Genomic DNA, 129,172 nt, shown 5'->3' on the forward strand with positions numbered 1-129,172 from the left:
AACAGAGCTCTTAGAAAAGAGAAACTCAACCATTTCGGAAATGTCTGCTAATGCACCACGAGAGCAGCAACAAGCCATGGAATTAAAGAACGAGTTTAACTAACAACAAGAATTGGCGCCTCATTAAGCAGCTGGTTGCAGTAAAACTGGTTGGAGTTTCAGGCCCTGACTTAGTTGGTCTTCTGTTAGCTCCCTCACTTCACATTTCACTTCTGTTTGGGTGCCATTTAAGGAAAGAAGTGAAGCAATTCGGAGGAACGATGAAAAAATTCAGGGAAACAAATCTAAAAAGAGAAGTCAATTAAAATGAATTCACAAGAAGTTAATTAGCAGCACAAACAGGGCACTCATTAAAAAAGGGTTAGAATGAAAACCTGCAGGTATGGTGGTCCTCCAGGACCCCTAGCCTAGAACATCCATGGAGATGTCACCTTGTTTGTGATGGGACCACCACCACATCAACTTGCTAGCCAAATGATGCAAATTGTAACTGAAGTGGAGATGCAGTCTACAACAAACATTTGTAACAAATATTGTACTATACTTTTGTTTGTTAACAATTAAAAATTTTGGAAAATTCCATTTAAATTATAATAGCAAACAAACTTGGCAATATGATCTCAAAACACCTACTTACCAGAGGAGAAATGCATCAGATTAATTTTAGTAGCGTTTGGGACAACAGCTAAAGCAGAGACTCAAATTCAGAATACTGCCACAGTTGCAATGTCACCACATTAAAGAAATATCTAAAAGTTTTTCTTTTTTAAAGATCAGCATGACCTGTCAGACCATTTAGAAGGTGACAAAAAGCAACAGCTTTGCTTGCAGCTATCTATGTGTATTAGGCTGATGTGAGCAGTAACAGAGTACAGTAGTGGTCTCAGCACAGGGTTATGCTACATTTTAATGGACTTTGGGCCCAGACCACAAAAGCCTTACTGCAGTAAAATACATCAGGGTTTAAGATTAACATCACAGTTTGCAAATGTCTTCACTCATTTTTTTTTTGCCAGTAACTTTTTTGATTAATTGGAAATTCAACCAGATGATAAAATGTAAACTGAAATCTGTCTATAAGTAGAAATGAAACATTTTCCAAGCATCGTTAGGCAGAATACATGATCATGGCACAATTCGGCTGGCACTTATTTTGGCTTCAGATTAATTTGGTTTTCGTCTTATTCATATTATTGGAGAAGCAACAGAAAACATGTAAACTCTACATGGGCAACATCCAGGCACGGTATTTGATCCCAAGTGTCTGGAGCCATAAGAAAGCTGTGCTACCCACTGCACCACCATGCCACCCTAGATTGGAGCATTTACAATGTTAAAATAAATATCCTTCCAAAATGGATAGACAGATAGATAGATGTATAAGACACTATATAATAGATAGATAGATAGATAGATAGATAGATAGATAGATAGATAGATAGATAGATAGATAGATAGATGCATGTGTAAGGCACTATATAATCGATAGATAGATAAATAGATAGATAGTGTTGCACTTGGGAGGCAGTTTATTGGCTCAAATAACTCTTTCTCCTCTCTCCCTTTAGAACAGCCAACAATCTTTCAGCCTAAAGCCACTTCTGGTCCACAGAAGACAGCCAACATCACCTCTTCTTCCGGTACTCAAGATCCCACCTTCTTCCTCCTGGTTCCCAGAATACCATTCTCCCATGACATCACTTCCTGTCTACCAAATATATATGGCAGCTATTTTGTTTTCTCTTCAGTTCTGTTTTGAGTTCAGGTCTGTAAAGACTTAACTCTATACCAACCTTGTTTTAAGAATACCCAACCTCCTTGGCCCCTCCCATAGGTGGTGAGCCCATGGGAAGGGGGACCCACGTTACCTCTTCGTGTTGTGCCCAGCCGAGCCCCATGGGTGCAGGCACGGCTACCAGGCGCTCGCCATCGAGCCCCACCTCCAGGCCTGGCTCCAGAGGGTGGCCCCGGTGACCCGCGTCCGGGCAAGGGGAAACGTCGTCCAAGGGTTTTGTTCTTCATCGGAGGTTTGTTGAACCGCTCTTTGTCTCATCCCTCACCTAGGACCATTTTGCCTTGGGTGGCCCTACCAGGGGCATAAAGCCCCGGACAACATAGCTCCTAGGATCACCCCTCCACACGATAAGGTGACGGTTCAAGGAGGGGAGATTCAGTTTAACTCATCCATTTTTTTCAAAATATCTGGATCAGGAAGTCCATATCACAACTTATCAGGTGGAACGTATGCCTCATGTTTGTGCATTTCCAAGGTGCTTCAACAGTCAGAAGGTCCATTCTCAAACTGCCATTGAAAAACTCAGAAATACAGTTTTGTGGGTTAATGGTGAGGATCATTAATTCTTGATCCTGTTTGAATGTGTTCCTCAGCTGAAGTGATTTATTTAACAATGTTTTAGCAAATATTTTGGTATTTGAGACATTGTGAGCGTATGACTCGATATTTGACATATGAATTATACATTTTTTCATGGACATTTTGATATCGTTGGGTGTTTGTTTAGCGTTTCTCCCCATAGACCCCATTGCGTCAGCAACTTTGTTATATCTTTTCATCATTAAAACGTGACATTAAGAGATTTTGGATCAGTGAGTCTGGGTTATGACTTATGTAAAGTGTCCGATCATCAGCTTTGAATCCACAGCCAGTAGCCCCAGTTCAGCTGCAATGGTGAAAATAATTTGAGATAAAGGGAGTACCATCTCCTAGAGGGAAAAACGCAAAGGTCTTTGTTTTAGTGTACATTGCCTGAACTGTTTTTGTTCCAAAGTTATAGAAAGCCCAGGCCTATCTTGGCATAAGTGTACTCAAGGAAACACCAAAAAAACAAAATGAAAGGCTTTGTAAAATTTTAGTGACAACTCAGAGAAGAGCAATTGCAAAATCTCAAAAACAGAACTTAACACGAAATGTATTGAGTTATTTTTCCTGGCAATCTCTTGATCACATTTTCACTAACAGGTTTATGAACAAACTCCAAGTATAAAAGAGGTGTTAACAGAAATTGCTGGTTAATTCTGAGCAGAGAACTTGTCAGTGGATTCCTGGAAATTCAAGTGCCATTCCCCTGGAGTCCCCACAGTGGAAGATGAGCTCAGTTAATGGCAGAGAATGGCAGGATGGGCACTGTGGCCACCAGTTGGTTGTCTTCTTAAGGTACCCGTTGCCATCCAGAAGTCTTAGAACTCAAACTTTCTGTCTTTGGCTTGGTGTTATCTCAGGCTGCTAAAGGGTTTGCTTTTATGGTCGCTTTAACATTCCTGAACATCACCTAATCAGCAGCACTGAGTGGTCGCTCATACCTCTAATTGCCTTTCTAGTTTTTCACACAAGGCTCTTGGCATGTTTTGTTGCTGAATAAATAATGACAAAGTAAAATGTGTCATGTCTTGTTTGCTATCTGTGGTTTTTTTTTTTTTAACACTATAGTCCATGGTGAGAACAAGATGATTGGGTGTACTTCCTTTTTACACTTAACTCTATTTTCGCTCCATCTGCCAGTAAGTATAAATAAAACTTAATAATTTAATAAGTGTGAAATTTCTGACTGATTAACACCTAATCTAAGGTTGGTCTACCTCATGGTTGTGATGCCACCAGGGCTGCCTGTAGCTTCTGGCAAATCTGCAGATGTATATGTGAAATCAGAAATCAAATGGATGAATACGTTCCACTACATTACAGCTGAAAACACCCAAAATAAATGTAATACCATGGTAAATACAATTATTTTTAAATACTATAACATTCTTATAAACACTTAATCCAATTGAGATTTGGGAGAGCTTGGGCCTGTTCTGGCTGCATCAGATACTAGGCAGGAACCAACCCTGAACATGGTGCCAGACATACATTGTCAAACTTTAATACTGGACCAAGTAAGAGCTGTCCGTGGAAATAGCTATTGAAGGAGGAAGAGGACGAGGAGAAGGAGGTGGAGCAGCAGCAGCACAGAAGAAGAAGTAGCAGCAGTAGAAGAAGAAGATGAATAAGAAGAAGGAGCAGCAGAAGTAGAAAAAGGAAGAAAAAAAAAGTAGAAGAAGAGGAAGGAGCAGAAGAAGAAGAAGAAGAATATGAAGAAGAAGGAGCAGCAGCAGAAGAACAGGAAGGAGCAGTATAAGAAAAAGATGATGCAGAAGAAGCAGCAGCAGAAGTAGAAGAGGAAGGAGCAGAAGCAGAAGAAGAAGAAGCAGAAGTAGGAAAAAAAGAAGATGAAGAAGAAGCAGCAGCAAAAGAAGAAGAACAAGTCAGCTTAACCTGCATGTCTTTGGGATGTGAGAGGAAACCCCACTAATGCTGAGCAAACAGCAAACTATATCAAAATGTCCATGAAATAATCTAAATTTACTCACATTCCATAATCCATGTGTCAGATGTCTTTTTGCACTCTCACAATGTATTTTGGCTAAAACGTTATTTGATAAATCACTTCAAGAAAGTCCTCTTGTGAGGGAACATGCCCAAATGAGAACAATCTGGTCAGGAGCCATGCCTAATAATGGCCCATTCACTGTATACCATGGCACTTCATCTCATATCAACATTGCAGAGAGGAAAGAGAAGTGACTGAAGACATTATCAGGTGGAACGTATGCCTCATATTTGTACATCTCCAAGGTGCTTCAACAATCAGAAGGTCTATTCAACAGTGTAGTTTCACAAACTACCATTGAAAAACCCAGAAATACAGTTTTGTGGCTTAATGACCAAGGGGTGATGGCAGGTGAGGATCATTAATTCAAAAGCTCGATCCTGTTTGAATGTGTTCCACAGCTGAAGTGATTTATTTAGCAATGTTTTAGCAATAATTTCTATATTTGAGATATTGTGAGCATATGACTTGATGTTTGACATATGGATTATGCAAGATGAGTAAACTGACACTTTTTCATGGACATTTTGCTGTTTGCTTTTTGTTCAGTGTTTGTCCTTATAGAACCTGTTGCGTCTTTTCACTAGCAAAATACCTGCGCTTCGCAGCGGCAAAGTACTGCCTTAAAATTTTTATTAAGAAGAAAATTAAACCTTTTTAAACTGAGAGAAAATATACCAATAATTATTTGTTAAGGATCTCTTTGTATACCACATTGTGAGTTTGACCCTCCGGTTGTAATATGACCAAGCTGTGCACTGAACTTACTCTTGGGCATGCAACGTACAGTTGGCCATGTGAACAGTAATCTTGTCTCAAATCTCACAGCTTGGATTGCTGCTGTCATAATCGGTTTGAGTTTCATGGTCTGTTTCAGTTACGACAGTATTTGCAGGATTTGTGTTGAAGAGACATTCGCCATCTGTCAAGTGTTGTAAGTATACAACCAGTTTCATCGATAACTTCACATCCAGCTTTTGAGAGTTTAAACATTCATAAACATCAAAGTGTCCACTACTGAAATCGTCACCTGTGAATCTAAGATGTTTAAGAGGCATTGGCGGTTGTCAAAAGGTGTAAAATATTTGGCTATTTTGGTACACTTGAAAGCGTCAACCGAACAATTCAGCGGCAGCCATCAACTCACATGCAGAACCATAAGTGAAGGGCTTAAGCATTTCACTCTTCTAGTGCTCCTGTGTAGTCTAATTATCTCCTGTACCGTCATCAGTCCACACCTTGAACCTGTCCCAGTCATTCAATACATAAGACACAATGTTCCTCCGGATATCAAGAGTGAGCCTGATATGGCCGTGCAATATGTAACAAAGAGAATGGAAAAGGCAGGTGCCATCTCCGGGCATGGAAACCACTCGGTAAGTGACAATTCTTTGATCGATGGTGTGGCATCGCCCAGGAGGACCGGAGGAGGGCTTGTGCCTCCTCCAGACCGCGAGGGATGTCCGCCCTGGTTATGTTGGGGGCCTCGGATAAAGGGCTTGGAAGCCTAGCCCTGTAGGGACCCGTGGCCACCGCCAGGCAACGCCCCGGTGCCTGGATATCCCTGGAGCCCAGCACTTCCGCCACACCAGGAAGTGCTGGGGGGAAGATGACAGGGGACACCCGGACGGCTTCCAGGTGCTCAGCCGGCACTTCCTCCACACTGGGGCGTGGCTACAGAGGAATGCCGGGAAGCAGCTGGAGCCCATCCGGGTTCCTATTTAAGGGGCTGCCTCCCTTCAGTCGATGGTGGATGTCGGGTGGAAGTGGACAAAGCTGGAGAGAGGACTGGAGGCGGCCTGGAGAAAGGCATTGGAACTGTGAGGCCTGGACTTTGGGGAATCGGTGCAAGAGGCACTGGGGTTTGTGGTGCACGTAATTGAACTGTGTAAATAGTGTAAATAAACAGTGTGTGGTGAACTGAAGATGTCCATCTGTGTGTGTCCGGGTCAGCATCCACAATGGTGATTACCTTGATAGACATGTTAATAGGGGTATGGCTGGAACGATAAAGGAAATGGGTACCTGAACAATGTAAAGGAAGTCTAAAATACCAACACTATAACTATAATCGTAATAAATGAACAATAAAACAGCGGAGAAGCCGTGGATTAAATAAAAAGACTGCAGTTATCAGCAGGGAGACGTGAATCCCGTGGCGAAGCAAGGAAGGGAATGTAGAGACCGGAGCGACAGACGGCCCTATATAGGCAGGCAGCCAACAACGGCACCTCACACGGTGACCGAGCTGCAAGCTATGGACGTATATATGTACGTAAGTAGGATTCAGTTAGCGTTGGGAACCCGCATACCAAATTTCTTGAAGATAGATCCATAAGTAACAAATACCGTTGGAAAGTTCAATATGGCGGCCAACAGTGGCGTCATACCACCAAAATAAGTATGTACATTGGTTTCGGTTAGTGCAGGGAAGCCGCCTACCAAATTTCGTGAAGATGGGGCCATAAATAAGAAAGTTCAACATAGCGGACGTTGTCGAACGTTATGACTGTTAATGAAAAAATGAAACCTGCTTAACTTTTGTAAGTAAGCTGTAAGGAATGAGCCTGCCAAATTTCAGCCTCCTACCCACACAGGAAGTTGGAGAATTAGTGACGTTGGAAAGTTCAATATGGAGGTCAACAGTGGCGTCATACCACCGAAATAAGTACGTACATCGGTTTCGGTTAGCGCAGGAAAGCCGCCTACCAAATTTCGTGAAGATGGGGCCATGGCGGACGTTGTCGACCGTTATGACCGTTACGTGTAGAATTTCAAAATGAAACCTGGTTAACTGTTGTAAGTAAGCTGTAAGGAATGAGCCTGCCAAATTTCAGCCTTCTACCTACATGGGAAGTTGGAGAATTAGTGATGAGTGAGTGAGTGAGTGAGTGAGTGAGTGAGTGAGTGAGTGAGTGAGTGAGTCAGTCAGTCAGTCAGTCAGTCAGTCAGTCAGTCAGTGATGGCTTTGCCTTTTATTAGTATAGATCATTAAAATGTAAGATTAAAATTTTTGTTTGCAAATTAATACAAACAACATAAGGTAAGGTCCTGATAAAAGCTTGATTTTTTGGGATGGAGTATTCCATTAAAATGTCTCTGATAACCACAAACAGGAGCCTTGATGGAGTCCAACACCCAAAGTAAATTAATTCGACTTAAATGGCACGTATTTGGACAGAGCTCTCACTGTGTGGAGTTCTGCCCAATAATTTTGTGTTATTTGAGATGAAGTGCATTTACCAATTTGGGAAATAGCACACGAAAGTGACCTCACTACCCCATATTCCTGCAGCACCTCCCACAACACAAGCCAAGGGACACAGTCATGTAGTTTTTGTCATTTTGGCTCTGTACGCCACCACAATGCCTTTGAAACAAAGCAATCATTATGTGATTGAAGTGTAGACTTTCAGCTTTAATTTAAGGGGTTTACCAAAAATAAATAAAATGACCGCCATTTCTCTGCATAACCTCCCCCATTTGCAGGTGCTCAAATGCATATGGACATTTGACTGACAAGCTGTTTCATAGCCAGGTGGGAGCAGTTCCCTAATTATTTTATTAACTAGTAAGCAGGTAAAATATCTGGAAATGATTCCAAGTGTGGAATTTGCTTTTGGAAGCTGTCAATGTGAATTCTCAATATGCAGTCCAGAGAGCTGTCCTTGCAATTGAAAACAGTCCATCATTAGGCTGAGGAAACAAAACAAACCTTTTAAATGGACAGCAGAAACACCAGGAGTGGTCAACTCAAGCATTTGGTACATTCTTTAAAATGGAGGAACACACTGGGGAACTCGGCAAAACCAGAAGGCCTGGACAATCGTGCTGAGTGATTGCTGAATTATGTCCTTGGTGAAGAGGAACCCATCACGACATGTAGCCAAACCAAGAACACTCTCCGGGAGGTCGGCCTATAATTGCCAGAGTCTACAATCAAGGGAAGACTTCATGAAAATAAAGACAGAGGGCTTACCACAAGGTGCAAACCACAGGTAAACCTCGAGCATAGGAAGGACAGATTAGACTTTTCTAGAAAACATTTTTAAATGCCTGTCCGGTTCTGGAACAGTTTTCTTTGGACAAAGGAAGCTAAGATCAATATGTACCAGAATGTTGGAAAGAGGAGAGTATTGAGAAAAGAAGGAACAGCTCATCATCTTTAGCATACCACATCATCTGTAAAACACAGTGGATGGCCAGGGCATGCGTGACAGCCAATTTAAGTCAGTCACTGGAGTTTATTGATGATATATGACGTCTGGCAGAAGTTGCAGGATGATTTCTACAGTGTACAGGGCTGTACTGTTCACTCTGATTCAGCCAAATGCTGCAAAACTGATAGGATGGATAGTACAGAAGGACAATGGGCAAAAACATACTGTGAGAGTAAACCAAGCGCAAAGTTGTGGAAAATTCTTCTAAGGCCAAGTCAATCAAATTTCCCTCTGAGATAGGTCCACCTAACCCTAACCAATGACAGGATGAGAATCTTGACAATCTGAAAGGTCTAGAGATTGCGGTCGTCACAACTCCACATGGAGCCAGTCGAGGTGGTCTGAGCACTTATAAGGTTCTCCAGTCGTAGTTTAATCAGGTGCCGCTCACTGAGGTGACAGTTTCAGCAGAACACACTCTAAAATAAAAAGGGTGGTCTGCCTTGCCCAGGTTCACTCACTACCTTAGTTCTCACCAGAACATACAAGAATAATGGATTTATTTGAGTCTTCTCGCAAAACTTCTCCAGAAAGAGCAGTTCAAAATGAGATTCTTTATTTATTTCATACCAAACATTGCCGATTTATTTAGCTAAAAAAGAAAATGATTTATACATGCGCTAGGCCGTCTAATGGGTATTATCTCTCTATTATAAAAGAAAATCTTGAGACAAGACGAGAATATTGCCAAGAGATTTTTTCAAGTTGTTAGAAAGGGGTCCTGCCCTCCTCTCAACCATTCCTGGTTAACGTCCCACATCCACGGCCCTCTCACCTCTCATTCGTGTGAATGCTTTTGTCAGACACAGTTCCTGATCTCTCAGCTCTTATAAATTTTTACGTTTTCCTCACTTTATATTCCCAATAAAAGAAGACTTATTATTTCCAAATCTTATTGAAGAATTTCATCATGAAGGGTTGTCAACAGAAGAAATGATGAAGTCAAACGAATTAACGCGAAAAATGTCGATCGGTTACACAGCAAATTGGTTAAATACGTAACAATAGACTATGCTGAAACAGTTGGTGGTGATCGTGCAGAAGATGAAAACATTAACTTACAATATCATGAAGAATATCTACAACCATTAACACTGTCCGGTCTTCCACCGGCCGAATTAGTGTTGAAAGAAGGATGTGTCGTAATCCATCCATTTTCTAACCCGCTGAATCCGAACACAGGGTCACGGGGGTCTGCTGGAGCCAATCCCAGCCAACACAGGGCACAAGACAGGACTTCAGTCTTCCACCGGCCTAATTATTTTTTAAAGAAGAATGCATCGTAATGTTATTGCAGAATTTATGTATGAGCGATGGGCTATGCGTTAGGGCAAAATTAGTTGTATTGAAAATTGGTCGAACAATTCTAACATGTAAAATTTTAACAGGTGACAAGAAAGGTAATGTAGGACTTATCTTCTGCGGTTAACATTAGACACCAAAGGAGATCTTGATATGTCATTCGTATTAGAATGTTAACAGTTTCCTGTTTGAATAGCTTTTGCTATGACAATTAACAAATCACAGAGACAAACATTCGAAAAGGCCAGTTTATTTATTAGAGAGAAAGAAACGATATTCACTCACGGGCAGTTATAAGTTGCATTGTCACGATGTAAGTCCAAACACAGAATCAAAATTCAATGCGATATTGAAGAAAATATTGTTTTTTGAAGTATTTTGAAGAAAATATTGTTTTTACTGAAGTTTTACAGTAAAAGTGTAAGTTTAAAAGTATTTGCGTTCTAATTTCAAAGCCAAACAGAACGAAATTGTATAACGCAATGAACACTTCTAACGCAACATGAAACATAATTTTCTTTCAGTTTATTAAGTTTTACTTTTTTTATTATGGTTAATTACTCGCTGTAATATAAAATAGTTAGATCTATTATGCATAAGTAACAATTCCCATGAAAATAATAATCTGCTAAAAGTTTACATCCATTTCCCCATACGTAATTGGCAGAACTGTGAAATGGCTAGCGTGTAGCGCCCATACGGGGAATGGCAAGCGAAGCGAACAAAAAATATTTCCATTAGGAATTAGCTATTACTGAAGCTATACACAGCTCCACACCTCTGTGTGCCGACTTTTTCAGAGTCTTCTAAGTTAATGTCATTCTCCATTAATTTGTTTCCACTTGACTCCTTTTGTCCAGTCAACATAGGAGGCAAATTTACAGTTCAACCCAAGAGAGATGTGCAACAGTCAAGATCAGGTCAGACTGGATATTTTCATTTTTCTCTCAGCATGATACTGCCACACCTGCACTTTCCTCAAGACCCTGAATTGGAATAAGTGGGATTGAGAATGTTGTTGTTTATTATTCAAAGCTCCATATGTATGAGGCACGTAGCAAATTTTATATCAGTCCTTTTATAATGAGCCAAGGCTTCAAAGCCACCCCATTTTTGTATCCCTGCAAGACAACATAGGCTGGTATAAAAGCTACACAAGGCTTTGTTGTTCTCTATAGAGTTTTATGATGCAGCCTGGATGTTTGAAATCCCTTGCCTTTATGACAGAAATACTATATGACATGTAATCTCAGATCAGCCCTGTTTCTCTTAAGTAATCTGCAAATTTCATTCAAGATGTCTCTTGTTCTAATATGAAACTGAAAGATCGACTTTGAAAGGTCACAGTTTAAAAGAAAATACTAATAATTTGTTACACTCTTCTGTGTACAACAGGAGCAGTGGGCCAAAGCCACATATGAATGTCCAGTAGGGTGTATAAGTGACCCAGATCTAGAAAATGGGGAGACTGGCACTTCCTCTGGTCTTGGCTGTCATTTCTTCATAAACGGTCTCCTTTGTTTGCTTCTTGGAACACAGGTTCTTGATCTGAAAAACAAGAGCGAGACATCAAAAACAGTGATTTGGCTTTAAACCCGTGTATTTTCCAGCTGAACGGAAATTTCCTTTTGTTCTTTAGTACTAGGTTGTTGTACCGTGTTAGCCATTATGAATGTAGAGAAAAGCCAAGCAAAATGACACCTTTTATTGGCTAACTAAAAAGATTACAATATGCAAGCTTTCGAGGCAACTCAGGCCCCTTTTTGCCTGAAGAAGGGGCCTGAGTTGCCTCGAAAGCTTGCATATTGTAATCTTTTTAGTTAGCCAATAAAAGGTGTCTCTTTTGTTCTTTAAAATTCCTGCCTTCATGGACTTGAGAAACCAATGAAAGACCAATCCCCGTAAAGAACAATAGTTTTGCATCTAAATTTCAAAGACCTCTGTTGCTGCCCAAGTGAAATTATTCACCCGTGCATCCAACTTTTTGCAAGCCGATTCACACGTGCGTAGAGTTGTCGGCAGACAAAGCTCATTCTAGCAAAAATGTAAGCGAGCAGAAATCAACCCTGATCAAGATACCAGTCCGTCACTGGGCACAGTCACACTCCTACACCTTGTGATATAGTGGGTCCGTGGCTCTAAATGGATGACTAGTTTTAAATAAATAATCGGCACACTTTGAGGCTTTGAGGAGGGGGTGTGGTAGAATGGCATTACTGGTTCCCGGGCACAATGCGGGCGTGGAAGTTTCCACACTGAAGTACACAGGTGTGGGATCGCCCGTGTCCGTAATTGATGCCGGGAGCTGTTAATCACCACACCTGTGCCACGTCCCCGTTATAAAAAGGAGAAGCGCGAGTGCAGAGAGGAGAAAAATAAAGAAAAGAGAAAAAGAACACAGAATGGAGGTCAGAGAGAAGAGGAAGGCTGGAAGTCATAAAAGCCAGAGTGAGAGCGAGCGAGCGAGAGTAGGCTCACTGGAATCATGCAGGCAGCTGGGAGGAGAGCCCCTCAGGATGAGTGGTGGCAGTAGGAGGCAGTCGCTCCAGCTGAACAATCTCAGGAGCTGGAGTGTCCCAGAAGGTGGTTAGCTCTCCGTGTAAGGCCATGGAAGACAACAGGAGTCAGGGAGACTCGGGAGAATGAGCTCCAGTGTAAGCGCCCTGGTCGCTGGGGAACCCGAGTCTCGGTCCGGCGGGAGCTGTACGTAAGTCAGGGGACACAAGGCTACCAGACAAGACTTGGACACTGTTACACCATCCTCTTGCTCCCAGTGTGATTTGTCCTCATTGCACAGCTCATCCAGTTAAATTACCAACGGTGTTGGGTTCGAGAGGCTCCCAGAAGTAAGGTGGGAGTATGGAGCAGGACCCGTTCATCACACACCCTCACCCAGATACACCTGGAGTTGACAATGTAAAGTATCTCTCTATCTATCTATCTATCTATCTACTGACACAGAGAGACCACGAGCAAATCACTTCACCTGGCTCTGCTTCAACTGGGAAAACAAAAGAAATGAAACCAATTGTATTGCAAATGTGTAAGTTGCCTTTGATGAAGTTATCAGGCTAATATACAAAATTATCTGACACAGATATTCAGACCTTATAATCATACTTCATTGAAGCACTTTTGGCAGCCATTCCGGCCTGGCGTCTTCTTTTGGTCTGACGTGACAAGCTTTGCACACCTGAATTTGGGGATTTTCTGCCATTCTTCTCAGCAGATCCTGTGATTTTCAATAAATTTGCAAAAATTGCTGAAACATTGTTTTCACTTTGTCATTCAGAGGTATTGAGTGTTGTTTGGTATGGAAGATTATTTTTGCCACGATTAAATGCAATAAAACGTGTTAGCTACATTAAAATGCAATAAATATGCAGAGGGACATTTGATTTTGGCTTGGTTTTATCGTGTAAAAATTAAAAACAAATCAAGCAAATGATTGATTGTTTTTCACTAGGGTGCACAATTTTTGCTTCACTTTACAATACAGTATTTTAAAATTGCATTTTAGTTCATGTTCATAAGTTGCATTACATAACTAAAGGAAAGGCAGGCATATTGCATATTGCTTAGCAGCATTCCGACACGAGGCCACACTTTCATAGTGCCAGAAACTAAAAAGTAATCAGTTGACCAATCAGCATCAAAAGGTGGGGCACCAGTTGAGGTAAGAGGCGTTCCACTTCTAAACAGTTCTGTTTTCTGGCAGACATGTGCAAAGAATGGAGGAGGAACACTTAGCCAAATGGGTAGTGTAGCAGAAAGGGGAAGAGATGAATGGATTTCATTAAAGAAGACAGACGAGAGAGATAGGCCTGCAGCTAACATCAAGCAGAGAGGCTTGGAGAGCAGCAATAATTTGAGCCGACCCCTAACAGGAAAGGCAGGATGAAAAAGAAGAAGGGCTCAGTCAGCGTAAGGAAGTGGTCTGTGCTAGCAGACAATTACCGAAAAGAGCTGCTTTAGTACCAACCGCCACAGAATCCAATAAAAAGGTAAACCTGCCACAGCCATGCTGTCACCATCTTAGAATAGCAGAGCAAACAGTCTTTTTAAGGGTTGCAGACTAACTAAAAGAGCAACAGAAAATACATACGTACCATGCAGCAATACATTGCATTTTAGTTGTTATTAGGGTTGCCAGATTAGAAAATTAGAAATACGGGACAATCTTAAAATCTCTCTCCATATTACTATATATATAAATTTATATATGCCCCCTATATACCCAGACCAATATATTATACAAAAGTAGAGACATAAGTTAAAAACATAAAGCAAGGATTTTAATGGGTTATGAGCAGGGCCGGATTAAGACGAAATTGGGCCTGATGCTGCAGCACAAAAAATGTCTCGGCATTGGTGCACTCGACACTCACCGTACATGTGCACTCAGACCGACCAAGGAGCCTTAATTGCTTGCGATGCAACCAGCCAGCCTTTATTGAACTTTATTGAACAATAACGACATAGTATCGTAACAACTCGAGATTAACATCAAACTATGTAACATTGACATTCAATAGCAATTGTCTGAAAAGTGCACTTAATGCAGAAAACCTAACAATGAAATACACAAAATTTCGCAATTCTCTTACAAAACAGAGTAAGAAAAAATTAATTTGCAGCCACATTGGGTCAAAGTGACTCATTTCAGGCTCTTGAGGGTAAAAATTTGTCCACGATTTAAATTTCATAATAGAGCAGAATCCTGTCGAGGATTTAAAAAATTCTAAACATCTATGCCGGGCCCGCGGACCGGATTTTAGTTTTACCTTTACAGATAACCGTTTAAATAGCCATCGATTTTTACTGCACAACTAACTTTCAAGGTGAAAAATATATTACGTGGCACTTAATGGACAATAATAAAGTGGCAAGAACCCCAACGATATTGCAAAAAATGCAACTAAATTACTTAGTAAACTTTTTAATATAAAATTGATAGCATTAACTTGAAATCTTTGGTTAACAATAAACACAACAACGTTATAGTTACGTCACAGCGCAAAGAACAATAGTAACTGTGTAATAAGTAACACTGTTTCTAGGTGTCCAAAAGTCGGACTCCAAATTTCATTCTAAGAATTATTTTGAGGTTAATATAGCAACGGAAATCTGTTCAACTTCCGGAACATTCTCGTCTGTTTTCATCTGGGCCCAAAAAGCGCAACTAAATTACTAAGTAAACTGTTTAACGTAAAACTGATAACATTAACTTGAAATCTTCGGCTAACAATAAACACAACGACGTTATAGTTATGTCACAGCGCAAAGAACAATAGTAACTGTATAATAAGTAACACTGTGTCTAGGTGTCCAAAAGTCGAACTCCAAATTTCATTCTAAGAATTATTTTGAGGTTAATATAGCAAAGGAAAACTGTTCAACTTCTGGAAAATTCTCGTCTGTTTTCATCTGGGCCTATTTCAGGAATGGGCCTAATGCTGCAGCATCAATAGCACCCATCTTAATCCGGCCGTGGTTATGAGGAAAGCAAAAGTAAAATCATTTGAAAATTATTTACTGAAAGTGCAATTACATACACCACAGTTTGCTTCAGAACAGCTTCTGCCTTGTTTGATAAATGTCCATTCGCTGGAATATTCATCACGAAATTTACGTTTAGGCATCTTGGGGTGTAGTGGGATAAGTTTTTAAGTTAGAAAAAACGTGGGCCGTGACGGGTAGTAACAATGCACTTTGTTGATCCTGTATGCTGTAATGCTGATCCAGAACTGCACAGCAGTGCGGCTGGAGAGCAAAACAGTAAGAGTGTCGCTGTCCTCAGCCAACCATAAGTTGCAAACAGGCAGCAAACACTAGTTTCCTCGTTACATTTTGGTTATTTCATCAAGAGAATCTGAAAAAAAAAGTATAATTACAAATAAAGTTACAACTAAGTACCGTAAGAAGGTAGTAAAAATATATTTTCATTACAAAATTTGAAAATGAACTAAATACGGGACATTTGGATATACCTGAAAGTTCATTATGGGACAGGGGACAAAATTATCAAATAAGGGACGTCTGGCAGCCCTAGGTGTTTTTTTACTGGATTTTGCTGCTTTGGTTCTCCTTGATAAATAGTAAGTCTGCTCCTGTGTTTTCGCCAACAGAAATGTAACTTTCTAAATTTGTTAAAGCCCCATGCGTCTTTCAATATTTTTAGTTATACCAATGAACTAAAATGGAATGCGCTGTAAAACAAATTAGAGGCGGTCATTTCCTACATAGAAGGTGTCACAGCGGTACAGTAAACAGTAAGTAAGACCAGTCAGGAAGTAAGCAGTAAGGAGACCTGGGTTTGCGTCCCAGATCCTTCCTGCATGGAGTTTGCATGTTCTCTCCGTGTCTGCCTGGGTTTCCTCCCACAGTCCAGAGATATGCAGGTTGGGTAAATTAGCATTCCTAAATTGGCCCGTGTGTGTATTTGGAGTGTGTGGACTGGCACCCTATACAGGGTTTGTTCCCTGCCTTGTACCCTGCACTAGCTGGGAGAGGCTCCAGCAGACCCCTGCGACAAGTGGGTTGGAAAATGAGCAACTGACTGATTTCCTATATGGAGCGGCCTTTTAAATCTGGTTGATGTCTGCTTTTGAGCCAATCTGTCGGTTAGAAACTCTTGTTTTTAAACCTCCTTTCTTGCAGCTCACAGTCCCCAATCTCTTTAAAATGCTGCAACACAAAGAAGTGAATTGACTTGTTTGTTATTTATTGAAAAGTGGTGCACTATAAGGGTGGCATGGTGGTGCAGTAAGTAGCGCCGCTGCTGCCTCGCAGTTTGGAGACCCGGGTTCACTTCCTGGGTCCTCCCTGCGTGGAGTTTGCAAGTTCTCCCCGTGTCTGCGTGGATTTCCTCCGGATACTCCGGTTTCCTCCCACAGTCCAAAGACATACAGGTTAGGTGCATTGGCGATTCTAAATTGTCCCTAGTGTATGTGTGTGCCCTGCGGTGGGCTGGCATCCTGCCTTGTGCCCTGTGTTGGCTCCAGCAGACCCCCGTGATCCTGTAGTTAGGATATAGCGGGTTGGATAATGGATGGATGGATAGTGTACCATACACACCCACTAACACCTGATTCGAAATGCACCCTCTTTAAATCAGAGGTTTAAACTCAGTTGCTAAAGAGCTGCAGGGTTTTCATCCCATCAAAATCCTTAATTAGATTAAATGTTAGTTCAGTCACTCAATATGATTTAGAAAACTTAATTGTCTTTTTAACTTTCAAAGTGTGTTTTTTTATGTTTTTATTTTCAAATTAAGGATGCAGCCAATAATAATAGAATCAAAAGGCAATTTGTTCCCATTTGCACCAGAATATATTTCAAGTGAGAAAAAGAGAGACTAGTAAGGTCCCATTTACAAAAGATTCTACTGTTTTTCTCCCAATAAAGTATCAGTGCATTATTGCAAAGGTCACCTGTGACAGAATAAAATCAACAGCAAGTGTCCCGCGCGTGTGCCTGGGAGGCAGTTTACATGCAGTAGCGCAGCTCGAGTTCGTGCTGCTCGGGACGGGCAGGGCGGTGCTTCAATTTTCCACCCTCCAACATATCTGAATATTTAAATAGAAAATTAAAATTTTGCACACATTTATTCATATATAGAGAAACAGCAATAATTTTTCACATAGAATTATTTATAAGCATCAACTAGACACGAATATGGTATAGACGCACTGATAAGCCGTGTTCTGATTAGTAGTTTAATATAATTACGCTCCGAAAACCAGAACCAGCGTAGTGTACAAGTGATAGATAGGTGCAAGAACGCATTTGGAATTGGTAATGAAACAAAATTATAAATTGTAAATTAGTTATTTATCTTGCTAGAAATTATTATTGGTGTAATGATTATGTTTATTTTTGTTATTTCCTCATAAATTTCAACTGCTGTGTCTGATGCCATCACAGAAGGACAGCCTGAAAATTATTTTTGAAGCATTTGTGGATAAAAATCAGAGAATTTTACTTTTTTCATTCATGAGTGATGTTTTTCCAAACCCTGCTGCTTACACACGAATTGTACTGTGCCTTTTGGCCAATAATGCCACCCCGAAAAATGTGCCACCCGTGGTGAACCGCCCCCAAGCTACGCCTCTGCTTACGGGCTCTGGTGATGGTAATTACCTGCCGTGCCAGGGGTTGGCGCTGTGTTCTCAGGCCTTCTCTTTTCCTCTCTCTGCAGAATGGAAGACAGAAGGCCGTTCCATCACTGACTTTACTTCTGTTATCTGCCCTCTTGGACCCGCTCCTTTCTGCCTGGAACCAATATGACCAGATTTTCGGCCGTTTGGAGTTCAGTTCAGTTCTGAGCTCCCATCTGCAAGGATGTTATTCGCAAGCTGCTGCGTGTTTTTCCTTACTTTATTTCAATCATACTAGGTCGTCAGGGTGATGCCCCAACACTTTAACATTGTCTTTTCTCCTCTTTACACAAGCCATTTGAATAAATTATTAACTAGCATCTGATTTACAGATTGGCTGGAACAAAAAACAACAGCCAACATGGCCTATTGGGGAATTTAATTGACACTCCAGCCTTCTGTTGTTTCCACCTTGCACCTGAAACAATCCGGCCACATAATGACGTCTGTTTAGATATTCCATTTAAAAAGGCCACTCACTAATTTACCCATCAATCAAACCATCTCTGGCAACATTAGTTGCAGTCCAGTCCATTGCACCGCACAGTCCTTCACTCCCACACAGTCACTGTCACCAGGCTAGTGCAGAGGCACCATTTAGTCTGACATGATTGTGTTTGAGCAGTCAGAGGAAAACTGAAGTACCCAAAGAAAAACTCTCCTCGGGGACCTTCCACCAGAGATGGGTCCTACATGTGCAAGTGTTGTGTGAACTTCAAGTCCTAATGTTCAAGTTTCAGGTCAAGTCTTGAGTTATAAACATTACATTCAAGCAAAGTCAAGTCAAGTCAATGGATTTAATCAAGCAAGTCGAGTCAAATCTTAGCTGATAGGACAGAAGTAAATAAAGTTCTTCACCACTAACTGCAAATAGTCAAATGATGATAATGTCTGATGTTATCATATAAGCTGTGAACAGACTTTCTCAGAAAAAATAATTCCTAGTAAGAAGTATTAGCAACTTTACTTTGAACTAATTTGTATATTACTATCAACTTAACACAGTTTACTCCTAAACTCAATTTTTATAGAATTACAATTTTGAAAGGCTATGTCACCTGAGAGTAATATAACTACATAACCAACTCTCATATTCAAGTTACTTCTTTGTGTAATTCTGTATATTTATAACTTAAGGAAATAGTTCAACAATACTTCATTTACAAAACTGTGCACCGACAAACTTTAACCCTTAAACTGTGCCACACACGTGCGCATGGGAGGCAGTTAAAGGGCTTGAGTGAAGGCAGTTCTGAGGCATGCCGGGATGTGGCAGATTGCACTGATTCTTTTTCTCCCTTTCCTGTAGACCCTTCCCGGGAGATTCCACCTGGCTCTATTGACGTCACTTCCGGGACCGAGCCAATGGAAGTAGACCTTACCGGCTCCGGCCCCTGTAATGTCACGTCCGGGCTCGAACCAATGATTGAAGAACATGGGCCCAATCCTTATGACCTCACTTCCTGTCTTCCCCTTTAAAAGCCTACCCTTTTTCCCTTTTCCCCTAGTCTTGTTCTGGACTCAGTTCTATGCACATCAGTGCTGTGTATTTGATAAAAAACGACTTTGCAGCCAGGATACCATATTATACGGGTGGCTGCCCCAAACCTTTATCTGTTTATGTCTCATTTTTGTGACAACTGCCACATACTTGGGGGTTAATGCACCCCCTGGACTCCAAATACTTTTTAGCTGCACTTTTTTAAGGAAACATCACAATTCACAAATAGAAAGTCAAATTTTAATGGAGCACGTATTTTTTTCATGCAAAGAGCATCACAATAACTGCAACACGGATCACTTTACACACTGCCAATGAACTGTAAAAAACTATAAAAAACTATTATTATATGTACATCGTGCAACTGATGCCATTGATGAAATTCAGTAAATTACTGAGCCAACTGCGCTTAAACTGGCTGCACGTAAACACACAGAGGCCAACACTGATGCTGGCAGGCCAGTCTAATGCAAGGGATGAATCCCAGGGACAGTGATGCTGATTTGTTAGCAGGCTGGCAGTGGTCATGAGCGGGCTGCTCAACAAATGCACGAAACTGACTGATCAGCTCCAGCATGCTGGCAAATTGCACTGGGAACTGACTATAGCTAGTTCTGGTGGTTTAAGGAGTAAAGGAGTAAAGGAGTGTGGTATAGCGGGTCGGCCGATAAACAGCTGGTCCATTTTTTAAATAAATCTATACATATAAAAGGCAAAGCACTCACTGACTCATCACTAATTCTCCCACTCTCCATATAGGTTGGAAGCTGAAATTTCTCGTGCTCATTTCTTACAGTGTGCTTACAAAAGTTAGGTATGTTTCATGTCCTACTGCAACACCTAAGGGGGGAAATGGGTGTACCCCCTAAATTGTATTTATAGATAGGGGAAACCCCTCCTCACTATTTCTGCGACTTCCAATATACATAGGAAGCCCAAATTTCCCATGCTCCTCCTTTACACAGTACTTACAAACATTAAGTATATTTCATTTCGCGCCGTGCCCCGTAACAAACTATCTTCTTTTTGTCAGTTCTCACCATTATGCCGTAAGGAACTTTTGGAATTGACCTCTCCTTTTTATCAGTTTCATTCCTTATTTCCATTAACAGATGATTTATTTCATGGCAGAGATGCACAAGGGCCACCCCAGTCCCCTTTCCTTTTTCCACACGGCCACTGTCCACGTACCTACCACGTGGTTGGCTCCTTGCCTGTATACATTAACGACATCCCGCGCTCATGTGCCTCCTCACTCACTTCCTTATTTTCCTCAGCTGTTCATCGTGCTCACTGCTCCCTTCTTCTTTACTCCACTGCTTCAAGCCTTTTATTGTTCACCTTGCTTCACGTCTTCCTGATGGTGACTTCTGCCTTTTCGTTATAATCATCAAATTCACTCTCTATACTAAAATAAACCTACGATAATTACATTGACAATCATGTTATGTTATTTTTAAAATGTTTCCTTTTCTTTTTCATAACTTCTTTAACACACTACTTCTCCACTGTGAAGTGCAAGTATTTTGCTAGTAAATAAATAAATAACCGGCTTGATCTCCGTGGGTGTGCGTGCTCACACAGGTGCAGGAGGTTGTTGTGGTGGTTGAGATGGCGCACGCTTACACGTGAGGGTGTGTTCTGTCTTAATTGCTTCATTGGCTCTCCGCAGTTCGGAACTGTGGTGTTGTGCATATAAGGGATGGTCAGCACAAGAAAAAGAAGGAGGAAAAAATGAAAGCGGAAGAGGAAAACAGACTAGTGAGAAAGAGAGAGGAAGAGAGAGCCAGAGAAAGCAAGCAAGGCACAGCGCCCATTCAGCAAGGAGGAAAGGACACTTCTACTGAGTGCTTACCTGAGAGTAGGAGCGGCCCGACATGCAGTGTCTCCGTTCCAGCTCCTTTAGGCAGTACATTATTGTCTTTCACAAATAGGGGAGAGCAAGACTGTGATGGAAGGTAATTGTAACATGGGCAGCAATTGTCATCCTCATAAACTGAGATCATCTGGTGGCGATCGGCAGATCTGACATGCTCCATGACTGGAAGTCACATAATGTGACATTAACTTTAACCATCTAATCAGTTATGAAATTCAAGTTGTTTGTGGCTCAGGCTGCATAACACAAGTAGCTGTTACACAAGGCACGCTAGCAAGGAGAATTTTATGAAGGTGACCAGAAAAGAAGACACATTCAAAAGCTGAAATACAAGTCTAAACTGGGATATCAATTTGCTACATAACCAAAGATAAAACGAGAGAGAAAAATTATAGTCAAAAACTAACCACTAGTGTAAGCTAGAAACAAATGAAGACGAAGAGTTTTGAAATTGTCAAAAGGACATTCAAAAAAGGCTTTATATCCTCAAATTTGGATGAGAAATTCTCTGAAAGACAACCTTTTGACCCGTCACATTGTTACTGGGAGGTCACGGCCTCTGAGGATACGCCCCTAACAACAGGGTTTGCTGTCTTAACAACAGGAGTCACAAAACAGCGACACCTCTAAATAACCGAAATGGCAGCGAGAAATGGCACAATGAATTGCAGAATCAGATTGCTGGCACTGAAAAAAACCCCAAAACAAGAATAAGAACACCCAATTTGTGCAAATTAAAAAAATTAACATTTTTTTTTTAATATAAATTCCTAATGGTACCATACTGTGATATCTCAGCCCTTCTCGAAAAGTCTGACAGCTACAAGCAACTTGGCCATAACACATCAAGACTCTACGGTGTCCCTAAGCGTGGCACCACTGGTAGCGCCCATTCCCTTACACATCAAATGCAATATACTACACTATACTGTATTTTACTATACTACTGTACACTTCATCTTTCTTAAGAAATAAATCTACTGACTCAAAGCACATTTTATAATGTGGCTGTATTTTTAGACTCTTTCTTTCAGCCCACCAGCAAAGGTCAGGTGTCCAGTACACAATTTTCTGCCAAGCTTTCAAGCTATCAAATGGTTTATCCAAGCAGCAGAAAATCACTTGAAAGTCGCTACTTGCAAAGTATGAGATACATTCTGACACACTGTGAATTGAATTGGGGGTCCTGATAGTTTTGTGATGTGGTAAAAAAAAAACGAGCCAATTCAGGGTTTCATCTCCAATTGACTATTCAGGAGGCAACTCCCTGTTTATGCTGTGGGCTATAAACGTCTTTGGATTCCCAGGAAGGAGGACAGAATGGTCGAGTTGTGGCAAGAAAGCCATCCACCGTATGCTGCTTCTTCTGAGAGGCGTCACGATCGGCTCTTCAAAGAAGAAACACAGAGGGACAATTTCCTGGCAGCATTGCATGTTTGTATTTTTTTTAGATTAGCATAAGTAACTCATTCTGCTATTCATAAAATACGAGCTAATCAAGTGAATGTGGTTTGCGAAATTAGATACATTTATCAGACTACTGTGTGAAAAGAGAGATACAATGAAATATCACCTCATGAAATCCTAGTGTCAGATTACTTTGAGCGTAAAGCTCAGCTCCCCTAAGTGATATAAATGTGGTTTCCAGTTTTAATCCCAGTCAAGGAGAGACCATAATGGGAGGACTGAGGGAACCTGGATGTTTGGGACAATTTCACCCCCCAACATGAGGAGTGGCAGTGTTCTTCTGGCGTGGTCCCATTTTGGACTCCCGCAGTTTTGCCTGGGATTTATAGGAAGCTAATCAAGGACTTTGTTAAATGGTGCGACTCAGACCACTTACACCTGAACGCCAGCAAGACCAAGGAGCTGGTGGTGGATTTTAGGAGTCCCAAGCTCCTCATGGACCCCGTGATCATCAGAGGCGACTGTGCAGAGGGTACAGACCTAAAAAAACCCGGGGAGTTCAGCTGGATGATAAATTGGACTGGACTGCCAGTACTGATGCTCTGTGTAAGAAAGGTCAGAGCTGATTATACTTCCTTAGAAGGCTGGCGTCTTTCAACATCTGCAATAAGATGCTGCAGATGTTCTATCAGACAGTTGTGGCGAGCGCCCTCTTCTACGTGATGGTGTGCTGGGGAGGCAGCATAAAGAAGAGGGGCACCTCACGCCTGGACAAACTGGTGAGGAAGGCAGGCTCTATTGTAGGCACGGAGCTGGACAGTTTGACATCCGTGGCAGAGCGACGGGCACTGAGCAGGCTCATGTCAATCATGGAGAATCCACTGCATCCACTGAAGAGGATCATCTCCAGACAGAGGAACAGCTTCAGCAACAGACTGCTGTCACCATCCTGCTCCACTGACAGACTGAGGAGATCGTTCTTCCCCCACACTATGCGACTCTTCAGTTTCACCCCATGGGTAAACATTAACATTATTCAAAGTTATTGTCTGTTTTTACCTGCATTTGTATTACTCTTTAATTTAATTTAAATTTTTTTTTGTATCAGTATGCTGCTGCTGAATTATGTGAATTTCCCCTTGAGATTAATAAAGTATCTATCTATCTATCTATCTATCTATCTATCTATCTATCTATCTATCTATCTATCTATCTATCTATCTATCTATCTAGTTCAGAAAGCTTGGATCTGTCAGTGTCCTTGAGTGCCGACAGAGGGTGCTGCCGAGGGGAAAAGACCACCCAGTTTTGTGGAACTTCTGCCTGCCCTGGAAGTGTTTCTATCGTTCAATATTTATAACACTGGAAGTACTTTGAAAATAAACCACACCACCTAGGAAAGACAATTAGAGTTGGGAGGTGGTCTACAAGGTTTGCTGGGTGGGATTGTAACTTTGCTGCTGATTATAATTTAGAAGGCAAATCTTGTACAAGGTATTCTGGAAAAGAAAAGGTCTTTTGATCCTGGGACTTGTGCCTGTGTTGCTGTGTTTGGGGTTTGGGGTACTGTTACACCCACTAGTGGTCACAAGATTTTATTAAGAAAGCTACAAGTCAGAATAATTATGACTTGAGTCTAATGTGGGTGAGGTCATGTGACTCGAGTCACACAGTTCTGGCTTCCACGTTCAGTTATTGATCTGAGCGACTCATGGGCAGGTTATCGACCCAGCTGTTCTTTATATTATTTAACTGATGACCTTTTTCTCTAAGGTGACTTACAACATTTGAGATACACCCAGTTCCATTTCTTTTATTTTTCCAACTCAAGCACAGGCAGGTGAAGTGACTTACTCATGGTCAGACAGTGTCAGTAGCGGGATTTGAACCCACAACCTCCTAATTCTCAACCATTACAACCACACTGCCCGGCACCCTTTTTGGTGATGAATCTTGGGACACACAGGACAACAATTATGAAGGTCTAGGATCTGAAGTCCTGCTTTAACACAAATGTTCTCAATGAAGTTATGGAGTGTTGATATTTACTTACCAGATTTGTCTTCCAGAGCCACATACCCAAAAACACTATCAACAAAACAAAGATTGCAGTAATGGAGGTGGCAATCAACATGGTTGACATGTCCAGCTTGAATTCCTTGTTGCACTGACTTTCTTTTAAAGTTGTCTTGACACCTGCAAAAAGTTACAAAACCATCATGTAGTTTCCAGTTTTAGCACATGCAAATAGAAGAACAAATGCTTCATCTAAAATCTGCCTGACACAGAGAGGATGGTAATACATTTCCAGAAATTGAAAGAACTTGCACATGGCCATCTCCCTCATGAAACTGACTTCAGCGACTATGAGAAGAACGTTTCATCTGTCCAACTTTCATGGAGGTTCAGCGTCAAATTCCTATCCTATTGTCTGATGTAGCAGTAGGCTAGAGAAATACGAACCCAGCACATCTGTCATCCAGAATATCCGAACCTGCCAGTGCTGAATTCTTCAGACTGAAGATTTGAAAAAGCAATAGCCATGGACTTTCACTTCAGAGTAATGTATTTCAGATACTGCTTTAAAAAATATATGTAAAAAAGAGCACAAAGTAACATTTAATAACGTCAGACCCACAATTGCCAGGCATGAACAGGTGATGTTAGACAGGGACACGGTCCTGCAACACCTCAAGGTCAGAGAAAAAAGGTGACCCCAGTGGTGGTGACATGGCAAATCTTAGGGAAGTCACCATCAGGGGACAGAAGCTCGGCCACTAAATACTCTGTGTAGTTTTATTTGTTTTTTTATTATTTATAAAGCATATTTAAGACAACTAGAAGCTGACCAATTTGCTTTACATAGAATAAAAGTTAACAGTATGAAATAAAAAACAGAGAAAGAATCTCTCTATTATAAAAAAAAATCCTGGGAGGGAGACTAGGGAGATGAGATGTGATCTTCTCAGAAGACAATTTGACATCCTGCGAGTACGCGAAGACAATTTGACGTCACATGAGAGACACTTTAACGTCACACAAAGACAATTTTATGTCCCGTGAGAGACACTGTAATATCACGCAAAGACAATTTGACATCCCGCGAGAGACACTGTACCATCACGTGAACACAATTTGACATCCCGCGAGACAAGGCAGTGAGACAACATTTAAAACAAGTTCATGGACATCTAACCAAGCAGTTGTTGGAAAGCTTTTGGCAGACATGTGCTCATGGGCTCCCAGCTCTTAAAACAATGACAAAGACAAGCAGAACACGCAGCGGCAAGCCAGTAGATGATCCAAGACGCGAAGTGGCAAAAGGACAGCTGCTGTACAGTCTTTTAAATGATCGACATGCAGCGTGACAAAAAGAACATGCAGCTCGCCAGCAGCAGCAGCAGAAAGACAGCGGATGATCCGAAGGCATCTCCTTAGCGTGCGTTCAGCCGCCCCCCCTTCACAACACGAGCCGCTTTATAAATTCTGCGAGAAAGATTTAACCACGCCCAGGGCCGGAAATGAAGGTACTGTTTTTACAAAAGTTTTAAAGTTAAAGTGAAAATGGTCTCGTCCATTACGGGAGATGGACGTCTGAAGCGGAGCTGTGTTAGCAGCGGCTTTATTTTTTATCTTATTTCTTATTATTTTGAGGTATCCTCTATTTACCCAACCTGAGGAGTTTCCACTCCAGTATATAAACATGAGTAACAAAAAGGGGGTCAGAAAGAAACGGAAAGGAAACTTAAAGCTACATCCAAGTCTAGACAGACGTCAAGCCCACGTGCACGTTAGTCAGAGACTAACCTGGAACAGGAAGATGAAAGCACAGACTTCCCAGGACCCCATTCCACTGCATCATCTGCAGTTGAGAGCGAAAATGGGAGCGAAGGTGCAAGTGATGCAGGTCACAATGGTGCGACGATTCAGGAAGATCACTTGAAATTAGAAATGGCCGTGGTTTCATCTACTGACTCCTAGCGAGCCCAAAGCATCAGCTGTAACTGGGGTTGCAACTTCACCTGCTGAGCATGAAAGCCGAAACTATTTGCCCGAACTGAAGGAAATGATCACAACATTGGCCACGGCTACGGCCATAAGTGAGCTTAAGAAAGACATTCAGAAAAATATGAAGAAAGAAATAAGTGGCTTGCTCAAGATAAATGGGAAACTGCAAAACGAGACAAATGAGAAACTGTAGCAGGATAATAAAAACTTGGAAAAACGTATATATAATTGTTTTGATGCAACCTTTAAAGGTATACTGGGGAAAATTAAGGAACTCATTCAGGAAAATGCATCTAAACTGAGAGAACTTGCCGATCAGCTGGAAGACGTTAAGCAGACATTCGTGACTCGAATTTAAACAGCGGAACATTTGGCATCTAACGCAGATGGAAAAGCTACAGCCGCGAATTCCGAATGCAAAAAACTTGGAGACAGACTTGGGGCTCTGGAAGATGGATGCAGAAGGTATAATATTAGAATCGAAGGTCTACCTGAGAATCGTGAAAGTCCAAACCCAGTGAAATGCGTAGCTGAACTATTCTCAAAAATAATTGGAGAGGACTTTAAATCAGATACTGAGGTAGCAGCAGCTTATCGCATATGTGGATCAAATACCACTAAACCTAGGTCTTTTATTCTCTGCTTTGAGAGATTACAAATTAAGCTTGATGTGATGGCACTTCTCAGACACAAACAAGAGATTATATTTGAAAATAACCACATTCGTATTTTCCCCAATTTCTCAACCCTCAACATTAAACAGCGGTTAAGGAAAGCCAATATCAGATACTGCCGCTTGTATCCTGCCAAACTGAAAGTGCATATTCAAGGCCAATACTGTATTACATCTTCTCCAGCAAGGAGGAAGCAGAAAAGGAATTAAGAAAGCTGATCCTGACACTTTTTTGAAACACGATAGTGAGTTGCATCCTGTCATGGCATGGCAAAGAAGAGACCACCTGCTGTCTGATCCATTTCTAATGATACGAGTACCATAATTATACATCCTTTCTCTTCTCAGACACTTTTTGTTTATGTTTTAATTACAGTTATAGACGTATGTGTGGAAGAAATTAAAGTAGGGTTTTTTTTCTGTTTTTTTTACTACTCCAAAAAAGTTTAACATCATACCCTTGGTTTATTGTTATTGTTATTATTGCATTAGGATTTACTATGCTTATCCAGAACCACTTTTTAACACCATTCCCTGGGTTCATTATCTTAATACTTTAAGATTGTTAAAGATTCTATTTTATGCTTATAGTATTTAGACTTTATCAGCAATAGATATCTCTACTTTTTAATCCTTAAATGCCGCTGCTGGGGGGCTTGTTTTATTTTCTAGGTATATCAGAGGACCGGTGGATAAGGGGGGGGGAGAGAAAGAGAGCAAGCTATATCTATATCTAATCTATCCTTTTAATCCTTATAATTATAACTACCAACGTAACAATAGGCTGCATGGCAATAACTTGTGGGGAAACTGGAAATTAAGGTTAAAGCTGTCTCACTTCCACTACAAAATGACATCAAAAATTTTGAATCAATGTCTCCATGATGGGACAATTAATTTTGTGAGCTGGAATGTTAAAGGTCAGAAACACGAATTAAAGAGAAAGAAAGTATTCTCTCACCTAACAGGTTTAAATGCTAAAATAGTATTTTTACAGGAGACCCACTTACTAAGCAAGGATCAGTTCCGGCTGCAAAAGGACTGGACTGGCCAAATGTTCCATTCCAGCTTTACAAAGAAAACTAGAGGTGTGGGAATTCTCATACATAGAAAGAGTCTCATTTGTGGTATCAGATGTAGTATCTGATCCTGAAGGATTTATTTAACTGTAAAGTGATTTTGATAAATGTTTATGCACCCAATGTCGATGATAGGGAATACATGCAAAATGTATTTGCATCTATTCCCAAAGTGAACGCTCATAAAATTATAATGGCTGGGGCCTTTTATTGTGTTTTAAATCCACTCTTAGATAGGTCTACTGTCACGGGGGGATGACATCTAACAGTGCAAAGACAATTACACAGTTTATAACTGACCACAGCCTATCAGACCCATGGAGCTTTCTAAACCCAAACTCAAAAACATATTCCTTCTACCCACCAGTGCATCATTGCTACTCAAGAATTGATTATTTCTTTATAGATAATAATTTCTTGCCTACGATTAAATCTTGCAAGTACAATGCTATTGTTATTTCCAAACATGCACCTCTGATCTTGGAGCTAAAATCATTATGCCCCACATACTCATCTCGCAGATGGCATCTTAATCCACTTCTATAAGCATATGAGAACTGTACAGAATTTATATCAAAACCAATCAGTTTCTTCCTAAAGACAAATACATCCTCAGAGGTCTCTGCAGGAATACTCTTGGAAACTCTAAAGGCCTTCTTAAGAGGACAGATTCTTTCATATATTTCCCACAGAAATAAATTAGAAACCACTGCGGTGGGTAGGCGCCCTGGGTTTGTTTCCTGCCTTGCGTTCTGTATTGGCTGGGATTGGCTCCAGCAGACCCCCCTTGCCCTGTAGTTAGGATATAGTGGGTTGGATAATGGATGGATGGATAAATTAGAAACCAAGAAAGTACCAGAGCTAAGATGCGAAATTACTAGAATAGATGAAGAACATGCCAGGCATCCAAGTTAGGCTCTTCATAGGAAAAGGCAGGCTCTGCTTTAGAGCTCAACCTCTTAACAACCAAAGAAACTGAACAACTCATTTTTAAATCAAGACATCATTACTATGAACACGGAGAGAAAGCTAATAAGCTCTTAGCTCAACAAATCCACAAGCAAGAAGTTCACAATACAATCCCAGTAATCACCAACATGAACAAAGGTAAAATCATTGACTATAAAAATATAATGCACACATTTAGAGACTGCTATAAATCCTTATATTCTACTCAGTTTAAAGAAGACAACGCACAATCTAATGCATTTCTGGATGCATTACAGATACCACAAATAGATACTTTTAGTGCTGAGGAACTGAATAAAACTCTGGCGATATCACAATTACTAGATGCTATAAAGTCACTTCAAAGCAGGAAAGCAGCAGGCCCTGATGGCTACCCTGTAGAATTTTATAAGAAACTCTCCACTCAGCTACCTCCCCTCTTATTAGCAACATTTACAGAAGCCAGAGACAATCAAATTCTACCTCAAACTCTTTGCCAAGCATTAATCACCATCTTTCCTAAACAAAATAAGGACTTATTACAATGTGCATCATACAGACCAATTTCATTTCTGAATAATGATGTTAAGATACTCTCAAAAATCCTAGCTAGAAGGATGGAGAAAGTGCTGCCTTCAGTAATATCACAAGATTAAACTGGATTTATTAAAGGGTGACACTTAGCTTTGACACCTGTTTAATGTAATATACTCACCAACAAAGTCAAACACCCCAGAAATATTATTATCGTTGGATGCAGGAAACGCATTTGATATGATTGAATGGAACCACCTTTTCACTACATTAGAGAAATTTGGGTTTTGCCCGAACATTTGTACATGGATCAAACAACAGCAACAACAACAACATTTATTTATATAGCACATTTTCATACAAAAGAATGTAGCTCAAAGTGCTTTACATAATGAAGAATAGAAAAATAAGAGACACAGTAAGAAAATAAAACAAGTCAACATTAACTAACATAGAATAAGAGTAAGGTCCAATGGCCAGGGGGGACAGAAAAAACAAAAACAAACTCCAGACGGCCAGAGAAAAAAATAAAATCTGTAGGGATTCCAGACCAAGAGACCGCCCAGTCCCCTCTGGGCACACTACTGTATACCAATCCAGAAGCTTCAGTTTGTATTAACAACATTTGTTCAGACTACTTTAAACTAGAACGTGGTACCAGACAAGGATGCCCCTTGTCACCACTGCTGTTTGCGATCACCATTGAACCTCTGGCAGTTCACTGTCGAAATGCGTATGAGATAAAGGGGATTATCAGAGAGGGACTTGAACAGAAAATTTCTCTCTATGCACATGATATGGTACTGTATATATCAGACCCACAAAATAAATGTACCTGCAGTCCTAACAGCACTTATAGAATTTTAAAAGATCTCTGGTCTCAGAATTCATTTGTATATAAGTGTGCTCTTTCCAGTGACTTCTCAAGCATACAATATTAGATTGGACACCCTCCATTTTATCATTGCAGATCAGTTTAAATATCTAGGGTTAAACATCACAAGTAAACATAAAGCTCTTTATCAACAAAATGTCACCGTCTGTATGGAAAAAACTAAGCAAGACTTGCATAGATGGTCAACCCTCCATCTCACTCTAGCTGGAAGAATTAACGTTGTTAAGATGAACACCCTTCCTAAGCTTCTTTTTTTATTTCAAAACATTCCAATATACACCAATAAATATTTTTTTAAGCAATTAGATTCAACCATAACCTAATTTATTTGGAACTAAAAACATCCACGTATCTAAAGATCGACCCTACAAAGACCAAAGGCAGAAGGTGGCATGGCCCTACCTAACTTTCAGTTTTATTACTGGGCAGCAAACATACAAGCTATAAAATCCTGGACACAAATAGATGAACATACACAGGCTTGGTCCACAATAGAAATAAAATCTTGCAGTACTTCTTTATATTCCCTGCTTTGTGCCCCAATAAATGCAAGTTATCGCCAATATACTAATAACCTAATGGTGCTTCACTCACTCATAATATGGATCCAAGGCAGAAAGCATTTTAAGATAGAGAATCTTTTATCTGTGGCACCTCTGCACGAGAACCACCTTTTTAAAACCCTCGCAAACATATGCAGTTTTTAATATCTGGAAAAGATTTGGGATTAAATTACTTAGAGATATTTACATAGACAACATCTTTGCATCCTACGAACGATTACATTCCAAATTTAACTTTCCAGCTACACATTTCTTTCACTACCTTCAAATTAGAAACTTTGCTAAACAGAACCTGCCGATTTCCCTCATCTCACTCCCTCCTCTATGCTGGAAAAAATATTGATCAATTTCAATGACTCGGACAGCATTTCTGCAATATATAAAATTATTTTACAGTCCCCTCCCTTTGAAAGATACAAGAGGGCAATGGGAAAAAGATCTCTCACTCAACATATCAGAAAAGAAGTGGAAGGTAGCAATGCAGAGAATTCACTCAAGCTCCATATGCACAAAGCATAGAATTATCCATCCATCCATCCATTATCCAACCCGCTATATCCTAACTACATGGTCACGGGGGTCTGCTGGAGCCAATCCCAGCCAACACAGGGCGCAAGTCAGGAAACAAACCCCGGGCAGTACGCCAGCCCACCGCTGCATAGAATTATTCAACTTTTAAGCACATCTCGCTTAAAACTGTCCAAAATGTTTCCAGGGCAAGATCCAACCTGTTAACGCTGCAATCGAACTCTGGCCTCACAGGGTCACATGTTTTAGGCCTGCACCAAATTAACACCATTCTGGACAAAAGTTTTTAAGTGCCTTTCAGACAGCCTTGGTGTCACAATCCCTCCTAACCCATTAACAGCTGTGTTTGGTGGGCTCACAGAGGGGCTTAAAGTGGAGAAGGACAAACAAACTGTGATCGCCTTCACTACACTTTTGGCACGCAGACTTATTTTGCTAAGCTGGAAGAATCCTAACTCTCCTGTTTTAAGTCAGTGGGTAACTGATGTGTTATACTATTTGAAATTGGAAAAAATCTAATTCTCAGTCAGAGGATCTGAGCAGAACTTTTTCAAAAACTTGGCAGAATCTAATCAATAATATTTTAGAATAAGCTCTTAAAGCCCAGAGGAAGTAGATTCTCTCCTCATTTCTTTTTCTTCTTCATTTATCTTTATCTGCCGATTAAACTCATCATTTTATGTATGTTTACAAGCTTTAAGTTTTACTCTGTTGGCCATGCTCTCTTTCTCAGGGGTGGGGGTCGATTTGTTTTCAATCCTATTTTTTGTAAAAATTGATCTATTTGTATGGAATGATTACAATAAAATTAATAACATTAAAAAAAAGTAAAAGTGAAAATAATGGATATGTAACAATTCCCATGAAAATAACAATTTCTTTAAATTGTATATCCGGTAAACCAAACCCGGGGGTGGGCGAGCGAAGCGAGCAGGGGGCAAAGCCCCCTAGTTATTAAAAAGAAAATCCATCCATCCATCCATCCATTTTCTAACCCGCTGAATCCAAATACAGGGTCACGGGGGTCTGCTGGAGCCAATCCCACTCAACACAGGGCACAAGGCAGCAACCAATCCTGGGCAGGGTGCCAACACCCGCCGTTAAAAATAAAAACAAAAAGAAAACATTATGCATACTTGAACACACATATACCAACACACAAACATAAATAACTTATATATTATTATTACATTATTAAATAAACACATAAGATGAACAGAGTATAAACAATATACATAGAAAGATTTAACTACTCAAACTCATAAGGTAAAAATGCAAGTGAATAAAAGTGACTTTTTAGCTGAAACTTAAAACTATGACGTGTGGGAGCTGACCTTATTACGAGGAGTAAACCGCTCCACAATTTAGGACCAGCCGCCACAAAGGCACAATCGACCCTCAGTTTCAGCTGTGAGAGTGGGACAGCAATAGCTGATCTGAAGACCTCAGCTGCCTGGCTGATGAATACGGAACAACAAGATCAGCTAAGTACGGTAGAGCTGACCCATGTAGGGTTTAAAAACTTCTTCATCTTCCGGCTGCTCCCGTTAGGGGTTGCCACAGCGGATCATCGTCTTTCATATCTTTCTGTAATCTGCATCTTGTTCTGTCACACCCATCACCTGCATGTCTTCTCTCACCACATCCATGAACCTTCTCTTAGGACTTCCTCTTCTCCTCTTCACTGGCAGCTCTATCCTTAGCATCCTTTTCTCAGCATCTCTTCCCTGCACATGTCCAAACCAACACAATCTCGCCTCTCTGACTTTGTCTCCCAACCGTCCAACCTGAGCTGACCCTCTAATGTCCTCATTTCTAATCCTGTCCATCCTCATCACACCCAATGCAAATCTTAGCATCTTTAACTCTGCCACCTCCAGCTCTGTCGCCTGTTTTTTGGTCAGAGGGCTTGAAGGGCTTTAAAAACGATCGTGTGGGGCTTTTAAACATGTAGGGCTTTAAAAACAAACACTAAAATCTTAAAATTCACCTTCTAACTAACAGGGAGCCAACAAAGAGAGGCCAACACTGGCGTGATGTGATCTGTTTTTTTTTTTTTGGTGCTGGTCAGAACTCTAGCAGCTGCATTCTACATCATTTGCAAGGTGAGACAGAGTCGTACGGGATACCCCAACATACAGGGCATTACAATAATCCAAGTGAGGCATCACAAAAGCATGAATTAGCTTCGGTAGGCCATTAAATGACAAAAACGGCTTGACTTTGTTGATTGCCCTGAGGTAGAAAAAACTGAATGTATCTGTTTGTCTAATTTAAAACCTGAACGCAAGATCACCATGAGATTTCTAGCACATGACTTTAAGTATCGGACAAGTGGACCCAATGTACTAGAAATGTTTTGGGTAACAGTAAGTTCACCAAATAGAATGACTTCAGTTTTTGACTGCAGGAAGTTAATTGCCATCCAGTGTTTTGTATCACCTTAGTGGTTAAAAAGCTTTGTCACAGACTCCATTCCACCCGATTTACAATGGGAAGTAAATTTGGGTGTCATCAGCGTAACAATGATATGGGAAGTTATGCTAGTGTAGTATAAAGCAGAACCTATATAAAGAGAAGAGGACCAGACCTAAAACAGACCCCTGAGGTACCCCACAGGTTACAGCAGCAGTAGGAGACGTTGAACTACCCACATGTATACAAAGCGTCCTGCCTTTGAGTTAATCCGCCAACCACTTAAGAGCACCGAGTACCAGCCCACCGCTCAAGCCTGTTAATCAGAAGGTCAAAGGCAGCATACAAATCCAATAACATTAGCACTGAGAACTTCCCTGTATCTGCTACCAGCAGCAGGTCTTTTGTCTCTCTTCGCAGCGCCGATTCTGTGCTGTGAAATGCTCCGAATCCCGACTGAAACTTATCAAGAATATGTTGTGCTCCAAAAAAGTCTGTAGCTGGGTACCCACAACTTTCTCCAAAACTTTGACGAGAAATAGTAATTTGGTAATGGGGCAAAGCTACTAGGAACCAAGGGATTAAGGTTTGCATTTTTTTAACAGGGGTTGAATCACTGCATGCTTAAAGCACATAGGAACAGTGAGCTGCAATGAGCTGTTAACAATTGACAGCACCCTAGGACCGATTACATCAAAAACACCCCGTGGTGTGCCTGAAGGCCAATGAGCACAGACACCAGTGAAGGAGAGCAATGCAACCTGGGAGGAAATGTACAACGTTCCTATTTGGACACCACCATTAAGGCAAATTAGGCATTCTCCTAGGCCGCAGATCATAAGGGGTGGAAAAACCCAGCCACACAGGTTAACTACCCAACAGTCAAGGGCAGAAATTAAAGTAGCACTGGCACTGAGTAGAGGGCAAGCAAATTATGTGCCAAGAATATCTCACCCCCATTCCAAAAAATAAGGAGATGTCATAAAATGCTGGAAAATACCTCCTGACCACTAGAGGTCAGCACATTGCCTCAAGTCAGGACCACTGTAGCCATGTTTTTCCTTTTGAAGGCTGGGAACAGGAGGCTGTGGAATGAGGCAGATTTTCTATTGGCACACTATGCGGTACCCAAGTGGAAGAACTGGGTCTGCTTAGTCCTGTCAGGCCTGGCTTGTGAGATGCTGAAGAGGGCAAAAGGGTGTGGTGTTCTCAGGGGTCAGCAGAAGGCACTAGGATTTGGTGGTCTATGACTTTGTTGACCCAACTAATCCCAGAAATTCTAGGATTTACTGAAAATGACACCATAAGAGGATTCTACTACTACTTCAACTACTTAGGCAGGTAGACCACTGAGTGTAGAGTCAGGGGTGTGAACTGGGAAAGGGAGCACTGGATGGAGGGAGAGATGCTAGGAACTGTGAGTGAGAAAAAGAGAGATAGAAGGTGAAGGGAGGGCCGTTATGCTACTCTTGGAGGTTGCTAAGTGGACAAAGCACCTGATCTGGTGGACAGAAAAGCCCATTGAAGTAACAGGATCGCTGTTTTCCTTTGGATTATTTGTAGCTTTTTCTTCCCTAAGTTATTCCTTGTCTTGTGTCACTTTATAGACAATAAACATAGCCCCTTTATTAGTTTATTTAGCCTTATTTGAGTCCTAGATGGCTGCTTCGGTCCCAGGTTCTCCCTGTGGGGAGTCTGCATGTTCTTCCCGTGCCAAGGTGGGTTCCTCCTGGGTGCTCCAGTTTTCTTCCATTGCCCAACGACATCAATGATACTAAATTGGCCCGAGTGTGTGCTTGATGTGTGTGTCTGCCCAGTGACGGACTGGCACCCTGTCCAGGGTTTGTTCCAGCCTTGTGTCCTATGCCAGCCCAGGATAGGCTCCAGTGCCCCTACAGGACCCTGCTCTGCTTTAAGTGGGTAGACAATGACACGACATGGCTGCTTCAAAAGTCTCACATTGTGTCACCAAATCTCCACATCTATAAAGCAGGCAGGCAGTTTTTTTACTCATTTGTTTGTTCTTAATGTACAACTTTGTTTTTATGCATTTACTTCTCACCATCAGTTAGGTTGAAGACATACTTTGTTTCAACTGAGAAGTCCGAGAATGCCTGCCCATTACATTTAACATTTGTCTTTAATTAAGTGGCTTTCTCGTTACTTTTGTTTTGGCCCGATGTCTCCAGAGTTATTATTGCAATTTGGGTTACTTTGCAGCAGAAGGGAAAAAAGAAGAATTTTCAACAAAAAGAGATTTCAGACCATTGTGTGTCCATTTATATATGTTTATATCAGAGGTCATCTATATATATATATATATATATATACAGTATATATATATATATATATATATATATATATACTATATATATATATATATATATATGTATATCTATATATGTATGTATTTAATGAGCTTCTGTAAAAAGCCAGATATCCTTCTTTGGGGGAATCTATCTATCTATCTATCTATCTATCTATCTATCTATCTATCTATCTATCTATCATATAGTTCCCTTCATATCTATCTATCTATCTATCTATCTATCTATCTATCTATCTATCTATCTATCTATCTATCTATCTATTGTGAGGGACGGCCAGGAACCTTGCCTGGCTCGAACGCCCTCAGCTTCAAAGGATAAGGGGAGACAGAATACACAGGTCATCGTTTCCCCCAGACCACTAGATGGCAGCCCCCCAGGTTGCAGCAGAGCGGTATTGTGGGAACTGGTGTTTTTTGACTCAGTCCTCTTGATGCTGCCAGGGGGTGCTGCGGGGACTGGAGAGCCCGATAAGGCAGGCACCTGAAAACTGAAACTACCAGAAAGGTAAGAGTCACTTAAAGAGCAAAGGAAAGATGCATGCTGGGAATTACGAAAAAAAATGACAGAAAGAAATAAATGGATCTGATCCAAAACAAAGTATGCAGATGTTGATGAGAATGCGAAGAAATGCCTGAAAGAGTAGTAGCTGACTGTGATGTGTGGAGTACTAGGCGTGAAGACTTCATCTAGTAGTGGATAGGTAACGTGTATGTAGGCATTTATGTGTGTACAGTACACACATACTTTGCTCAAAGAGTTAAATATACATCTTACCATGCATCCTACACAGCCTAAGTTTCAAATTGTTGCTTGTTTGGGGGCTCTGTGGTTAAGGGTCTGTTTTGATGTCTGTAAGGTTGCTGGTTCCAATCCCATTACTGCCAGAAGGAACCTACTCTGTTGAGTCTTTGAGCGAGGCCTTTAACCTGGAAATCGCACCAGGATGCTGTAACAATGGCTGACCCTGTGCTCTCACTCCAAAAGGTCATGCAAAAAAACAATTTCCCCTTGAGGATTAATAAAGTATATTACAAAAAATAACCCTATTTTATATTGAGTCTATTTTAAAAAGAGCAGAGTACCCACTTCCGGATAAATTTATATTCAAAAGCCAAGTTCCAAAACAAGCAAAAATAATTGAGCAGCGTTTATGGAGTTTAGACTTTAGAAATGAATTACAGCTAGGAAATTGCAAATCAAACCCAAGGATACAGTATCATCAGTCACTTCTGGAATCCTGTAGCACGTTTATACAATATTATTATTATTTATTGTATAGGGAACATTTAGTAAGCAGTCATTTCTAATTAAATTGCAGACTCACCTTTAACCATAATTAATGTGCTAGTGCCGATGAAGGACGTCTTCGTATCTGCATCATGTAAATACTCGCACACGTACACGTCTGTATCACTTTCTTGTAATTTGCTGATTGTAATTGTTACTTTTGGGAACTCGCTTCTGATGAATGTTCGGTTTATATATTCTGGACTAATGACTTGATGAGCTGTTTTATTAATCCTAATGACTGTGCCTGGTTTGGAGTAACGTCTTTGTAGAATCAGGAATTTGAAGTTATCCTCACTGGTCTGACAGAGGATGTTGATTTTCTCGCCTGTTTTAAGGTCATTTACTTTTAGAGTCTGTTGTCCTGCAAACAAACAAAAATACAAGCATGAGACTTGCTAATGTAAAGTGTGTATCCATTATACTCTAAATCTTTATTACAGTACACTCTATGCACATCTGCATTTTCCAAGTTACAATCACGCACACTCCTGCCCACCCTCACTCACTCACTCACTCACACACACAGGGACACTTTTGAGTCACCAGTCATCCTAAAGTGCATTTGGTTGGGATGGGAGTGTGCCAGTGTTCTTTCCAAGTTGGTTTAGATTTTCCAAAAGTAAGAACAAATATCAACCTTTACCTTGAACTAATGTTACTAAAATTGAATCATCTGAGCACAGTCTATCTATCTATCTATCTTACCAGTCTAAAAGGGATACTCCATCTAAAAAATTATATTTCTTTTAATATGCTACTTACCCCATGTAGTTTGTAATGGTGGCGGAGAAAAAAAATTAATCTCATATTTTAGTGGAGAAACTACATGACAAAGATTCTGATTGAACAGGACCTAATAGTGACCAATGCTGGATAATGGTGAACAATGTGAGAAACATCCATGGAAAAAAAGTAAAAAAAAAAAATATTCACAGAATTTATGTCACATGTCCATTAGTACGCTCAAAATATATAAAGTGCATGAAAACTAAACATACAAGATCAACAGGAAAGATGCTTTCCCATAACACTGTGCCTTTGAATTGAAGAGCTGCCTGCCCCTCTCATTCATTGGTCAAGAATCCTGTCTTCAGTTCAAAAAAATATATATATACATACTAGGAGGTTCTGCCCCCTGCTCACTTTGCTCACCAACCCCCAGTTGCGTAAGGGGATGCAGATGTACAATTTAAACAGATTGCTATTTTCATGGGAATTGTTACATTTGCAGAATAGAACGAACTATTTTACATTACAGTGAGTAATAAACCATAGTAAAACATAATAAATTAAAAGAAAATTATGTTTCATGTTGCATTAGAGGTACTCATTGCGTTATACGTTTTCATTCTGTTTGGCTTTGAAATTAACACACAAATACTTTTTAAACTTACACTTTTACTGTAAAACTTCAGGAAAAATAATTATTTGAATTAACTTTTCATCACTATCGCTTTGAATTTTGATTCTGTGTTTGGACTTTCATCGTCACAACGCAATGTATAACTGTCCTTGAGTGAATATCGTTCTTTCTCTCTAATAAATAAACCGACTTTTTCGAATGTTTAACCGTGGGATTTGTTATTTGTCATTGCAAAAGCTATTCTAACGGGAAACTGTAAACGTTTTAATACGAATGGCATATCAAGATCTCCTTTGGTGTCTAATGTTATCCACAGAAGATGTATTACATTACCTTTCTTGTCACCTGTTAAACTTTTACATGTCAGAATTGTTCGACTAATTTTGAATGCAACTATTCTTGTTCATTTGCATAGCCCATCACTCATACATAAATTATGCAATAACATTACAACACAAGGGCGGCATGGTGGCGCAGTGGTAGCGCTGCTGCCTCGCAGTTACAAGACCCGGGTTCACTTCCTGGGTCCTCCCTGCGTGGAGTTTGCATGTTCTCCCTGTGTCTGCATGGGTTTCCTCCCACAATCCAAAGACATGCAGGTTAGGTGGATTGGCGATTCTAAATTGGCCCTAATGTGTGTTTGTGTGTGTCCTGTGGTGGGTTGGCACCCTGCCCAGGATTGGTTCCTGCCTTGTGCCCTGTGTTGGCTGGGATTGGCTCCAGCAGACCCCCGTGACCCTGTGTTCGGATTCAGCGGGTTAGAAAATGGATGGATTACGACACATCCTTCTTTCAACAGTAATTCGGCCGGTGGAAAACCGGACAGTGTTAAAGGTTGTACATATTCTACGGGATATTGCAAATTGATGTTTTCATCTACCGCATGGTCACCACTAACTGTTTCAGCAGAGTCTATTGTTACGTATTTAACCAATTTGCTGTGTAATCGATCTACAATTTTCGCGTTAATTTGTTTGACTTCATCGTTTCTCAGTGCTAGGATTGCCGTGTACTTATTTCTTCTGTTGATAACTCTTCGGGATTAAATTCTTCAATAAGATTTGGACACAATAAGTCTTATTTTATTGGGATCTTAAAGTGAGGAAAATATAAAACTTTATAAGAGCTGAGAGCGCAGGAACTGTGTCTGACAAAAGCATTCACACGAATGAGAGGTGAGAGGACCATGGGCGTGGACCGTTAACCAGAAATGGTTGAGAGGAGGGCGGGAAAATCTCAAGATTTTCTTTTATAATAGAGAGATGTGTGTGTGTGTGTCTGTGTGTTATTATGCATCACACTAGGAAAGGGAAATAGAATGAACGGAAGTGACCAAAAGAGGAACCAACCATTAAGCAAACCAGAAGTCAAATCCAAAAGTCAAACCAATCTGTCTGATTAGAAATCGTAAGCCAAGAATCAAAGTAAAAACAGAAGCTGAAAGTCAAGAACCAGGAAATCTAAATAGCACATGACCGGTTTTTATTTAGTTATCTACAAAACTCGGATGCTGATGGATCTAACACACCACACAATAACATTCATTTTACAAACTCATATCATAGCATCATGATGACAGCAATGCAAAATGGTGGCACCCTGGATGAAACAATAAGTAAAATGAAAATGATGCAAAATCATTCTTAAACTACCCAAAGCCTTTGACTTGATTGAGGGAGGTAACATGTGGGTTATAATGAGAAGCTTTGAGCTGCCACCAAAAAAAATGACCAACCTATGTAAAGTGACTTACAGAAATTATAGATGACAGGTTATACACATAGGCAAAGTGACTAGGGGTGTGAGGCTGTGGTGTACGCTGTCACCCTTTGGTTTTCCTTATGGCAATGGAAACAACCGGAAACAACATCAACATTTAATTATATATGTATGTCTCTGGGGTAAGGGTGTCTGATGTTGAAAGACCCGAAACAGCCAATGAATCCCGGGTACATCACTGGTGGTTCATCCCAGCTCATCCGGTTGGATGTATCAGCACATCATATCTCACATGAAAGTAGCTCAAAGTGTTATTCAAAGATAAAACAAAACAAGGTAGAATCTAAAGAACAGTTATGTATAAAAGCAGAGAATCATGATGTCCAGTTTAATGACAATGTTCAAGGTCAGAAGTCCAGGGGAACAAGTACAGGAAAAAAAAATTCCTGACAGCATTTTTTCACATAAGAAACATAGCTAAAGTTAGACCTCTTATATCATTGAAAGATGCTGAGAAATTAATTCACGCTTTTGTTTTCAGTCGACTAGATTACTGTAACGCACTCCTTTTAGGACCACCTAAAAAACATCAATCGACTGCAATGAGTGCAGAATGGAGCTGCTAGAATCCTAACTAGGAAAAGAAAATCCGAGCACATTTCTCCAGTTTTAATGTCACTACACTGGTTACCTGTGTCATTCAGAATTGACTTTAAAATACTGCTTATGGTTTATAAAGCCTTAAATAATCTCGCTCCATCTTATATATCGGAATGCCTGACACCTTATATTCCAAATCGTAACCTTAGATCTTCAAATGAGTGTCTGATTAGAATTCTAAGAGCTAAACTTAAAAGAAGTGGTGAGGCGGCTTTCTGCTGTTATGCACCTAAAATCTGGAATAGCCTGCCAATAGGAATTCACCAGGCTAATACAGTAGAGCACTTTAAAACACTGCTAAAAACACATTACTTTAACATGGCCTTTTTATAACTTCACTTTAACTTAATACTGATACTCTGTATGTTCAATTCTTCATAATAACTATTCACAGTGGCTCCAAAATCCGTACTGACCCCAACTCTCTCTTCTGTTTCTTTTTCCGGTTTCTTCACCTACTCAAAGTATCCTGATGCACCAACATTGATGGACTGAAAGCCAGAAGTCTACGTGACCATCATCATCAGGTCCTTCCATGAAAACCCTAAATACAAAGAGGACTGTTTGACTTATGTTAGGTAGATTGCCCAGAGGGGACTGGGCGGTCTCGTGGTCTGGAACCCCTACAGATTTTATTTTTTTCTCCAGTTCTTGGAGTTTTTTTTTGTTTTTTCTGTCCACCCTGGCCATCGGACCTTACTCTTATTCTATGTTAATTAATGTTGACTTATGTATATTTTTTATTGTGTCTTCTATTTTTCTATTCATTTTGTAAAGCACTTTGAGCTACATTTTTTTGTATGAATATGTGCTATATAAATAAATGTTGATTGATTGATTGATGTTGGAGGAAGCAAAACTGTGGGGGTTCCAAAAGCATCATAAAAACATAAGACATTTGAGAAATGAGTGGAGACCATTCACTCCATCAAGATCATTTGTTAAGCATCTCCTCTAGATTCTTCTGAAAGGTTGTCAACATTTCTGGTTCAACTCCATGTCTTGGTAGTTTGTTCCAGATTCCTAAAACTCTTTGAGTAAAGTAAAACCTCTTAGTTTCAGTCCTAAATGCACTTCCCCTCCATTTCTGCTGGTGTCCTTCAGTAGGTGATTCACCGTTAAGTTGGAATTCCTGCCTAGCAGCTCTCTGGACATTCCACAGTCCATGAATGTGCCAACATTAACAGGAAGAGAGGAACAATGCAAGGCCTCAATGAAAGACTTGGGGACCTTGACTTTGCTGATAACGTTTGTTGGCTCTCCCACACTCATTATGAAATGAAAGGCAAACTGGGAGACTTTGCCGAGAAGTCTCGGCTAAAAGTGAATGTGCAAAAGACCATGACAATGCATCTTAACGCACATTTAAGAGAAGAGCTTGAAATCAATGGATATAATTTTGAAGAGCTTCTTGGCAGTACAGTAACAAAAACAGATGGAGCACAAGAAGATGTACAAAACCAAATCAAAAAACAGAAATCCGGATTTACCCAACCGTATAGCATATTGAAGACCGATAAAATATCAAGGAAGACCAAGTGGGAAGTTTTTAGCTCCAGTGTTAGGACAGTATTACTGTGCAGTTGTGAAGCACAGCATATCACAAGTCAAACTATCCAAAATCTGCAAGTACTCATTAAAAGATATCTAAGAAGAACATTAAGTATAAGGAGGCCAGAGACAATAAACAATGAGGACCCTCTCTTGTGGTCAAAGGAACAAAGTATAGAAGTGCAAGTTAGAAGAAGGAGATGGAGCAGAAACTGCAGAAGGGTACAGTTACTAGGAATGTCTTGGACTGGATCTTGTAAGGATCAAAGTCTGGTGGATGACTGAAGATGAGTTGGAGGAGAACAGAGGACAAGGGGGCAGCACAATAAGGAAAGACATGGGGTGAAGTCAAGGCACTGACCAGAAACAGGACAAGGTAGTGCTGCACTGTAGAGTCACTTTGCTCCATCTAGGAAAGGAAGTGTGTGTGTGGGCCCAGTCGCCATGCCCAGGGTTGTCTCCTGCCTTGAGCCCAGTGCTGCTGTGATAGGCTCACAACCCTTATTTGGATTAAGCTGGTTTGAGAACGTTAAAGCAGTAAACACCACACAACATGTGAAGAGCACATCTCAGTAAACCTGGATGTGGTTAACCAAAATGTCAAAATGAGGAAATAACATAAAATATCACTCAGAAAGGTGTCTACGCTTGGGCTGCATGGCCCCAAATTATCAGTGGTTTACCTTAACTGATAAAACCGAATTGTCAAAATGCATTCTCATTATTTAGAATATATTAAATATTATCAATGTGGACGGGAATCATGACTGGTTTAACAATACACAGCAACAGTCAACAGTCATTCTCCTATCCGTTACTTGCGGGATATTAAAATACAATTCTTCAGCATCTTCACTTAACTCAACATTTGACATTTCTCACAGCATCACTTCTTTCCTGCTAGTATTCTAAATGAACTGATGACACTCGTGTCTTGTTTACCAAAGTTGATTTGACATTTCTGCTTCCTGCCATACTCATAAAATATAAAAAGAGCTGCCAGACGTGTTTCTTTTTTTTTTTTTGGTGCCACCCTTTTTCTGCTTTGACAAATAGCTTAATTTCACAAAAATTTAACACGGTTTTAGAAAATGTTTTGTTATGTTCACCAACAAATTACGTATCAGTTCTATTGGTGATTTTTCTCTACGTATAACATTAAAAAAATCATCAGCAGTTGCTATTCCTCATGTCTAGGAAGACAATCCTCCACCTTGAAGATCTGGCGACTGTTGGTTTTCAGTCCAGACCTTCTTTTAAGCAGACACTTCTTCTTGGTGTCTGTGCCTTCAGAGAGATGGCCTGTTTCTGATTTCGATCAAAAGTTCATTTAACAAGTAGGAAGATCTGACTGCTCAAAGGTGGATCTTTGATGGCTCCTGAGACTTAAGAGAAATTCTCATTTATGTTTCACTTAAGAACCAGCTTGGTCGCAGATGTTTTTCCTAAAATTCCATAAGAGACGTAGCTTTAGACAAAAAGGAGACAACTGAGGTTAAAGGAGTCAAAACTGAGAATTTGATTTGAAAAAGTATGCTCTGTTTTGTGAGATGACTTTCTAGTCTTGTTTTAATCTCTTTCAAGACTTCATATTTTTTAATGGACTGATGCCTTTATCTATGGTGACTTACAACGTGCGAGATCCGATCAGTTCCATTTCCAAGTGGATACAGGCGTGTGAAGCGACTCGCTTGTGGTCACACTGGTGTCAGTAGTGGGATCTGAGGTTTGAAGGCCAAAGTCTTAACCCCTGTGCCACACCACCAGCCTTTTCTCCTATAAGAAGTATGTTCTAATTGGAGCAGCAATATAAATTAGAGCAACTAATAGTATTATTCCGAAGCAAGGACTACAAGTTTGTAATCGTAATAAAGTGCATTATCACCACAAACAGCTGTCCATTTGTTTCACCAGATATTACCGATCACACCAATGTAAATACTTTCAAGTTGCAAAAAGAAAATCCTGAAGACACTACTTGGAAAACCTGAGCCCATTGTGCGACTATCTAGAAGGTTGCCGGTTTAAATCTCATTAGTGCCAGAAAGGATCCTACTCGGTTGGGCCTTTAACTTGAAGATTGCTCCAGGAATGAGGTACTTTGCTGAAATTCAAGAAGAGACACTGATGAGGACTGCTGGGTATTTCATCTCAGTAGAAAAATCTGAGAAGCAGGAGACAAATGACAACGTCTCGATCCTATCCATCCATCCATTTTTCAACCCGTTGAATCCGAGCACAGGGTCACGGGGGTCTGCTGGAGCCAATCCCAGCCAACACAGGGCGCAAGGCAGGAAACAAACCCCGGGCAGGGCGCCAGTCTACCGCAGGACACACACACCCACACCCACACACTAGGGACAATTTAGAATCGCCAAGCCACCTAACCTGCATGTCTTTGGACTGTGGGAGGAAACCCGAGTACCCGGAGTAAACCCACACAGAACGTGCAAACTCCACGCAGGGAGGACCCGGGAAGCGAACCCGGGTCTCCGATTTTACAGTATATTCTTTCTGATTGCATTGATGTCGAGGAGAAACCAAAAAGAATGTTAAGGAGATCTCTTTGTTGATGTTTCATTCCTATGGAAAGTGTGGTTTGTATTTGTCTTATAAAATCCCCAATAAGCTTTGTGAACTGGAGTGTGCTAGCTCCCCTTGACTCAACTATCTTTTTCAGTTTAATATTTTAATAAAAATCTGTAAGATTAACTCACCTACACTCTTAAAACTTTTTTTTCTTTTATGGCACTTCAGGGTTCTTTATTGGGTTGTGGGGTTCCTCAGAGAACCCTTGCTTGACAAAGCTCAATTGCCATTCTTTGCATATGAAGTTTGCATAAGAACTTTCTAATATGTACAAAAAAAACTGAAATTTTTAATGTATGGTAGGGTAGCAGGACACAAACAGATTAAGAAAACCTAAGCTTGGCCTGTGTTATCGTATGCAGTGAGGATTCTTTAAAAACCCTCAGCCATTGATATTTCACAAATCTGTTACCATCTTGGTAATTTACTGTCTGGAACCTGCTGCTGATCTAAATAAATAAAAGTTCTTTCCAGAACCACCATGTGGATAAGTCATTCTGAAATCAAAAAATGGTTCCCCTATAGGATGGCTCTGAAGAACCGCACTGACACCCTGAATTTTAAGAGTGAAGGTTGGCACTAATTGAGCTGTAAACTGCCTCTTGTTACTCCTGTAAAGCATCTTATGACAAGATAAGCTGTTAATAGAGCTATATAAAGCAAAGATTTACTGATATATATATATATAATTTTTTTTTTGCACCGTATTGCATGTGGCTTCTAAAATGAAAAGAATAAAAGAATTCAGAAGGGAGATAAGATAAAGATAAAAATAAAAAATAATGAAGAACGGCCCTGACCCCAGCAAGATGTGTGCTGAGTTTCATGGAGCAGCCGAGTGAGCTGTGCAAATAAACGGAGCACTTCGATGAAGGAAAAGTTTAAATTACTTATAAGACATTTCATTCAGCAGATTTTGTGATTCGTTTCAGGCAGTACAGTACATGCTAAAATAAAGTAAATATCCTTCACGAGCACTATGCAGATAAGGACAGATTTAAAATGTTAATACATCTGTCTGTTTTATTTATGATGCGCTCGCCCCATCGTCAACCCTTTATAGTCACAATTCCTGTCAATGCGGCTTCTTGTCAAAGCAAAGACATTCATCACCCTGATGGTCCTTGGAAAGTATAAAACAGCAGGCAGCTCTTAAAGAAGGAGACTTCTGCCCGGTGCCCCATTTGTCACTTACCCGTCACCGCGCCCCCGGCGCCTGACATCCAGAGAAATGCGAGCAGGTGCAGCCACACGACCGCGTGCATTGTCACTGCCTCATCTGACTGACACAGACGCAGATGGAGGAAATGTCAAGAAACTGCTGACATCGGAACAAAAAGCCAAACGGCAATAGTACGTCACATGTTTTTGTGGGTAGCCTGTACGTTTACTTGTTCATATTGTTGCTTTTTGATTATTTCATACTTTATTGGTTTGCGTGGGTACACTACTGGTTCCAGGCCTGTGAACTATATTGGTTTGTGTTTGTGTATTTTTATTTTTCATATGAACCTAATGTATTTAAATTTTTATAGAAATGGTTCAGGCAGGGGCAGATCTACATTTTTGAGGCCCTGAAACTTGAACAGTTATGGGGGCTCCTTCACAACCAGCAAGAGGTCCGGGTAACCACTGTTATCTTCTTCAATGGGGTTTTTCCATGACAGATCACCACAACGTTTTTGTGATACTTTATTGACCTTTTAATTGTTATTCAAATTATTATTTTGTGCTGAATTACTTGGAATTGAGTTAATTTTAAGTTGGTTAATTAATCATTAGCTTTGCTTTCAGAGATACCGATAATTACTCAAACAATTTGTGAATTCTATTTATTTAACTTACCATCCTGTATTGTTGGAGGGGGATCGTTGGCCTTTACACTTACTGTATGTCAGGCTAACTGAAGACTGAACACTCAGTTTAAGGAACAGAATAATACAATTTATTGATAAATTGCAGACATGTACTGACATATAAGATTGGACGCAGACAGTCTAGACAGACAAATATATAACATACAGGCTGGCTGTTTACTGTTCCATGCTTGGGCACCAAAGGGTCGCCTTCCAGGTTCGCCTAAAGGAAGTAATACCACCCCAGTAAGAGAGGGGGCGCTGTCACTAATAGTCTTGTCTCCTTCTTCCCTCACAGCTTCAAGAAAGCACCCCCCCCTCAAGTCCACACAATTTAAAAGGAGATCGCTCCTGGAAAGTGGTGTCTCATTTCTACGTTGATTCTGCTTCTGTGTTGAGTAAAGTCAGAAACGTTAGTGTGATGTCCCAGAGAGAGGACTACCTTACTGATAACAAAAGGTGCATTGAGGCAGATGTTTTTCATTTATTTTCTGTTTTTTGTTTGAATTAAATGGAGTTTTGCCTAGTTGGCACCCCAAGCATTCAACTTTGTCCTGCACCTTTATATCACCGGGCTACTATTAGTATTTAGAGTTGTCGTGGCACGCATAGTTTCACGATACCAAGCCTTTATGGGTGATGTCCGATGTTCAAGTGAAGGCTTCATCTGGAGTTGGGAGTGCACTCTTTCTCCTTGCTGTGTGATCCTTTGTGGTGTTCTGTGCTCCTGCTTTTTTAGTTTGCTTTCTGCTGTTGGGCCCTTTGCTGTGCCATCTGAAACTTTGGAAAAAGTGCTACTGTTTCTAGCACAAGAAGTTCCCTTCTTGAAGTGATGACTGCTTCTCAGCCTTCAGACTGGCAAACTAGATCTCAGGTCACAGGTTCACAAAGAGAAGACTTTGTCAGGCTAGGCACTCCAAGGAACAGTGGCTCATATCTTTTTAGGTTTCAGAAGATCACATTACATATTTCCACCTCACTGAGGGAATCCCCAGGGAGTTCAGTGAGTGTCCAGTGAATATCCCAGAGGTTGAACCTTCTCCTGATTGGATTAAAGTCACTTCCAGTTACAAAATCAGTGTCTTCTAATAGGCGAGTTATTCTGTCCATCAGAGTTGTCATTCCTTGAATGGTCTTTGTCCATTTCACACCTTCTGGTGTTAGAGGTTTGCAGAGGGGCCTCAGGAGAAATGTCAGTCCAACTCTGACGGACATCTTTGTTATCAGATGAAGTCCTGAAAGATCCTGGTGCAAGCTGGAGTTCAGTCACTTAGTTTGGAATGGAAAAGGGGGTTTTGTGCAGCTGGATTCCTGCATCTCTGTTAAACCTGCTTTCTTAACAGGCCTGGTGTGCCACTAAAGCTTAGCAGAATGGGCAATGACCACTTTGTCCTACAGTAGAAACCCAAACTTTTTAAGCATTGTGGACTAAAGTTGCTTCTGGGGCCACCTAGGATTAGGGGCTCTGAAGCTTAGGCTTTATTTGTTTCATAGTTGATCCGCCCCAATTGCTTTGTGCTCATATGCTATCAGTTAGTATCTGAACTATATTGGCTTGCATTCATTGTGCTAACTATATGGGCAAATGAGCAGGTGCCCATGGGGTGACCAGGACTAGTGGGGGCAACTGTATCAAAAAAATGAACCATTAAACATATAAGAAATTTGACAAACGGAAGTAAACTTTTTAGTCTATCAGTCATGTTTGTTTAACTAATAGCTACAGTAAACTCTCCCAACATCTCATCCCGATATGTCTTAAAGTTGACCAAGTTTTCTGCTTTAACATCAAGTCTCAGTCCCAGATCTCCTTGTGTAAAGAAGCACTTCCTGGTTTCAGTCCTAAATACACGTCCCCTTAATTTTCCCCAGTGTCCTCGAGTCCTTGATGCACCATTAAAGTTAAAGAATTCAGCTAGATGTACTCTATCAATGCTTTTAAGAATTCTGAAGACCTGGATTAGATCACTATGCAGTCCCCTCTGCCTGAGACTAAGAAGGTGTAATCCTCGGAGTTTCTCAAAGTCCAACATGTCCTTAAATCCTGGGATGCACCTGGTTGCTCTTGTCTGTCTTTTTTGTAGCTTCGGTGAACAGAAATGCACACAATACTCCAGATGTAGTCTCAGCAGTGCTTTACATAGTCTGAGCATAGCGTACCTTAATTTACATTCAACAGATTTTACAATATAACCTTCTCGAGTATGGCTGGTTTTAGAAAGCTTAGGATGGTGGGGCGGGAGATGAGTCCCCCTTGTCATTTTAAGCAGCACATGTGAAGAGTGGGGGACAGTCGCCATTTGACATCTGAGCAACACAAAACGTGATTGGGGGACACATAGTTAATAATGCAGTTAACGACACAATCCATCAGCAGGATCAAAGTGGGGGGGGTTTCCCCTTTGCACTTCCAATGGCACGATCACGAGGTTGCAATGTGATTTTACAGTTGAGGTAAATAGTGTTGTGGTCGAAGCTTGGCAGTGTTTGTTTCTGCCAACCACACTTCCTCAAGCACCTGATGAAGTGAATGCCTTGCTGCGCTTTTTGAAATGATGGCAGTGGAGTTTTATGACCTGCTCAGTTTCTAGGAGATGTGCGGACAGAGAAATCTGAAACTGCCCACTCACTCCACCAGGGAGAGGTCATGGTTCAACCAGCATTGTCCCCCTGGCTGGTCTTCAAAGTTGTGTGTCTTCATCCATCCATTATCCAACCCACTATATCCTAACTACAGGGTCACGGGGGTCTGCTGGAGCCAATCCCAGCCAACACAGGGCGCAAGGCAAGAAACAAACCCCAGGGATAGTGCCAGCTTACCGCAGGGCGCACACACACACACAAAGCACACACTAGGGACAATTTAGAATTACCAATCCACCTAACCTGGATGTCTTTGGAATGTGGGAGGAAACTGGAGCACCCGCAGACATGGGGAAAACTTGCAAACTCCATGCAGGGGGAACCTGGGAAGCAAACCCGGGTCTCCTAACTGCGAGGCAGCGGCGCTACCCACTGCACCACCATGCCGCCCAGTTGTTTGTTTTAATTTTATATAATTTATTCATACTAATGTTTATTTTATTAGTTTTATACTAGCTGTCCCGCATGGCTCTGCCGGCATAGTAGTGAAACAGGACAAACTTTAAAAATCTATAAAAAAAATTGTATTGAGAAGAATTTATATTGATAGCTTTTGTATCCAAGGGACTCTTGATATACAATATTTTTGGTTTTGCTATTATCAGGGGCAAGAATGTAGAAGTGATCTCTTTGCCAAAAATGTAAAAAGTTGGCAAGCAGAAGGTAGTTACACTCCAACGTCAAACGTTGCCACTGTATTTGATTGTGTTCGTCTCTGACGGGAGAGTGTCCCCTGCATGGGGAGAAAAGCATATGGCCGCCCTGCCAATTAGCAGGTACCATCAAAAACACACGTAGCTCTGATCTCTCTCTCAAAAACGTTAAACGTTACTCTTTAACAATCCCTAGATGATAATGTCTGCTGAACAAACAGGTATCGCTAGCTAAGCAGAGGCAAGGTACGCTTCAACACGTGACGAGAGGTAGAGCGACTCAAATTGAGGCTGGCGCGTGAGTGAGGAGGGCCTCGTCTGACTCCCCACTCCTGAGGTCCTGCATCCCCCTCCCCTCTACCTGCTGCCTGCCTCTCAGATTTGCGTGACTAAATTGGTGCCACAACCAAACTATAATCAGCCGGAATTTTCAAGCAAATTATAGAAATAAACCTGATCTTAATCCATTAAGTATTTCTCTCGTCAAAAGCGTTCAGACAGACCGACAGATGTTGGATTTAACATATATAGAGGTGCTTTTCTATGTATTGGTTGGGAAAGGGGAATGGCCTTTATGTCACGTGAGCTTTGTGGGTGGTTCCCTAAGAGGCGGGTTATTGGCCACCTGCCAATAACCGCAGAGAATGTCCGTCCACCCTATTTATGGGAGGACCTTCCATGGTTCCTTGCGGTTCATTGAATGCGTTTGGAGTGTTTCTTATGTTACTGTGCCTTTTGATTTTCTGGATTTTTGACCCTGTTCTCTGCTTTTCGCCTACATCTTTGGTTTTTACTTTGGGACAGTGTTTATTGTTATTTTGAATCTCTGCTCTGGTTTTTGACCCACGATTTTTGAATTCTGTATTTGGGACTTTGTTTGCACTGTCTGCCTTGCCTATTCAGGCATCTCCTTTGTGTTCTTCAGGGATCTGTGCTTGCACAGCCATTTTGTGAAAATAAACCTTTCATTTTTATCAAGACTCGTCTTGGCGTTCTGGGTTTCTAGTCGGGGTATTTTGACGGTGTTGTCCTCCTCTAGTGGGCAACTTTGAAAGTGCTTTTGATACGTGTGCATTGGGACTCTCCAGATCACAACACCATCAATGCAGAATGGAGCCTAAAACCCAGAATCATTTTTTGGATTCTGTTTATGTTCAAAGTGAGGTTGTTGATGTGACACCAGTCCGCCAGACGGTCTGCAGTCTCATCGTTGTTCTTAATGAGATGGTGTTGTAACAAAATGTAATTTTGTAATTTGTGTCAAATGTGGCAGTACAGTCGTACAGTTGAGGTTTGGGTTGACACAGCAGCCTCGTGCAGACAAATAATAAGAATAATAAACAAAAAAAACATTAAACTAAATAAATGGCACAAAGACGGACAAAACAGACAAGAAACACGACTTTAAACCCCTGCCAGGGGAGAAGCGCTGGCTGAAAAATGACATCAATAATTATTATGTTATTTCATTAAGATATTGCCTGCTGCTGCCGTCATCATGGTGCACATGCACACTTCATTTATAAAGTGACAGCTATTGACAGAGACATTAAGCAAACACAGTAACGTGATAAGAACTGAGCAAAAGCTTTAGACAAACGCTGAGTCTGAATCAAGTTTTAGTACATCTCTTTTAACAATGGAGGAGTGGTAGTGCAGAGCTGTCATTCCTGCCTTATGGTATCATGGTATAAGAGCCATTTGCTAGTTATTTAGGTGATGTTAAGTTGATAGAAGTATTTTCTTAGTTATGTTTAAATGTTTGCATATATATATATATTAGTGCATAGTCAATGGAAGGTTCTATTATAACCCTGAAAAGCTGAATTGAAATGGAATATTCTAATTACTTCTTGTCCCTTTGACTACAGACTAGTTCAGTTTATGATCTGCCTTACAGTCAGTAAGGCATGGTGGGCAAACATTTTCAAACTGAGCCGTAGGTATAGAACATACCGTAACCACAAGGGGGCGTCAGAGAGACCTAAACCACAGGCACAGCAAAATACCAGACGTTTGTAGAATAAAATAAAGGATTTTTATTCCTCTTATCAGCGCCTTTCCAAATCTCCTCTTTGACCAGTGGCTCAAACACAATGAAAATTTACAATAAAGCATACAATTCTTAATCCTTCTCCATCTCCTCTCAGTTTTGCCCGCTATCTCCCGACTCTGACTCCCCTATATTTGGCAGCAGGCTTCCTTTTCTGCCGGACCAGGAATGCTTCTGGTGCCATTCTGTCTCCTCTAGGAAGTACTTCCGGGTCATCGACAAAGTAGAGCGGTCCTCCCCTGACAGCGCCCTCCATCGATCCTAAGGATCTACTACAGGGCTGCACTTCCGGACTCATCCTCCTCTTCTACCTCTAGTGGGGGGTCCAAACACTGAGAATGCCCTTTTAATCACTTTATTGATTCGGTGGGCCTCTCTTGAAGTGATGTTGCCAGCCCAGCCCACCACCGTGTAGAGAATTGCACACTGGCCATCACAGAGTTGTAGAAGATGTGAAGGATGTCACTTCCCAAATTAAATGAACACAGTCCTCTAAGGAAGACCTTTTCTTCAATAGCTTCTTTGTGTTTTGAAACAAGTCCAGCCTGTTATTGGTGTGGACCCCTTAAGCATTTGTAGGAGTTGACCACCTCTACATTCACTCCCTAAATAGTGACCTGACATGGAAGCTCTTGGGTGCAGTGAATCAATATCCAGTTCCTTGGCTTTGCTGATGTTGAGTTGCAGACAATTCTCAAAGTCCACCTGACTGTTCTCCTCTGTCTCATCACCCCTTATTGATAGACCCCATAAGTGCAGAATCATCTGAGAATGTCTGCAAGTAACATGACCTGCTGTTATATGTATAGTCAGAGGTGTACAGAGTGAAGAGAAAAGCAGACAGGACTGCTCCTTGTGGTGCTCACTTCCATATCACAAACACAGTCCTTGAATCTCACAGATGGTGGTCTGCCTGACAGACATCCCATTATCTAGGACAACACTGGCACTGCCACCTAGTGCATGGGGATGGGGTCACTCCCTCATTCTGGCTTCCGCTGGTCCACTCCTTATTTTATAGCGGCTGGGCACAGAGTTATCTTTCTGCAATGCCAGCCAATCCATACAACGATCCCTTCAGGCCTCGTTCTTATCCCACAATACAAATTTATTAAGTAAATCTTATATAAGTTTGCCAAAGAGAAATAACACAAACTGTAAATATAGAAAGCAACTGAAGTTGAACAAGAAAAAGCTAAGTTTGTAGAAGAAACCCTTTTCCATTTTTGCCTTTTATTCTGCGTGTGTAATAACTTTCTCTGTTTCTGTGCTAACTGTTTTGCTTTGAACTTTCACTAAACTCTTTTCAAACAAACATTATTGGACTGCGAAGTTTCTTTTGTACTCCTGCTGATCCTGCCTTACCAACTCAGTAGCTGCTCGATTTCGAGACCCTGATAAAGTCACATGGTCTGCATGGCGCCCTCTCTGTGAATTTGTGCATTGACAGGTAGCAGTGAGTGTGATTAACTGCATCTGATTATTTGTTTTAGTACTGAATACTAGAAATGTGTCAGTAATACTTCTAACAAAATACGTCTCATGTGCTGTGAAGTAAATAACATCCATCCTCTTTTTCCATCCACAACCTGAGCCCCCAAAGATTCTTGTTATGAACACAGGCTGCTGTACCACCAGATAACACTGTTTCATGATGTCTGTTTGCAGGTAACTCGGTAAAACTAAACGGATGCTTTATTTGAAGGTTTCTGTTACTGGATTGCATGCAGAACACTTTTTTTTTTGATTGGCTGTGTGATTTTGTCCCTTAAATGTACCAGTGTGTGGGCCACCATATTTGTTTCTTGCCTTACACCCACTGTTGTTGGGATAAATACTGACACTCAATGACCCTAAACTGGGCTGATTAAAGGTACCCCTCAGCACATGCAGGATTAAATGTATACCTATAAGTTTTGTTTAGTAATTGTCCCTCACACTGTCCCTTTAGTGACACCACTTTTAACGTCACACCATCAGGCTCTGCTTCCTGTGTCTGAGCCACTTTTGCACTCATCTACACACCCATTTCTTCTAGTGTGACACCTTATCAAATGCTATCTGAAAGGCCAGATAAATAATATCATATGCACCACTCTGGTCGCATCCTTTTGTCTTCCTCATAGAATTCCAGCATGTTAGTAAAACGTGATGTCATGGGAGGCAGTCAAGGGCTTAGTTAAGAGTATGACGCAGAGTCAGGGGTTGATGAATGGTACTAACGTGGTGTAAGAGCCATTTTCCTGGTTCTGTAAGAGTCATGAATATTTTACTAGATGGCAATGCATAATCTATGGGAGGTTCCTATAACCCCCCCATAAATAGAATTGTATTGGTATATTCTTGCCATTTCTAACAGCTTTGAGTAAACATCATTCTTCAGTTAGTGACAGCCTTGCCATGAGTAAGGTGTAGAGGCATACGGTTTTAAACCGTGCTCGTGTTCATGCTTATGCACAGGTCATGCCCACGCCTACGGGCTTTTTGAGTGTGTAAAGTAAATTGTAAAACAGCACATATTCAAGTGTTACAGACAGACCTCAGTATGTGCATCTTGGGACCTGCAGGTCTGACACGGTGGTCAGCAACACAGGAGCGCCGCAGGGGACTGCACTTTCTCCGGTCCTGTTCAGCCAACATACATCCGACTTCCAATACGACTCGGAGTCCTGCCACGTGCAAAAGTTCACTGACGACACTGCTATCATGGGCTGTATCAGGAGTGGGCACGGGGAGGAGTATAGGAACCTAATCAGGGACTTTGTTAAATGGTGCGACTCAAACCACCTACACCTGAACACCAGCAAAACCAAGGAACTGGTGGTGGATTTTAGAAGGACCAGACCCCTCATGAACCCCATGATCATCAGAGGTGACTGTGCAGAGGGTGCAGACCTATAAATACCTGGGAGTGCAGCTGGATGATAAATTGGACTGAACTGCCAATACTGATGTTCTGTGTAAGAGAGGGCAGGGCCGACGATACTTCCTTAGAAGGCTTGCGTCTTTCAACATCTGCAATAAGATGTTTCCATGAAGGTTCACTAACGTCCTTAAGCACGAAGGTGCAAGAACTGTTGATTTATTTATGGCCTAACACAACACGAGGCAGAAACAGCAGTTCAAAAATAGATTCTATTTATTTCGTAACCGACAATGGTGAATTATTTAGCAGGAAATGAAAAAAAAAAAACAAAGCAATGCTGATTAATACATGTGCTAGACCATTATAGTACAAAAAAATATATTCATGTAAGATAAGAGAAGCATTGACTTATAACTGAGGTCAGTCACCTCACCCTTGCACAGTGTCCTCCCAGCTGACATTATTCTGCATCAATTCCCTTATGATAGACACACAAACCTTATATTCTTGTTTATCTATCTATCTATCTATCTATCTATCTATCTATCTATCTATCTATCTATCTATCTATCTATCTATCTATCTATCTATCTATCTATCTATCTATCTATCTATCTATCTATCTATCTATCTATTGTCACAGATGTACGGGGACACTGCCCGGCCGGGACGCCTGGACAGTCCCCAACTAGGACAATACTTCTCCTCGGCCATTAGAGGGCAGCTGCCCGGGTCTGTTTGGGAGCCACAAAGACGGAGCTGGGATGCCCGTGAGAGGACGTGGCCACCGCCAGGGGGCGCCCGGACAGTTGAAGAATCCTGGATGGCAGCACTTCCGCCACACCAGGAAGTGCTGCCGGAAATAATTCCAAGAAGGCCCGGAGTGCTTCCAGGTGCTTTCCTGACACTTCCTCCATACTAGGAAGTGACGTCAAGGGGAGCACCTGGGGTCATGATAAAAGGGGCCGCCTCCTTCCAGACATTGCGCCAGAGTTGGGAGGAAGGAGACATAGCTTGTGAGGAGGAGGAGGATGGAGGTCAAAGAAAAAAGAAAGAAAGAAAGAGAGAAAGAAGAAGAGAAAGAGGAAGAAAGCAAGAGAGTTGGTGAGAGAAGGCATTGTGGTGCTCAAAGATAAAATAAAGGAGTGTGTTTTGGACATCCTGGTGTCAGTCTGTCTGTGTTTGGGAGTACGGTTTCCACACTATCTATCTATCTATCTATCTATCTATCTATCTATCTATCTATCTATCTATCTATCTATCTATCTATCTATCTATCTATCTAGTATATAGTGCTGTTCACATCTACCTATCTATCTATCTATCTATCTATCTATCTATCTATCTATCTATCTATCTATCTATCTATCTAGTATATAGTGCTGTTCACATCTATCTATCTATCTATCTATCTATCTATCTATCTATCTATCTATCTATCTATTATATAGTGCTGTTCACATCTATCTATCTATCTATCTATCTATCTATCTATCTATCTATCTATCTATCTATTATATAGTGCTGTTCACATCTATCTATCTATCTATCTATCTATCTATCTATCTATCTATCTATCTATCTGTTATCTATCTATCTATCTATCTATCTATCTATCTATCTATCTATCTATCTATCTATTGACCCCTGTTCTCCTTTTAAAACAGCAGGCACCCCTAGAGAGATGTGTAAAGCTCAAGATCGGGTCAGACTCGACATTTTAATTTTTCACTCAGCATGATACTGCCATGCCTGCCCCTGTGCTGCTGGGCGACTTTCCCCAAAGCCCTAAATTGGATGAGGTGGGTTTGATAAAGTTGATATTTATACTCGGCATGTTAATCAAAGGTTCCATATATAAGAGGCACGTGGCAACTTGTATATCAGTCACTTTATACTAAACCAAAGATTTAAAGCCATCCTCTCTTCAGTCTGCAGCAAGACAGGGCAGGCTAATTAATATAAAATCTGCACAAAGCTTTGTTGTTTTGTGGTGAGTTTTATGGTGTATTTGCCCTAATCATTGATTTGAGAGTCTCTCTCGACTTGAAGACCAATGCAGAAGTTCAAGCCTTGATGTCTGATGCCAACTGAACACATAAGAGAGAAAAGTCAACTGAAATCATCTCCATTTTAGTAAGTTATGTGTAAATTCCATCTGAAATGTCTCTAATTCTAATAACTGAAAGGCAGAGCTTCAAAGATCGCCATTAAAAAAAATGACACTAATGTGCAGTCTTTATGTGCACAACAAGGGCCAAAGCCACATGTTAATGTGGTGTACAGTTCAAGTGACCCAGAAAGTCTAGAAAATAGAAATTGCTGCACGCGGTCAAAGATGCACTTCCTCTGGTCTTGGGTGCCGCTATATTTTGATCATTTCTTCATAAACAGCCTCTTTTGATGGCTTCTTGGAACACAGCTTCTTGATCTGCAAAACAAGAACGTGTCATCAAAAACATGACTTTGCCTTAAGCCTGCGTATTTTCCCACAGAACAAAAACTGCTTTTTGTCGCCTACACAGGCAGCATCTCATAAATTCCTGCAATTTTTTATTCATGTTGCAAAAACAAAAAAATGGGCTCAGGAGACCAATGAAAGATCTCATCACAGCCAGTTAGGAAGAACAGTTTTGTGTATAAACTTCACAGACATCTGTTTCTGTTTTGTAAAATTATCAACCCACGCTTGCTAGTTTTGAACTACACTTCATGCAAGTTTAAAGGTATGAGGAGACAAAGACCATTTTGGCAACAATGGAAGCAAGCCGGAAAAAAACCCTGATCAATGCGCCAGTCCATCACAGGGCACAACAACACTCTTACGACGCTCATCCACATAAATCTGGAGCTGCCAGTGTGGTGTGGGATTGAAAGAGGAGAAAAATATGGAGAGAACATACACAGTCCATATAGAAGGCAACTGGCCTGGCACACAAAGCCTGAGTCTCGAGGAGCTGAGTCTGGCAGGCTAAGTGCTGTGGCACCGGGCCACCTGTGTGTGTGAAATTCAGCCAACAGCAAAACGCCTGCATACGACCTCACTGGGACTGGGACTGTTAAGTCGGGAGATTTCATTCTTTTTTAGTTATTCTGTTGTGTTTTCAGACCTTGGTGTATGTGTATATAACTATTTATTTATTTATTTCAAGAGCTTCTGTAAAAAGCCAAATTCCCCTGTGGGAACAAATAAAGTTCTATCCATCACTCCTACAATATCGTTCATATCTATTCATTTATCATATGGTACCTTTAAGCAACTTATACCAATTACCTGCATAAAAATAAAAGCAAAGAACAAAACAAACTTCTCAGAAAATAAAGAAAAGATATGCAATCTGAAACTCAAAACAAGTTAGAAAATGTGCAGATATTATCAGGGACTTTCCTAACTGTCTTGAAAGTTAGACATTTTTACATATTTGTTTATTTATTTCATCAAAGACCAAGATACCCCATTATTAATGATTAAATATTTTTGTAACATGAGTCATAATTAAAAATGTCAGCAATAATGCAGTACAATTTAAATAACGCACACCAGTATATAAAATCAATGTTTTAATAGCATTTTACAATATCAGGAGCTTAAAAAGGAAGCTTGTGGTGGTTCAGTAGGATTCATAGACAGAAAAGTCCAACTCAGGTGATGTTAACATTTCAATAAACACAAACCCTCTTAGAGTAGTCCTCATAGATAGATAGATAGATAGATAGATAGATAGATAGATAGATAGATAGATAGATAGATAGATAGATAGATAGTGAAAGGCACTGTATAATAGATAGATAGATAGATAGATAGATAGATAGATAGATAGATAGATAGTGAAAGGCACTATATGATAGATAGATAGATAGATAGATAGATAGATAGCATAGTGAAATAGATAGATAGATAGATAGATAGATAGATAGATAGATAGATAGATAGATAGATAGATAGATAGATAGATAGATAGATAGATAGATAGATAGATAGATAGATAGATGAAAGGTACTAGATAGATAGATAGATATGATAGATTGATAGATAGATAAAATATGAAAGGCACTATATGATAGATAGATAGATAGATAGATAGAGAGATAGATAGATAGATAGATAGATAGATAGATAGATAGATCTGAACAATATACAACATTGATAGATACAGTATATTTATATATATACCCCGATCTACATACGCTCAAATAGATAAACCACACGCCGTGGCGCAATGGTAGAGACTTCACCTCCAGCACCAACGTTCGAGGTTTGATTCCTGAGAGGGGGTGCACTGAGTATGTATACGCGCTTCCTGATTCATTTTATCCTCGCATCCCCTTTGAGACGTATGAAAAAATATGTGGTTAACGCAGAAAGACAAAATGTTTCCTTTTCTTTCTCATTACTTCTTTAACACACTACTTCTCCGCTGCGAAGCGTGGGTATTTTGCTAGTATATATGTTTACTGTATATATATATATATATATATATATATATATATATAAAACACACACAATGGTCTGAAAACAGAATGAATAAAATGAAAGAAAACTTCTGATTTGGCAATCCCAGTCCCAGTGAGGCACTATACAGAAGTATTGCTGTTGGTATAAAGGAGCCCCCATTGTGTTTCTTCACACACTTCTGCTGAGTAATTTGTTGGCTGGACGTCCTCAGTGTTGGTGTGTCACAGAGAGGATGTGCAGCTTTGTTCATAATGGCACTCAGTTTTGCTTTCACTCTCTCCTCCTCTTCTACCACCAATAGGTCCAGAGTTCATGTCATAAATGAGCCTGCCATTTTCATTAGTTTGTTGATTTGGTGGTCTCTCTTGAAGTGATGTTACCAGCCCAGCACACCACACTGGCCATCACAGAGTTATAGAGGAAGCAGATTCTGCTCTGCCCTTTCTTATATAGTGCCTCTGTGTTCTGAGACCAGTCCATCCCGTTATTGATGTGGACCCCTCAAGCACCCGTAGGTGTTGACCACCTCTGCATTCAGCCCTTAAGTAGTGACTTAACATTGATGCTCGTTGGTGTGGTGAAAGTCAATAAGCAGTTCCTTGGTTTTTCTGATGTTGAGTTGTAGACAATTCTCAATGTTCTCCAGCTGACTCCTCTCCTCTGTCTCAGCCCCCTTTATTGATAAAACCTATAAATGCAGAATCATCTGAGAATTTCTGCAAGTGACCTTATAGTCAGAGATGTACAGAGTGATAAGAAAAGCAGACAGGAGTCCTTGTGTCTCACAAACGGTGGTCTGCCTGACAGACAGTCCATTATCCAGGACACCATTGGCTCCTCAACCTGCGTATCTCTGATGTTACCCCTTAACTGGAATGACTTAATGGTACTGAAAGAACTGGAGAAATCAAATGACATAATCATCACAGTGCTGCCAGCTTTGTGGAGCAGATGGATAATGATGTCCTCTACTCCAGTCTTCGTCTGATAGACAAACTGCAGAGGGTCCAGTTGCTCTACCACATGAGGACTTATATGGTCCAGAAACAACCGGTCAAAGATCTTCCTGATGTAAAACATAAGTTCAGCTGGTCTGTAGCCTTCAGTAGTTTCAAGTATTAAAATAAGCTATAAAACTCTGCCTTCCATGTTTACCTATTGACCTGAACAAACCATAGAAGGTTGTCGTCCAGCCGTTGTTTAACGGATTATCGTTTGGTTGATGACAATTTGGACAAGCAGGACAACAAATATCAAAATCTAGGATATGAACTCAGTACTAAATGACAAAATAAGGTGATTTTTGCTCCTGCTTTAACACAAAGTATCCACAGTTCTCAAAGTTATGGTGTGGTGGTGTTTACTTACCAAATCTGTTTTAGAAACGAATATAGCAAAAAACACAATCACCAAAATGATGACTGCTGAACTCAAGGTGACGATCAGCATGGTTAACAGGTCTGGCATTTGTACATCGCTGCACTGATCTTCTGGTGTCTTGATATCTAAAAAAAGTCAAAAGCAATCATGTCATTTCTATTTAGCGCATACAATTAGAAGACCAAATACTGGAATAGCTGAGCTAAAGCTAAAACCTGCGCGGCACAAACAGGATGACAATACAATTCAAGACGTTAAACAAATTTACACACGGCCATCTCCTACATGACACTGACACAGCAACCATGACTGTAACGTTTCAGAGGTTCATCGTCAGGTTTCTGACTTCTTGACTGACGTCATCTGTTCACCCCATGAAATGTTTCTTTTGTGGACATATTGAGATATGATCTTTTTTTTAAAAGTATCTTTAGATAAATGTAATGTAGCATAACAAACATCATACCATCTTTATATTTTGTAGTGTATAATTTAAGTAAATATAAATGTGAATTTGAGATGTGGAAAAAGTAAGTCCAGCTCTACATTGATCACCCCATAGGAAACTCTTGACTGCTCAAAGGTGGATCTTTGATGGCTTAGAAGAGATTCTCATTTATGTTTCATTTAAGAATTAACTTTTTCGCAGATGTTACTTCTAAAATTCCTTAGGAGACATAGCTTTAGACAAAAAGGCGACAACTGAGGTAAAAGGAGTCAAAATTGAGAATTTGGTTTGAAAAGCACAGTACATTTAGTGAGACCTCTTTCTAGTCTTGTTTTAATCTCTTTCAGAGAGTCATATTTATCACTTATTATTGGATTGATGCCTTTATCTGAGGCGACTTATAACATTAGAGATGTAATTGGTTACATTTCATTTGCTTTTCCCAATTGGAACACAGCCAGGTGACTTGCTCATGGTGTCAGCAGTGGGATTGGAGCCCACAAACTCAGGATTTGACATCCACAGTCTTAACCCCCATTCTGTCCAGACTGAGTCTGATCTAATTGGATCTAATATATATATATATATATATATATATATATATATATATATATATATATATATATATATATATATATATATATATATATATATTGTGAACATGGTGATGAGATGCAGCTCCAAGGGGACATGACTGTTCCTCCGAAATCCCCTCTTAAAGAGTTATACAATGGAAAACAAACACAGCTTTTCATCTCCTCTGCTAGCCTGCTGCTTGCTGCCGTGCATCTCACAAAATTTCGAACATTTAAAAGACCGCACCGTGGCTGTCCTAGAATCTCACTGTTTTGTCTCTGTTCCCCAGACATTCTCTGCTCCAGTTGCTGCTCCCGAGCCGCTGTACCCCTTTGAGGAGGAAGATTGTGAGTTCTTTTGAACGACAGGCAGAACAGTGGTGACCGGTTTGACAGTTTGCCCAAATTGCTCCTGGAAGAGACTTGTGTTTGTTCTGCCTGTATTCGAATAAAGCTTCTGTCTCAGGAAAACCATGAATGAACCTATGCATCTTTGTGACCCAAGTGTGGCAAGTGGTACCAGAAGTGGTTGCACAGATGGATCCTCAAGACAATGTGTTTCTGTTCCGTTCCTCCGCACCCTGAGGATCTGCCTCCTGTACCTGCTGTTCCACCAAAGGAACTGCTGATGAAGATGGGTCCTTCAGACAATGTTACTGCTGGGCTTTGAGCAAACAGCAACTTTAATGCGTTGGGATAGACAAACCTGGGTTGCCATCATCATTACATATTTGTCCAGGGATGCCTTGCTTGCATTGCGGAATGTTCTTCCAGAGAGGTTTGGTGATTATGATTATTTGAAGCAGCAAGTTCTTCTTCATATGGCTATGAGCTACCTAGCTAAGGGATCTGCACTCCGGCTTTGGCAGCTGGACACTGATGGCCCTATCCATGCTCAGCTGAAGGACTTGCTTCGTCAAATTCAGAGCTGGTTCGTTGCGGATCCCATCAAATGCATAGTGGAGAAGGTCGCCATCAATGTGGTGCTACATGGGATACTAGAAGAGCTCCATGACGAGTTTCTTCGATATGATACTGACTCACTGTACACCTTGGCGCAAAGATTGGAAGGCTCCCAGGTTGTTTGGAGACAGGGTAGAACATTTGCTCTGGCCATGAATCACTCTCAATCTGCCAGACTTTCTCCTCAGATCAATCATCGGCAACTGTTGCCTCAGCCGCGGCCCCAGACCCCTTTAATTCATGTTTCATCAGTGCAACTTCCCCAGGCTTCCGACGTTGCTGTTGTGACCCCTCCTGGAGTAACTCTTGGTAGAAGACTCTGCTGTGGGTATTCTGGCAATGGTGCTAAATGCAGGTGCTTCCGATTTGAATAGACCAGCCACCTCGCCAGGGAATGTCGCCTCTCCCCAGCTCAGTCCATGGAGGTTGGCTTGGCCGAGGTGTGTTGTTCGCAGGTACCATCTACATCACTGAAGGGTGGTTTCTGGGTCTCGGTGTCATTAGCGGGCTGAGAAATCCCTGCCTTGTTGGACTCAGGTAGTGACCTCTGTGTTGTCAGACGTGATTGTCTCAGGAGTACTTCCCCGTCTGGCACTGGACCTGTGAGCATATGTTGTGTAGATGTGAACAAAGCTGAGGGAGGGGTGTGAACATGGTGATGAACGCGGATCCAAGAGGACATGGCCATTCCTTCGAAACCCCCTCTTAAACGGTGATACCATGGAAAACAAACACAACCTTTCAGCTCCTCTTTGCGTGATCAGCTGCTAGCCTGCTGCTTGCTGCCGTGCCGTGCGTTTTGCATCTCACACGGGACTACGAACATTTAAAAGACCGGACCTTGGCTGTCCTAGTATCTCACTGTCTTGTCTCTCTTCCTCCAGACACCCTCAGCTCCGGTTGCTGCTCCCGAGCCGCTGCACCCCTTTGAGGAAGATGATTTCGTGTTCTTTTGAACGAGAGGCGGAGCAGTGGCAACCGGTTTGATAGTTTGCCCGGATCGCTCCTGGAAGAGACTTGTGTTTGTTCTGAATGTATTCAAATAAAGCTTCTGTCTCTTGAAAACCCTGAATTAACCTGTGCAACTTTGTGACTCAAGTGTGACTATATATATAAATGTATATATTGTTGAGGAACCAAGGGCATTAGTGAGCTCCAAAACCCAACACGAACACAACAGCACAGTCCCGGGTTCAAATAATGGATGGTTTTTATTACAAATACCTCCAAAAGTAACAACAAGCACAAGCACAGGTTTTCTCTCTCTCTCTGTCTCTACAATTCCTTGCACCACCACACTGCCCTCCTCCAACTGGGTGTTGCTTCACGTCCTCACAGCATCAACTCGCCTGGATAAGGGAGTGTGGTCCCTTTAATTGAGGACCCGGGAATACTTCCGGTGCCAGGGCCACTGCCACTTCTGGGTCATATGGAGGTCCCATAAATTCAGGAGTGCATCTCCCTACAGCGCCCCCTTGCAGCCCCTATGGTCCCTAGCAGGGCTGTGTTGTTGGACTACATCTCTCAGTATTCACTGCTGGTTTTTGAATAGGTGCCATCATGGATGGCTACTGCCATCTAGCGCTTGGGGGGAATAAACTTCCCCCAGGGACAATCGTTTCTCTGTCCTTCCCTCTTCTCCCATCCAGGGAAGGTACTGGAACCAAGTCCGGCTGGGATGCCCATCCACCCCTTAGGGCAGCTTTGTCTGGGTGGGACCTCCTTCCTTCCCTTGGCCCAGGATGACTTTCTGTATTCTCAGGGCCTACATAAACACACACACACGCACACGCTTTGCCATTAAGAGTTAATTCAGCATGTCTGATAAACAGACGTGGATGCACATCATCAAGCATCCTACAGAGTAGCAGCGTTCACATTTTTGTTTATTCTTAAGAATGTTTCATACAGAATCTATTCAGAAAAAAGGGCAGAGTAGCCTCATCCAGATAATTTTATACTGAAAAGCCAAGTGCAAAAACAAATAAAGGGAATGAAGACATCCTTTATGGACTTTACAAATTAACCCTTGGCCGATCTGACAGTGTGGTGGTCCAGGGCCAGGAGTAATCATGCTAGTGCTGCTCCCATGGTGTCCAAAATCAGACCGGAGGATATCATCAGTCACTTCTTCTGGAGTCCTGTTGAAGATTTATACTGTACTCTGCAGTTTATTGTGAAAAGCACGTTTAGTAAGCAATCATTTCTATTTTAAACAGGAGCACCCACCTTTAACTATAATGAGCGTGCCAGTGCCATTGAAGGTTTCCATTGCGTACGTCTTCATATTAATCTGGGAATACTCGCACATGTACACATCGGTGTCATTTTCTTGTAATTTGCTGATTGTAATGATTGTATTTGGAAACTCTTTTATGATGTTTGTTCGGTTTAAATATGTTGCATCGATGACTGGATCAGATTTTTTATGAACACAAGCTATTTTGCCTGGGTTGGTGTACAGTCTTCGTAGACACAGCATGTCAAGCTCCGTCAAACTGATGTAACAAGTGATGTTGATATTCTGGTCTGGTGTCACCTCTTTTACTTTTGGAGTCTGTTGTACTGCAAACATACAAAAATACAAGCATGAGAATTACTAAAGTAAAGTGTACGTCTGTTACAAATCTTCATTGTAGTACACTATAATGACAAAGACATTTTCCAAGTTACAATGTGAGTTTTTCATTAACATAAACTTCTCTAAATGGCTTAATTCGGTTTAGGATTGCCAGGTTGGTTCAAGACGGGGTGTGCCAGTCCATCACGGATCCTGAGCGTTACCCTTGTGTTTCGACAAATGGCCGTGAAAATCTTGACAAAGCAATTTCAAACTGCAGCTCATTTCACAGTTCAGAGATGCAGACTTCCTTTTGTGCTCGTTAACAATTAATTCTTCTTTTTTTTTTTTTTCGGCATTAGGTAATTTGCTGAATTAACTAAACTAGATGTGACCCTGCCATGGAGGCATCTGATGTGGTTTCAGCAGTATGTGCCCCTCTGTTCTGTGTTGGACCGCAGTACCATGTCATGAACTCACACAGTTTTGCACCTCTGACATATTTTTATTCTACTTGCTGTACAATCACTGCACACGCCCGAGCTATAACATCAGGCTAAGTGGGCTCCGTGTATTGTTCATTTTCTGGATCCGTTTGGTCACAAGTAGCAATAGATAATCATGGCAGCACAGGGAGCATGGCAGGACCAAACACTGAGCAGCGCAGGACACACACACACACCTGCCCACCCTCACTCACTCACACAGGGCCAGTTTAGAGTCATTAGTTAATTCTTTGGGATAAGTTGAGATCCAAGTTGGTTTAGATGTGACCAAAGGTAAGAACAAATGTCGATCTTTGCCATCTTTTTACAATAAATGAATGTTACTAAAATGGAATCATCTGAGCACATCTAACCAGTGTTAACATCATTACGTCAGTTACCTCTGTCCTTTAAAATCGTATGTAAAATACTATCAATGCAGGTCCGTCCATCTAAACAGCCCTCAGGGGGCCATGTCTGCGTTCAATGTCAGAGTTCAAGACCCGTCCATTAATGATTTTTATGAGTAGCAACACTCAAAAAATATATATACAGTGGAACCTCGGGTCACGAACGTCTCTGATCATGTACAAATCGGGTTACGACCAAAAATTTCGCCAAACTTTTGCATCTGTTCACGACCACACACTCGTGTGACAAACAAGCCAGTTTCCCTTCTGGTTCGTACGCACCGATGATTTCCACACGTGTTCAGTCTCTCCCTGTACTGTACATTGTTCTCAGTGCATCACGCAGAGGGACTCTCCCTCACAACTGTAACCTCTTCTCAACCCAGCTTCCTCCTGTGGTATAGCGGGTCCACAGCTCCCATCAAAAAGGCCAGTTTTAATAAATAATCACCGCACTTGCGGCTTAGCGAGGGGGCGTGGTGGTGTGTGGCTGAAGGGGTTCCTGAGGAGTTCGTGATGTGGGCGTTTCTCACCTAAGTGCACAGGTGAGAAGCGGTCCGCATCCGTAATTGTTCCCAGAAGCTGATGATTGCCATGACTACCACGTCCTCTTCATAAACAGAAGCATGAGTCAGCTAAAGGGAAAAAGAAGAGAACAGGAAAGAATGGGAGGTTGCAGGAGAAGGCAGGAAGCAGGAGGAGAAAGCCAGTGCAGGAGAGACAGAGCGAGTGCGGGCTCACATGCAACTGAGCAGGGAGCCTGGGTGTTTGTCTCAGTGTTATTCAATGTTTTTACATTTAGTTTACTATTACACTGTGCATTCTATGGTATAATTAACTATTTTTGTGCTTAGAAATCTTTAAAGAAGATATATTTACATAAAGTTCATACGGTCTGGAACGGATTAATTGTATTTACATTCAATCCTATGAGGGAAATTACTTTGGGTCACGACCAAATCGGGTTACGACCAGAGTTTGGACACAAATTACGGTCGTGACCCGGGGTTTTATTGTATATACATATACTTGTCATGCCTTGCACTAGTAAAGGCATACACAATGAATGCAAATGACCAAGAGTTGAACGGTTAAGCAAGTGAGAAGTCGAAACTGAAACAAAATCAACCCTCCCTTTTGTCTCGTCAGATGTCTGCGGAACAAAAATTAGACTTAGGGGTCACATAGTCATTTGCCCATAAAGTGTTTTAGTCTGCCTTCCACATTAAAATATAGCTTCTATCTTAGAAGCAGTATAAAATACGGAAGCCAAGAGAGGACGTGCAATATCGTTATTTTTTTTAATTGTTTCCTTGAGATAACAGAATAATTTTATCGAGATCTCGATAAAACAAAAGATCTTGTTTTCTCAAAATTATGAAATAATTGTATCTAATGTTTAATGTTTAGCTTATTGAAGCCACGTCCTGTTTTAAATGGAAGAAGTGCAGAACTGTATTGATCAGCGCGTCACATTTTTGTTCAATCAAGGGCTGACGCAGGCTAAAATATGTTTATGCCTTAACATTTGGTTCCGTCATTTAAGAAGATGGTTAGCAAGGCTTCCGTTTTATAGGCATTGCAATTTAAGCGAGTCTGATGCCAGGAGAAAAGGTTAAGTTCCGTTTTCTCGAGATCGCAATAAAATTTTTCCGTTATCTCAAGAAAACAAATAAAATTACTCTGTTATCTCAAGGAGACAATTTAAAAAAATAACGACATTGCACATCCTCTCGCTGCTTTTGTAGTAAAAGGGCTAATAAATATCAAAAACTTGTTGAAGCATATCAAGAAACCAAATAAAGTCAAGTGAACAACAAAGAACAAGAAGGTGCTGGGTGACAGTTCAAGAAGTTGGCTGACTTTCATGTACCAAGTAAGACTTGATGCAGTTTTTATAAAAGAATAAGAGCTGAATTTAAGAGATATTAAAAAGCAGGAATCTAGCAGAAATTATACTTTTATTTTGGTGTACAGTGATCCCTCGCTATATCGCGCTTCGACTTTCGCGGCTTCACTCCATCGCAGATTTTAAATGTAAGCATATCTAAATATATATCACAGATTTTTTGCTGGTTCGCGGATTTCTGCAGACAATGGGTCTTTTAATTTATGGTACATACTTCCTGAGTTTGTTTGCCCAGTTGATTTCATACAAGGGATGCTATTGGCGGATGGCTTAGAAGCTACCCAATCAGAGCATGTATTACATATTAACTAAAACTCCTCAATGATATACGATATGCTTCCCGCGCGGTGCTTGATTGTTTGCTTTTCTCTGTCTCTCTCACTCTCTCTGACATTCTCTGCTCCTGACGGAGGAGGTGTGAGCAGAGGGGCTGTTTGCACAGAGGCTGTTTGCCTAGCGGATGCGGAGGCTCCTCTAAAAAATGCCACTTTATTGTGGTGTTTCGGCATACTTAAAAGCCCAAAAGCACGTATTGATTTTTTGATTGTTTGCTTTTCTTAGCGAGCGCTCTCTCCCTCTCTCTGACATTCTCTGCTCCTGACGCGCACACTCCTTTGAAGAGAAGATCTATTTGCTTTCTTTTAATTGTGAGAAAAAACTGTCGTCTCTGTCTTGTCATGGAGCACAGTTTAAACGTTTGACTAAAGGGTGTTATTTCATGTCTAGAGGGCTCTAATAATGTTAAAAAACGTATTTAGAAGGTCGTAAACAGATTTTCTATGCTCTAACTGTGAAAATATTAGATTTATAAATAAAGAATCCTACTTTGTGGAAATTCATTTATCTGTCTGGAGCAGATTAACCACTATAAACGAGGGTTTACTGTATAACAGTGCGGAGAATATTTATAAACAGTGTGGGAGAGTTTCTAAGGGCTTAAAATATATAAAAATAACCATACAAACATATGGTTTCTACTTCGCGGATTTTCACCTATCATCGGGGTTCTGGAACGCAACCCCCGCGATCGAGGTGGGATTACTGTATTTAGGCTGGTTATGCTCTTTGCTGAAAACACCAATCAGAGTAAATATCCAGATCAGAGATCACCAGAGTATGATATGTAGCCATTATGTAAATATAGTTGATTATAAATACAGACGTCTGCTTTTATTCTTTGACCACTTGCTAACAACATCGCTGTAACAGGAAAGCTCCCTCTTCAAGCATTTGTTAAAAAGGAAATAAAAGATGTAATGGACAAGCTTCCTTCTGCCTGGTTCCTAAATAAAACAGGTCATAGTTGAGGATAAGAGTTATTTCTTTAACTCTTTTAGGGCTGATTTTTTTTTTTTTTTTTTACTTTTCTCCCAAGGATGAATATTTTTCCACAAAACTCAGTTTTCTAAGAACACACAAAGCAATAGTTTCTCACATAAATCAACATAGAACGTCAGTTGCTGCATGTAGTGAACTATCGCCACCAGCTCGTTTTAGATCTCGATCTCCGGATCATTTTCACCCAAATTGGAGCCCGACAGCTCAGAGTCCAATTCAAAAGAATAAAATATACACATAACACCGGCCACTGAGTATTTTGCTTTGCACATTCGATTTGCTCTCTCGCCAGATGTTAACGCCATTCTAGACATTGTTTAGGTTACTCACACACACGAAGGCATTCAACATCGAGTCAACAAGTCTAGTAGTTATTAAAGGGGGTCTACCTATAACGTATCAGTGTATTTTTACAGTTGAGTATCTCCCTCTACCCATGAGTGTCGACTTTAGTTGACATCTGCCATCAACCCATTCTGTTGGAAAAATTCGACATCCGCCCTTTAATATACTTCCATATTTAATTCTTTCTTTCTTTCTTTCTGTCTTTATTTATTTATTTATTTATTTTACTTTTATTGATTTTATTGAAAACACACAACATTCCATACAAATAGATCAATTTTTATAAAACTAGGATAGAAAACAATTCTTTTTTTGTTTAATTGTTCCCATTGTGACTGGGATGCCCATACATGCATGTTGTCCATCACAAAGTATTTAACACTTTTGCAGCCACCCCTTCTCATTTGCCCGGCTCATTTCAGTCTATGACTATCGACGGACTCTGGTTCAAGAGGCTTCCAGTGGCTATAAGGAAGTGTGTAGCCGACCCGAACCATTACAGACTCTAACTCCTGATCTGTTACTTATATGCCATTTGTTTATTTGTATTGTGTAAGTTAATACAGATGTATTCATATTTTTAATTTTTTAGATTTCATCTATTTATTCATTCATATAATTATTATTTGTTTAACTTTTAAAAAGCAAGCATTTTGAGCTGCATCACTTGTATGAAAATGTGCTAAAGGAGCAAACGTTGTTACATGGCAGGCTGCAAGTGTCTCTGACTAAGTGGCTTTCCTCTTGTGCAGGGCATGCAGGGTATGTGGGGCTTCCCCTGGGAGTTTCTGGAAGTGACTGCACTGCAGGTTTACGGTGTGCATTGTTTTAATCATCAGAAGCAGGCAGACAGCAGATGAGCATCTGTACGTTTTCTGTGAATAATGAAAGACGTGTCCTCTAACAGACATCATAGCTGTGGAGATGAAGGCTCCTATTTTTCAGTTTTTGGAACAAGACTGGTCAAGGTTATGAGGTCTTTAAGCTGCCTATTTGCCATTACACATTTCTTTCATTTCTTTTAACCAGGCTTCTCTCGTTCAAAATTCTGACATTAAACTGCAAGCTGCAGGTACAGTTTTTGAACTGTGGAGCATCAATCCAGGTAACTGAGTAGTGTCTTTCCTATTTAAAGAGAAGCTGTTTAAATACAAGAATACCAGGTCCACCCATTGTGTGAAATGTTAAAATAAGGAGCAACAATCCATCCATCCATTTTTGTAACCAACTAACCCAGAGCAGGGCCTTGGGGTAGCTGAAGCCGATCCAAGCAGTCATCAGGGATAAGGCAGGGGCAAATTCTGGAAAGGATGCTAACCCATGTCAAGGTGGACACACACATCAGGGGCCAAAGTAGCCATGCTAGTTCACCTGACTGGCATGTTTTTGGACTGTGAAAGGACACTCATGCCGACTCTATCCTTGAACTCTGGTCTCTTTGTTTTAAGGCAGTAGCACTACCACTGTGCCACCCTAAGCAGCAACCATTAATTCAATTATGTGCCATAATAACAGCACCGACATGTTAAATGGTGTCCTCCCTGGTTGGCAGAGCAGTGAAGTGCACGGTTAGCTCTGCTGTCTCTCGGCTTCAGGAGATTGGACTGGAATCCATGGTCTGTGCGCAGTTAGCACGTTCTCTCCATGCCTGCTGTGATTTGGTTTGCTTCAGTAGAGTCCTACATGACTCTGCTTTCCCGTTTTGTCCTCTTTAGACAGACAGACCTCAGTATGTGCATCTCAGGAACTGCAGGTCTGACATTGTGGTCAGCAACACAGGAGCACCGCAGGGGACTGTACTTTCTCCGGTCCTGTTCAGCCAACAAACATCGAACTTCCAATACAACTCGGAGTCCTGCCACGTGCAAAAGTTCGCTGATGACACTGCTATCGTGGGCTGCATCAGGAGTGGGCAGGAGGAGGAGTATAGGAACCTAATCAAGGACTTTGTTAAATGGTGCGACTCAAACAACTTACACCTGAACACCAGCAAAACCAAAGAGCTGGTGGTGGATTTTAGAAGGACCAGGTCCCTCATGAACCCCATGATCATCAGAGGCGACTGCGTGCAGAGGGTGCAGACCTATAAATACCTGGGAGTGCAGCTGGATGATAAATTGGACTGGACTGCCAATACTGATGTTCTGTGCAAGAGAGTTCAGAGCTGACTATACTTCCTTAGAATGCTGGCGTCCTTCGACATCTACAATAATTTGCTGCAGATGTTCTATCAGACGGTTATGGCGAGCGCCCTCTTCTACACAGCGGTGTGCTGAGGAGGGGGCATAAAGAAGAAGGACGCCTCACACCTGGACAAACTGGTGAGGAAGGCAGACTCTATTGTAGGCACGGAGCTGGACAGTTTGACATCCGTGACAGAGTGACGGGTACTGAGCAGGCTCCTGTCAATCATGGAGAATCCACTGCATCCACTGAACAGGATCATCTCCAGACAGAGGAGCAGCTTCAGCGACAGACAGACTGCTGTCACCGTCCTGCTCCACTGACAGACTGAGGAGACCCCACACTATGCGACTCTTCAATTCCACCCGGAGGGAGATAAACATGATCATTAAACAAAGTTATTGTCTGTTATACCTGTATTTTTATCACTCTTTAATTTAATATTGTTCTTTATCAATATGCTGCTGCTGGATTATGTGAATTTCCCCTTGGGATTAATAAAGTATCTATCTATCTATCTATCTATCTATCTATCTATCTATCTATCTATCTATCTATCATATAGTGCCTTTCATATTCTATCTATCTATCTATCTATCTATCTATCTGTCTATCTATCTATCTGTCTATCTATCTATCTATGTAATCCTGCCAACTATGCCAAATTTCTATCTTTCTATCTATCTACCTTTCTCTTTATTGTGTATACTTTATCAGAATGCCTCAAATCCCATAGGCTTACCACTGTTTATAAGGTACTAGCTGTCCCCTGAGGCTCCGCCCATGTATTAGTGAAACAGGACAAACTTTAAAAATCAATAACAAAATTTTTAAAAAATGTAATTCTGGTGAAGCAGATGGTAGGTATGCTCCAACGTCAAACGTTGGCACTGTATCTGATTGTTTTCAGTTCTGACAGGAGAACGTCCCCCATGTGGGGACAAGAGCACGTGGCTGTGATATCTCTGCCAATGAGCAGCTACCCTCCAAAACACACATACTGTAGCTGTGATCTTTTTCTCAAAAATGTCAGACGTTACTCCTTAACAGTCTCTAGATGATAATGTCTGCTGAACAAATGGGAATTGCTAGCTAAGCGGAGGTAAGGTCTGCTCCAACATGTGGCGAGAGGTAGAGCGACTCGAACAGAGGCTGGCGTGTGAGTGAGGAGGATCCTGCCTGGCTCCGTACTCCTGAGGTCCCACCTCCCCCTTCTCCTTGGCCTGCTGCTCTCTCTCAGATTCGCTCAAATAACTCAGTGCCGCAAGCAAACTATGATAACTTAGCGCAATAATAAAAGTTGTGAAATCAACTGTAATGTTCAAGCAAATTATAGAAAAAACCCAATCTAAATCCGTTAAGTAGTTCACTCGTGAAAAGCAGACAGACAGACAAACATTGGATTTTATTTATATATATATATATAGATTGTACTTTAGCACTTTTCCCCAGCTCCCTTTCTACATCTATAACCTCAGGCAATTAGAGTAAAAGGACAAGCAGGAGTCAAGTTAGACATTTTAAGAGTACATATGAATACATAATCATAGAGCCTGATAAATGTTAGATGTGTAGTTTCAGGTGGCACACAGACTTGTAGTTACTGAAATGTCTTTGGTCCGGTCATCAATTTTAGTCCACTTTCCTCAGAACAGGCCACATTACTGCCTCAATATGTCCGCCGTGTTGTGCTTCTCATTGTGTTCTCTTCATGGCCATGGTGTGTGTGAGAGAGAGAGGGAGGGAGGGATAGGGCATCTACAGACATACTGTACTTCAGACCAATGGGTGTGCGACCACTGCCTTTTCACACCTGCCCTCAAGTCCTAAGCTAGGTAGTTTCATGGCCTTCTTGCGGAGGATGGCTTATGGTCTCAAAGTGCAAGCAGTGTCACCTGTGCCAAGCTGGTCTGATGCGCCATCCTCATCACCATAAATTCACATCCTGAGTCAGTCCTAATGACTTGGGGTGTTGGTTAGTTAGACATGAAAGTACACCAAGCCTAATAAAACACTAAAATTATAATTGGTATGTCAAAGACATACAAAATATTTATCAACTTATACACAAAATATCACTCCACCACACGTTTTCCCCTTCAGAACTCGGGCTTCCATTGAACACCTCAGAAACGTGCATGTTGGGTTACTTGGTGATTTCTTGGCTGCCAACGTCTGAGGGCATGTGTGAATGTGCCTGCTTATGGACTGGTGCCCCATTCAAGGTTGTGCTTCATATCTCCAGGATAAGTTTTGGGTCACGAATCTTTGAAGTGGTTTAAATAGATTGGAATAAAGATTAGCTGGATCAGTCAAATTTAAATCAAGTGCATGTGCAAAAACTTGATTAAGTTAAAAACAGATAGGAACTGAATATAATTTCTCTCTTAAAAATGATTTAAATGTTAACATATTGTGGTGTTGAAGTCTGCAAATACTGCAAGTGATTCCAAATAATACAGCAGAGTATCCCCCTTAAAATGGCTGAAATGCTTGTCGATGTTCTCTCTAAAACCACCAACTGGCTGCCCTCTCGTGAATATTTCATGTAAATGTGAATAACTTAATAGAATAGAATTAAGCCATGCCTTACGTGGGGTGGATGGGCGCCAAGTGTAGGGACAGCGCCACCTGGTGGCTAATTCTTCCAACTTTGCCAACTGTATTAACAACCATCGAAATTTTTTTTTTTTTTTAATTTCCATGACACACATAGTAACAGAGTTAGCAAGTTTGAAAGCACAGGAAGGATATTAACCTGGCATGACATAAAGAGATAAAGTGGTAACTCGCCCACGGTGGGCTCTGACAGCACTTACTGAAAACACACACGGTAACTCAGTACTGCATTTACCTCCCACATCCCCAAAGATGGTGAACTGCTGATTTTAAAACAGTTGTGTGTTCAGTGAAATGCTTAACGTAATGGATCCTGATCTTGAAGGGATGAGAAAATGTCTGCCAGAAAGGCTCCATAAAAGGAACTATTAGGGTGTTGGGTTCAAGTGAAGAAGAATTACTGAGGGCAACTAAAGAGCTGAAGAAACACAAAGCTCCTGGCATAGATGGCATTGCACCCAGGGTCAGCTCTGCCATATAGATAGACTATGTCATTGCCTAAGGCAGCAAAGATTTGAGGGGATGGGGGGGGCATTTTGTTAACTTTAATAGATGTACCCATTAGCGTCAGTAGGGGTTGGCTTTGGGTGGCCTTTGGTGTCCAGCCTCCTCACCCTGAGGCCTTTTGATCTGACATGTTGGTGTGACGCTTGTTAATTTCTTAGGGAGCTATTGAAGATGACAACCATCTACAACTGTTGTGAATCTCTATGCCCCCCCTCCCGCACCCACTCATAATTCGATCCAACATTTGCATTTGACTTACATGAAACCCAAAACAGAACACACCATTCCCCTGCTCTTTTGCCTGACATCCATGTACAACATAGTGTGGACCTCCATGTGGGTAAAACAATATGAGATCCATGTGCGATTCAGGGGAATTTTCAAAGGAGACCAAACCTCTCCCCGCCGTCCCCCTACTCTTGAATCCAACACCCAACCCACCCACTCTACAATCCGCAATAATATGTATAGCAATTGCCTCCAAGACTCCATGGTTTGGGCGTGACGTTTGCTCTACAGCTGGCCCTGATTGCACCTATAACACTCCCCCCACAACCCCCAAGCTCTCCAAGTGGGGACCTCTTCCCAACCACACCATGAAATGATCAAGTCAAGTAAGAGTGGGAAATACCACACTGCAGTAAATGACAGAGTGTCCACACAATGTTAAGATCAACTCTCTGTTAAGGACCGAAGTCACCCAGGGGCCTGTGGGGGTCTTAATCCAGACTTGCATGGGGCTGTCAGTAATAAGGTCACAGCAAAAATAATTCTGAATAAATTTAAAGCAACAGTGGATAGTCCGTTAAGGAAAGAACAAGCAAATCTTGTGTAGACCAAATGAATTCCTTAAGTCTAATCATTGAACAGCATGAAGAATGGCAAGCCAAACGGCACGTGGTCTTCACAGATTACCAAAATGCTTTGGACACACAAAGAGAATCTTTGGGTGGGCTGCCACCAAAAATGATCAACCTAACTAAAGAAAACCACAGAAATTATACATAAAGGTTATGGTGGATGGTTGGGGCTTATATGTGGCCGAGAAGCCTGTTTAATGGAAGGACCAGGGGAGAGAACACATGCAGGCCTTTATCTCCCCCAGAGCGCTAGATGACAGCCCCCCTGAGTTTCAGCGGTGCTTCAGACTCCAACGGGGCTTCATGAGAGCTGGAGTTCAGCAGAGCCCTGTCGGGTGCCAAGGGGTGCTGCAGGGACTGCGGAGCCTTATTACGTCAGTGCTAATGGGCCACCGGAAGTACTCCCGGGTACAGGATTAAAGGAGCCCACTGCCACTGCTCCGGAAAGCCAGAGTCGGGAGACGAAAGTGCATCAGTTATTGGTGCTTGCTGTACTGTGCTGGGCATTGGTGGGAAACATTTCCAACATCAAAATTAAAGCCGTTTGTGTTGCTGGACTCTCGCCTGGTGTCTGTCGGTGTCAGGTTTGGGGAGTTGGTGCACCCACTGGTGCCCACAAGGTAAACTGAGTGCAGAACTTCTAGTGAACTTAAAGTAGGCATGTATCATGTCATCCATGGATTTCCTTATGGCAATGGAAACAGGTCAGGTCAGGGAGCATGCACTGGTACAGCAGGTTGCCGCACCCAACACACAATGAAACAGCTCGGGATCCTGGTTGGCAACCCCCCTGGCAAACATGCAGTCCAGTTCCACCCTCCAGAAATGACCCTCTATCTGCTGCAGCCAGGTGTTAAGTAGGCGTCCCCTTGGCCTGGTCCAGCCAGTTGAGTCCTCAACAATGAGGATCCTGTGAGACAGGTCACTTTCAGAGAATCACGCCACAAGGCCGTAGTGCCATAACTAACGCTCCCTCACAATGCAGGTAATGTGCCTCATTTGGGACTCCATGAGCAACCACTCATTAGAACACAAAGTCAAACCAACGGTACCCAAGGATTCTCTGAAGAGACACAGTGCTGAAGAAGTCCAGTCTTCATCTCAGGTCACTGGATAGTGTCCATGTCTCGCAACAGGTTAGGTCAGGTTGGGGAGCATGCACTGCTACAGCGCGATGCCGCACCCACCTCACGACAAAACATCTTGGGATCCTGGTTGGCAACCCACCAGGCAGCCACGCGGTCCAGTCCCACCCTCTGGAAATTGCCATCTATCTGCCACAGCCAGGTGTTATATGGGTGTCCCCTTGGCCTGGTCTAGCGGCTTGGGTCCTCAACAATGAGGATCCTGTGAGCCTGATGACCCTCGGGGAATCACGCCACATGGTCGATGCTCCCACACAATTCAGGTAATGTGCCTCATTTGGGACTCCATGAGCAACCAGTTGTTTGTCACAACTCAACCCAAGGATTCTCCAAAGAGACAAGTACTGAAGGAGTCCAGTCTTCATCTCAGGTTACTGAATAGCATCCATGTCTCGAAGCCATATAGCAAAACAGGAAGCACAAGGACTCTAAAGACTTGGACCTTCGCCCCTTTGCATAGATATCAGGATCGCCACACACCCCTTTCCAGCGACCACATGACCCCCATGTTCTCCCAATTTGTTTACTGACTTCTTAGGAAGAGTCACCAGAGACATGAATGTCACTGCTGAGGTGGATAGTGAGAGAAGTTAGAAACACACACCCAACAGACCCTTTGCTCCACCTAAGAACAAAAGGAGTCAAAGGAAAGGAAGTGGGGTTTGTGTGTGGGTGTGTGTGGGCCTGGTCGCCATGTCTATTGTGCTCTCTGTTTGTTTGGATTGAGCTGGTTTGAGAATGTTAAATTGTGACATAACAGTAACCACCATACACAGCATGCAAAGAGCACGGCTCAAGAAGCTTAAATGTGGTTAACCAAAAGGTAAAAACTGAGGCAATGAAGTGTCAATCTAAAGATGTCTGAGCTTGAACTACATGGCCCCAATTATCAGTGCTCTGCCTCAACTGATAAAGCTGAATGGTCAAAACACATTCTCATTATTTACATCTCTCTACGTTGTGGAGACACAGGCAGGCAGACACGTTGAAATCACCCAACACACGTTTATTTAAGTGCTTTATATTTACAATTACAAAATCCCGGCCTCTTCACAATGCCTCACTCTCTTCGGGCTGCCTCCTTGCCTCCTCCACCAAGCTCTGCCCTTCTCCTTACCCGACTCCAGCCTTGAATGAAGGGAGGCGGCCCCTTTTATAATCACCCGGAAGTGCTCCAGGTGTTTCCCAGCAATCTTCCACCGACACGCCCCAGTGTGGTGGAAGTGCCGGCTGCATCCCCAGAAGCACTCCGGGTGTCCCAGCTCTTCTTCCCCCCAGCACTTCCGGGTGTGGCGGAAGTGCTGAGGTCCAGGGCTCCAAAGGCATTGGGGCGCCCTGGCGGTACCACGGGCCCCTACAGTGTGGAGCTTCAAAGCTCTGTACCCGTGGCCCCCAAAGGTACCAGGGTGGTCGCCCCCACATGGTCTGGGGAAGGCGCAAGCCCTCTTCAGGTCCTCCTGGGCATCCCGGCCGGGCCGCCACCCCAGCCATCTCTGACAATGTATATATATGTCTGTCTGTCTGTCTGCTTTTCACGAGAGAACTACTTAACGGATTTAGATCAGGTTTTTCTTCTATAATATGCTTGAACATTGCAGTTGATTTTGCGAATTCTCCCTTCGCACTAAGTATCATAGTTCGCTTGCAGTACCAATTTATTTATAAAAATCTGAAAGAGCAATTGTGGGCCGAGGGAAGAGGGAGGTGGGACCTCAGGAGTAGGGAGCCTGGGGGGCGGGCCCTCCTCACTCGCGCGCCAGCCTCTGCTTGAGTCACTCTACCTCTCGCCACGTGTTGGAGTGTACATTGCACCTGCTTAGCTAGCGATACCTTTTTGTTCAGCAGACATTATCATCTAGAGATTATTAAAGAGTAACATTTGACGTTTTTGAGAGAGAGATCACATCTACGTGTATTTTAGAGGGTAGCTCATTGGTAGAGATATCACAGCCACATGCTCTTCTCCCATCAGAGCTGAACACGATCAGACACAGTGACAGCATTTGACGTGGGAGTGTACCTACCTTCCGCTTCGCCAGCGATACCTTACCAACTTTTTACATTTTTGGCAACGGGATCAAAGCTACATTCTCGCCCCTGATAGCAAATCCAAAAATATTGTATATCAAGAGGTCCTCGGATATGAATGCTATCAATGTAAATTCTTCTCAATACAAATTATTACATTTTTTTATTGATTTTTAAAGTTTGTCCGGTTTCACTACTACATGGGCGGAGCCGCAGGGGACAGCTAGTATAGAATATTTTTAACATGGACTGAAATCAGGGCAGTTTTAAAAATCTACAGCAATTGGCCTTTACTTCAGTATCCTTTAAAACACAATTGATGGTGTTCCTGTCTTGTTTACTGAAATCAGTTCCTCTTTATTTTTGTTTCATTTGCTTTCTTCCTTACAGATGTATTAAAATATCAGATTAGCCACCAGTCCCATTTCGTTTTTGCAGTATCTGAATTGCCATCGTTTTTCTGCATTCACCAATATTATACTGTAAATTAATTTCTCTAACTTATGCCAACATTTAGAAGCTGCTTGAAACCTCTTTTGTTATCATCTACAACAAGTAACCAGTTCTGCTAGCCATATTACTCCTTTAGAATAACTAGAGCAACTGTAATTCTTCATGTCTACCATCTTAAAAATCAAGGTGCCGGAGTGGTTCTTCAGAGCGATGCTATGGTTCCCAAAAGACTCATCCACATGAAGATTCCAGAAAGACCCTCCAGACAGTAAATAAGCAGGACTAGATGGTAACAGATCTGCGACATATCAGTGGCTCATATTTGAAGAAGACTCTCACTGCGTACAACAATTTCATGTCGTCGTGATCTGTTTGTGTCCTGTTCGGTTGCCTACCATGTGCTCTTATAAATAAAGGAGCCCAAGCGATTCTTCAAAGTGATGCCAGTTTTGGTTCTCAGAACACCCATCCATATGAAAGGTCCAGAAAGAACCTTCATTTCTTTAGCTCCATATAAATAACCACAAGTAGTATAGAAAATTGCATTCTTAAAATTGGTAATTTGCACGTATTAGCAAAGTATGATACACACATGAGACAAGTAGATATAATATTTAATTAAGCATTAAGATGTAAGAGTTAGAATTAAAAAGGCTTATGCTACAAATATTTTGATTATTTTGTGTAAGCCTGAAACCACCAATAGTTCATAAGCCAGAGGTCAGAGGTACTAGAGAGCTGAAAGGATGGGCCCCTCGCTTAGAGAGGGAATGTGAACTCCTAGGGTTTGTAAATAATGGTAGCAAGCGCTGAGATAGAAGGGGGAGAGAACAGTTCTTATGAAATAGATAAGATTGGCAGATAAGAGACCCCCTCAACTAAGAATTATTGGTGGAATTAATTAGAGCAGTGGACTACTAGAAGTCAGATGAAGAAGAATAATGGCTTAAAGGATAAGAAGTGTAATAAAAGTAACAGATGCCCATCAGGGCCGGATTAAGATGAAATTGGGCCTGATGCTGGAGTGCAAAAAAGGCCTATTTTTTCTCGCCATTGGTGCATGTGCATTCGACACTCGCCGTACATGTGCACTCAGACCGACCAAGGAGACTTAATGGCTTGTGATGCAACCAGCCAGCCTTTATTTAACTTTATTGAACAATAACAACATAGTATCGTAACAACTCGAGATTAACATCAAACTACGTAACATCGACATTCAATAGCAATTGTCTGAAAAGTGCACTTAATGCAGAAAACCTAACAGTGAAATACACAAAATTTTGCAATTCTCTTACAAAACAGAGTAAGAAGAAATGAATTTGCAGAGACATTGGGTCAAAGTGACTGAGTTCAGGCTCTTGAGGGTAAAAATTTGTCCACGATTTAAATTTCATAATAGAGCAGAATCCTGTCGAGGATTTTAAAAATTCTAAACATCTATGCCGGGCCCGCGGGCTGGCTTTTAGTTTTACCTTTACAGATAACCATTTAAATAGCCATCGATTTTTACTGTACAACTAACTTTCAAGGTGAAAAATTTACTACGTGACACTTACCGGACAATAATAAAGTGGCAAAAATCCCCAAGTTATTGCAAAAACGCAGATAAATTACTAAGTAAACTGTTTAACGCAAAAATTGATTGCATTAGCTTGAACTCTTCGGTTAACAATAAACACAACGACGTTACAGTTACATCACAGCCCAAAGAACAATAGTAACTGTGTAATAAGTTAAGCTGTGTCTAGGCGTCCGAAAGTCGGACTCCAAATTTCATTCTAAGAATTATTTTGAGGTAAATATAGCAATGGAAAACTGTTCAGCTTCCAGAAAATTCTTGTCTGTTTTCATCTGGGCCTATTTCAGGAATGGGCCTGATGCTGCAGCATCAATAGCACCCACCTTAATCCGGCCCTGATGCCCATTTCTGGGGGGGGCTCATTGCTCCATCTGAGCTGAGTCTGTATGCGCGCCGTACAATAAAGCCTGATTCTGCTGCCTGTCCCGAGACTCCAAATGCTTCCTTTTGGCTGCGGGTGCCCCTGCTGTATCTTCAACAGTACAAGGTAACAGACCTGCGACACAGCAAAGGGTCCAGACTGTAGAAGGACTCTCGCTGTGTAGGTTCGGTTTTTCTTAAAGTATCTTACAACCTACCCATACATTAAAGATTTCATTTTTTTCTGCATATTAGGAAGTCTGTGGAAGCACAAAGACTATATATGCAGAGAAGTGCCTTGAGGATGGGAAAGGTGCTAAATAAGTAAAATGTATTATTATTATTAATGTATTTATTTTATAGAACTCTCCCCAGAATGAAATGGTCCTTCATCATGCAACAGTTCAATGAGGAACCACACAACCCAGTAACGAACCCTGAACCTGAAGTGCCATTAAAGGACCGGCCTGTTTAAGAGTCTAGGAAGGCAATCCTCCACCTTGATGGTGTGGCGGCTGTCACTTTTCAGTCCAGGCAATCTTTCAATCAGATGCTTCTTCTCAACGTCATGAATGCGACGGCCTCTTTCTGCTTTCGTTCTGTCACATTGGAAATTCACAGAAGTGCGTATTGTATTTTTATCATAATATGAAAAATAAGGTTTGTCATCTGGAGTGTATTATAGTCAAGACCAGTAACGTGCAGTGAATACACTTGACTTGAGCATTCCTAGTTTCATCCTCTTTCTCTGTACATTTACTATTCGTTTGCTCAGAGGTTAATGCGCTTGCTGATTCCTGAGCAGCTCTTCTTTTCTTCTACCTAGCAGCCTGCTTCTTCTCTTCTTTCATCGACGTCTTTTCACATTAAAACAGATTAAGTCAGTGTCTGTGTTGAAATTACTTAGTATGTTTTCCTTCATTTTTCACTTAAGTCTTCAATCTGCCTCAAGAATGATCTAAGATATGAAGAGGTAGGGGAAGTGACGGCAAAGGGGGTCGGGATGAGAATGGTGCCCGTATGCATGTGCCACACAGCCGCCCTACTGCCAAGAGCTGATTCTACAATAAAATAAAATAAAAATAAAAAGAGAAATAACCTTGGAGGTCAATCACCACCCTGAAAGCAGATAATAGACGTCACGTAGTATATGTGTACTAAATTTGAGGTCAATAGGTCAAACGGCTTGCGAGCTACAGGTGATTTAAAATCCTGAACAGACAAATGGACAGCCACGGTAGCGTATTATATATAAAGATTGATTTATCTGGTTTGTTTTTTGCACTTTATATCTGAATATTTTAATAAAAATCTGTTTTATGATTAACACACAGGCTGTAAACTCCCTCTTGTTAGCCCTGTAAAGTGCCTTGTGATACACTCAGAAGAATGAACCATTGGGGATTTTACTTTAACTTAAAATAATGATTTTGTCTGGTATTAAGTGCCTTTTTCTAGTTAATCTGTTAGCTGTCGCACTAACACCCTAAGCCTAACCCTAACCCTAACTGAAGTTGAAACAACACAACCAGATCATCTACCTGTCTCTGGGTCTCTTGTCATTACTCACTAATGTTATGTTGATCTTACTCAGAATTAATACTTTTCTAACCCTCATATAATATGGTATTCCCACTTTGCCTATACCCAGTTAAATTAAGTTGATTTAATTTAAAAGAGTCAGGTTTAATGGACACGACTATCCCAGATTTGTATAAAGAGCTGCCAACCTTTTGTTGACAAGGTTCTTACACCTTTATATACTCCGAAAGAAAGTTAAAGACTTGTCAGTAAATTGATTTTGTTCCAAATGCGTGGGTTTTGCAGGGTGGTGGAACCTGATTTACAAGTATTGTTTTTTTGACAGACATCACCCACCCACAACAACTTAATGTGGCCTGTTTGAAAACTGCAGTCATCCTCGAGAGAACTTGATTACCTGATGTGCTAATAACTGAGCAGTGTTGATATAGTTTGAATATTTATTACACAAGATGCAATTCAGTACTTTTACTAATTGTAAATGTCATTTAGTATTGCTATCTACAGAATCTATTTAGTTCCTACATTAAATCCACTGAAGTAAAGCAATGTTGAGGTTCTGTTAGTTTAGTTTCTTGAACATAAGAAATGTATTTGATCTAACTTGAGCACATTGTGTTGACTGAGTTTAAGTCATTTAAGTCAATTTGCACAACCCCGTTTTGTTGAAATTGTTGACATAGTTCAGCAAATCCAGAAAAAAAAGTTTTTTGAAGGCAAACTGTTAATGGTGTTAGAGAGAAAAGTTTGATTTTTTTTTCTTTTTTACTTGTACCTTAGCAGGCAGCTAAAATGATTAATAAGAATTTAGGATCTCAAAAGCAAGTGAGGTGAGATTTTTAAAAAAAGGTGCCTAAGTTGCGGTGCCTCATGTGTGATGCGTGCAGCAGAAGCCCATAAGGAGCCTCGAGAGAGCCGCACAAGCAGCAGAGACAGCGAGCGAGCTGTGCAAACAGGAGGAGGACTTCAGTAAAACGGGTGACGGATTAATGAAATATTTCATTCCACTTCCTTTGTGACTCGTTTACAGGCAGTGCAGTCCGTAAGCAGTCGGGAATTTTGGAGAGCACATGCTGTCTTTCAGGTGTAGGAGTTTAAAAGACAGATATATGAAATGTGACGCTTGTTTCAACCTACTGACATATTACACGTCATTTTATTAAATATCATAATGCCAAATTCCCAATTGGATTTTTATTCAAATGCTTATACTAAAAGCACATTCAGGAAAAGTATAAAGCAAATATATGAGCATTGATCAGTGCAAGTGCTATAGTGCGTTGGGCGCGACATAAATAAAATGGGTCAGAGTAATTTATATTTGTGCTCCTTCGCTACGATCATTTAACGAGAACTATGCCGATGAGGATAGATTTGAAATATTCAAAAATTAGTAAGCACGTCTAATAGCGACCCGATGTTTCGTTAACCCTTTCTTTATGCAGCAGGTATACCAGACGACACTGACATTCGTTACCCCGATAGTTTTAGAAGTTCAAGACTGAAAAAGCTCTTAACGGACTGGACTTTAATCCACTTACCAGTCGTCGCGCGCCCGGTGCTTGTTGTCAAAGAAAGTGCGAGCAGGGTCAGCCACACGACAGCGGCCATTGTCACGGACATCGCTCAGTCGCCTTTCTTCTCCGATTGTCGCCTGTGCCGTGAGCTGCGCAAAGGTGCGCTTTTGTGTATAAAGAAGCAGGAGAGGAAATAGAAAGCGGTGACAGATATGCCAAACAGGACATGTGCCTTTGAGTGTAATCTGTTTGGTTACCAGTTGAAATTGCAGGTTTACTTGTATTGACGATGCATACTTCTTCAGTTTGCAAAAATGCTCGGCTACGGTGATTTCGCCGCAAACTTAACGGGATGTTGCAGTACGCTGCTGTTAAATTGCAAGAAGTTCCCGACCTTTTACAGTACATGTTATCTAATATTATTGTAATTAGCCAATAATTTACTGTAAATTGCCTAATACAATTTTTATTTAAGGGCGTTGTGAAAAAATAAAACACTTTGTAACTTATGACTGGCAATTCAGCTACCATTCATTTTACCGGTAAACATACAGAGCATCATTTCTACCCATGAACTGTAAAGTCAATGTTTAGAAAAATTAGTTCATGTTGTGTGGTATCAAAGGAATGGCTGCTTTTGTGATGTTGGGTGTGCTACATCCCTATAGTTTACACCTTACCAGTTTAAGCTTCTATAGCCGCAAAAAGTTTTGCTAGCCATCTTGCTTTGAGGCTTGTGCAAAGGTGTAAGAAGCACCCAGCTGCAGTCAGGACAGTTTTAAGCCACCGACAAATTCGAGCACTTCGGACACTTGGGAGGCCTGGCACCTCTTTGTAAGCACGTGAGAAACACGAAAACATTTATTTTTACCTCTTGTGTAACTGTACAGTTAAATAATACTAATCGGATCCAGTAGACGCTTTTAAAGTGATGTGTTGCTTTATGTAGAAACTTGATTTATTTTTTTCACACAAAAAACTTACATTGACTTCTGAAAACATATATATATATATATATATATATATATATATATATATATATATATATATATATATATATATATATATATATATATATAAAACCAATAGCAAAGACAAATACATTCTGTGGTTTTGTTTCCGATGCAGAACTGAGAGATGTCAATAATAAATGCTGAATACACAGGCCTGCTGAATCCACTGATTTGCGAGCAGGAGCTAAAAGGAATTGAAATTGACAGGAGAGACGTGCAGTGTAGGCGTCAGCACACCGAAGAAAACGGAGGCGTGGTTCCTGGAAAGTGGGCGGAGTCAAACGGGAGACCGCGGACAGGGGCATCAGCCTATGGGCCTCAGAAATGTCTCAGGTCACTGAATCGGTCTGAGGCCTGCAGCGGGACTCCATTGAAAGTTGTGGCAGGCCCCCAGCCAGACATATTTGGGCCCCAGGCAACTGGGTACGTGTGGGCCCTTCTGCCTTCCCCTGGGTCCCCACACGCCAAAACCTTCAAATACGTATACGAAATGATCGAAATGTAGTTTATCCGACAGCGACAATGCTGCATTTATGAATACCATACTTGATGAGTTAAGTCTTCTCGCACATCAAATTTTGACTGCGAGAAGGAAAGCCAGTGCTAACAGAAGCTCGCAGTGGAACTGAAACAATACATTAATGAGATAGGCCTATGTATTATCTAACGTACCGGTACAATTATACCAATGCAATGAATAAGAGTAACATCTGAACATTTTAATATATGCTATCGGTTAGGGTTATCTACATGGCGTACAATCAGTATGGTAACTTGCTGTATCAAACTTCAAAGTTTTCAAAAAATCCGGGTGATCCAGAATCTTTAGTGATACCCACAAAACCAACGCACACTCGTCACTGCTTTAAAAGCAACAATAAACACCCAAGCGAGTGAATTATCAAACTACGGAGACGGACTTCTGCTACACCATACACGTCAACATCCATGATAGTGCACAACAATATCGCTGTTGTCTGAGACAGAACAGCGACTGTGTGTGAAACGAAAGTATTCAATTACAGCGGCGAAGTCAATCCGTTATCCACGTACCCTGTACAACAAACATACCACTCAACGTCAAGCTCAAGGACGTCTGCGTCGGCTCTCCTTTGTCTTTGACACGACACGAGCACGATATCTACTTGTGTGGAGCGTTGCAGCTATTAAAGCACTCACTTGTATTGTTGTAAGCTAAATGATTCAACTTTTATATCACATGTAACGTGAATAATTGTCCGAATATATACTGCTCAAAAGAATTAAATGAACACTTTTTAATCAGAGTATAGCATAAAGTCAATGAAACTTATGGGATATTAATCTGGTCAGTTAAGTAGCAGAGGGGGTTGTTAATCAGTTTCAGCTGCTGTGGTGTTAATGAAATTAACAACAGATGCACTAGAGGGGCAACAATGAGATGACCCCCAAAACAGGAATGGTTTAACAGGTGGAGGCCACTGACATTTTTCCCTCCTCATCTTTTCTGACTGTTTCTTCACTAGTTTTGCATTTGGCTACAGTCAGTGTCACTACTGGTAGCATGAGGCGATACCTGGACCCTACAGAGGTTGCACAGGTAGTCCAACTTCTCCAGGATGGCACATCAATACGTGTCATTGCCAGAAGGTTTGCTGTGTCTCCCTGCACAGTCTCAAGGGCATGGAGGAGATTCTAGGAGACAAGCGGTTACTCTAGGAGAGCTGGAGAGGGCCATAGAAGGTCCATAACCCATCAGCAGGACCAGTATCTGCTCCTTTGGGCAAGGAGGAACAGGATGAGCACTGCCAGAGCCCTACAAAATGACCTCCAGCAGGCCACTGGTGTGAATGTCTCTGACCAAACAACCAGAAAGACTTCATGAGGGTGACCCAAGGGCCCCATGTCCTCTAATGGGCCCTGAGCTCACTGCCCAGCAGCATGCAGCTCGATTGGCATTCGCCATAGAATACCAGAATTGGCAGATGCACCACTGGTGCCCTGTGCTTTTTACAGATGAGAGCAGGTTCACCCTGAGCACGTGACAGAAGTGAAAGGGTCTGGAGAAGCCATGGAGAACATTATGCTGCCTGAAACATCATTCAGCATGAGCAGTTTGGTGGTGGGTTAATGATTGTCAGGGGAGGCATATCCATGGAGGGTCACACAGACCGCTACAGGCTTGACAAAGGCACCTTGGCTGCCATTAGGTATCAGGATGAAATCCTTGGACCCATTGTCAGACCCTATGCTGGTACAGTGGCTCCTGGTGCACGACAATTCCTGGCCTCATGTGGTGAGAGTATGCAGGCAGTTCCTGGAGGATGAAGGAATTGATACCATTGACTGGCTACCACACTTTCCTGACCTAAATCCAATAGAACACCTCTGGGACATTATGTTTTGGTCCATCCAATGCCACCAGGTTGCACCTCAGACTGTCCAGGAGCTCAGTGATGCCCTGGTCCAGATCTGGGAGGAGATTCCCCACAACACCATCTGTCATCTCATTAGAAGCATGCACCGATGATGTCAGGCGTGTATACAAGAACACAGGGGCCATACAAAATGCTGCGTACAATTTTGAGTTGCTGCAATTAAATTTTGGCAAAATGGACTAGCCTGCCACATAATTTTTTCACTCTGATTTTTGGGGCGTCTTTGAATTCAGGGCTCTGTAGGTTGATCATTTTCATTTCCATCAAACGATGTGGCATCCTTTCGTTCCTAACACATTACCCAGTCTATATCAGTATAGATATCCAGGAGGATTTCTTTTTCCCATTGAGATCTGATGTGTTTTCAAAGTGTTCCTTTAATTTTTTTTGAGCAGTTTATATCTACGCGCACAACATCAGCATAAAAAAATCAAGCGTGAAGGGGCCCCCCGTTTGTCCCCCCCTGGCGGCGGGCCTGGGCATGGCTGTCGATGGGCACAATTTACAGGGCTGCTGCAAAGGGGGCGTTCCTTATGCAAATGTGAGTCTTTAGAGCAATTTTTTCACACGCTGTGTCCATAATTGTTTTTTCCTCTGTGGCTCTAATACTCTTCCGTACCAAAAATAGTGCTGCAAATTGAAACAATTAATTGACAGTGAAACCTAAAACACCACTTAAAATTACGTTTATCTGCATTTATCTGTTTAAAATTATTCTTTTAACCATTCGATTGTATTACAGATTTTTGATTGAAATTATTAATTTTTACAGGAATTTTTTACAGTATATTCACCTATTTTTCCTAAAATTCACATCAGGTTTAGTTTGGAAGTCTCATCCCCACCTCACTATTCCTGGTGTAAGTGGTACTCCGTGTGAATGAACACTTTCCAATGTTTGTACAATATTAAAAATGTTTCCATCAGTTTCCCTGCAGCCAGGATTTGACTTTTAACTCCCATCTTACCACCGGTTAATGAAAACGTGCGAACGGAAAATGTCCCACAATGCAACGCGGATCAGTCCAAATACAAACGTTCAGTGGTTCGCCGTCTTATGGCAGAAGATGACTGAGCCAGCTGTGATTAAATGGCACTTTCTCATTACAGCACTTTATTGTAAAAAATTACACTTCATTCCTGTGAAATGCTGCCAGTCTTGAAATGCGTGCGCTGTTATGCTATCAGTTCGCATATGAACTGAATTGGCTTTTGTTCTTCTGAGATTCTGCTTAAATATAGCGAAGGTTCTTCTCATTTCATGTGTGTTACGCATCGGCGTTGTATAAGAACTCCTTGGGTTGGCATCATCAAGTTGAAAAAGTACCGCACCACCCAGTGGCGGTTTTAGGCATGGGCGAACGGGGCAGCCGCCCGGGGCGGCATTTTTTCATGACACGTGGGGGGCGGCACACGAACTTGGAGGAAAAAAAAAATCATCTGTGCCGCTAAGCGGTTTTCTATTATCTATGATACCTGCGCCGCCCCTGCTGCTGAAGGAGCCGCACAGAAGCTGAGCGAGCGGAGAGGAGAGGGATGAGGGGAAGTGGGGGGACGTGGGGGGACGGGGGAGGGGTTACGTGGAGGCGCAGAGTACAGTTCACCTGTCCCAAATGAAGCGGACAAGGAGGGGGGCTAAACTATGTCAGTGACACCTGACTTTCTTACAAATAACGCACATTTCATTCAAAATATTTTAAACACAGACCAATAATTGGCACATTTTTATTTATTTATTTAATTGTGTGAAATGGCTAATAAAAATAGGTAATAAAAAACGATTATGATGTGGAGGTGTGGAGGTGGAGGTTTAATCTTGACTTCTGGTCGTGAGTGACAGCGTTGGGGATGATGGGAAATCTGTTGATTGCCGATTACTTAGTAAACACAGCGATGGAGAGAAAAAGGCCAAAGCTGTCAGGTGCCCAATTTAGGAAAAAAAGAAAAGATGATGAGGAGAAACGGGCAAAAGATAAAGGTATGCAACAATATTCTCTCTGTATGATTAAGGTATTCATGTCATTGTGTTAATTAGTGGTATAACGTTAACTCTTACTTTGTTAGCCTTCTTGCTTATGATGCATGCTATGCTTACCTTGCTAAAAAAAAAAAACACAGGAAAAGCCTAATATACAAACCATCACAGAAATTCTAATGCTTTCTATTAAATACCATTGTGAACCATTAACTTTTTTCCAGTGAAACTATTACAAAATTCCTTATTGTAGTATGTTTTGGGCACTTTTCCAATAGGATTTACCATCCCACCCACCAATAGAATCCATCATATACCAGCAGACACTGTTATACTTACCATTAAAACCCATACAATTCCCATTATAACCATTAGATCCATTACATTTTCTGTTATTTTTGGGCAGGGTTCTGTTGTCCACAAAGCGCCACTTCTCATATGAATCACATGATGAGCCTTTCAGTGATGCCCTTAGGAAGTTGGAGATTGGATTCTTCAATGTTGTTCTTGATGCAGCCCTGTCAGCCATCGCGGAGAGATTTACCACATTGGAAAATGTGGAAAACAAATTTGGGGTTTTGACAAATTTCCCTAGTCTTGCAGATGAGGAGCTGGCAGAGCAGTGCAATGCACTAGGTACCACACTGCACTTCGAAGGGCATTCTGATTTGGACAGTAGAGAGCTTTTGCAGGAAATCAAGAACTTCCCTCACCTGCCATCAAAAACCATGAGCCTCCTTGAGCTTATCACTTTCATGCACGATAAGGATCTATCTAAGATCTACCCCAACTTTTGGACTGCTCTCAGGATTGCACTTACCCTGCCAGTGACTGTGGCTCAAGCAGAGAGGAGCTTTTCCAAACTGAAGTTAATCAAGACATACCTGAGGTCAACCATGTCTCAGGAACGGCTCACTGGCCTTGCTGTCATAAGCATTAATCATTCAGTAGGGGAGCATATCTCATATGATGCCATTATTGATGACTTTGCATCTAGAAAGGCCAGAAATGTCAGATTTTAGTTTCAGTTTGTGTTTTCTGTTCTGCAGTGAAATAATTTAATTTTCTTTAGTGTGATTTATTCCATTTATTTATTTTTTTGTATATTATTCGTAATAATTTTAAATATTTTTTCTTACATAATATTGGTTTGTACAGAGTATAATTAAGTTATGAGCAGTTTATTTATTTATTTTTTTGCAAAAATTGGTCTGTTACGGAATGACGGAATTACTACAATAAAACGTGTGGTGTGTACAAAATGTGTAGTTTTGTCATGTCATGTTATTTTTTTTTTTGCGCCGGGAGGGAGTCTCGCCCGGGGAGCAATTTAATGTAGAACCGCCACTGGCACCACCTGGAGAAAGGGGACCTACTAAAAAAAATCAAACTTCCTCCTGTGGACGAAAACAAGACAGCAGATGCGGTTATAAAGCAGCTTTATTTTCAGAGTCACGGTGAGAAGAGTTTCAGAAAAGCAGACAATCAAATATACATGACAGCGTCAGGGCTCTTCTGAACCCCGTCTGTTGGGTGGGGTCCCGTTTTATACCCCTAGAATGCGTGATTTAATATCATTATAAAATGTAACAGTCAACACTTTATTATACACAATCCTTGATATTGTTCTGTTTGCTAAAACATAAGCATGCTATTACATGGTTTAGTAAAGCTTACTTCTCAGACATGAATACAAGGGAACGAAGAGAACATTCGTCTTCCACACTCCCCACACAGATCTTAATCGATTAAGATCATTTTAATACAGGTGCTTTAATTACTGAGCTCAAAAAAACGATTACAATCTCAAAAAAAAGTTTATCATCTAATAAGAAGTATGGCCAATAACTATAAGCAAGTATGACCAATAACCTTGGGGTCTAATCAGCCCCCCAGAGTTATTGGAATACTTAAATACTTCAGTCCAGATTCCACCTGACAGGCACTGGTTAAGCAAGCAATGTAAAGTGTTTAGTGAAATAGCAAAATAAAATATAAAAAAATAAAATAAAAACAAGTTTAACAGTAACACGGCGTGAAAAAAAAATTAAAATGAATAAAACACTACATGAAATACCACAAAAAATGCACTCAAAACTAAGCCAGACTACCAGGTGCAAAATCCCAAATTGCCACTTCTAGTACTTAACAGGCTAATCGAACTAAACATTTAATCAATTTTAAACCCAATAAAGCTATTAAAGTTTAGCTACAACACTTTGACCAGCTGAACAAACTACTAAAACAAACAGTCCAATAAGGCAAATACAGTAATCAGATGAATAAACCACAAAGAAGCAGTAGATCGCTCGCTCTAAAAATACATAAATAAATAAAAATAACGGCAACATAATTCAGCCAAAAATCTAATGATTTTTTTTAAACAAACAATACTTCAAGCCATTTTTGAATATGAGTTCAAATATACAGCGGGGTGCCCAAATATTGTTGGTCTCAGACAACCTGGAGCCACGATTCTCCTTAAAGAAGATTAAAACATTATCAGTCCAACAAAAGCATTCAAAATAAAGTAAAATAAAAAATACTAAGAAAACGAATCACCACATAGGCTACCAGCGAGTAGCAACGGAGATTCATTCAATTCATTCAGCTGTCACAACCCCACTTAAGATATTCCGGGGTCCTAGACCCCTACTATTACATTATATGTGTAGAGCAGTTGTTCTTAACTTTTTTCCTTGTTTGAGTCTTCGTGAACATATTCCTGTCAGGAGGCAGGGTCTGTTAAAGCCCATTGCGGCACTTCCTGTGTGATTTTGGGCTCTACAAAAATAAACTGTATTGTATTGTATCCCGCGAAGCGACATCAAGCGCGTCCATCCCTATTGCAGAATTGTGGCGGCTTGTCGTCCCGGGCCGGGGTGTGTGTGTGAGGTGTGGCGAATTCCCCTTACCCGCTACGGCCCATTGCAAAACATTCAGCAAACCGTTCGCGACCCTTTCCCATTCGGTATTACTGTGACTATTGTGATTCATGACTCAGCGCGACCCCTAATTTAATAAGCACTGATGTAGATGGATTTTCTTTGAGTCTTACACTGGGTTTATTAGGACGCTCGATCAGTTTGTTTCACATGCGGTCAGCCTCCTCCTCGTCTCAGCTTTGCATGCGAACTGTCGCTGGTCCTGCGTGCAAACCCTATTGGTTGTTCACGTGATTTTGAGTGACAGTGGGCGGGGCAAGTCTAATATAACTCAACGGGCGGCCGGCAAAGGCATTTTAGAGCATGCAGCCGGGCATGAGATTAGTTCAAACAGCTGAACATTTTCGTTTTCGCTGCAATGAGTTTATGAAAGGGCTTGGTGGTAATTATTACTGGTTAACGGTATTTTCCTTAAGCCTGCACCCGGAGATGAATTTAGCTGCTTATTAAGTGGCTACTGATTCACTCCTAGCTACTTATTAGTCACACAGCTTGTTTAACCGATTATTTATTCAACATTAACAACATGATAAATTCCTCTACAACATATATTATAATTTGCGTTCTTAAAATCATTTGAAAGAATATTCCAAATTTTAGACCTGCATGTGTTCAAATGAGTAACATCCTGCTGGGACACCTTCATTTGCATAGTTTTGTTACAAGAGAGATGTCTCGCAGTTAGGAGACCCGGGTTCGCTTCCAAGGTCCTCCCTGTGTGGAGTTTCCATGTTCTCCCCGTGTCTGCGTGGGTTTCCTCCCACAGTCCAAAGACATGCAGGTTAGGTGCATTGGAGATCCTAAATTGTCTCTAGTGTGTGCTTGGTGTGTGTGTGCCCTGCAGTGGGCTGGCATCCTGCTTGGGGGTTGTTTCCTGCCTTGTGCCCTGTGTTGGCTGGGATTGGCTCCAGCAGACCCCTGTGACCCTGTAGTTAGGATATAGCAGGTTGGATAATGGATGGATGGAGGTATGTGGGTCAAAATGAGTGGCAAAAGTTGGCATGCTCTCATATTTAATGAATGGGACTGTGGTATTTCATGGGGGTCTCACAACAAGGAGACTGGGGTCCTTCCTAGAGGGACATAGATGTTCTCCCTAGTGTGCTCACATGGTTTTTCCTCCCACAATCCAAAGACTGGCAGGTTAGGTGGATTGGTGATGCCAGATTGGCTGCTGATGTGTGTTGACCCTGCAGTGCCCGATGCTTGCCATGATCCTGTCCTGGATAAGTGGAGATAGAAGATGGATGGATGTTTAGTGGGCACCTTCATTTTGAGAAAGGACGACTCTTACTTTTGGCTGACTCCTTCATCCACAGTAACTTACAACATTTGAGATGCAGTCAGTTACATTTCTTTATCTCCAGTTGGCACACAGTCAGGTGAAGTGACTTGCTCGTGGTCACACAGGGTCAGTAGCAGAGCCTTAACCACTGAGACACACTGAGTTCGGCCATATGTGGTTACATAGGTCAGATTCCCTGGCACACTTGGCACAGCTCGGGGTTAATTAATGGGCACTGGCCATGCTTTTAGGGGCTTTACACGTTCTCAGAGCACCATGATGGCTGACATTTCAGTGAATTTGCTGGCACACACTCCTGTCTTGAATATTTCTTCTTCATAAATAATCCTGCTGACAGGAGGATTATGTTTTTATAAATCCTTCTTATACTGATAAGCCGCTACATTTCCTCTCAAAGGTCATTGCAGACGTCCATGTAAAGTGTCATTACACCTCTAAGTGTTTCAAGCTCAGCTGTCAAAGTTGGCAGCGCTTTGCCTTTTAAATATCTTCTTAATTAATGAATATAAAAGTTATGGCTGGACTGATGTTTTCACACACATCACGACCGCCTCTGCCTAACATGCCGTTGCTCCTCCGAGTGCCATCCCGCTGAGGTGTGGACTCTGAAAGACCCCTGAAGGTGTTCTGTGGTAGCTGCCAGCAGATCCTCTAACTCCGCCGCCGTCGATCAGACTTGTTATTGCAAACACATTTTCCCACTGAAGTCTGAAATTAAATGCCAACGCCGTCTTATAAAGAGCAGCACGTCAACCCCTGCGCGCTCCAGCTGCATGCTGGGTACTAAAGTGCTCTGGGTGGCAATGCCACAGGGTCATCCAGGCTTGCTGATTGAACGACTAAATACAGCAACACTGCAATGCCTGCGTTGGCTCCCGGTTCATTTGTTTTGTAAGAAAGGACTTGGATTTTGTCCTAAGTGGCGTGGGTGCCAACCAGTGAGCACTCCGCTGGAAGTACAATGCAAAGAGTGCAGCGATGAGGAAATAAGGAGCTCGAGTGTCTTGGACCTCGGAAACAGAAGAAAGGGTCCTCTGCTGATGATGCACATAAGAAATTTGACAAATGAGACGAGACCCTTCAGTCCATCGAGTCCGTTTGTTTAGCTCAGGGGTGTCGAACTCCGGCCTTGGAGGGCCGCAGTGGCTGCTGGTTTTCATTCTAACCCTTTTCTTAATCAGTGATCTGTTTTTGCTGCTAATTCACTTCTTTTGAATTAATTTTAATTGACTTGTTTTTTAAGATATGTTCCAGTGAATTTCTTCATCGTTCCTCTGAGTTGCTTCATTTCTTTCCTTAAATAGAAAAGAAATGTGACGTGAGGGAGCAAGTGTGTGAGGGGGCCAACAGAAGACCAACTAAGTCAGGGCCTGAAACTCCAAGCAGCTGCTTAATGAGGCGCTGAGTCTTGTCGTTAATTAGATAGATAGATAGATAGATAGATAGATAGATAGATAGATAGATAGATAGATAGATAGATAGATAGATAGATAGATATGAAAGGCAATATATAATAGATAGATAGATAGATAGATAGATAGATAGATAGATAGATAGATAGATAGATAGATATGAAAGGCACTATATAATAGATAGATAGATAGATAGATAGATAGATAGATAGATAGATAGATAGATAGATAGATAGATAGATAGATAGATACTTTATTAATCCCAAGGGGAAATTCACATAATCCAGCAGCAGTATACTGATACAAAGAAACAATATTAAATTAAATAGTAATAAAAATGAAAAGAATTAAAATAAAATTAATGTTCGCATTTACTCCCCCGGGTGGAATTGAAGAGTTGCATAGTGTGAATTAATTAACCCCCAGCTCTTTAATGCCATGGCTTGTTAAAGCTCTCATTGTGCCATAGCAGACATTTCTGAAATTGTGAAAGTTCTCCTTTCTAAGAGCAGATCAGCATTCCTAAGACCTTCATCTTTCGTTATTTTCAGATATTGTATGATGGACACCAGTTGTTTTGGCTCATTTTGTATCTCATTATTGTTTGGCTGCTAATTAAGGAAAAAGAAACAAGTGTGGGGTCTGAGTCTTCAAGAGCAAGTCAATCAAAATTAATTCAAAAGACGTTAATTACCAGCAAAAACAGGTCACTAATTAAGAAAAAGGGTCAGAATGAAAACCTGCAGCCACTGCGGCCCTCCAGGACCGGAGTTGGGCACCCCTGGTTTAGCCAATAGCTCAGGTGTCCTGACATCTCCTCCAGATTCTTCTTAAAGGTTCTCAAGGTTTCCACTTCAACTCCATGTCTCGGTAGTGTGAACATAGACACTCCGCTACAGGATTGCGCCATTGAGTGAGATCTCTTTGGGCAGAGGGAGTGAAACCTGCTGAAATTCACCACAGGATGTTGGCTCGTGCAGGTCAGTAAGCTGTCTGGGTCCCCATCTTGAGCAAACTCTATGATACCCCAAGTCGTCATACACTGTGGCATAAGCAGATCCATAGCTGATATCCAAATGTGCCGCCACAGCGGACAACGTAATCTGTCAGTCGTCTCTGATGAAGGCAGTCGCTTTGTCAATGTGCGAAGCTGATGATCGAGCTTAGTCGGTTACACTTGTGCTCCCCACTTGAAACCTTTCTTCCCATTCGTAAACGGTTCGTTGAGTCAGGATGTTTTCACTTCCATACTGAGCCAACATCCTTTGGTGAATTTCAGCAGGTTTCACTCCCTCTGCCCAAAGAAATCTCATTACGGCGTGTCGTTCCCGCAGCGGGGTGTCCAACGTCCTGTTTTTTGCTGCTAATTAACTTTTTTTTTCCCTTTCTTTTAATTGACTTGCTGTTGAAGACTCAACCCCCTTAATTGCTACTTTTATTCCTTTATTAGCCGCCTTGCAATAGTGAGCCCCAAAATGAGGCAACACGTGAGCAGCTAACCTGTGCCCATCATGCAGGATCTGAAAAGGTCTCAGTAATGTCGATGTGCTCAGGTCGTTAGAACATTTTGATGGTGCTTCCTGCTGTGTTGGAACGAGAGCACCAACCAGCCATGGATTTAAATAACGAGTTCAATTAACAACAACAATCACCTTCTAATCAAGAAAAAGTTTGGGAGAAGGCACTGATAGCACGTTGCCGCAAAGCAAAGGGATTGGGACCCGAGTGCAGCGGGTGACACCTCAGCACCACACCGGAACAGTGTGAGGTTTTTTTTTTTTTTATTCATTTTATTGCAGTCCATACAAAGCAATCAGGTTTTTACAAAAAGAAAAATTGAGTTAAGAACAGATCGATCCCCACCCCTGAGAGAGAGCAAGCCAAACGGCGTGAAATTTAAGGCTTGTAGACATACCTAAATCAATAAGTTCTCTGTGTTTTATGAGCTTATTTTAAAATATTAGATCCTGCCATGTTTTGAAAAAAGTCTGTACGGATCCTCTAACGGAGTATTTGATTTTTTCCAATTTCAAATAATATAACACATCGGTTTCCCACTGACTTAAGAGAGGAGAGTTTGGGTTCTTCCAGTTTATCAGAATAAGTCTGCGTGCCAACAGTGTAGTGAATGCCATCAAAATTTGTTTGTCTTTCTCCACCTTAAACCCATCTGGAAGAACCCCAAACACAGCTGTTAATAGGTTAGGAGGGATTTTGTGAGTCCAAGGCTGTCTGAAAGGTAATTAAAAATTTTGGTCCAGAATGATGTTAATATGGTGCTGACCCAGTGAGGCTGGGACTTGATTGCAACGTTCGCAGGTTGGATCTCGCCCTGGAAACATTTTGGAGAGTTTTAGTCGAGACAGATGTGCTCGATATATAATTCTGAGTTGTATAATTGTATGCTTTGCGCATATGGAGCTCGAGTGAATTCTCTGCATTGCTACTTTCCACTCCTTTTCTGATATATTAATTGAGAGAGATTTTTCCGACTGTCCTCTTGGATCTTTGAAAGGGAGGGATTGTAAAATGATTTTATATATTGTAGAGATGGAGTCTAATTCCGTGAGATTGAGCAATATTTTTTCCAGCATGGATGAGGGTGCAAGATGAGGAAGTTTTTGTTTTTTTTTTTTACGGTGGCTGGAGTACCAAATTCAGTGAAAATATTGTTTTTCGTTTTACAAGATCCATCCATTATCCAACCTGCTATATCCTAACTACAGGGTCACGGGGGTCTGCTGGAGCCAATCCCAGGGCGCAAGGCAGGAAACAAACCCCAGGCAGGGTGCCAGCCCACCACAGGGTGCGCACTCACACACCAAGCGACAATTTAGAATCACCAATCCGCCTAACCTGCATGTCTTTGGACTGCGGGAGGAAACCCATACAGACACAGGGAGAATATGCAAACTCCACGCAGGGAGGACCCGGGAAGCGAACCCAGGTCTCCTAATTGCAAGGCAGCAGCACTACCCACTGCGCCACCCGTTTTACAAGATCGAGAACTGAAATTAAGGCAAACTGAGAAACAATACATAAATAAAAAATAGTGATATGTGAACAAACTTAAACGAGAACGAAAAGTAAGTAACTATCGTCACATGGCACAACTTCCGTAAAGGACCATAGTTTGTTTATTGAGCGCATTTGGCTCGTAGGATTGAAACAGTAAGCACGTGTGCTTGACGGTGGCGAGTTTTGCACAGATGTTTGCAGGTAGAAAGTGAGAAATTAATGTGGAAATACTTTAATTACAGCACCAACGGTAATAAATGCAAATGTAATGCACGAGAAGAAGCAAAAGAGTGCGGGTTTTCAGTATCATGGTGTGGATGGGAGGAGAAATGGGGTAGGAGTTATTCTGTCAAGAGTGTTTCAGAGGTGAAAAGAGTGTCAGGCAGAGTAATGATTACGAAGCTGGAAATTGGAGGTGTGATGATGAATGTTGTAAGTGCATATGCACTGCAAGTTGCGTATGCAATGGGTGAGAAAGAAAATTTTTGGAGTGAGTTGGATGAAGTGATGAACAGTGTACCCAAGGGACAGAAAGTGGTGATTGGAGCAGATTTCAATGGGCATGTTGGTGAAGGGAACAGTGGAGACGAGGAGGTGATGGGTAAGTATGGTGTCAAGGTGAGGAATGAAGAAGGTCAGAGCAGAGTGGATTTTGCCGAAAGGATGGACATGGCTGTGGTGAATACGTATTTTAAAAAGAGGGAGGAACATTGGGTTACATACAAGAGTGGAGGAAGATGCACACAGGTAGATTACATCCTATGCAGAAGAGTTGATCTGAAGGAGATTGAAGACTGCAAAGTGGTGGCGGGGGAAAGTGTAGTTAAGCAGCATAGGATGGTGGTCTGTAGGATGATGTTGGAGATCAAGAAGAGGGAGAGAGGGAGGCAGAGCCAAGGATCAAATGGTGGAAGTTGAAAAGGAAGACTGCAAGGTTGAGTTTAGGGAGGAGGTGAGACAGGCACTGGGTGGCAGTGAAGAGTTACCAGACAGCTGGGAAACTACAGCAGAAGTAGTAAGGGTGACAGCAAGAAGGGTGCTTGGTGTGACATCTGGAAAGAGGAAGGAGGAAAAGGAAACCTGGTGGTGGAATGAGGAAATACAGGAGTATATACAGAGGAAGAGGATGGCAAGTCAGAGAGATGCAGAAAGTTGACAAGAGTACAAGGAGATAAGGCGCAAGGTGAAGAGAGGTGGTGAAGGCTAAAGAAAAGGCATATGATGAGTTGTATGAGATGTTGAACACTAAGGAGGGAGAAAAGGACCGGTGGGCTACAGAGGGGGACTGAGCTGGGAAAGATGTGCAGCAGGTTAGGGTGATAAAGGATAAAGATGGAAACGTACTCACAAGCGAGGAGAGTGTGTTGAGCAGATGGAAAGAGTACTTTGAGAGGCTGATGAATGAAGAGAATGAGAGAGAGAAGAGGTTGGATGATGTGGAGATAGTGAATCAGGAAGTGCAATGGATTAGCAAGGAGGAAGTAAGGACAGCTATGAAGAGGATGAAAAATGGAAAGGCTGTTGGTCCAGATGACATACCTGTGGAAGCATGGAGGTGTTTAGGAGAGATGGCAGTGGAGTTTTTAACCAGATTGTTTAATGGAATCTTGGAAAGTGAGAGGATGCCTGAGGAGTGGAGAAGAAGTGTACTGGTGCCGATATTTAAGAATAAGGGGGATGTGCAGGACTGTAAAAACTACAGGGAAATAAAATTGATGAGCCACAGCATGAAGTTATGGGAAAGAGTAGTGGAAGATAGGTTAAGAAGTTATGTGATGATTAGTGAGCAGAAGTATGGTTTTCTGATGGGAAATAGCACCACAGATGCAGTGTTTGCTCTGAGGATGTTGATGGAGAAGTTTAGAAAAGGCCAGAAAGAGTTGCATTGTGTCTTTGAGGACCTGGAGAAAGCATATGACAGGGTGCCTCGAGAGGAGCTGTGGTATTGTATGAGGAAGTCAGGAGTGGCAGAGAAGTACGTAAGGGTTGTACAGGATATGTATGAGGGAAGTGCGACAGTGGTGAGGTCTGCGGTAGGAGTGATGGATGTATTCAGCGTGGAGGTGGGATTACATCAGGGATTGGCTCTGAGCCCTTTCTTATTTGCAATGGTGATGGACAGGTTGACAGACGAGATTAGACAGGAGTCCCCGTGGACTATGATGTTTGCTGATGACATTGTGATCTGTAGCGAGAGTAGGGAGCAGGTTGAGGAGACCCTGGAGAGGTGGAGATATGCTCTAGAGAGGAGAGGAATGAAGGTCAGTAGGAACAAAACAGAATACATGTGTGTAAATGAGAAGGAGGTCAGTGGAGTGGTGAGGATGCAGGGAGTAGAGCTGACGAAGGTGGATGAGTTTAAATACTTGGGATCAACAGTACAGAGTAATGGGGATTGTGGAAGAGAAGTGAAAAAGAGTGCAGGCAGGGTGGAATGGGTGGAGAAGAGTGTCAGGAGTGATTTGTGACAGATGGGTATCAGCAAGAGTGAAAGGGAAGGTCTACAGGACGGTAGTGAGATCAGCTATGTTATATGGGCTGGAGACGGTGACACTGACCAGAAAGCAGGGGACGGAGATGGAGGTGGCAGAGTTAAAGATGCTAAGATTTGCATTGGGCGTGACGAGGATGGACAGGATTAGAAATGAATACATTAGAGGGTCAGCTCAAGTTGGATGGTTGGGAGACAAAGTCAGTAAGGCAAGATTGCATTGGTTTGGACATGTGCAGAGGAGAGATGCTGGGTATATTGGGAGAAGGATGTTAAGGATAGAGCTGCCAGGGAAGAGGAAAAGAGGAAGGCCTAAGAGAAGAATTATGGATGTGGTGAGAGAGGACATGCAGATGATGGGGGTAACAGAACAAGATGACAAGGACAGAAAGATATGGAAGAAGTTGATCTGCTGTGGCAACCCCTAACGGGAGCAGCCGAAAGAAGAAGAAGAAGATGAGGAAAACAAGATTAAAGCTGAGCAGAGAAAGACAGAAGGTAAGCATAGGTCTCTGAGTTTCAGTGCTGGACCAGCTGGATCAGTACTTCGTGGAAGTCCAGCAGTTCTCTGGCATCAGGACTGCACTTCAGTACTGGCCGCAGGAATCATCAACATTCAGTTTGCTGGCGCCAGTGGCCAAAAACCTTGACTGTTCCACTGTATCACAGGCGTTCGTTGATCGAATATTTTCACTGCATAACGGATGTCATTGCAACATGAACAGATCTCTCGAAATTAACAGCAAAGTGCTTGCGAAGACTGGTTTGTTGGGTTGAAACATTTGATCTTGCCGACTACACTCATTAGGCCACTTCATCTGTTTGATCATTGATAGTCAAGCTGTGTTTAACGGCATTATGAACTTTGAGTGCGGCAGGCACCCCTAGGGGGGCACAAAGTAACAAAAAGGGGGGCGCGAAGATGTGAAAAAAAGAAAACAACAATCAAAAATATGAAAAATGCATCTTTTGAAACCAAAACAAATTAACTTAAAATACATTCTGATACTAGAAAAATAAATATAGAGTTAGATAAATGTTGATAAAATTTAAGTAGTGTGAGATGTGGCCAGCTTGTCATCCCGGCCAATACCCCCAGGCCACCAGATGGAGCCCTCCCTGCAGTATGGAGGTGCCCCGAAGACCAGCAGGAAGTCATGGACTATGTAGTTTTTATCCTCAGCCCTGCTGAATACCACAGGGGTTGCAAGAGGGAGCTGCAGGGAGGACCAAAGACTTATTTGTGCCTGGTGTCTGGAGTCGTGGACAGGGGTTCAAGGGAGCGAGAGCGCCCCCTATATACCACAGTTGGTATAATAAAATATGCATCTATTATAAATCATTAATTAAAAAAGAACAAACTGGTATTAGTGGGCTCCTTTCAAAAAAACATTAGTGGGGCGCAATTAAAACTGTTATGAAAACTCGGGTCGCAAATACTTAAAGGTTGAGAAACGCTGGTGTAGCCGTTGTTAGGATGCAATGGCCAAACTAAAGACACAGCCAGCTGCAGAACAGCTCACAGAGACACGGGTGACATTGAGTGACATATCGAAAATGTGGTCAGGCAGAGGTGCAGAGATAAACAGACTGAGTCAGACGTCAGGCAGGAAGGTCGGGCGGTCGGCTTTAAAAGGTGAAACTGGTTACAGAGTCGGCGCTGGCACATTCATGCTGAGCGGCCCTTTGTGGTTTCATTTCATTCTGAGTCAATGCTCTGAATTTGGCCCTCCTCAGATCTTTGTCAAAGCACAGCACTTCCAAATGACAGCCTTGAGCAGATCTGTGCTGTAGGCTTCAAGAGGAGCCATTCGGCTGACACGTCTTAACTTACCACCAACATGTCTTCTATCCTCATCCTGCTAGATCTCTCCTGCGCATTAATTCAACACTGTCAGCCATCAGATCTCCTTTGCCACCCTCTCTGACCTTGATATCACTGGGACTGCCCTTCCGGTAGCCTGAGTCCAACTTCTTAGGCAGATCCTACCATGGGTCCGGGTGAGGAGAGACGTCAAGTGTGCACCAATGCAAGCACAGGGGTGAGTGCTGGGCCCTCTTCTCTCTCTGCACACCTCCTCACAAGACCCTATCATCCAGTCCCATGGTTTCTCTTATCAGTGCTATGCTGATGATGCTCAGCTCTGCCTGTCGTTCCCTCCAGAGGACCACACGGTATCAGCTAGGATCTTCTGGAAGTTCTCACTGATATCGCAGCTTGGATAAAGGAACACCATCTCCAGCTCAACCTGGCAAAGACAAACCTTCTTGTTGTCCCAGCTCGTCCGTTTATTCAGCACCCCATCTCTGTTCAGCTCATTAACGCTAACATCTGCTAACCCTGTCCGCAACCTCGGGGTGGTGATGAACGACCAGCTTTCTTTCACTGACCATCTTACAACTGCCTCTTGGTTTTGAAGATTCACTCTGTACAGAGTACTGTATCTGACATTGAGTATGTAACACGACTCCTGGTGCAACAACAACAACATTTATTTCTATAGCACATTTTCATGCAAATAATGCAGCTCAAAGTGCTTTACATGATGAAGAAAAGAGAAATAAACGACAAAGTAAGAATTAGAATAAGACAACACTAATTAACATAGAATAAGAGTAAGGTCCGATGGCCAGGGAGGACAGAAAAAACAAAAACTCCAGACAGCTGGAGAGAAAAAATAAAATCTGCAGGGGTTCCAGGCCACGGGACCGCCCAGTCCCCTCTGGGCATTCTACCTAACATATATGAAACAGTCCTCTTTGTATTTAGGGTTCTCTTGGAAGGACTTGACGATGGTCATGTAGACTTCTGGCTTTTAATCCATCAATATAGGAACATCAGGGTGCTTTGGTTAGGTGGTGATGGCGCAGATCGCCATCATAGAAAACAGGGAAAAGAAACAGAAGAGAGAGCAGGGGTCAGTACGGATTTTAAAGCCACCATGAAGAGTTATTATAATGAATTGAACATACAGAGTAGCAGGATTAAATGAAGGTGAAGTTATCAGAAAGCCATGTTAAAGTAATGTGTTTTTAGCAGTTTTTTAAAGTGCTCCACCGTATCAGCCTGGCGAATTCCTATTGGCAGGCTATTCCAGATTTTAGGTGCATAACAGCAGAAGGCCACCCGTCTCACCACTTCTTTTAAGTTTTGTTCTTGGAATTCTAAGGAGACACTCATTTGAGGATCTAAGGTTACGATTTGGTATATATGGTGTCAGACACTTCGATATACAGGGTTAATCAAAAAGAATGAACCGATTTCATTACGCAATATTTTATTAAGGAAAAGTAATACAAAAATCCAGCCAAGTCACAAGTATTCTACTCACAAACAAGTTTTATTTCCTGTCTTACAGGTGTTCAATGTGGCCACCACCTGCAGCACGGCCAACATCAGTGCGACAAGAGAATTCCTCCCAGGCGCTTATCAGCATATCACGTTCCACTGACTGGATTGCTGTTGTTATTCGATGTTTAAGCTCATCGAGGTTAGTGGGTAGCGGTGGAACATAAACGCGATCTTTTACATTTCCCCACAAGAAAGAATCACACGCGGTGAGGTCTGGAGATCTCGCAGGCCAAGCACAAAGAGCAAGTTCTTGGGCCCCCTTCCTACCATCCTGGACTTTTTCCTTTACACAGACACCCACTCTCTTGGAACTGTCGAAACCACCATCGAATGTTCTTAGGAGAGGGCGGATTAAAGTCAATTGCCTTCGAAAAACACGCTGCACCATGACAACCAAATTTGTTCTCGCGAACTCGAGAACGCAGAACGCCTTTTGCCGAGGACTCGCCATTCCTAGGGTAAACAAACAACTGAACGTTGCCAGAAGAATGACGCAACTAATCATTCTTTATGACTCATTCCATGATAATGCTTAAAAAAAAATCGATAAGCTCCAAAACTGCCTCATCACTTTCAGTGGAACGTGATATGCTGATATGCGCCTGGGAGGAATTCTCTTATCGCACTGATGTTGCCCGTGCTGCAGGTGGTGGCCACATTGAACACTTGTAAGACAGGAAATAAAACTTGTTTGTGAGTAGAACACTTGTGACTTGGCTAGAGTTTTGTATTACTTTTCCTTAATAAAATATTGCGTAAAGAAATCGGTTCATTCTTTTTGAATAACCCTATACAGTAAGTCCGGTCACTAGTCAGGGAGTAGATGTAGAGCTACCTGGGGGTCCACATTAATGGCCTTAATGGTCTCAAAACACAGAGGAACTATAGAAGAAATGGCAGAGCAGACTCTTTTATCTTAGGAGATGGCGTTCATTTAATGTGAGGCATGACATCCTTCGCATCTTCTGTAACTCTGTGGTGGTCACCAGTACGCTGTGGTGTGCTGGGCTGATAACCTGACTTCAAGAGAGGCCCACCAAATCAACACACTAACTGAAAAGGGCAGGCTCACTTATGGGACCCACTCTGGACCCCATGGAAGTTGTAGAGGAGGAAAGAATGAAGACAAACCCGAGGGCCATTATGAGCAACGCAGCACATCCTCTCTGTGACACACCAACACTGAGGACTTTCAGCCGATGAATTATTCAGCAGAAGTTGTTGTCAAGAAACACAATGGGGGCTCCATCACCAATACGCCTGCATAGAGCGCCTCGCTGTGACTGCCAAGTCAGATGTTTTCTTTCATTTTAATTTTCTTTATGATAAAATAGGTAGGCGTTTGGGATGGGTTGGTGGTTTGTTATAATATAATAATATTGTTTGTTTATTAAGCTTCTGTAGAAAGAAGTTCTATCAATCTGTTTCAACTAAATAGCCGAACTGTAACTCCTGGATGAAAACTACTGAACTAAATTCACAATATGATGATGATGAATGTAAGATCTGACAGAATTAAAGTGGCTGACTAGATAAGGAAAGAGAAAGTGAAAGCCCACCATGATTAGTGGAAAGACTTACCAGTCACTGCAAAGACGGCTGCTTTTTGTGGTCTTCACAGAGATGCAGGTTACAAATTTCATACCAAGAAAAACTTTTTAAAATGAGTGCATACAGCAAACTAAAAAGAGCGCCGTCTTCCATTTTGTGAATGAATCAGGACAGACATTTGTGATCAAGTGTAATAAAACGATTAAATAAAGCAGCATTAACATGGGCATGGACGTCTGTTCCTAATTTCTTATATTTAAGAACTTTGTGATCATCAAGGTCATTGAGAGGTGGTCCTGGACTATAAGAGTCCTCTTGGGAAAGACCACCTGGGCCCACAGCGGTTTGCCATTCAGACAAAGACTGGAGTTGGAAGGTGCAATTATCTATCTGCTCCACAAGGCTGGACAAATAATGCAGCAGGGTGAGGATTATGGTGTTCTTTCTTTTTTGTTTATTTTTGTTTTCTCCGGTGCCTTCCAGTAACCATCCATTCATCTCTGGATAAGGAGAAGCTCAGGGATATGCATGTAGATGAGCCTGTGGTGTCCCGGGTGATGGACTATCTGTTGTCACGCATGCATGTCAGAAGGTCACCTTCCGAGATCTTCACAGGTAGATGATACCACCTCGAGACGAGAGGGGCGCTGCTTCCACTAACTACCTTACCTTCTTTTTATCCTGCAGCATGGAAAGACTGCCCAGTGAGAGCAACTAACTAACCCCTTTCAAAGCCACTCTGAAGAAAGATGTCACTTAAGGCTTAAGTGTCCAAGGTGAGGAAGTCCACTCAAAGAAGCCCTGACTACCTGTTATAAATATATGTTTAGTACGTCACTGAACTCTATGGAAGCCGAGAGAGGACGTACAATATCGTTATTTTTTTAAATTGTTTCCTCGAGATAACGAACGAAATTCCTCAGGTCGTTGCACCTAATTTCCAACCCGAAACCGTCAATAGTCACAGACCGAGATGAGCCGGGCAGATGAGGACACACACATGCAGCAAGGGCTGAAGTTTTTTTTAAAAAAAACACAGTTTTCTGAAAAGCATGCATAGCAATGGTTCACACAGAAATCAACATATGCCATCTGTTGCTACATGCTGTGGCAATCAGTTTGCCGTCTTTTGTGGCTCAAGACGTTCACGGACGGCATGATGGCTGTCGGGAATGCACAGCAGGATGGCTGCCAGGCTGTCTTCGTGTAGCAGTGCAACACAATCTGGTTTGTACCTCTTGTCATTGTAGGTGGTGGTTCTCCCTGGTGAACATTGCTGTAGGTGCGTCAGCTACACAAACTTGTATTTAAACCCCTGCTCACGAAAAATAATCTTGACCCCTCTGCCTTTGATCATTTTAGACCCATCTCTAACCTGCCATTCTTAAGTAAAATTCTAGAGAAGGCAGTCATTTTGCAATTAAATGACCACCTCAATAAACCTGCTATTCTTGATACATTTCAGTCGGGTTTCAGAACAAATCACAGCACAGAAACTGCACTCGTTAAAGTAGCAAATGACTTGCGGGTGAATGCAGACAGAGGCCATTTATCTGTTCTCATCCTCTTTGATCTGAGTGCTGCATTTGACACCATTGATCACAACATTCTTAGAAATCGCCTTAGTCAATGGGTGGGCCTCTCTGGCAGGGTCTTAAATTGGTTTGAATCCTACCTGGCAGGGAGAAAATTCTTTGTGAGTTGTGGTAATCAAATCTCAAGGACACATGATATCCGATATGGTGTTCCACAAGGCTCTATCCTGGGTCCGCTGCTCTTCTCAATCTACATGCTTCCGTTAGGTCAGATTATCTCAGAGCACAACGTGAGCTACCACAGCTATACTGATGACACACAGCTATACTTATCAATAGCACCTGATGACTCCGACTCTTTCGATTCACTAACACAATGTCTTACTGGTATTTCTGAATGGATGAATAGTAATTTTCTCAAACTAAATAAAGAGAAAACTGAAATTTTAGTGATTAGTAATAATAGATTCAATGAGGTTATCAGAAATAAACTTGATGCATTAGGATTGGAAGTTAAGACGGAAGTAAAAAACTTAGGGGTAACCGTTGACTGTAACCTGAATTTTAAATCGCATATTTATATGCATTTTTTCACTTAAGAAACATAGCAAAAGTTAGACCTCTTATATCATTGAAAGATGCTGAGAAATTAATTCTCGCTTTTGTTTTCAGTCGACTAGATTACTGTAACGCACTCCTCTCAGGACTACCCACAAAAGACATAAATCGACTGCAACGAGTGCAGAATGCAGCTGCTAGAATCCTAACTAGGAAAAGAAAATCTGAGCACATTTCTCCAGTTTTGATGTCACTACACTGGTTGCCTGTGTCATTCAGGATTAACTTTAAAATTCTTCTTATGGTTTATAAAACCTTAAATAATGTCGCTCCATCTTATATATCGGAATGCCTGACACGTTATATTCCAAATCGTAACCTTAGATCTTCAAATGAGTGTCTCCTTATAATTCCAAAAGCTAAACTTAAAAGAAGTGATGAGGCGGCCTTCTGCTGTTATGCACCTAAAATCTGGAATAGCCTGCCAATAGGAATTCGCCAGGCTGATATGTTGGAGCACTTTAAAACACTGCTGAAAACATATTACTTTAACATGGCCTTCTCATAACTTCACTTTAACTTAATCCTGATATTCTGCATGTTCAATTCATCATAATAACTATTCATGGTGGCTCTAAAATCTGTACTGACCCCTACTCTCTCTTCTGTTTCTTTGTGGTGGTGGCCTGTGTCGCCACCACCAACTCAAAGCATCCTGATGCACCAACATTGATGGACTGAAAGCCAGAAGTCTACGTGACCATCATCATCAAGTCCTTCCATGAGAACCCTAAATACAAAGAGGACTGTTTGATTTATTTTAGGTAGAATGCCCAGAGGGGACTGGGCGGTCTCTTGGTCTCGAACCCCTACAGATTTTATTTTTTTTCTCCAGTATTTTGAGTTTTTTTTTTGTTTTTTCTGTCCACCCTGGCCATCGGACCTTACTTATTCTATGTTAATTAATGTTGACTTATGTTTATGTTTTATTGTGTCTTCTATTTTTCTATTCATTTTGTAAAGCACTTTGAGCTACATTTTTTTGTATGAATATGTGCTATATAAATAAATGTTGATTGATTGATTGATTGTTCAGCTCCACGATCAGCTGGGGCCCACACAGTTGATGCCGGCACCTCACTTTAGTTTTAGATCTTGATCTCCAGCTCACTTGCATCAAAATCAGAATCCGACAAGTCAAAGTCCAATTCATGGCGTATTTTGCTTTGTGCATTCGCCTCAGTCTCTCGACAGATGTTGAGGCCATTTTTGCCGTTGTTTGTGCTCTTCTCTGCTCACACGAGTGCAGAGAATCTCGGTCAACCCAACTTTCCTTTTAGTAAAGAGAATCGAACTAAAATGTAACGGCGGGTTTTATCACCGTTTACTGTTGATTACCGCCCGCAGCCCCTCCTGTTGATAAAAGTCAACACCCCACCTGAAAGAGTTAAATAAATAATCCAGGTGAAAATCTTCCAAATAAATATTCAATAAACTAATCCATTAAAGGTTGCATGGTGGCGCAGTGGTAGTGCTGCTGCCTCGTAGATAGGAGACCTGGGTTCACTTCCCGGGTCCTCCCTGCATGGACTTTGCATGTTCTCCCCGTGTCTGCATGGGTTTCCTCCCACAGTCTAAAGACATGCAGGTTAGGTGCATTGGTGACCCTAAATTGTCCCTAGTGTGTGCTTGGTGTGTGTGTGTGTGCCCTGCGGTGGGCTGGTGCCCTGCACTGGGGGTTGTATCCTGCCTTGCGCCCTGTGCTGGCTGGGATTGGCTCCAGCAGACCCCTGTAGTTAGGATATAGCAGGTTGGATAATGGATGGATGGGTAATGCATTAAAAAGTCACGATCCTTGGTGTGTCTTTTCTAAAAGTGACGTCTCCCTGGCTTACCCTGTTCGAATCCCACAGCCAAAGGAGATGCAGTCAGCCCTCAGTGCCAGGTTCAGGTCCCCATTACCAGTCCATCAGCATCCATGAGGCGTCATCCTGAGCCACACACACGTCTCCCCGCGCCAATCCTTCTCTGTCAGTGGGAGACATCGCCTAACAGGCCGTTCCTACTGCCCGACATCACTCAATAGATGCGCCCTTCTTCAGACCCCCCCGAAAGTTTGCTGCTGACCACCTGCCTCCGTTCCCTCGCACGCTGGCGTCTCCTGATCCTGCCGTCTCTATCCTTCTTTCCTTTAACCTCCATTCTCTTCTCTTTCTCTGTCCTCTGCTATCTGTTCTTCCATGTCTGCTGTGCATGCTTCTCTTAGAGAGGCCTGATTGGGTGCAGATGTGACCCTCCGGCTACTCTGACTGATCCAATCGCACTTTCACGTGAATACTCAATCAGCCGAGCACCGCAGTCTACCCGTCATGCGCTCACCTGCACCCGTCCTGAGCCTGCACGCTCTTGAGATGCAACTATTTAGGTCAAAACTGCTCAACGCCACAAACCACTTGTCACAGTCTTCTGTCATCATATGAGGGGGTTAATCACACAAACACATGAGACGCGCTGCCTTACATTAGTCACAGTCGGAGCCACCACATGATCTGCTATACAGTTATGCGCAGGTTCTTGCAGGTCCAAGAAGTCACGTCACCTGTCTGACCTGAAGCCCTGCCAGAATGTTCATCGGTGACATGGCTGGAAGTGAAGTTCCATCTGCTCCGGAAGTGCTTCTTGGAGGTAATATGGTGGCACTGAAAATACTCACGTCCTGCGGTGGGCTGGCGCCCTGCCCGGGGTTTGTTTCCTGCCTTGCTCCCTGTATTGACTGAGATTGGCTCCAGCAGACCCCCGTGACCCTGTAGTTAGGATATATCGGGTTGGAAAATGGATGGATGGATGGAAATACTCAGAGGGTCTGGCATGAAAAAGGGACCGCTCTACCTCAGGCAAGTGAGTCCAAGTCAGGAGAGGAGAAGAACAAACTTCATCTGGGAGGACTGGAGCCTAAAAATAAAAACCAAAAGAATATTAATGTATTGTGAAAGAAAGGAAACTGGTTTGTAATGCACAAGGAAAATCAAAGGCCAGTACTTGGATGGGGGACCATCTAATGGGTTGCTGCTGGAGGAGGTGTTGGTGAGGCCTGCAGGGGGTCTGAATGTGGATCGCAATACCCCAGTGCTAGACGGGGGGGACACTGCTGTAAAAATGGTGCCATCCTTGAGACATAAAATCAAGGCATTGACTGTCTGTGGTCATAACAGTGTAGGGGGTATCCCGATGTCCAGGCTAAATTGTCCACTATGGCCTGGTTGTTCTGGCCCCCTTATTAACCCCTATCTCTAATTAGCCATCTTTCTTACCACTTCACCACCTAACAGCTGATGTGTAGTGAGCATACTGGCACAAAAATGGCATCATTCAGGTGGATGCTACACAGTAGTGGTGGTTGAAGTGGCTCCTCATACACTGAAGCACTTTGAGTAGTGAGAAAAACACTATATAAATGTAAAGAATTATTTTTATTATTATTATTATTATTTGAACCTGGAATTGTTGTTGTTGCAGTTATAACGGATTTGATGCCACCTAGTGGTCACACCGTGTAAATACCTTCCATACATTGTTGTGGATGGCTGGGGCCCTTGCCCGGCCAGGATGGCGTGCAGGAGAGGAGATGTGGCAGAATGCCAGCCCCGGATGACTCCCTCAGGGCTCCATGGGAGTTGTAGTTTGATAAAGCCCTGTTGGGGTCCGTGGGAGCCGCTAGGGGGTCCTGCAGCAGACGCGGAGCCCTGGAGCACAGCAGGAAGTCCGTCACCGAGCACCTGGAGTACTTCCGAGTGCCTTATATAAGGGGCCAGTGGGTCGGGTGGAGGGAGATGAAGCTTGTTGGGGAAGAGTGGAGGAGCAAGGAAAAGAAAGAAAAGGAAGAGAAAGAGAGGGTTGTGCTTGCTGGAAGTGGGCAGCAAAAAGAAAAATAAAATCTGCGTGCTTGGACTTGTGCCTCCTGCGCCTGTCTGTGTCGGGGTGGGGCGGGTGGAGCCCCCTCTATCTTCCACAACATATTACAAGGACACAGATTTTCGTTTATAACGTGCACTTCTTCCATAAGTGTAGGTTAGGGTTAGGGTTAGCTAAACACATCCACTGCCCTGAAATGTCATCATCTCATGTTGCATCGCTGTATTGTGGCAAGTGAAAAAGTTAAACCCGGCAGCTTTAGAGGGGCTACCTCCCTCTCCATTGTTCCTTGGCCCACTGTTTGAAAAGCTCAGCTCAGGAATCTGCACATCCATCTCTGGTGTGCAGTCAACGTTTGAAAGAAATGGGAAATCGAGGATCATTCTAAACAATATGGTGGCGACTATCAAATATGTAACCGTGTTTAGTAGAGGATTTTACACACATCCACATTTGTAAGGGGATGATGGGACATAACCCCAAGTTCTGGATACGATTTGGCCATAGTGGCTCAGTCGCTAGGTGCAGATACTGCTGGAAGACCCCAGCATAACCAGTTATGACAAATGAGCGGGAGATTTGTTAGTTGAGAAGGATGGAAGCTCAGAGATTAATTTGTTCTGCTATTTGCTCGTGGCTCTGGAGAGTGCAGACATGTTGTGTGTTGATTAGCACCGACAAGTATAGGGTAGTCCAGATCTAATTATGCAATTTTCATTACGCTATAACTTATTAAGTTTATTACATAGAAAATGACCCGAAAAATCCCGGACCATCGAGAAGTGTGCGAACTGACGACAAGAAAAATCGTCTTTGCGCCGAACTGGAATCGTCCCCGCGTAAATCAAAGTCATCCAGATGATCTGGATCTGCATAATTAGATCTGGACCACCCTGTAAGACTTTCACATGACAAGAATGAGCCCATAACCCTAATATTTATTGTTTTTAGTGCACTTTGCCACCCTGTGAGCCTATAACTCTATATGGTGAACACAAAGCGCCATCTACTGGCATTACATAGAATATGTTGTTACACAAATTGAAATTGAATTTTTATTGTACTTGTCTCTCTATTATAATAATAAGAATCCTGCCACGAGACAAGATTTTTTGGAAGATTTTTTCAAGTCCCACCCTCCTCTCAACCATTTTCAACCACACACACACACGGCCCTCTCACCGCTCATTCGTGTGAATGCTTTTAACAGACACAGTTCCTGCTCTCTTAGCTCTTATAAATTTTAATGTATTCCTTACTTTAGGATCCCAAAGACATATTATGTCTAAATCTTATTGAAGAATTTTAACAGAAAAAATGAGTACACGGACAATCCTAGCACCGAGAAACGATGAAGTCAAACGAATTAATGCCAAAAATGACGACCGGTTACACGGCAGATTGGTTAAATGCGTATCAATAGACTCTGCTGAAACAGTTGGTGGTGATCATGCGGAAGATGAAAACAACAACTTACAATATCATGAAGAACATTTATAACCGTTAACACCGTCCAGTCTTCCACCATCTGAATTACTGTAGAAAGAAGGATGAATCGAAGAAAGGTAATGCAGTACATCTTCAGGGGATAACATTAGACACCAAAGGAGATCTTGATATGCCATTCGTATTAAAACGTTTACAGTTTCCTGTTAGAATAGCTTTTGTAAAGACAATTAACAAATCTCAGAGCCAAACATTTGAAAAACATGTTTTATTTAATAGAGAGAAAGAAATGAAATGGAATCACAGGCAGTTATATGTTGTGTTGTCACAATGAAAGTCCAAACGCGGAATCAAAATTCAGTGCGATATTGACGAAAATGTAATTTAAAAAATAGTTTTTACTGAAATTTTACAGCAAAAGTGTAAGTTTAAAAAGTATTTGCGTGTTAATTTCAAAGCCAAACAGAAGTAAATTGTATTATTAACAAATACCTCTAACGCAACATGAAACATAATTTTCTTTCAAATTATTACGTTTTACTATTTTTTACTATGGTTAATTACTCACTGTAATGTAAAATAGTTAGTTCGATTATGCATAAGTAACAATTCCCATGAACTTAAAAATCTGTTTAAATTGTACATCCACATCCCCATACGCGAGCGACAGAACAGCAAAGAGGTTCATGGGGGCCTGGCGAGCAAAGCAAGCAGGAGGCAAAGCCCCCTAGTCTTATACTGTATATAAACGTCTGCTCGTGGAAGTGTGTGCGTCTGTCTGTCCGGCCCAGAAGTGTGAGGCTACAGCAGGGGTGTCAAGCTCCAGGCCTGGAGGGCCGCAGTGGCTGCAGGTTTTCATTCTAACCATCTTCTTCATTCGTGAACTGCTAATTAACTCCTTTTCCCTTCATTTTAATAGCCCTGATTTTAAGGATTCAGTCCTCTGAATTGATTTGTTTCTTCATGAAATGGCAGCCAAACAGAAATGAGACGTGAAACGAGCCAACAGATGAGCAGCTAAACTGAGATTTCAAACCCCAACCAATCTATTAATGAGAAGTTGGTTCTTGCCGTTAATTAAGCCCGTTATTTCATTCAGTGGCTTGTTGCTGCTCTCATTCTGCCACAGCAGACATTTCTAAAACTGCTGACTTTCTGTTCGTCAAAATGTTTTGGTGACCTAAGAGATCAACCTAACCGAGACCACCACCTTTCTTTATTTTCAGATATTGTGTCAGCTGGTCATGTGGCGGCTCATTTTGTGTCTCATTAATGTTTGGCTGCTAATTAAAAAAATGAGACAACTAAAGGGCCTGAGTCAAGTTAATTAAAACCAAAGCAAAATAAGTTAATTAGCAGCATAAACTGGTCACTAATAAAGAAGATGGTTAGACATGAACACCTGCAGCCACTGCGGCCCACCAGGCCTGGAGTCCGACACCCGTGGGCTACAGCATGAAGCTGAAAGAAAGCGACTCTGTCACCAAAGTGAAATCGTCAAGTAAAGACGAACAAGAGAGAAACTCGCTTAGCTGCTGACAGACAAGAGGGGCGAGCACATCCGCAAAAAACGAAACCGTCGACTCTGCATTTCAGTTTTTTTTCTGACGATTTCAATAGTTTCTAGGAGCTGGGCTTTTTACAGCATGGGATAACATAGCTGGTTAATAAATAACTGTGATTCCAGACCACTACAGACCACTCCTTCACACTTAGACTCAAATACCTCCAGAAAGTGTTTGTTGAATAACAATAACTAAACACTCTTCATTCTCATAGATTTGATTTGTTACTCGGTCCGTAAAAAAAGCAGTTAAAGATAAACCATGTATTTTATTTTTAGAATAAAGAGCAAATATCACAAATGCAATTCACAAAGGTGGAATTAAATTAAATTAAAGGTGGAATCAATAGCAGCGATTCCAATATTTATTACTGATTCAATTGGAATGACTCCATTATCCAAGGCAACGTACAAAATGTCATTTCCTAACCTGCTTAATCAAGACCAGGGTCACCTTAGGGGTTGCTGGAGCCTATCAAGGCAGGACAAACCCTGGACAGGACGCCAGTCAGTCCACACACACACACTGCCAATTCACTGAACCAGCATGTCTTTGGACAGTGGGAGGAAGCTGGAGAACATGGAGGAAACCCACACAGACATGGGAAGAACATCCAAACTTCACACTGGGAAGACACTGGGCGCTAACCCTGGTCTCCTCACTGCAAGGCAGCAGTGCTACCACTGCGCCACCCATCACTTACAACACTTGAAATACAGTGCTCAAGAAAATACAGAAAAAAAATCAGAAAATACACTGTTTCAAAAAAATGAAGGGAACATCTCATCATCCCAGTCTACCACCAATCAGTGAAGCTTCAGGGACATCAGTCTGTCCAGTTAGGAAGCCCAAGCAATTGTAAATCAACTTCACCTGCTTTGGTGCCAATGAAAGTGACATGAGGTGACCTGGAGAGGCAACATCAAGACAACTCCACAAAGGGAATGGTGGCCACAGACATTTGCTCTGTCCTTATCTTTTCTGACTGTTTCTTCTCTAGTTTTGCATTTTCCTAGTGTCCTTATCACTACTGGTAGGTGGTACCTGCACTGATTTTGGTTGCACAAGTAGTGCAGCTCCTCCAAGATGGCACATTCATACGTGCCATCGCAAGAAGGTTTGTTGTGTCTCCCAGCACAGATTCAAGAGCATGGAGGAGATACCAGGAAATGGGCTGTTACACAAGAAGAGCTGGAGAGGGCCGTAGAAGGGCATCAACCAAGCAGCAGGACTGGTATCAGCTCAGGAGGAGCTCTGCCAGAGCCCTAAAAGTGACCACCAGCTGTCTACTGGTGTGCATGTTTCTAACAAAATGTCACAAACAGACTCCATGAGGATAGCAGGAGGGCCGACCTCCTCTACTGGGACCTGTGCTCACCGCCCATCACTGTACAACTCGATTAGCATTCGCCAGAGAATACACAAGTGGCAGCTCCACCATTGGTGCCCCATTCTTTACACAGATGACAGCAGGTTCACCCTGAGCACATGTGATAGACATGAAAGAGTCTGGAGACGCCGTGGTGAATATTATGAAGCCTGTAACATCACCCAGCATGACCAGTTTGTCGTTGGGTCAGTGAAGGTCTGGTGAGGCATAACCTTGGAGGGTCACACAGACCTCCACGTGCTAGGTTACAGTACCCTGACTACTGTTAGGTACCAGGATGAAATCCTCAGAGATACTCTGAGACCTTATGATGGTGCAGGATAATGCTCGTCCTCATGTGACCAGAGTGTGAAGGCAGGTCCTGGATGATGAATCCACTAATGCCATTGACTGACCCACACGGCCCCCTCAGAGTTGAATCCAATTGATAATCTCTTGGATGTTATGTATCAGTGGATCTGACACCACCAAGTGGCACCACAGACTGTCGAGGAGCTCACTGGTGCCCTGATCCAGGTCTGGGAGGAGAGCTCCCAGGACACCACCCACCATCTCATTGGGAGCTCACCCAGACGTTGTTGGGCATACAAACATTAACGTGAGGGCCACACACACTACTGAGTCACATTAGGAGTTGCCATGATGAGATTCCCACAAGTTGGCTCAGCCTGTGATTTCAGTTTTTGACTTGACGTGATGTTGAATCGGCCTTCAATGGGTTGGTGATTTTGGTCTCCATTGACTGTTTTTACATCATTTTGTTCTCAATAAATTACACAGTACTACTCAGGAAAGATTTTCCACTTGAATTTTTCATTCATTGAGATCCAACGTGTGATTTAAGTGTTCTCTTCATTTTTTTGAGTGATGCACAATTGAATAATATAATTGAATCCAAATTTGCATTCTTCGGCTCATCACTCAGGGTGTTTGTACGCAGTCGAGTTGATGACAGGATGGTTCCTTTGTGTGCGACACCAACTGTCAAACATGGAGGAGGAGGAATTGTGATGGTCTGCCGTTCTTTGAGTTGGTGACTTACACAGAGTGACTGGCATTCTGAATCACAAGGGTTACCACAGCATTTTGCAGCACCAGGCAATACCTTCTGGTCTGCGCCTGGTAGGTCAGGGGCTCAACCTACAACAAGACAATGGGCCAAACCATCCCTCCAGGCTACGTCAGAACTACACTAAAAGAAAAGAACAAGAAGGTACACTTCAAAACATGGATTGGCCAGCACAGTGTCTCTGACATTAAACCCCCTCGAGTTAGTCTGGGATGAACTGGACAGAAGGGTAAAAGGAAAGAAACCAACAAGTGCAACAGCACATTTGTGGGAAGTTCTGCAGCAGTGTTGGGAAGATCTTTCTGAGCAGTATTTGAATTCCGTTCTAGAAAGGCTGTTGTATCAGCAAAAAGTGCAGGCTACTTTGACGGATCAAAACTTTGAATTCCAATTTTGTACATTTAATGATTTCTTGACTTACATTTTATTTTTTATTTGCCACCGTTTATTTGTTCTATGCCTTGATTTCATGAAACTTTAAGACAATAACCTGTGTACATTTGCATAAAGATGGAGGTGTTCTAAAACCCCTCAAATCTTCCATCTTGTCTTCTGCTTCTCCCCAGACACATACGCTGCTACATGGGGCCGTAGGCTCCTGCTGGAAATCTACATTAATTTAAGGAACATCTGCTTTTTTAATCTTATGTTGTTTGAATTGTCTGCAGCAGCACAGACTAATGGATGCGTCCAGCGCCTGTGCTTTAAATCGGCCGTCATCTGGGCGGCTTCTTCATAGCCACACAGAGGGGAGTTTTAATTCAACGTCTGCGTACGTTTTGGTATTTTTGTTTTTCTCTTTTCTGATATCATTGTGTTTTCCACTGCAGGGCTATTTCTATTTGTTATAAGGTCATGTTTGGGTGGGCACTGTGAGGTGGGTGTGCTATTGCCATAATTTTTATTTCACTAATGCAAATCTGATCACACCACCAACCAAAAAAACTGCCTGCTATGTGATGTGCTGCCACCCCAGCTGTTCAGATGGAGGTCCCCCCTTGTCACTTGGAGGCCTTGAAGATCTTGGTGACAGAGTGGTGCGACCCTGAGCAAATCCTCACTGGTGACAGAGTGGTGCGACCCTGAGGAAATCCTCACTGGTGACAGAGTGGTGCGACCCTGACCAAATGCTCACTGGTGACAGAGTGGTGCGACCCTGAGCAAATCCTCACTGGTGACAGAGTGGTGCGACCCTGAGCAAATCCTCATTTATGACAGAGTGGTGCAACCCTGAGCAAATCCTCACTGGTGACAGAGTGGCACGACCCTGAGAAAATGCTCACTGGTGACAGAGTGGTGCAACCCTGACCAAATCCTCACTGGTGACAGAGTGGTGCAACCCTGACCAAATCCTCACTGGTGACAGAGTGGTGCAACCCTGACCAAATCCTCACTGGTGACAGAGTGGTGCGACCCTGAGCAAATGCTCACTGGTGACAAGAGTGGTGCGACCCTGTGTAAATCCTCACTGGTGACATTGTTACGCTTCAAGTGGCTGCCAAATGCATGGACTTGGCAACACACACCCAAAGAGAGCTTCCTTGATGCCACCTGAAACAAAACAGAAAACAGCAGCAAAGAAAAGTCCCCGGTACGCTTTCACTGGTCTTGTCTGATGACATACTATGGCATTAAATATTTCCAAGTTGCTGTTATATTTACAATAATCACCAATTTTCACTTTCAAAACTGGTGGCTTACCCAGCACTGACTCAGCTGTGGAATGGCCAGTAGGGGGAGGCAGCTTGATGGACTCTGAACAAATCCAAATCCTATTACGTGATATCATTTACTCTTACATTGTGCTCTGTACTTGTAATATTTCTCTTGTACTATTATATTTAATTGAGGATTACTTGTATTCTGTTATGTGTATTGTATTGTATTATCTCCTTTTTCTGACAGACACTTCACGCCCAAACTACCTGAAAGGGGTCTCTCTTTGAACTGCCTGTCCCAAGGTTTCTTCCATTTTTATTTTTCCCTACAAGGGTGTTTTCTTGTCTTCTTTTTAGAGAGTCAAGGCTGGGGGGCTGTCAAAAGGCAGGGTCTGTTAAAGCTCATTGCAGCATGTCTAATGTGTTTTTTGGCTAAAGAGAAATAAATTGTATTGTATTGTGTGGCATCCATGAGAGCAAGGGTCAAAACTGCTAAGAGCAGGGTGCTAATGAGAGCTCTGCGGGTACCGACTGGAGGTGGCAGAGAGTGGAAGCCCAGGATTCTGAGGTCGGCGTAGGGACAGAGTCACGTCTGCTGACACAGAGCTGAGGAAACGTGAAGTTGCGGAGTGGAATGTGACGTGATGATGGGGTGAGATGGAGTGAACACAAAGGCCCTAGTTTTACTTGCCTGGTAAACATAATGGTTGTGATGGGGCTTCATTCACCGACTGAGGGCCTGGGAAAGTTTGCTGCTCTGTGGATAGACTGTTTCTGTTCTGTTTCTGCAATTTATTACAGCACGGTTTTATTTAATTGATTTATGTTTCTATGTATGACTATTCAGTACTCTCCTGAGGGCTCCATTTATTTAAGACCACCTGATTTGCACAGTGACAATTGCTTATGTAAGGAAAAAACTTGCACTTTTGAATGTCTAATCCTACCACTGTGTCTTTCCCTCACCACTGATCCACCTATGAACTACTAGGGCAGGGATCCCCAACCTGGTGAACCCCCACAGAGCCGCCGTCAGGGGCCCTGAGCAGTGCGAGGCTAAAACTGCAGCAAATTGAATAGAAATCCCTGTAGTGTTCAAATCAGGTCAGCGTCACAAAAGACCAAGACATCTCATTGAGTCTGACGGATCTGACGCAGAAGCTTATGATGAGGAATCCTAAGATCCAGAAGTAAAATTCAGAAGAGGCACGTTTCACGATATGATGGATTCCTTATTTTCTGAATTGTCCGGGCGTTTTGAAAGCCTACACAACATATGTCGCCTTTTAAATTGTATTGTATTGTATTGTATTGTATTGCTAATCCTCTCCATGAAATCCCTGCTGATGTAGAGAGCAATGCAGTGATCTTCTTGCAGAAATCTACGATCAGCTCCTAAGTTATGCTGACATTAATAATAATAATAATAATAATAATAATAATAATAATAATAATAAATTACCTTTATTTAGCGTTATGTCGCTACTCAAGGCACTTGTACAGAGGGCAACCACTTCAACCGCCACCAGTGTGTAGCACCCATCTGGATGACATGATGGCAGCCATTTTTTAGTAAGATCGTGTTCAAATGATAAGATAGTCAAGTTGCTAAGACAGACTGATGACACTGATGATCTCAAAAGCGCCTTAGTCAACGGGTGGGCCTCTCCGGTAACGTCTTAAATTGGTTTCAGTCTTACTTAACAGCTAGAAAAATCTCTCTTAGTTGTGGCGATTGTACTTCCGAGGTCCTTGATATTCGATATGGTGTACCACAAGGATCTATTCTGCATCCACTGCTCTTTTCGATCTCCATGCTTCCATTAGGTCAGATTCCCTCAAAGCACAGCTATGCAGATGACACACAGCTTTATTTATTGATTGCGCCTGATGACCCTGATGCTCTTTGCTATGTGGTGCTGTGTCTTACTTGTATTTCTGAATGGATGAGGAGCAACTTTCTCAAACTAGATAAGGAGAAAACAGAAATCTTAGTTATTGGCAAAGTGACGGCATTAGAAAAACATTTGATACGTTAGGCTTAAAAATCAAGGCAGAGGTAAACAACTTAGTTTAACCTAAACTTTAAATCACATATTAATCAGATTACTAGGACAGCATCTTTTCACTTAAGGAATATAGCCAAAGTTAGACCTCTCATAACTTTACAAGACACTGAAAAATGAATTCACGCTTTTTTTTGTTAGTCGACTAGATTCCTGTAACACACTCCTAACAGGACTACCGGAGAACGATATCAATCGGTTACAGTTAGCACAGAATGCAGCAGCAAGAATGTTAACTAGAAAAAGAAAATCCAAGCACATCTCGCTAGCTTTTGTGTTGTTACATTGGTTGTCATTTAAAATTGACTTTAAAATACTACTAATGGTTTACAAAGCTTTAAATTATCTCGCCCCATCCTGTCTGTCCCCCTACACTCCAAGTCGTAACCTCAAATATTCAAATGAGTGTCTGCTTATAATTCCAAGAGCCAACCTGAAAAGAAGTGGCGAGGCAGACCTTTTACTGTTATGTACTTAAAATTTGGAATATTTTATCAATCAAAATTTGTCAGGCTGATGCTGTAGAACAATGTAAAAAACTGCTAAAAACTCGTAGCTGCATTTTAGTTGTAATCGTATTAGTCTCTATGGCCAGTGAATTATCTGTCATCTTCCTCTGGGTTCTGCAATTCCCTACTAATCTCTACTATTCTCTGCTGTCTTTTCCGGCTCTTGTGTGGTGGCGACCTGTGCCACCACCGTCCCAGTAAAGGAGCCATGTCGCCGCCTGCGTTTATGGATTGAATGGCGGGGTGTCCCAGATCTCCACATGACCACCATCTTCAATTTCTTCCATGTGAAGCCTGTAAACCACAAGGACTGATTTAGAGCTTCAATGTTAGGTAGAATACCCAGTAGGGGCTTGGTGGCCTTTTGGCCTTGGAGCCCCTGCAGATTTTGTTGGGTTTTTTTTGGCAGCCTAACTGGAGTTTTGTTTTGTTTTCTGTCCTCCTGGCCACCCAATCTTACCTTTTTCTTTGTTATATGCTGTATAATATTATTGCCTAATCTTGTTTATGTTTTACATATGAACCTCCATTTTGTTCCATCTTGTAAACCAATTTCAGCTACATTGTTTGTATGAAAATGTGCTCTAGAAATAAATGTTGTTAGTGTTGTCTTGATCTGATTTAAGGCTGAAAAAACGTATTCAGCACTGTAAGTTGTAACTGTAATTGTGACCATCACTCGCAACAAAGCATTAACATTACGGAAAGTGTCCGCAGGGCAGTTGTCACGCACCTCCAAGAGAGATGACCATTTTTGCTGTCTTGTTTCCACATATCTGTTAATTTGCTGGGCAAACACTGTGTATTCTACAGGGTGTGTACAAAGTCCGTATACCCCTATCTTTTGGAGGATTTTGAAAGCTAAAGGTTACCTCTCAGGAATCCAAAACATCTGTATGGGTCCCTCCATGATCTCTGCACAGCCGAATGCGCCGCCAGGTTCTCCAGCTCATGTTCTGCAACATTTGCAGAACGCTGCGCGGACCGCATGTTTCAGATGATCACGTGTAGTGGGTTATGCTCAATTTCTTCAAAGAAATGTGGATTTTCTTTTCCCCAGAAAAAAACACACGTTTCGATTGCGGGAGCTGCGATAAATCGCGCATTCGTCAGAGAACATAACCTTTTCCTTCTCAGCATTTGTTGGAAATTGGTGCAGCATCAGATCACAAGCTTCCTGATGTCTGGCCAAGTCGGCATCTGATAACTCGTTAACGTGCAATGGACGCCAACATTTCACTTGCAAGTCCTGTTTGATGTGTTTTCACAATGTCGACTCCGCTATTCCCAACTCAGCAGCACTTTTACGAGTGGATTTCATTGGGGATCGTTGGACAGACTCTGCCACATCTGCACACGTTTCATGCCTTGTGGATGGTCTTCCACTTAGTGGCTCATCTCGGACGCTGCCTGTTGCAAAAGCCTTCTTCTCCCACTGCAACAACGTCCTCTTTGTCGGAGATGCCTTCCCAAAACGCACAACAAAGTCATCCATGACATTTTTGATCGATTTCCCAGTAACAGGCTGCTCATGAACCCACACAGTGGCCGCCAAGCGCTCCTCGATTGTGAAAACACTTGTGTCACCCATCGCTCTGTCTTGGAACGACCGTCACGTTGTTGTGATTTCATGAGCGGCAGCAGGTGTCAGCACCAGACGGGATGTCGGAAACGCACCTTGAAATACCGGGAAGATGGGCTGATGTCCACAGGAACCAAATTGTCATGGTTATTCCTGTAATTGCTCCTAAAGATAGGGGTATACAGACTTTGTGCGCACCCTGTACATCCTAGACATTTATTCCACACAGCTAAATGAGGCCTTTTGAAAAATCGTTTTGCCATGTTAGAAATAATCCCTCAAAATAAGTGTTCGTTAAGAATAATTAATTAAGCAACTTAATGTTCTGTTAACTGTCTAATGACTACTTTCAATCACACACCACTTCAAAACTGAAGGAAAGATTAATTAACATACCCAATCAATTACAAAATTTAATGGAAAATGTCACATACAATGAACTGATTGGCTGAGCCTACAGCTAATCAGGATGGACCTGGGCCCAGCCAGGCCCACTCTTACCTACACCACTGGCTGACATTACTGATTTATATAATGCTTGATTGTTATCTGTTGTTAAAATGAAGTTGAGATAAATTCATAAGTGTGGATGATACATTTGCGTGTTCATTTTCAAAATATTCAAAATATTTAGCTTCATTTTGACCCGATATTTACTGCAGTTAAGTAAGTTAAGTAAGTAGTATGTTCAGTAGTAGTATTTTATATTATCTTTATTATTATTTTAGTAGTAGTTGTATTAAAATTGTTTTTGTTGTTGTATCACATGACACATGTGAAACTGTTGGCTATATCAAGTGTAGCAGTAGACGTTCTGATCCACCTCTTGAACCCTCAGGTACCACTTCAAACACCAAGTAAAAGTCCAAGACTCTTTTATTTTCTATAATACAGTGCACCAAGCACCTTCCCCTCTACACTATTCAAACAGTAATTAAGCACAATCAAAACAATCCTCCTCTCCCAGACACTTAGCTACCCTTCCTCCCAGCTCAGCTCAGTGTCTGGGCTTTCCCAGAGTCTTTTTATACCCCTTGACCAGGAGGTGTTCCAGCCCCACAGTCCACAAGACCTTATCCCTTCCGGGTCAGGGTAAATAGTTTGTATCTTCACCCCGGAAGCACGTTGTTTCTTCCTGTCATGGGATTATGACGCACTTCCAGGTTATAGGGCATATATGAGTCCACGAGCCTCCCTACAGTGACTCCTTGTGGTCCCCAAGGTACCCAGCAGGGCTGTGTATAAAAACTACAAAGTCCACGAGGCCCTGCTGGAACTCGGGGCACGTCCATGCTGCCGGGAGAGTTCCTCCTGGTGGCCTGGGGGCGAGGGCCGGAAACTCTTGCCGGACATCCATCACACAAGTAACACAGTAACAACACATTTATACCCTGGACAATTATTATTATTATTATTATTAAGTAGTAATTGTTGCTGCATTTTCTATTATCATCTTTATTATTATTAGTAGTATTAAGATCATTTTTATTATTCTTGTATCACGTTACAGGTGTACTGTTGGCTATATCAACTAACAGAGTAACAGCACATTGACACCCTGGACCATCATCATCATTATTATTATTCATTAGGCCTTCATTTACAAAGAAAACAAATCAATTGCTATATCATTGCCATTACATACCATTGAAGTCCAAATCTATGGGTTACCTCCGGATTGGCATCTGGGAGGGTTGCTGCAGTTTTTCAAACTTATAGTTCATCATGTCATACTTGAGGTCATCCACGGCACAAGAGCGTATAAGCAGCTTGGCCATCATCGGCGTCAGCTCAGACCTCACACAGAAGCCGTCATATGATGTCCTGGTAGATGACGTTGCTGCCACAAAACACAGGGGTGTTCTGTTGTGATATTCAACAATGAGACAGAAGAAGCCATTCATGTTTATCATTTAAACGTTTAAAAAAGGAATGTGTACTTGATGTTGAAAGGGATAGTCAAATTTGTGATGTGTAATTATTTATATATTTATTGTTGAAATTAAAGCGGTTATAAGATACTAGCTGTGTAAGCCCGTGCTGTAAAAAGCCCTGGCTCTTAGAAACCATGGATTCTGGCACTTCAATTAATCAATTGCACCGGTTGTGTATGAGCAGCTAAGTGAGTTTCTCTCTCCTCAGAGGTTTCGTTTTATCGATGTGCTCGTTCCCGTTCTACATCAGTGGCTAAGTAAGTTTCTTTCTCCTCGGAGGTTTCATTTTACCAATGTGCTCGCCTCTGTTCTATATCAGTGGCTAAACGAGTTTCTCTCTCCTCGGAGGTTTCGTTTTACCGATGTGGTCGCCCCCATTCTACATCAGTGGCTAAGTAAGTTTCTCTCTCTTCAGAGGTTTCGTTTTACCGATGTGCTCGCCCCCATTCTATATCAGTGGCTAAGCGAGTTTCTCTCTCCTTGGAGGTTTCGTTTTAAGCGAATTTCTCTTTTGTTGGTGGTTTCACTTTGGCAACAGATCCGCTTTCTTACAGCATCATGCTGTAGCCTCGCACTTTAGGGCCGGACAGACAGACACACACACTTCCACGCATAGATGTTTACATATTTAAGATACTGATGTAGTGAATGGGCCCAGTTTGGCAATAGGGGGCAACATTGTAGGGGACAAAGGCTACACATTTTACATGGAGGAATTTCTTAATTACCAAGTTAAGTTTGTTAACTTTCTTATACCAGTATGGTGTCCGTTTCAGTTAACTTGTTTTTTATATCTCTAGCTCGCTCTGATTTTGACAGTGGTCCTCTGTCTCTCAATCCATTACCTTCTCTATGCATTATCACTGGGAAATCTGCGAAAAATCAGGTCAGGTCATTTTTGTTTTGAATTTAAACACAGATGGACACCACAGAAGGTCTTCTTTCGTGATTCTGCCATTGGCTTGGAGAGTTTACCTCTCGACAAAAACAAGAGTGGAAATGGCTGATTATGCATTTGAGCTTGTGTGCTTCCTAAAGGGTTCATTTGGAAGCCCAAGTGCTTCTATCAACTCCTTGTACGCCGGTGGTCCTTTGGCATTTTCAGGTAGTTATCTGAAAGCAAGAGCCGGACAAAATCATCAGCCATTCTTTGGATCAACTCATTTCACTACAAGGCTGCCCAAAGCATGGGGTGAACCAGTTTACCTGAAGAACGACCAAAGCAGATACTCACATTTCACATAGACATTGATCTGGCTGGACTCAGACCCTAAAACCCTGGAGGTGTGAGGCAGAAGCACTATAAACTGCATGCTTACCGCCTAAATCACATTAATTCTGAGCAGAGATCATCTTTTTTGAATTACCACTCAACAACCAAGCAATGAAATAATGACTCCAAAGTTTGCAGTTCATTTATTTTAAGTATTCAGTGGTACAGTTGATTAGGAATACAGGTTATTGCACAGAATCCATGAGAGGATACACAGCTCCACAAAATAATAAGCATATGTGCATATCCAAAAATCACACACACCATACAAAGCAGACCCACTCCCAAATTTGCTCCTCTTCAACTTAGGATGAAACTTTAAACCTGAGTAGCGTCTTTTCCTATTGTGTATTGTAACAATTCACTTGGGCCGGTTACAGGTTAGCCACAGTGGGACAGATCATAAATAATGCCGGGTCCTATAAACAGTATCAGTATTATTTGTATTATTGACTCCTACAAAACTACCAAATCAGAATTACAAATTAGGAACAAAAAAAAAAAACAAACAATTTACAGCAAAGCTGATGTCACGTTACATGACTTCTAGTTGATGGGATAGGACAGTGGCAATTCCTGATCTCATTACTGAAGTGTATCAAATGACACAACTGGGAGAAAAAATTTTGAGCAGTTTCACACTTCGAAAGCATTGTTTCTAACAGTCAAAAATGTGTTGCCTTCAAAGCCAGGGCTGTACAAAGGGTTTACAGATACGGCGAGTCCAACCCCAATCTTAGCCCTTTTTAGTTTTTCTTTTTTTCCATTCTATTGTGGTACATAAAGCTCAAGATGTCAGACAGTGTTTGTGAAGTCCTTATTCCTCATCGAAGCATTCTATACATTGCACTTCCAGCTATCATGTACACAGAGTCGTCCCTTTCACTTAAGACTGAATCAAACCAGTTTTAGTTAGTCGGAGCGAGTCATAGACTATTTAGAGTGAGTCGCTGGGCATCATGGGAGTGCTGTGACTGCCTCTGACTCTAGTGATTTTACTGATTCAATTCTTTCAAAATACCCGATTATGTTAAATCGATTCGTCTTACATAAAAACCTTCTGCAAGTTATTATATATTTAGTTATAAAATATAATTTGTATTTATTAAATTATATATTAAACAAGCTGATAATTCATATCTTGTATATACACGTGTGGAAGTGTGTCTGTCCGGCCCGGAAGTGATAGGTGGAGTCTCCGAGGAAACAGAAAACTCGCTTAGAGGCTAATAACACAAGCGAGGCCAGCAGGTCAGCAAAACAAAACTCAGAAGAAAGACAAAGTCGCTTAGCCGCTAACATCGACAAAACGGTATCCCTTTTACTTTTCCTCCTGCCGCTAATACACAAGTGAAGCGAGCACGTCAGCAAAACGAAACCTCCTAGGATGAGAGGCACCCAGAGTTGTTCCTTTCAATTACCTGACATCTCTACATTTCAATATTTTTCTGACG

General features: G+C 41.8%; 2 protein-coding genes across 2 annotated transcripts; both read right to left on the minus strand.

Annotated features, from left to right (window-relative positions):
- Positions 1–10,464: 10,464 nt before the first annotated feature.
- LOC120517846 lies at positions 10,465–47,306 on the minus strand. The gene is made up of 4 exons (XM_039740348.1): positions 47,200–47,306; positions 38,157–38,483; positions 24,913–25,055; positions 10,465–11,461 (listed from the first exon to the last, which is right to left on the minus strand). The coding sequence occupies exons 1-4, from the start codon at positions 47,267–47,269 to the stop codon at positions 11,366–11,368; spliced, it is 636 nt and encodes a 211-aa protein (XP_039596282.1). The 5' UTR covers positions 47,270–47,306; the 3' UTR covers positions 10,465–11,365.
- An 11,003-nt stretch (positions 47,307–58,309) lies between these two features.
- LOC120517893 (T-cell antigen CD7-like) lies at positions 58,310–85,979 on the minus strand. Its single transcript, XM_039740407.1, has 4 exons — positions 85,766–85,979; positions 66,127–66,462; positions 61,900–62,036; positions 58,310–58,506 (listed from the first exon to the last, which is right to left on the minus strand). Exons 1-4 carry the CDS (start codon positions 85,845–85,847, stop codon positions 58,441–58,443), a joined length of 621 nt encoding a protein of 206 aa, XP_039596341.1. The 5' UTR covers positions 85,848–85,979; the 3' UTR covers positions 58,310–58,440.
- Between the last annotated feature and the right edge of the window lie 43,193 nt (positions 85,980–129,172).

Source organism: Polypterus senegalus, chromosome 17, assembly GCF_016835505.1.
Source record: "Polypterus senegalus isolate Bchr_013 chromosome 17, ASM1683550v1, whole genome shotgun sequence".
In the NCBI taxonomy this organism is placed as follows: Eukaryota; Metazoa; Chordata; class Cladistia; order Polypteriformes; family Polypteridae; genus Polypterus; species Polypterus senegalus.

Bases quoted from the DNA above. Each gene is read 5' to 3' on its own strand.
- LOC120517846 (XM_039740348.1), bottom strand. From the start codon at position 47,269: ATGCACGCGGTCGTGTGGCTGCACCTGCTCGCATTTCTCTGGATGTCA. The intron at 38,484-47,199 runs GTAAGTGACAAA...GTTTGTTTGCAG, and splicing joins CGCCGGGGGCGCGGTGACGG to GACAACAGACTCTAAAAGTA. The intron at 25,056-38,156 runs GTGAGTCTGCAA...AACTTTTTGCAG, and splicing joins CACATTAATTATGGTTAAAG to GTGTCAAGACAACTTTAAAA.
- LOC120517893 (XM_039740407.1), bottom strand. From the start codon at position 85,847: ATGTCCGTGACAATGGCCGCTGTCGTGTGGCTGACCCTGCTCGCACTT. The intron at 66,463-85,765 runs GTAAGTGGATTA...GTATGTTTGCAG, and splicing joins CACCGGGCGCGCGACGACTG to TACAACAGACTCCAAAAGTA. The intron at 58,507-61,899 runs GTAAGTAAACAC...CTTGTTTTGCAG, and splicing joins TCGTTTCTAAAACAGATTTG to ATCAAGAAGCTGTGTTCCAA.